At 44.9% G+C, this 112,190-nt stretch overlaps 3 protein-coding genes, 1 non-coding gene and 1 pseudogene across 9 annotated transcripts; all 5 read left to right on the top strand.

Moving 5' to 3' along the window:
* The first annotated feature begins 9,206 nt into the window (after positions 1-9,206).
* On the top strand, positions 9,207-28,657 carry TMEM39B (transmembrane protein 39B). 4 transcript variants are annotated; one of them, XM_027517461.1, is made up of 9 exons: positions 9,207-9,333; positions 11,176-11,302; positions 11,812-12,031; positions 12,593-12,676; positions 12,982-13,136; positions 21,218-21,554; positions 22,951-23,138; positions 26,518-26,638; positions 28,234-28,657. In XM_027517461.1, the coding sequence occupies exons 1-9, from the start codon at positions 9,330-9,332 to the stop codon at positions 28,474-28,476; spliced, it is 1,479 nt and encodes a 492-aa protein (XP_027373262.1). In that variant the 5' UTR covers positions 9,207-9,329; the 3' UTR covers positions 28,477-28,657. The 4 variants fall into 4 exon arrangements, with proteins under 4 accessions (XP_027373262.1, XP_027373282.1, XP_027373266.1 ...); XM_027517465.1 differs by lacking the exon at positions 9,207-9,333 and adding an exon at positions 12,396-12,478 and having other exon boundaries at positions 28,234-28,654; XM_027517481.1 differs by lacking the exons at positions 12,593-12,676; positions 12,982-13,136 and having other exon boundaries at positions 9,209-9,333; positions 28,234-28,654.
* Positions 28,658-32,125: 3,468 nt separating this feature from the next.
* KPNA6 (karyopherin subunit alpha 6) lies at positions 32,126-91,476 on the top strand. Its single transcript, XM_027517435.1, has 14 exons — positions 32,126-32,227; positions 72,203-72,336; positions 73,190-73,282; positions 75,469-75,568; positions 76,715-76,809; positions 77,796-77,927; positions 79,362-79,450; positions 80,221-80,320; positions 80,641-80,804; positions 80,973-81,051; positions 82,675-82,800; positions 83,116-83,243; positions 84,200-84,378; positions 86,282-91,476. The coding sequence occupies exons 1-14, from the start codon at positions 32,224-32,226 to the stop codon at positions 86,467-86,469; spliced, it is 1,611 nt and encodes a 536-aa protein (XP_027373236.1). The 5' UTR covers positions 32,126-32,223; the 3' UTR covers positions 86,470-91,476.
* Positions 52,930-53,624, top strand: LOC113877389 (annotated as a pseudogene).
* LOC113881781 lies at positions 70,317-70,464 on the top strand. The gene has a single exon (XR_003508164.1). It is a non-coding gene; the product is annotated as a small nucleolar RNA SNORA79 (small nucleolar RNA).
* Positions 91,477-96,571: 5,095 nt separating the features above from the next.
* On the top strand, positions 96,572-109,350 carry TXLNA (taxilin alpha). Of its 3 annotated transcripts, none has more exons than XM_027517423.1 (11): positions 96,572-96,699; positions 97,234-97,443; positions 98,299-98,637; positions 100,390-100,481; positions 101,065-101,235; positions 102,572-102,766; positions 103,793-103,912; positions 104,170-104,244; positions 104,757-104,849; positions 105,148-105,243; positions 105,943-109,350. In XM_027517423.1, the coding sequence occupies exons 2-11, from the start codon at positions 97,266-97,268 to the stop codon at positions 106,267-106,269; spliced, it is 1,686 nt and encodes a 561-aa protein (XP_027373224.1). In that variant the 5' UTR covers positions 96,572-96,699; positions 97,234-97,265; the 3' UTR covers positions 106,270-109,350. The 3 variants fall into 3 exon arrangements, with proteins under 3 accessions (XP_027373224.1, XP_027373234.1, XP_027373230.1); XM_027517433.1 differs by having other exon boundaries at positions 96,622-96,740; XM_027517429.1 differs by lacking the exon at positions 96,572-96,699 and adding an exon at positions 96,934-97,130.
* The last annotated feature ends 2,840 nt before the right edge of the window (positions 109,351-112,190 follow it).

Raw genomic sequence — 112,190 nt, 5'->3', positions numbered from 1 at the left:
TTGGTCTCCTAGGCCTCATCTGTGGCCAGCTGCTTCGTCTAGCATTTGAGGACCTGCCTCAGTCCAGTAGGCAGAGGAGAAATCTGAAGCAGAAGGGTTCAGGAATCAGATGGTATCTTCATCATGGAAATTGGAGGTGCAGAGCCTGGGTCACTACTTGAGAAGCCAATGCTAGAATCTAGGCGGCCCTGCCTACCTTCCAACCCCAGATACAGGATATGTACTTAGAAACCATGGATTTACAGGGCCAAAGCCAGACAAGATCTAGATTCAAACCCCAGCTCCTCACTTAACTCTTATTTTTCTGGGTCTGTTCACTCCATAAAAGTAGGATAAAAATCCCAATCCATTGAATGGGACCTGAAAAGCAACTGAAATGTGTGTGAAATACATCCCACAGGTCTATGCATAATACTGTTCCACACTCAAGTGTCCTTCCTCCCACTTTCCTGGCTTGTGTTTCTTACCCATTCCTGTCACCTGTCATGTCTGTCACATGCTCCCTTTTCCCATTACCACTTGCAGCCCTAGGGATTTTCCTCAGGGAGCCCTGACCTAGTGGGCTTGGCCTACCCACCCAGCTGCCCTGCATGTCAGTCACCTCCCCTGTGAGCAGAGAAGGAATGACATCAGCTTTTCCCCCTCTCTCCCCAGCTGAAGCCTCTGGACTGTTTTGAGCCATAAATATTTTAGCTGGGCCTTTCTCTGGCTGTTGCCAGGGTGATGGAGTCTCAGGGGACTGGGGTAGGAGTGTGGGGGCGGGGCTCCGCAGCCTGGCCTAGCTGGAGAGCGAGCGGCCTCGGAGGGGCGGGTACAGGCCTGGCCAAGAGCCAGCGCTCGCTGCAGTAGTTCTGAAGGCTGTTACTGTGCCTGCCTTCCCTCTCCCAGGCCCCTGAGAGCGGCTCCTGCTGTTTTCCAGGCCCAGTTCTGCCCTTGAGCACTGCTTGATCTTGGGTGGATTGCTGTATATCTCTGGGCCTTCATTTCAACAACAGAAAAGTCCATTTCACCCGTAAGTGGAGAAGATAAGGTTTTGTAAAAATCCTAAGAAACACATTTGGTTAGTTGCAATTGGAGAAGCCTAGGGCCCACAGACCTATGCGATAGACCTACAGGCTGGGGTCCCGGGGCAATGTGGATGCCACTCTAGATAGAGGCTGAGTGTTAGACACGGCACGGCCTCCCATTCTCCCCCATGCCCCTCATTCCTCATGCTTTATCCCCAGCTCCTTTTCTAAGGTGCCCAGGCCTAGCTAGACAACCTGGACTGGCATGAGAGATTCTAAGGAATTTGGTACTTATGAACAGAATTAATGAAAGAAAGCCTCTTTTGATTGAAATACAGAAACTGGATCTGGCCCTCACTCTTCTAGTCCCCGCCCGCCCCGCCTCGGACCCCATCCTAAAGATCTAAATCAGAAGAGTTGCAAAGCTGTAACTCTCAGCAGCATGCCCCATCCTCTTTGGGATGGCTCTAAGAAACAAAAGAGCCAGAGAGAGGAGTGCCTGGCTCCATGCCCTATCCCTACCATAGAGAAGCTCTGGATTGGGTCCAGAATTCCACATCCCCTGCCCAGCCCTGCCCACCAGTTTTTGTGTGGGGTTGGAAGCTCTGATTCCTTTGTATTGAGCTCCCTCTGGTGATTGAGATGTGCATTGCGTGAAAATAAGATCTCAGACTAAATCGCAGGCCACCCTGAAAGGTAAGATGATTTGCTCTTCCTAAAGTTCTCCTTGACCCCAGCTCCTAGTGACAGCCATTCCATTTCCTATGTAGGACAACCCTCCTATATGTTTAGTTCTCTGTCATTAATCCTCACAATGATGTGGGAATTACTCTAATTTTACAGATGAAACAGACTTTAGTTAAGTCACTCAGTCGTGTCCGACTCTTTGTGACCCCATGAATCGCAACACGCCAGGCCTCCCTGTCCATCACCAACTCCCGGAGTTCCCCCAGACTCACGTCCATCGAGTCAGTGATACCATCCAGCCATCTCATCCTCTGTCGTCCCCTTCTCCTCCTGCCCCCAATCCCTCCCAGCATCAGAGTCTTTTCCAATGAGTCAACTCTTCGCGTGAGGTGGCCAAAGTACTGGAGTGTTCAGCTTTAGCATCATTCCTTCCAAAGAAATCCCAGGGCTGATCTCCTTCAGAATGGACTGGTTGGATCTCCTTGCAGTCTAAGGGGCTCTCGAGTCTTCTCCAACACCACAGTTCAAAAGCATCAATTCTTCGGCACTCAGCCTTCTTCACAGTCCAACTCTGACATCCATACATGACCACTGGAAAAACCATAGCCTTGACTAGATGAACATTTGTTGGCAAAGTAATGTCTCTGCTTTTGAATATGCTATCTAGGTTGGTCATAACTTTCCTTCCAAGGAGTAAGTGTCTTTTAATTTCATGGCTGCAGTCACCATCTGCAGTGATTTTGGAGCCCAAAAAAATAAAGTCTGACACTGTTTCCACTGTTTCCCCATCTATTTCCCATGAACTGATGGGACCAGATGCCATGATCTTCGTTTTCTGAATGTTGAGCTTTAAGCCAACTTTTTCACTCTCCACTTTCACTTTCATCAAGAGGCTTTTTAGTTTCTCTTCACTTTCTGCTGTAAGGGTGGTGTTATCTGCATATCTGAGGTTATTGATATTTCTCCGGGCAATCTTGATTCCAGCTTGTGTTTCTTCCAGTCCAGCGTTTCTCATGATGTACTCTGCATATAAGTTAAATAAACAGGGTGACAATATACAGCCTTGACATACTCCTTTTCCTATTTGGAACCAGTCTGTTGTTCCATGTCCAGTTCTAACTGTTGCTTCCTGACCTGCATATAGGTTTCTCAAAGGCAGGTCAGATGGTCTGGTATTCCCATCTCTTTCAGAATTTTCCACAGTTTATTGTGATCCACACAGTCAAAGGCTTTGGCATAGTCAATAAAGCAGAAATAGATGTTTTTTTGGAACTCTCGCTTTTTCCATGATCCAGCGGATGTTGGAAATTTGATCTCTGGTTCCTCTGCCTTTTCTAAACCAGCTTGAATATCAGGAAGTTCACGGTTCACATATTGCTGAAGCCTGGCTTGGAGAATTTTGAGCATTACTTTACTAGCATGTGAGATGAGTGCAACTGTGTGGTAGTTTGAGCATTCTTTGGCATTGCCTTTCTTTGGGATTGAAATGAAAACTGCCCTTTTCCAGTCCTGTGGCCACTGCTGAGTTTTCCAAATTTGCTGGCATATTGAGTGCAGCACTTTCACAGCATCATCTTTCAGGATTTGGAATAGCTCAACTGGAATTCCATCACCTCCACTAGCTTTGTTTGTAGTGATGCTTTCCAACGCCCACTTGACTTCACATTCCAGGATGTCTGGCTCTAGGTCAGTGATCACACCATCGTGATTATCTGGGTCGTGAAGATCTTTTTTAATACAGTTCTGTGTATTCTTGCCACCTCTTCTTAATATCTTCTGCTTCTGTTAGGTCCATACCATTTCTGTCCTTTATTGTGCCCATCTTTGCATGAAATGTTCCCTTGGTATCTCTAATTTTCTTGAAGAGATCTCTAGTCTTTCCCATTCTGTTGTTTTCCTCCATTTCTTTGCATTGATCACTGAAGAAGGCTTTCTTATCTCTTCTTGCTATTCTTTGGAACTCCGCATTCAGATGCTTATATCTTTCCTTTTCTCCTTTGCTTTTCGCTTCTCTTCTTTTCACAGCTATTTGTAAGGCCTCCCCAGACAGCCATTTTACTTTTTTGCATTTCTTTTCCACGGGGATGGTCTTGATCCCTGTCTCCTGTACAATGTCACGAACCTCATTCCATAGTTCATCAGGCACTCTATCTATCAGATCTAGTCCCTTAAATCTATTTCTCACTTCCACTGTATAATCATAAGGGATTTGATTTAGGTCATACGTGTATGGTCTAGTGGTTTTCCCTACTTTCTTCAATTTAAGTCTGAATTTGGCAATAAGGAGACTTAGGTGAAATCAAATCTAAACACCACTGTATGTAGCATGTGGCATTCAAGACCCTCAAGTGGTATGAACTTAACCTATCGCTTACCTCTGGATCTTCGCTCATGCTGTTTTCTCTGTTGCCATCCCCCCATCCTTCCAGTATGTTACATACCAAATTCATCTATATTGGGAAAACTAACAAAATACAACATTTTCTCAAGCTTGCACATGCTATGTCTCTAGTAAGATATAAGACATGAAGAGAACAAATGTCTGAGAACAAGTGGGTAAGTGTCTCTGAGATGTGGAAGGTTAGATGGGGAGATTAACGTATATGTGGAAGTCAGAATAACCCAGGAAATTAAAAGAACATGAAGACATCTGGATTCTCTTGTAAAAAAAAAAAATTAAGTATTAAGTATTCTTGCTGTCAAAAAGGACAAATCTAGGAAACTGAGGCAGAAATTTAGGTGACATTTCTTCAAAAGTCATCAATCTTAAATTCACATTAGTTTTCTTGTTACTTCATAATATATCCATGTTTTAATAATAGGTAATACTTAAATAGCATTTACTATACACCAGGTATGTTTTAAGTACTTTACAGTGTCTAACTTGATCTTCATCATAATCTCCTAAGATAGGTACTAATATTTTTTCAATTGAAATGTAGTTGCTTTGTGATAATATATTCAAGTGTACAGCATAGTGATTCAACATTTTTCTGTTATACTCCATTTAAAGTTATTATAAGCAGAGACTTCCCTGGTGGTCCAGTGGTTGAGAATCTGCCTTCCAATGCAGGGGATGTGGATTCTATCCCTGGTCAGGGAACTAAGATCCCATTGAGCCTGTGCTGCAACTGCTGAGCCAACACACTCCAGAGCTCATGCTCCACAACAAGAGAAGTCCACACGCTGCAACCAAGACCCAGCGTGCCCCCAGAGTTATCAATACTGGCTATATTCTCTGTTCTATACAGTGCATCCTTATAGCTTATTTCTTTTATACATAGCAGTTTGTACCTCTTCATCCCCTGCCCTTATCTTGCCCCTCCCATCTTCCCTATCCCCACTGGTAACCACTAGTTTGTTCTCTACATCTGTGAGTTATACTATCCTCACTTTGTACTGAGGAAACTGAGGCACAGAGAGGTTAAGTAATTTCTTAGGGTCACGCAGCTCACAAGTGGTAGAGCCAGGATTTGATTCCATGTAAGTCTGGCTCAGAGAAGATGCTCTGGATAACTATAATATTGAAAATACTGCCTTACATTGCTATGAATAAAACTGACACTCCAGGAAGCAGTATTGTATTTTATCCTGTGGTTTCAGGACCCCCAGAGGCCTGCATAATCCAGGCTGAAAACTACTGATCTTGAGGACAGACTTGCCAACCTTGGTCCCAGAATAACAGAACCAAGGAAGAGATCCGAACTCCTGATGTCCAATGACACATGGCTGGCGCAGAGCCAGTGGCATTTCCTCAAAAATTCAAGACTCCTGGGAGAGCCAATAGAGAGCAAGTTAATCAGGAAATGAAGACATACAGGAGGGAAGCGAGGGCCTCGGGGTCACAAAACAGCTGAGATGTGTGGGCACAGATCTAGAGGACAAAAACCTAATGAACATCCTGCCATCGTACGGTTATTTTCTCCACAGAGCCTGTAGGAGGCAGATGTAAAAGGATTAAGGCCCTAGATGTTTCTAGTAGATGCTGAGATGGAAGTGTATGTTGTTCTCGATTCTTTCAGTAGCAATTGTCAGATACAAAACTGGCTTTTTGTAACAGAAAAGTCCATAAAGACTTCAGATATACCTGGATCAAATGATGCTGTTAAGAAAATGACTCCTGACTCTCTAACTTTTCTGTGTTTCTTTCATTGTCAGCTAAGTTCTCCCCGAAAAGTGGCAAGATAACCACCAAGAACTTCAAGTTTATATTTTATTTCCTTAGCCATCTCACAGGGGGGAAATTTTATTTCCCAATAGCTGTGGCAAAAGTCCTAGGATTGCATCTCATTTGGCCAAACTTCGGTCACTAACACACCTCCACCCTCACCCCAGCCAGTCCCTGTAGCCTGACGTGGCAGGGATGGAATGCTTTGATTTGTCAGGCCCGGGGCATCTGCACACACTGGAACTAAGGCAGCCACCCTAAACTTCATGGACAGAGAGAGTGGGAGGAAGGGTAGATTCCCAAGGGAAAATCAGTGTTCATATCAGAAGAAAGAGGAGTGAATGCTGGGCAGGTAAAATCAGTAGTCAACCTTTACAAGGTGAGCAGGAGCCACAGGTAAACGGGTCACATGCATAGTGGTCCATTTGAGTGCCCTTCACCCCTTACCCTGGGTTAATTGAACACCCTCAAATCAATTAAGCAGGATTTCCCTTGTGGCAAAGTAGATAAGAATTCTGCTTCATCCAGGAAGATACCACATGCCACGGAGCAGCTAAGCCTGTGCACCACAACTTCTGAGCCGGTGCTCTAGAGCCCATAAGCCACAACCACTAAGCCTACATGCCCTAGAGCCTGTGCTCTACAACAATGGAAGCCACTTCAATGAGAAGCCCGTGCACCCCAAAGACAAGTAATCCCTGCTCGTGGCAACTAGAGAAAGCCCATGAGCAGCAATGAAGACCCAGTGCAAACAAAACTAAATAAAATTTTTAAATGTTTTAAAAAAATCAATTCAGCAAACATTTCCTGAGTATTTGCCATGTACAAAGTCAAGTACCTTCCACATAGTAGATGCACAGCAAGACATTCCCCTGCCACCAGCCCCAGTAAGGCAATTACCAGACTCAAGCTATTGCTTCCACCCTGAGGACTGTAACAGCCAAACTTCTATTCTCAGAAACCAGCTCTAATGTCATCTCTTATGAAGCCTTCCATTGATTACCTCGCCTGTAAAGATTAGTCATCTTCCATCCACCTCTGAACTTGGTACATACTGCTGTTGTTATCACATTGGGTCATAATTTATTGATTCTCCTCTGCGTCTCTCCCACTAATGAGCAGCACCTCTGTATCCTCTGGCCAACATATAATAGATGCTCAGAAATGTTTATTGACCTGAGTTAAAATGAGTTCCCAGGAATGGCCCAGCTTCAGTCATTGTCTATGGAATATTCCCGAAATCCTTTAGCTTCCCTTACCAACTGGCTTCCTTTCAAGAGTTGGTTTGCCACTATCTAAATTCAACTGAACTGATCCCAAATAAATACCTATCACACACCAGGTGGTTGCCACATGTTGGGGATTCAGTAACTAACAAGATACACTTCAAATTCAGTACTCTAAAGAGGTCAGAACCAGCTCTTCTAACCAGAATTTCTTTGGCTAGAGAAAGAAATTTCAGCCCTGGTTTCTACCCTACTTTGTGACCTGCTTTGTGATGTGGTTGTTCTGCCTTCCTAAGCCTCTTTTTCCCCAGAAAGGAAGGCCTCTTTTTTATTAATATAGCTCTATAATTTAATAGATGTATATATATGAAACTCCATATTTCCATTTGCCTAGGCTAAAAACCATGGGGCAATCATCTTCTCTTTCTTCCATTCGCACACCTATTTGTGTTTCTTTGCACACCTATCCAAATTTGTCAATAAACCCTGTTGACTTTACCTTCAAGTCCAGACTCCAATCATGACTCATTTTACCCAGTCTGGTACAAACCATCAATATCTCTTGCTACGATCACTGCCATAGCATCCTGGTCTCCCTGATTCCACCCCTCTGCCCTACAGTCTATTCTCACAGGACAGCTGGAGTGATTCTTTAAAAAAGGAAGTTCAAGCCCTCCAGTAGCTCCCATCTCATTCAGAGTAAAAGCCACAGGTCCATTCTTTCTCATGTCTGACTCTCATGTCTATTCCATTTCAAGCCACATTGGCCTCCTTGCTGTTTCTTAAACACATCAGGAGTGCTTGGTGCTTGTAACTGAGGGCCCTGCCTGGACTGCCCCCTTCCTCCAGATATCTACATGACTGACTCACTCTTTCCTTCAAGTGTTTGTTCAAAAGTCACCTCTATGAAACCTACTGACTACCTTGTTTAAAATTACAACCTCCCATCCCCCTTTCCTGTTTTCCTCCACTGCAGTCATTCCTTTCTAATGATTTTTACTATAATTTTTACACCGATCTCCTCCCACTTAACTGTAAGCTTTGTGAATTTCTATTAATTAAATACCTAAATCACTTAATTAATTGAATATTGTTGTCTATTATGTGCCAAACACTGTGCTAATTGATGGAGGTACCAGATGATGGAGACAACTTAGAGGTCTTATGAGGGAAGAAATGGTAACAATTACTAGTAACAGCTCATTTATTGAGAGCTCCCTCTGGGTTAAGTGCTTGCCATACATCTTAACAGTAATGACGGCTAACATTTATCAAAACAGACTCTGTTCTCCATGCATTATTCCATTTAATCCTCACCAAGCCCTGTAAGGTGAAAGTTACCAGTAAAGAGCAAGAAACAGGACTCCAAGTCTTGGAACTGGCAGAATCAGGATTTGAACTAATGTAGTGAAAGAAGGATATTCTTCCTCACATATTCTCAGAAGTGAGTAATAATGCTGAAGCTGAAGCTTCAATACTGTGGCCACCTGATGCGAAGGGCTAACTCATTAGAAAAGACCGTGACGCTGGGAAAGACTGAAGGCAGAAGGAGAAGGGGACGACAGAGTATGAGGTGGTTCGACGTCCAAACTCGATGGACATGAGTTTGAGCAAGTTCCGGGAGTTGGTGATGGACAGGGAAGCCTGACAAGCGGCAGTCCACGGGGTCGCAGAGTCAGACACGACTGGGCGACTGAACTGAACTGAGCATCAGGAAGACCAGGTGGAAGACTGGATAGGCGGTAGAAGGAAAAGGGGGAAATGACTCCCAAGTTTTCATTGGGATGGACTAAGAGCAGTAAGGCCAAAGAGAAAGATGAAAGCCCAATTTGGGACGCGATCAGCTTGAAGAGCCAGTGGACCACCCATGGATGCAGGAACCGAGATGAGGTTCTAGCCCCTTCCCTCGGCCCTGAAAAGGCGCTAGGAGAAGGCAGATAAGGGAAGAGATGGAGATAGGTTCTCCTCCCTCTCGGGTTTTCCAGCAGCATTTGCAGGAAGGGCGTGGGAGATCGCGAGACAAAGAGCGCGCGGCACTGCCTTTGTCCAGGACGGCCCCTTTAAGAAGCGCGCTCCCAGCTTCTAGCCCGCCTTGTATGCAAATTTGGCGGCGGGCCGGGAGCGCGCAGCTGATACCCGGGGACTGGGCTGCGGCGGTTAGTCCTCTCCCGGCCGCCGTCGCCTCCGACATATTGCCCGCAGGAGCTGCGGCGGCGAAGCGGAGAGCGCCGGGGGGAGGAGATGGGTGAGCGGCACGGGTCGGGCTTGGCCCGGGAACGGGCGGGCTCCGGGGTCAGGATGGCCAGGCTGCTAATTGCTCCCCCACGCGGACAGGATCCCGGCGAGGGGAGGGGGAGGGGATGTTGGGCCCAGGGAGACCCCGCCCCCTCCTGTCGTTTTGCGGGTGGGGCTTCTGTTGTCGGGGCGGGACATTGGAGGGGTGGGCGGGGCTTCTAAAATGTGGAGGTTCCTGGGGGCTTTGATGAGGACCCACTAGAGTGGGTCCCGAGCTAGAGCGTGGCGGGGCTGCCGGTGGGCGTGGCCTTCGTGCTAAGGGCGGAGCTCCTAACCTGTAGGCTCTGGTGCAGGGGCAGATTTTCTGGGCAGTAGGGGCTTTGTACTGGGGAGGTGGGGCGGAAAGGAGACCTTCCAGATGAGGGGAGCCCCCTCTGGAGCCGGGCTTCTGGGCAGAGAGAGCTTCTATTGGCTAGTGGGCGGGTTTTCTGAGCTGGCAATTGTGTGTAGGCGGGGCTTCTGGGCTGAGAGGCTATATGTGGGTGCAGAGCTTCTAAAGAGAGGAGAGTGGGTGTGGGTAGAGCATTTGGACTGAGGGTGGCCTGTGTGGGGTTTTCTAAGCCAGGTACAGTAGCACATGAACAGAGCTTTGGCGCTGCTGGGGCTTGTTGGGGCAAAGTTCCTGGACAAGAACTTTTTTGGAGACGTTAGGGACAAGCTTCCAGGCAGAAAAGCTAGGGCAAGGGCTGTGTGTGTCTGTGGAGGCTGCTGTGCAGTCATGAAGAGATATGAACAAGGCTTTAACTTTGGGCTTCCCAAGTGGTTCAGCGGTAAAGAATCTGCCTGCCAATGCAGTAGTCACAGGGTTGATCCCTGGGTTGGGAAGATCCCCTGGAAAATGAAATGGCAACCCATTCCAGTAGTCTTGCCTGGGAAATCCTGTGGGCAGATAAGCCTGGCAGGCTACAGTCCATGGGGTCTCACTGAACACACATTAACTTTCGGAAACGACTTAAGTGACTGAGCACACACATAACTTTGGGACTGGGGTGCTGCCTAGGGGCTTTGTGCAGGAGCTTTTTGCAGGACCTGGGAGCTTGGGCTAAATTGCTCAGCCGAGAAAAAGAGGTTGTAGGTCTGTGTGTTAGGTTCACAACCATGCCATTCTGCCTTGACACTTGCTCAGGCCCTGAATCCTGACTGTGAGAGTTCAGGATGCCCATTAAGCCAGATCTCGGGTCCTGGAGGAATCCTAAGCCTACAGGGACTTGTAGTAGTATCCCAAAGGAGCTGCGTATAGTGGCTCAAAGAGCACAGGACCCAGACCCCCATACCACCTGTGACTCCATGTAAACTGAATTTACTAATCTGGGTAATCTACCTTGCTGGATTCTTCCCTCATCAACATGTTGTTATTGAGCACTTACTCTTAGGCTGGGCACTGTGGTAGAGGGAGGGGATACAGCAGTGAAAGAGACAGACCTCACTGACCTTCCATTACTGCCAAGATAGGCAGTAAATATGTTAACAAATGAATAAGATGAAGAATGAACTGTGAAAAGAAAAATGGAAATAAGATAGAGAGTTAAGGGGGCAGATACCTACAGAATGGCAGGAAATGCTGTACTCTAAGCTCAGAAGGTAGCAGTAAGCTTGGTTTGCCCAAGGAGATAAAGACCAGGCTGGCTGAAGCATGGGGTCGAGGCAGAGAATGGCAGGAGATGTGTTTGAAGTGGTAGGCAGGGGAACCGATCATGGGTCTCTGTGATTGAGTGAAGAAATGAGACACCAAGTTGTTATCCTTGATATATGCCTTCTGGCTTGAGGATCTACCTTATGTTGAGCCCCACAGGAGGACGAAGAGGTCCCAACAGGACATCCTACTGTCGAAATCCACTCTGTGAGCCAGGATCCTCTGGGGGCTCGGGTGGGGGCCACACTTCCAGCGCATCGGTCACCAGTGTCCGTTCCCGCACCAGGTAAACTACTTGCTGTCTCTTGCACTTCCCTGTGGGCTCAGAGGAGCAGTTTGGACAGAGCTGTCCTTGACTGAGCCCTAGGATGTGATACCCCAGATGCCAGATGGGGGCTTAAAGGGCAGGGATCAGAAGAAACGTCCCTGGGTGAGGGCAGTCCCTGGGACAGGTAACTTGGGACATAATATAAAAAACCCAAAGGCCTGGATTCCACTCACAGTTCTGCTCCTAATTCACTGGTGGCTTGGACAAGTTGTCTCCCCTCTCTGGGCCCCCTTCTCCTCACCTTTCCTTTCCTTCCTGGGGAATGTTGGAAAGCCTGAATAAGATGAGGGAGGGATAGGGAAAGGCTCTGTCAGCTTCTTTGTCTGAGAGGCAGAAGAAGTAGGAGGACTCCATCCATCCTTGCTGTCAGCTGCTTTTCTGAGCCTGCCCCACAGTCCTGTGCCTCAGAAGCCCCTCTTGGTAGGGTTCTCCGGTCAGCTCCTGATGTTGTACCCTCTCACCCCCAGGAGCAGTTCGGGGACGGGCCTCTCCAGCCCTCCATTGGCCACCCAGACGGTCGTGCCCCTGCAGCACTGCAAGATCCCCGAGCTGCCAGTCCAGGCCAGCATTCTGTTTGAACTGCAGCTCTTCTTCTGCCAGCTCATAGCCCTCTTCGTCCACTACATCAACATCTACAAGACAGTGTGGTGGTATCCGCCCTCCCACCCGCCCTCCCACACCTCCCTGGTAGGTGCCCAGCTAGGCCCCGCTGTGTGTGCGTGTACCTGAGTGAGGGACACGTTTGGTTTCAGTTTAGCTTATCTCGCCCAGCACCCTGTGTGTTTGGCCTCACACTGGGCATGGGAGGTGTAAAAGGAACCGATGACATCTGAACACTCACCCCGATGTGCTCAGCACCACTCTACACACCGTAAGGGCAGCAGAGATGAATCCGACTCAGATTTTGTGTCAAGGAGCACAGAGTCTTAAGTCCTGTGGGGGAGCAGGCATACATGGTTATTTCAAGGAGAGGAATGAGCTCTGTGCCGGAGCGGGGCAGGGGCCGGGTGAGCAGAGCAGGAGGGCTCACACACCACTCTCTTGTCTCCAGGGACTGTCCCACTTCCCTCCTCTGGGTCCTGTTCCACTCCTCTAGGTATTTTCCTGGTCTGACTCAGCTGGAGGCCTGTGAAGGTCAGAGAGTGGGGACAGTCCCAATGGAAAGGACTGGGCAGGGGGAGGTGGGCATGTGAAAAGCCCACATATGGGCAGGGGGCCCACGTGACCCCCAGCCTCTGCCCCCGACAGAATTTCCACCTGATCGACTTCAACTTGCTGATGGTGACCACCATCGTTCTGGGCCGCCGCTTCATTGGGTCCATCGTGAAGGAGGTGATTGGGTCCCAGAGGCTGGCCTGGGGACTTTGGGACTCCCCTTTACTCCCTGGGGGCACCACGGAGGCATACCCAGCCCTTGATCCCTGAGGCCTTTCCTTGGGGGCTCCCTTTGAACTTGGTGAAGAGCGTTCATCCTGTTGGCTCTTGGAGTTTCCTGGGCATCCAGGGAAAGGATTTGCCATGACAGGTTCTGCCCACCCTGCAGCGGGGGGAATCGTGGGCCATGCTGGGTGGGATTTGGGCACAGCCCCCATGACCTCCATCCAAGGCCCCATCCCGTCCTATCTCCCCTGACCCAGGCTTCTCAGAGGGGGAAGGTCACCCTCTTTCGCTCCATCCTGCTGTTCCTCACCCGTTTCACCGTTCTCACGGCAACAGGCTGGAGTCTGTGCCGCTCCCTCATTCACCTCTTCAGGACCTACTCCTTCCTGAACCTCCTGTTCCTCTGCTATCCGTGAGTACCCCTCACTTCACCCCTCACTGCCCAGCACCTGCTCCTGACCTCTGCCCCAAGAGTGGCTGGGCCCCGGGCTCCCCTATGCCCAGCCGACGCACAGGCAGGCAGCAACAGAACCTTCTCACACTGTCCGATAGCACCATCCTGATCTTGGGATGATTACCCTTCTTTTGCAGGAGCAGAAACAGCTGGCAGGCCTAATTTCCCCAAGGTGCCATTGAAGGGGAGGTCAGAAGGGGGCTCAGATCTGGGTGTGTCTCCCACAGCTCCAGAGCAGGGATGCACGGGCTTCATCTTGCTCTCTCTTCCTTTGCTCTCTCTCTGCTTCTTTCTGTTTCTTTGTGCGTCTTGGTGTTTGTGTAACCTCTCGGTGTCTCCCCCAGGTCTGTGTGCATGCACACATCTGTGTGTGTGTGCGTGTTTCCGTGTAGATGTCTGTGAATGAAGTGTGTGTGTGCGTGCATGTGTCTTCACATGCATATCTGTATGTCTGTGTGTCTACTTTGCTCGCCCACTTCCTTCATCTTGCAAGAACCCAGATTGTTGAGGAGGGAAGACGGTGTCTGGGAGAAGCCCAGGCCTGCCCCTTCCTGGCCTGGAACTGGGGAGAGTTTTGGCAAGACCTGCACTCTGGCTGTTCCTGGGGCAGGCTCCTGGCTGCCGGGGCATTCACAGTCATTTCCCAACCCCTGGGCTTTCTGGATCATGAACTTCTTCAGGCCAGTCCATCTCTGTTTCCTGGGAAACTCCTCTCTTTCTCTCCCCTGCATGACCAAAAGGGCACTGTCATGATCGGAGCCCAGTCACACTTGCTTTAGTTATAACTGGGTTTTAATCGTCAGAGATATGTGTGTCATATAACAATATTAAACTTTACAGAGGCTTTTAACATAGAAAATGAAAATCCCACATAATCTCAGTCCTCTAGAAAACTGGACTTTGCAGTGTGTCCTTTCACATTTTTCCTCTGCAAGTACACACACGTACATTTTTTTAAAACAGAAATGGGATTAATCCCTATGCATGATATTGCATAATTTATTACATTTTCACATGGTCATATAAGGTGGATATTTTTCCATGACACTATATATGGGTCTGTCTCATTTTTTTAATGGCCTCATAGTATTCCATAGGACTTCCCTGGTGGCTCAGATGGTAAAGCGTCTGCCTACAATGCAGGAGACCCGGTCTATCCCTGGGTCGGGAAGATCCTCTGGAGAAGGAAATGGCAACCCACTCCAGTACTCTTGCCTGGAAAATCCCATGGATGGAGGAGAGTGGTAGGCTACAGTCCATGGGTCGCAAAGAGTTGGAGACGACTGAGCGACTTCACTTCTTCACTGCACAATATTCCATTGAGTAAATTTTGCACCGTGTGTTTTGTTTTGTATTCTATTGGTGGATTTTTGAGTTGTTTCTAGCTTTTCTCTGTTGAAAACAGTGAGGCAGGGAACATTCTTCTGCACATCTTTGCACATTTATCCAATATTTCTGTATAGCAGATTCCCAGAAGTAGAATTACTGCACCAAAAGGCATATTTTACATTATAGATAGATATTAACAAATGGTCCTCCAGGGTTGTACTGAAAGAAATGTTAAAAATTGCCTTAATTCAACCCTTTCTGGACACTACTCACATGTTACCCAGTGTTCATGTTTTGTTTTATTTTACATTATTTAACTTTTTGAGTTTTTATTAATATGAGACAAGTATATATAATGTATGATCAAATCCAGTAGTGCTAAAAAGCTGATGATGATGGGAATTCCCTGGTGGTCCAGTGGTTAGGACTGCAATTTCACTGCCAAGGGCACAGGTTCGATCCCTATTTGAGGAACTAAGAGCCTGCAAGCCATGCAGTGCAGCTAAAAACAACTTATGATGGAAAACAGCCTTTAACTCTACCCTCCAGATTTTTAGTCCCACTTCTCATAGGCAACCTCTTTCACTGTTTCTGGTTTTAAGTGTTTTTTGAGTCACCTCCGTAATTCTAATATCCTTGTGCTTTTATTTCTTTAAATATTTATTGATTGATTTTATAGTGGAGTAATAGGTTTGCATCATTAAAATTGCAAAATGTATAAAAGAATGTAGAATGATAAATCCTTCCTTTGACTTCTCTTTCCCAGCTACTACCCAGTTTCCCTTCTGAGGGGTAACCACCAGTGTTTCTGGTTTCTTATATATCCTGGAAATAAGTGTTCTTTATAGACAAGCATACCGCACACACACACACACACACACACCCACCCACCCACCCACCCACCCACCCACCCCTACATGCACATGTCCATCAGTTTCCTGCAGTGACAGTGGAAGGTTTAGTTCACTTTCTATCCATGCTGTTCCTAGTATTTGACAATTATTATTATTTTCAGTTTCCTGTTGGTCCTCTTTTTCAATAATACGAGTATGTTAGTATTTTTTATTCCATCAACACTAGTCAGTGTCTTAATCCCTTGAGTCACCCTTGTATTCAGAGCCCTACCCATCATTTCTTTTCCTCCCCTCTTCCTCCTGTCACTTCCTGGCAGCTGTGTCACATTTGACATTCACATTCTCCTACATAGTCATGTTTAAGTCTTCTTTGGGCTAATTCTAAAGATTAAAAACCAATAAGTGGCCTTGATATTTTTATGAGTATGAGGCTGTTATTCACTGCAGGACTGAGTAGTGTACATAGAAAGATACTGCTTCGCTGTAGTTCCTGAATTCTAATCTTGGGCCTCTTAAAAAAGAATGTTCCTAGTGTCAAAGGCAAATGGTTTCTCTTTCCTTACATTCCATCAATTGCTTAAAATCATGCCACATTTTAGTTTGCTTCATATTTAGATTGTAACTTTCTCATATAGCTTTTATTTTTCTTGGAGTTTCTAATTGCCTTTCTTTTTTCTCATTGACAAAAGAATGATGGGCCTTGAACATATCCTCAAGTTTATCCAGCCTGTCAGTCATGCTGCCTGTTGCCTAGAGTCCATATTTCCCCCCAGAGACATCCCTCCTGGAGCCCTCCATCCTCCTGCTCCAGTCTGGAGTGGCTGCTCTTTAGGCCTGCTGTGCAGCTCTCAGCCTGGGACTTTCCTTCGCTGCCCTTCTGGGTTGGATCTACTGTCTCCTGGATCCCATGTCTTCCTCTTTCTTGGTCTTCTCCCTTATTTTGCTGGAGTGCATTATCAGGTAATTTCCTTAACAAGGGTTATGTGGGAGGTATATACATTCTTTTCCTAGCATGTCTAAAAATGTCTTTATTCTGCCCTCATACTTGATTGATGGTTTGGCCTAATATAGATTTTCAAGTTCAAATTCATATTCTCTCAGAGTTTTGAAGATGTTGCTCCATTGTCTCTAGCAGCCAGTGTTTCTAATGAGAAATCTGATGCTAGTTTGATTCCAGTTACTTTGTAGAAGACTTGTTTTTTTCCTTTCTAAAAGCTTTTAAAAATATTCTGTTTATCTTTTTATTATTTGAAATTTCACAAGAATGTGTCTGATGTGGAGCTTTTGTCGTTCCGTCTTATCAGTACTTTAGGACTTTTTTAACCCTGAGGTTTGGGTGTCTCTTCAAGTCAGGGAAATTGTCTTCTACTATTTCTTTGATAATATCTCCCCTTGCATTTTTTTCTGTTCTAAGACTTCTCTTCGTCGGGTGGTAGACCTCATAGATTGCTTGTCTGTTTCTCTTACATTGTCTGTCATACTTTTCATCTCTCTCCTTTTCTTCCTCTCCTCCCTCCCCTCTTGATTTCTCTCTTTCTCTAGCTGTCTTTCTCTCTCTCTTTTTACTTTCCCTTTAGGGGGATTTTTCTCAAGTTTATCTTCCAGCTTTTTTATTGAGGTATTTTTCAGCAATCTTGTTTTTCATCTCTGAGGCCTCTTGTTTTCTGATTGATCTTTTCTCATAGCATTCTGTTCTTGTTTTTAAAATCTCCTGTGTCCCTTCAGTTTTGTCTCTCCACTGAATCGGTTTTCCTGTTTCTGCTAGTTTGCTAAGCATATTAGTTTCTTTGGTTGTCTGGTTACATTTAAGAGTGGAGGCCGACCTTGCCTTCTGAGATGACCCACACTCTGTCTGTGGAGTGTTTTTCTCTAAATAAATCCACTTCTTACCTGAAAAAAAAAAAGTGGAGGACTGAGTAGCTTGGAATGCATTTTTGTCTCCCTCTGCCATTGTATACCTGAATGGGAGGTTTGACTGGGAGTTCTGAGTATGTGGGCAGCGTTCACTGGCTGGTAGACTTTGCTTTAGTGAGTAAGGTGCCAGTTGTTAGGCTGTGGGCCCCCATAGACGAGAGAGGGGAGAGAGGTATTACTCTGGAATGCCCCCACTGAAAACCTCAATTCCCAGTTTATTCAGTCTCTTTAGGGAAGAATTTTTCAGGACGGGTTGTGTAAGTTGTGTAGGAGAATAAAGGGAATGACTCATGAATACAGATCGTTTTTAATCCAGTTTGTTCAGCCCTGCTTCTTACTTCTACCCTCGATCAAAGGTGCCCACTTCAAGCCAGTCTCTGCTGGGTCACTCTGGACAGATCAGCTCCTGCCCCCAGTGTAGCCCTCTCGTGACCATCTAGCCAGTTTAGTAATTTCTAGCTGCCTATTGTTATTAAACATTTAAAATAGGCTAGTTTTAATTGAAATGTACTATTAGTGTAAAATATACACCAGATTCTGAAGACTTAGCACAAAAAAAAAAGGAAGTAAAATATCTCATATATATCACAAATAATTATTTTATATGTTGAAATGATAATATTTTGTATATATTAGGTTAAGTAAAATAGAGTATAAAGTTAATTTCTTTTTTTAATGTGGCTACTAGGAAATGTAAAATTATATATGTGACTCTCATATTTCTGTTGGACAGTGCTGCTGTAGATGATGACTTCCTCATTTGTCAACATGTTTCCATCTGCCATCTAAATTTGTCAGAATCAGTTATGTACTGATAACCCCCACTCCCATTCTTTTTTGCTGATACGGATTTATTTTCTACTTTTCTTTATTTACTTTCTACATGGATACTGTCACATCTTGGATGGAGAGGATGAAAGAGAACGCATGTGAAGATGTTTCTAACTTTTGACCTGTCAGAGCAGCCATTTGCTGTTATCAAATAATGTAACTGTATCTGCACTTCTTAGCGGCAAAGCCAGGACAATTCTTAAGTACTTGTCCTTAAGTTTGAGCCTGAGCCCTTGTGTGTTCGTGCGGGTGCCCACCCCCTCATTCCCACCGAGCATCCTGAGGAGTGTTTTGGGAATCCCATTTCAGTGTTCTTTTCTGTCCCACAGAATCACTGGCCTCTTTCTTTTCTAAACAAAATCGTACTGCTCTTCTACTCTGGGCCAGACACCATGCTGGGCATTGTTACGAAGATTATCAATGAAAGAGTATTTGTGAAAACACTAGCATAATAGAGAATCAATACAAGCTATGTCACTTAAAGCAAGTTAAGGAAACTGAGGCTCATAGAGGTTATATAGTTTGTCCTAAATCACAGCACTAGTAAGTGGCAGAGCTGGGGTTTTAACACTGGCCTGTTTGATCCCAAAGATTATGCTTTTGACCAAAATTCTCTGTTATCTTCTGCTGTGCTGTGCTTAGTCACTCAATCATGTCCGACTGTTTGCGACCCCATGGACTGCAGCCTGCCAAGCTCCTCTGTCCCTGGGGATTCTCCAGGAAAGAATACTGGAGTGGGTTGCCATACCCTCCTCCAGGGGATCTTCCCAACCCAGGGATTGAACCCAGGTCTCTCACATTGCAAGTGGATTTTTTACCATCTGAGCCACCAGGCAAGCCCTATCTGTTATCTTACTTAAATCTTAATGCAGGGAAAGTAGTAGCATTCCCATTAGATAGATCAGAAGCAAAAACCCAAAGAGGCTAATTATATGAGTGCCTAAGAACACTATGTCCCCTCTTGGAAGTTCAGAATAAAGGAAGAGAACATTACTATAGATAAGAAAAAGTAGAATTTTCATTGGCTGTAGCTCCTGGTGGCAGCCCAGGGACCCTTCTGGAGCTATGTCTGAGGACCTGGGAAAATTGAGAGGCTCTTAAGGACTATATACTGTCACCCTGCTTATTTAACTTATATGCAGAGTACATCATGAGAAACGCTGGGCTGGAAGAAGCACAAGCTGGAATCAAGATTGCCGGGAGAAATAGCAATAACCTCAGATATGCAGATAACACCACCCTTATGGCAGAAAGTGAAGAGGAACTAAAAAGCCTCTTGATGAAAGTGAAAGAAGAGAGTGAAAAAGTTGGCTTAAAGCTCAACATTCAGAAAACTAAGAAATCATGGCATCTGGTCCCATCAGTTCATGGGAAATAGATGGGGAAACAGTGGAAACAGTGTCAGACTTTATTTTTTTGGGCTCCAAAATCACTGCAGATGGTGACTGCAGCCATGAAATTAAAAGGTGCTTATTCCTTGGAAGGAAAGTTATGACCAACCTAGATAGCATATTGAAAAGCAGAGACATTACTTTGCCAACAAAGGTCTGTCTAGTCAAGGCTATGGTTTTTCCTGTGGTCATGTATGGATGTGAGAGTTGGACTGCGAAGAAAGCTGAGCACCGAAGAATTGATGCTTTTGAACTGTGGTGTTGGAGAAGACTCTTGAGAGTCCCTTGGACTGCAAGGACATCAGCCTTGGGTGTTCTTTGGAAGGAATGATGCTAAAGCTCAAACTCCAGTACTTTGGCCACCTCATGCGAAGAGTTGATTCATTGGAAAAGACTCTGATGCTGGGAGGGATTGGGGGCAGGAGGAAAAGGGGACAACAGAGGATGAGATGGCTGGATGGCATCACCAACTCGATGAACGTGAGTTTGAGTAAACTCCGGGAGTTGGTGATGAACAGGGAGGCCTGGCGTGCTGCAATTCATGGGGTCGCAAAGAGTTGGACACGACTGAGCAACTGAACTGAACTGAACTGAAGGGCTTCCCAGATGGCACTGGTGGTAAAGAGCCTACCTGCCAATACAGGAGACATAATGAGACATGGGTTCTATCCCTGGGTCGGGAAGATCCCCTGGAGGAGGGCATGGCAACCAGCTCCAGTATTCTTGCCTGGAGAGTCCCATCGACAGAGGAGCCTGGTAGCCTATAGTTCATAGGGTTGCAAAGAGTCCAACATGACTGAAGTGATGTAGCATAGCATAAGCTAAAACAAGGAATGCCTGTAAAAAGAACCTATAAGGACATTCCATGTGCTGTGCTTGGCACTTACCTGGTTTAGTTATCTACTCTTCCTAGCTGTGAGTCTGTCTAATTTTCTCCTTAAATTATATTAGCCACACACTCCATCCCTTAACTTAAGGTTAACTTAAGCCTCAGAGGAAGGGGTTTATACTGTTTAAGGGTCTATTTCAGTGCCTAGTACATAATAGACACACAGCAAATATTGTTCCTGAACTGTCCCTCTCTGTAAACTTAAGAGCTGCTCTTATAGGCACTCTTGGCCACATCTACCTCTCTTTTGTGGAAGCATGTACATTTTTAATTAATGAATTGCTTTTAGTGTTTCTTGAGTGTCTGTCTTGATTTCGGGTACCAGCCAGTTCCGGATTTGAATCCCAGTTCTATAACTTCCTTACTAACTGTGTGACTTTTCCAGAGCCCCTCCTCTACCTCTCTGAACCACAGCTTCCTCTGCTGAAAAGGGCACAAAATAACAGTACCTAACACAGAGTTAGGAGAAACAGAAGAGAGTGCATGTAAAGCACTTAGTGCAGCATCTGGAGCACAGGATGTGCCCAGGGAATGTGTGGTGTTATGACTCCTGCTGGACAGCAGTAGACTCGGAGGGCTGAGACTCGGGTCTTGTCTCCTACCGTATTCCCGCCACTCCATACAGGGCTTGTTCCGTGCGCGGGGCTAACACAGGTGTTGAATGACTGATCACTGGCTGGGAGGCTGGATAGCTTTAAGGACTGGTAGAATCTCCCCTCGGAGCAGCCAGGAGAGCTAAAGCCCAAGGAGGAAAGAAGATTCCCTGGGTGGTTAAGGGTTGGGATCCTGGCCCATGGCCAGGCCTGCCCTGACCACTGTCCTCCCCAGCAGGTTTGGGATGTACATTCCGTTCCTGCAGCTGAACTGCGACCTCCGCAAGACAAACCTCTTCAGCCACGTGGCCTCCATGGGTCCCCGGGAGGCGGTCAGTGGCCTGGCGCGGAGCCGGGACTACCTGCTGACACTGCGGGAGACGTGGAAGCAGCACACCAAGCAGCTGTACGGCCCCGATGCCATGCCCACCCACGCCTGCTGCCTGTCGCCCAGCCTCATCCGCAGTGAGGTGGAGTTCCTCAAGATGGACTTCAACTGGCGCATGAAGGAGGTGCTGGTCAGCGCCATGCTGAGCGCCTATTACGTGGCCTTTGTGCCTGTCTGGTTCGTGAAGGTGCGTAGCTTAGCACAGGGAGAGGAGGGGTCTGTCTGGGACTCCACCTGCTGCCTGTGCTCCAGTAGCCCTCCTGCTTGGAGAAACGAGGCTGCTGCTCTTGATGAGATTCCCATCTGTTCTGTCGAGGGCCATAGTGACTACTGCCTCCCTTTTTTAAATTTATTTATTTATATATTTTTTTTAAACTTTTTCTTTTGTATTAGGGAGAAGGAAATGGCAACCCACTCGAGTATTCTTGCCTAGAGAATCCTGTGGACAGAGGAGCCTGGTGGGCTGCTCTCCATGGGGTCACACAGAGCTGGACATGACTGAAGCGACTTAGCAGTAGCATAGCGGATTAACAATGATGTGGCTGTTTCAGGGGGACAGCAAAGGGACTCAGCCATACATTCACATGTATCCCTTTTCTCCCAAAGTCCCCTCCCGTCCAGGCTGCCAGTTAACATTGAGCAGAGTTCACTGTGCTGCACAGTAGGGCCTTGTGGGTTATCCATTTTAAATATATAGTAGGACATACATGTCAATCCCAAATGCCTCCATTTCAGAGTGGAAAAAAGAAGGCTTGCTGAACGAACATGGCCCACACAAGGTCGCCCAGCCAGTGAGGGGCACACGGCATGGTTCTTGATACTTGAAAACAGAAAGGACTCACTTTGTATTTCGGTGTGGCTGTTTCGGCCCAGGCACGTCACAGCGTCCCACTCTATCATTAAGTCCAAAAGCCAGATTCATCCAGATCTGGGTGACTCCAAAAGCCTATGCTCCGCCTCTGGCTTTTGCCGCCTTCTGGGAAGGCACATCCCTAGCGGGCTCGTCACATTTCTCCCAGGATGGGCTGCACTGACGGATTGGGGGTTGAGAAGACTTCACGTCTGTTGGGCAACATGCTAGAGCTTTCTTGAGTAATAGTATCCTCCTCACGCCTCTCAGAGGTGGCTACTCTTATCCTCATTTGCCAGATGAGGAAACTAGACTGCAGAAAAGTAAAGTGACTTGCCCAAGGTCACATAGTGACTAAGCAGCGGAGCCAAGATGTGAGCTCATTTCTGTTGAATCCCAGGACCTGTTCTCTGGCTCAGAGTGAGAGTAATTTTTCTTTGTAGAAAACTGAGGCCTCTTGCCTTCTAGGTTGGCCCACACTCTGTGAATTGTATTTCTCTCTAAATATATCTATTTCTTACCCCCCCCCAAAAAAAGAGGAAGCTGAGTAGTGGGCACAAGGTTTAAGCCCATGATTAAGCTGCCTTTGTTAGGTGTTTGATCTTTGGTCTCAGGCCACCCTGAGGTCTGTCTAGGGCTGTCCTGATCTCTGAGGAAAGAGGGAGTCAGGGAAGGGGAGGGCGTGAGGCCGTTACGGGTGTCTGTGGTCTCACTCACCTCCCACTGCCTCCAGAACACACATTACTATGACAAGCGCTGGTCCTGCGAGCTCTTCCTGCTGGTGTCCATCAGCACCTCGGTGATCCTCATGCAGCACCTGCTGCCTGCCAGCTACTGCGACCTGCTGCACAAGGCCGCTGCCCACCTGGGCTGCTGGCAGAAGGTGGACCCGGCGCTGTGCTCCAACGTGCTGCAGCACCCGTGAGTCTGCCCTCTGCCCAACCCCAGCCCCAACCTGCCCCTGCCATCAGCTCATTCAGTCAGTCAGCAAATAGTTAACTGAGCATGTCTTGTATGCTAAGCCTCATAGCCAGAGTAGAATATGGCAGGGCCCAGGAAGGACATGCCCTCTGTCCCTGGGTAACTTGCAGTGTCTTGGAGATAGGAAAGGGGAAGGTAGTAAATTCTTAGACTCGTCAACTTTCTCATTCGCTGACTTAAGTACTCACTCCTTGGCTGATATATTCATTCATTCATTCATTCATTACTTCCCTCCTTCCACTCACCTATCATTGACTCAGGTCATTGGCTCGTCTACTCTTTCAGCAAGCATTGCATCTACCTAATCCATCCCAGGCTTGGTGCTGTGTATTGTACAAAGGAACTTGGACTTTGACCTCTAGGCAGAGGGGAGCTATGAAGGTTTTTGAACGGTGGAGGGACCCATTCCAAGGTGGGCCTTAAAGAAACCTCAGTTTGATTAATAGGATATGGTGCTGTGTTAGTTGATGTCATAACCTGGCCAGGGAAGTAGAGCCGCAGGAGGAAAGAGCTAAGATCTGACCCCTTGAGGAGTACACAGGCAGGTGTGGGTGATAAGCATGTACACAAAGAGTTAGGTTGAGTGGGGTAAAAGAGGCCCAGCTGCAGGGTGGCATCGCAATCAGAGCGGAGGCCAATGTCACGGTGCTCAGGAACCCTGAGGGGCTGGGCTGTCCTCCCCTCAGCCTGGCCCCTCCTTCCTGGTGCTTAGCATTTCTACAGCCCTTCTTCATAGTATTTACACCCCACTTATGCTAATTTTTCTGTCTGTATTCCCCCATTAGACTGGAAGGTCCTCAAGACTGGGACCACCCCTGTATCATATCTGAGTCTTGGGCCCAGCAGGAGGCCTGGCAGAGAAGAGGCCCTTAGGACAGGTTCGTAGAGGGAGGCCACAGAGGCTCAGCCTCCTGCTGTTGGCCCTCCATGCCAGTCAAGGTCCCTCCTCTATCCAGGTAGTTCAGGAAGCAGATGGGTATTGCCAAATGGGCCGAATTGGGGCTTGGCTTAGCTTAAGGTTCTGAGATGAGGGGAAAAGAGAACGATAGTATATGGCTAATTACAAGGATAAACCTGTCCATGGCTCACCATGATCTGCAGGTAAGATCCAAGCTCCTTCACATGGCATCTCATGATGAACTGGCTCCTGCCAGCCTTTTCTGCCTCATTTCTCCCCCTAACCCGACTTATCTTCTGCTCCAGCCAGACCCAGTCTCTTCAGATCCTCAAATTCTGTCTGTACTTCTGTACCCAGACTTTTGAATTTGATACATGTTTTGCCTCAAATGGCCTTTCCAACTTTCCTTTCCTGCTTAATTCCTATTCATCCTCTAGCACATGGCTTCCTCCAGGAACCCTTTTCCTGACCCCCTCCAGGATAGGTTCAGTGTCCCTGCTGTGCGCTCCCCCACCCCCACAGAACTATGAGCATTGCACCTAACACTTTCTGCTGTGTTTGCTTGGTTACTTGCCCATCATTCCAGGACTAAAGCTCTTGGAGGTCAGGGTCCTTGTCTGTCAAGCACTTGGCCATCTCCTCACTCCTGGCAAAATGCCTGGCTTTTGATAGGTCCACAGCAGATTTTTTGTGTTTTTTGTGTATAGTTGTTTTGTTGGTTTTTTTTTTTAAGGTAAAATTTCCATACAATTGAAATGTGTAAGTCTTAAAAAGTGCACAATTCTTTGAGTTTTGATGAAAGGCATACACACCATGTAACCCATCCCCTATCAAGATACAGAACATTTCCAGCCGATAAGAAAATTTCAGCCAATCAGAAAAGAATCAGAAAATTCCTCCTTGCCCTTCCCAAGGACCCCCTCTCTCTGGCAACCATCTTTCATTTCATTTCACCATAGGCTAGTTTTCTCTGGTCTACAACTTCACATAAAGTAAATCAGTAGATGTTCTTGGGCCCAGCTTCTTTCATTCTGCATATTCTCTGTGATTTCATCCGTATTGTTACATACGACATGGAGGGGGTGTGTGTGTGAGTGCGCCCATGCACACTCAATTGTGTCTGACTCTTTTGCGCCCCTTAGACTGTAGCCCTCCAGGCTCCTCTATCCATGGGATTTTCCAGGTTAGAATACCGGAGCTGGTTGCCATTTCCCTCTCCAGGGAATCTTCCCAACCCAGGGATCAAACCTGCGAAATAACATGGTAACTGTATTTTAAATGAAAGAATCAATAGCTCAATGAGATTGAGCTTCTTGGAGACGGTGATTCTCAGTTAACTGGCCCAGGACCCTTTGGAGTTTCTGGGAGATCTCAAAGAACAATGGGAGAAAATTCACTGGTCTCACAGCCTTCTTCACATGCCCTGTGGGGGCCTCTCTGTGCCAGGCCTCTTGTGTGGCATGCTTTGAGAACACGGACATGAACTGGATGCCATCCCTTCCTTTCAGCCCTCCCAGACTAGTGAGGGATACAGGGAAATAAATAGATGAAAACACATTGGGGAAAGTAAACCAATAGCAGTAGCTTCAGGAACCATTTAAAGGATGCTGAACTCTGTGGGGAGTTTGACAAAGACTTTCTGAAGGATATTGGGTTTTGAAAGATGACATAGAACCTGCCGGAGAAGTCAATGGCACCCCACGCCAGTACTCTTGCCTGGAGAATTCCATGGACGGAGGAGCCTGGTGGGCTGCAGTCCATGGGGTCTCTAAGAGTCGGACAAGACTGAAGCGACTTAGCAGCAGCAGCATAGAGCCTGCCAGAAGGATAAGGTGTCAGGAAGGGCATTGCAGCTAGAGGGAGCACCTTGATGGAGAAACAGGAGCAGTCAGGTATGCTGGAGGAACTAGAGGCAGTTCTGGGTGGCTTGAGCAGGCGCTATGTGGTGTGGGTCATGGAAAGCCTTACAGGGCCTCGGCGGCCAGAACACATCCTTGGGGCTTGACTCCAAGGGCACTGGGAAGCCTTCAGAGGGTTTTGAGGAGAAACTACTCAGGCTCATCTTGGTATTTTACAAACACCACTTGGGCAGTTGTGCAGTGGAATGCCTGGAGGCTAGAAGTGAGGCTGACGGGAGGCTAGATGAAGAAAATGACCCCAGGGAAGAGGGAAAAGGGTTTTCTTGAAATCTGTCAGAGACATGAGTGTCAGCCCTAGATCTTCTGACTCCAGTGCCGTGAATTTCTCGTGATTCTTAACCCATTTTACAGAAGAGGCAGCTAAGACCCAGAAAAGGAAAGTCATTGTATCTACGTGATAGAAATGAGAGTAGAGCCTGGTGGTTCCCCCATGCCCCGTCTGTCCGCATCTCCTCATGTGGGTGAGCTGGACATAAGGGGCTCTGTTGGACTGTGCCTCCAGGTGGACTGAAGAATGCATGTGGCCACAGGGAGTGCTGGTGAAACACAGCAAGAACGTCTACAAAGCAGTGGGCCACTACAATGTGGCCATTCCCTCTGACGTCTCCCACTTCCGGTTCCACGTGAGTCTCCTCCGCTGGGAAGGAGGGGTGGTGCCTAATCTAGAGGGCAGGAGGGCCAGCTGGGCAGGAAGGTGATGTCATAGCAAGAGGAGGCTATTTTCCATAGTTCCCAAATCCAAAAGAAGAGAGTGCACCTGTGCAGTGCACAAGGACAGTATACAGATTATCACTTATCACTACAGCGCACTTGGTACCAGATCTTTGAAAACTTTGGATGGAGAAGATAATACAATGAAAGGAGGGGTTCCTGGTGGTGAAAATCCTTACAGCCATCATTCTTACTGTGTGCCAGGCCCTGTGGTCAGCACTTCCCATGTACCCTCCTGTTGAGGCTTCATCAGAAAGAACCCTGTGTAAGAGAAAAGTACCAGGGCTGTCCCAGTTTTCAGGTATTGAAATCGACTCAAAGAGTTTAACTTGTTCCAAGGATGCCTTACTGGGAAACCTGGGAACTAATGGTATTAACTCATAGACTCAGCACAATGGAAAGGGCTGCTCAAAATCATCTAGGCTGGTGAATTTCATTTACTTATTTTACTGTCAGAATCCTTTCTTCCAACGCAGTCAAACTAAAGTTCAGTATATAGGACCTCACAGTGCAGCTCTGCTTGAAAGGGTTGGAACTCCCTTTACGTCCTGCTCAACACTGCAGTAGCTCCTAAAAGACCCCCCTGGAACCTGGGGCTCCAAGGAACACAGTTTGAAAACCACAGATCTGGGCTCATCTCTTTATTTCCCAGTAGAGAAACCTGAGGTCCAGACAGGAAGGGGACCTGCCCAAGGTCCTGCAGCTGTCAGGTGCACAGCTGAGCCCGGCTTGCTGGTCTCTTGGACTCCTGTTCCTTGCCACTCCTCCTCCCATCCTGTAATTAGTTCTTGAGGTTTTAGGTACCTTGGCCCCTGCAGAATCATGATCCCTGGACGTTGATCATTCTTTCAAATTGATCAGAAAATTTTTCTTAGTCCTATATATTCTACCTTGCCCTGTGGACATCAGGGAAGAGTGATATGTGTCCATGTTCCCTGGAAGCTTCTGGCCTAGCCGAGGAATGCTGCGCACACAGTAGTGAAGGACTCAAGCTGTGGAGTCTCTAATAACTTTACATGTCTCTGTCGTAAGATACTACATTGTTCAGGCCTGACAGTACCCAGAAGGTCACATACTGCTTTTCAACCAGAAAAAGTTTGATAGGACAAACCAGACCTCTCAAGAAAAGCTTCTGGGGAAAGGTAGAAGTTGATCAGGATCTTAAACAACTATGTAGGAGGCAGTAGTCATCTTTTTTTTTTTTCTTTGGCTGTACCCACAGAATGTGGGACCTTAGTTCTCTGAGTAGGGATCAAACCCATGCCCCCTGCATTAGAAGGTGGAGTTTTAACCAGTGGACCACCAAGAAGTCCCAGGGAGGCAGCAGCCCACAAATAAAGGCAGAGGTGACAAGGTCCATACCCAACCCCATGAAGTCCAGCTCTCCACCCAGGTCTGCATGGGGCCCCAAGAGCTTGAGCCCTTCATTGGCCACCCAGCACCCCCATCCAAGAGGCAGATTTCTGGAGCCTACTTTCCAGTCCATGCCTACTCTTTTCCTGGGTAGTTCTTTTTCAGCAAACCCCTGCGGATCCTGAACATCCTTTTGCTGCTGGAGGGCGCGGTCATCGTCTACCAGCTGTACTCCTTAATGTCCTCGGACAAGTGGCACCAGACCATCTCACTGGCGCTAATCCTCTTCAGCAACTACTACGCCTTCTTCAAGCTGCTCCGGGACCGCCTGGTGTTGGGCAAGGCCTACTCGTACTCGGCCAACTCCCAGAGGGACCTAGACCACCGGTTCTCCTGAGCCCCAGGGTGACCCAGGGGCTCCCTGGGAAGTAGCTGTATGGGAGGGATGGGTGAGGGGCAAAAAAAGACAAAAACAGACAAAAAAATCCACCAGAGCTTTGTATTTTTGTTACATACTGTTTCTTTGATAATTGATGTGATTATGAGGAAAAAAAGTCCTATTTTTATACTCCCAATAAGCCTGTGTTTTGTATTTCTTTCCCCTCTTGCCTATCAGGCAGCAAGCAGAGGTGTGGGATTCTGGGCCAGGAAGCCCCATGTGTGCAGCCTTCTCCAGTGGAGAAAGGATGAGGAAACACCAGAGATCAAGGTAGCAGTGGTAGCTGCTGTATGCCAGAGGCTGCCCTCCATGTAGTACAGGGCTATCCTTAATCCCATTTTTATGACAACCCTGGGAGGTAGGTGCTGTCACTCCTATAGAAGAAAAACAGAAGCTTAGGGAGCTACAGTGACTTGCCCAAGGTAACACAGCTAGGAAGTAGTAGAGCTGGGCCCCAAAACCCTCTGAAAGATGACACTGCTATCCTGATGTGATGTCCTGATTCTCAGCACGCTGTCTCTGAGACCCTGCTCCGTGCCAGGTACCACGGTAGATGGTGAAGATGCCGAGACATAGAAACAAACATGTCACTACACGCAGGTGATTATAACAGTTACAAGGTACAGAATAGCTCACGGAAGAGAACACTGAATGCTCTCTGGACTTCTTGGAGGAGGGGACAGTCTGAGTTGTATCAGCCACTTCACAGGGGGACAAGAGGAGGAAAAGGTGCTTCAAGCAGAGCAATAGCAAAGAGATTTGGAACATTCTGGTGTAGTCGGGGAGGGTAAGCAGAATGTGGTTCCTAGAACAGGGAAGATGAGGAAAGTAGGGCAGAGGTGGGTTGGAGCTGGAAAGGTCTGCAGGGACTGGATCAGGGAGGCTCAATGGCTGTAGGCTAGGGAGATCAAGGCAGTCAATCCTAAAGGAAATCAACCCTGAATATTCATTAGGACTGATGCTGAAGCTGAAGCTGCAATACTTTGGCCACTTGATACAGAGCCAACTCATTGGAAAAGACCCTGATTTGGGGAAAGATTGAAGGCAGAAGAAGAAGGATGAGATGGTTAGATGGCATCACTGACTCAATGGACATGAGTCTGAGCAAACTCTGGGAGACAGCGAAGGACAAGGAAACCTGGCGTGCTGCAGTCCACAGGGTCCCAAAGAGTTGGATAAGACTTAGGAACCGAACAACAAGGGAGGGGATGTGAGCAAGGCCAAGGGCAAGAATGGAAATGAAGCCGCTTGGAAGCCCTCCTGGGTCCCCGTGGAGCATAGGATGGAGGGCTCAGGGGCTGGCAGGAAAAGAGACACAGTTATAGACACTCATCTAGTCTGAGCATGTCCCCTAAGCCCTTGTTCAGCCACAAGTTATACTGGCACTCCCTTGGTGGTGCATAGAAGACAGACACTGCAGCAAATGTTTTTGGTGCTTTTGTTGAGTCAGGCATTGTGCCAGGCACTGGGACAGAGACAAAGATAAGGAAGATACAGTCTCTTCCATAGACAACCAGTAGAGAGAGACACCTCGTGAACAACTTAGGGTGCCAAGTGCTGAGGAAAATGTGTGTCCAGGGCACTAGGGAGCAGAGAGGACATAGGCTGACCTTGCCTGAAAATGCAGGGACGTGGGCTCGATCCCTGGTCGGGGAAGCTGCCACGTACCTTGGAGCAACTAAGCCCTCTGGTGCTCCACAACAGGAGAAGCCATTGCAATGATAAGCCCACGCACCACAACAAAGAGTAGCCCCTGCTTGCCACAACCAAAGCCGGCACCCAGCAAGGAAGACCCAGCACAGCCAAAAGTAAATAACTAAAACAAAGATACTTTTTAAAAAGCGTATGGAAAGGCACAAAAGAAGATAGGAGCATACATGGGGAAATGTGGTTTCCCAAATACGGATGGAGCCTGGATTGCCTGGTGGGGAGTTGCCCAAGAAGCCAGTAAGGACCAGCCTAACATGATAAGGTGTCTGCTTTTAAAGAGATTGGGGTGGTAGGGGTGGGGAGAATTCCCTGGTGGTCCAGTAGCTAAGACTCTGAGCTCCCAATGAAGGGGACCTGGGTTCAATCCCTGGTCAGGGAACTAGATTCTGCATACCGCAACTAAAGATCCCAAGTGCCACAACTAAGACTCACCATAGCCAAATAGTGGGTGCAAGTGGGAGAACCTGGACACAGGAGACCAGTGTGGAGACAGCTAAAACAGACCAGCAGAGAACAAAGGGGTCTGACCTTGAGCAGCGGCAGTAGGAAGAGAAAGATAAGGCTCCCTTTCCTGACCCCGAATCCTAGAACTAGCTTTTTGAGTTGCTTCTGTCAATAGGCTGGGTACACAACTAGAGATGGCAATTTATTGTGACAGGACCTTGGTTCCCAAAAGATAGTTCCTTCTTGGGATCCATGACTTAAAGACTAGCCTTCCTCTGTGTGTTGAAGTGGGGAACAGGAGGAACGGAATGCGATTATGCAAAAAGGGAGGTCTGATGTGTACCAGCCATAAATTTCATGATTCAAAAGGCACATAAGGAACTTCCCTGGTGGTTCAGTGGTTAAAATTACAGTCTCCCCACTACAGGGGATGAGGGCTCGATCCCTGGTCAGGGAACTAAGATCCCACACGCCACAGGGTGCAGCCAACAACAACAGCAAAAGACACTTTTGAGACACCTCAGAGTCTCAATTTCCTCATCTCCAAAAAAGGAGATCATATTCCTTGTTGTAACTCACAGGTCTGTTCATTCATTTGTTTATTCATTTAATAAACATTTATGGAGCACATTAATAAACGTTTATGGGCTTCCCTGGTGGCTCAGAGGTTAAAGCATCTCCCTCTAATGCAGGAGACCTGGGTTCCATCCCTGGGTCAGGAAGATCGCCTGGAGAAGGAAATAGCAACCCACTCCAGTATTCTTGCCTGGAGAATCCCACGGACGGAGAAGCCTGGTGGGCTACAGTCCACGGGGTCACAAAGAGTCGGACACGACTGAGCGACTTAGCTTTTACTTAACTATGGAGCACATACACTGTCCCATATACTGTGCTAGGTGCTGAAGAGCAGTAATAAAGGATATAGAACCGACTTCTGCCCGCAGAGATCTCGCAGTAGGGATAAATGAAGCGCTCTGTCAACTATAAAGCCCGGCACCAGTGTCATTTTTCTACTTATCTCCCAATAGGATTGTAATCAGGTTTACTTTAGATTTCTTCGTTTCCTTATCTCTATATCCTTGGGCAAGTCACTTTACCTTGCCGGATAACTCCTTATTCATATCCAGTTCAGGGTCTATGCGTGGTTTTAACTATTAATACAAAAGGAAGGAAAAAAAAAAAATACAAAAGGAAGGAATGCCTTTTTGGAAGAAAAAGTTTCTAGGGGAGGAGAACTCACTACAAACAGGAAATAGTAGAAGAAGCTGAGAAATCTTAAGCAGCTTAACTTTATTTAGTAGGTGTCCCTCCCAGTTTTCCTCCACCCACTCCTTTCATATCTCATCCCAGTTCGCCGCCTTTAGCAGCTGCGGTCTCTTTAAACGAGCTCGTCTGTGTGAACTAGAGGTTGGGGCCAAAAGCGCGTTTCTTCCCGGGATTGAATGTTAAGTTGTTTGTCCATTCCGGGCTGCCGTCCTGCAGATCCGCCATATTGTCTGCTGAAGGTGCCGCTGAAGCTGCCGCCGCCAAGTAGAAGCGAGCGGAGCCGCGATGGGTGAGTAAGGAGACCAGGCAGTTGGGGATTCGGGCTGAGACAGTCTCGGGGCTTGGAGTCTGGCGAGAGCCTGTCTCCAGGCTGTAGAGGATGTCTAAACCTCCTCCAAATAGATTTGAGGGGAGAAGCCAGGTCGGGAGCGCCGCTCAGGCCAGTTTGGGGCCAGGTTAGGGCCCATGCGGGGAGCAGTCTTTGGGGGTTGGTTCCGGGAATACCTTGTCACTTCTGGAACCCCCACGTGGTGGCCCTGCGCCGGATCGCACGCGTTCCCGGAGGCTAGAAAGCGGCCGACCTTCTGGTCTGTGCCGAGCCTGGGCTTGGGGGCCGGGCCCCAGGCGGCGGGACTGGGGGCCGGGCTCCGGGTGGCAGGCCCGGACGACGCTAAGGGAGCCCTCTCCAGGCTTGTGTCTGACCGACGCGCCTATTAACTGGATTCACTGACTCCCCTGAACTTAGGGAAATCCTGCCTACGTCTGAGAGAGAAAGTCCTCTGGCGAAGGTACGCCAGGCGATCCGGCTCTAGGCCTGGTAACCAGGGGCAGCCATGCCAAAAGCAGCCTGGGCCGCTGAAGGCCTGGAGAACTTCCCGAGCCGAGGCGGAAATGGGGTGGTTCGGCTGAGTTCAGAGTGACAGCCTTCGTAGTGGTAGAAAACCAACGCCAATACCTCGTAGTCATGTATAGGTCGGGGACTTTAGGTTTCTGGGCCTGGCCCTGATTAGCAGAAAAGGAGCGACCTGTTGCTCTTTCTAAAAGGACTCCAATCAGCAAAGCCAGTGCTCAGAGAGATTACGATGGCGAAGTCTTTGGACTTAGGGACAGACCCATCAGTGGTACTTCTTCTCCAGCAGTAAAAGCTGTTAAATTTGCCAAGCTCTTCCTGTTATGCAGGCATTGTTCTGATTGCTTTACATGTCACGTTTTATTTACTTTGCACAATATTGAGATAGTGCTATTATCCCAGATAAGGAAACTGAGGCTTAGGGAGGTAAAGTAACTTAGGCAAGGTCACACAGTAAGTGGTTTAAACCAGGTGGATCGCTCCAGAGCTCTAGTTTATAGCTGCTGTTTTTTGTGGCCTGGCCCTCTAGTGGTTGGGCTGGAAAAGAGGGAAAGAAAGCTTTTAATCCTAGGCAAGAGTTGTAAAGGTGTTTTGTTTTTGTTTGCTAGTGGGCCCACTTTGAAATCTTTAATCTGAAAGAAACTGAACAACTCCAAGGTGAATTGCTAACCCCAACTATTGTGGGTGTTTTGGAGGTGGGGAGCTAAATGAGATTCTAGGATTGAGTTTTGTAAGATCCCTGATCCTGAGGAAACAAATTATTCCCTTGAGCTGAACAACAATGAGTTTAGAATCAGATCTGGTATTATAATCCTGCCTACTACTTCCTAGCTCTCATCCAGAGAAGTCACTTAAATGTCAAATGCAGTAATGCATATGGAAAACAGCTAGCACAGTTCACAATAAATGTTATTTTCCTTCCTTTCTGAGCCTGCCTTTCCTTATCTCTAGAGAGAGGGAGGGGACAGTGTCTCCCAGGTGTTTAAGAATTAAATGAGATACCACATTGTCTAGAGACTAGTAGGGCTTCTCCAGTGGCTTACCCCAGTGGGTAAAGAATCTGCCTGCAGTGCAGGAAGCACAGGAGACCTGGGTTCAATCCCTGGGTCAGGAAGATCTGGAGAAGGAAATGGCAACCCACTGCAGTATTCTTACCTGGAAATCCCATGGACAGAGAAGCCTGGTAGGTTACAGTCCATGGGGTCACAAAGAGTTGGACACGACTGAGCACACAAGCACAAGAGCTCTATAAATATCAAAACAGATTCTTTTTCACCTTCTGTGTCTGTTCCTTTCTTTTAAGCACTCTAGTTTCCAGAATCCTCCATTAAGGCTGATAGGCCTGTTACTTGCAGTAACAAATAACTGCAACTTCATGAATGAATGAAAAACTTTTGGGACTTTTATGTTATAGATTTTGTATTGGCCTTCAGTTTCAGCAGCATTGCTGCCTCAAAAGGGAAGGAGCTAATATTTAGTTTATTAAGCCCAATGAAGTAAATTTGGCCATGATTTACTCAATTTTTACAGATTGGGAAACCACTTCAGAGAATAGAACACATTAGTTACAGCAAACCCAGAGGTGAGATTCTTACCAATTTTGCTGCAGAGAAACCTCTAAGTAGAATCACGTTAGTCCTTTTCTGGTACACTTTGAAATGGAAGTTCTTCAATAGAGCAGCAAAACCTGACCAGGGTCCTGAAGGGGATTTTTAGTCTAGAGTCAGGTAGCTTCCCCTTTTTCTCTGCAACTCCACTTCAGGCCCCTCCCCCCACCCCATCCCACCTTGCATTTTGTCTTTCTGAATACTCAGCTGTTGGTGGTGATGTTTTGTGTGGGTTTTGTGGGTTATTGTTTTGTTATGTGTGGGTTGGTTGTTTTTGTTTTCTGATCCTTATACCACAGAGTGAAATGTATCCTTACATTTAATCCTAACATCAAATTCAAGATGGTTTTGTGTGCACACTCAGTCACTTGACTCATGTCTGACTCTTTGCGATCTTATGGACTGTGGCCCTGCCAGGCTTCTCTGTCCATGGGAATTCTCCAGGCACAAATACTGGAGTAGGTCGCCATGCTCCTGTTCCAGGGCATCTTTCGGACGCAGGGATCAAACCTGCATCTCTTAATGTCTCCTGCATTGGCAGGCAGGTTCTTCACCACTTGCTCCACCTGGGAAAGTGGTTTTGGTTATCCTCATTTATAAATGAGTAAACAGGCTTTGAGAAGATGTGGTGTTTAGGCCAAGGCTGGTGATCTAAGCCCTAGGGCTGGGGACACTAATACAGCCTGCCTCACACCTCCATGTCCAGACCCTGTTGTACTTCACTGCCTGACCAGCATACTCGCCTCAAGCTCTGGCCTATACTATACTGTTTCTTCTGTGCCAGACTTCACTAGCCTTAACAGACCTTTGTAGTTATTTCATTGCTATTAGGAATTTTGTGGAGGTGATGCTTGCCGCTCTGGAAGGTACTTGTTTTAACCCTCCTTAGCAGAGACCACAGACTCTCAAGACTAAGTCTTGGCAGACATTGATTGTTTTTATCAGGTTCCTACCATCCTGCTAACCAGGAATCTGGCAGCACCTTCCCAGCCTCGGGGTGATTGATATAGCCCACTAGTCTTGATTGATATAAACTCTAAGTCAATCATAATTCTATCTCTCTAGACAGTGATTGATTTAGGCATAGGCAGGTGATACAGATTTTGGCTGATTACATGTGAAGGGAAGCCTGGAGGATTTCTGAAAAAGCCTTTCTTATTTGCGAAATTGTATTCATTTTTGCCAGTTACATATTTTAACCCAGGTATCTCACCAAAGTTTGAGAACTTAAAAAAAAAAGAAATGGGAAAGCTATAGTAATAGTCAGTACTTCTATGGAACTTGCTATATGCTAGGCACTAAGTACTGTAATACTAGTTCATTTATTTCTCAGATTCTCACATTCTAGTTGAGAAAACTGAAGCACAAAGAGGTTCAATAAATAATGCAAGGTCAGAGCTAGTAAATAGAAGAATCACTTCCTCAGGCAGTTTGGTGCTAACCAAAATATGGGCTGTTAAGGACTGTGTTCTGCCTCTGGAAAGAAAGGAGCCCTTTTCTGACTCTTGAAATTGCCATTCGCAATGCTGGGAATTCATGAGGCAGAATTTATAAATAAAGAGCAGGCAGTTCTAAGAGTGAGGGTCAAGGTGGAAAGAATCTGATCTCTTCGTGATGTTTTTGGAACTGTCATTGCCATTGGCCTGTTCGATACCGAAGGTTGCCTCTAGTTTGCTGCAAGTAACAAAACCTTTCTGATAACCCCTGCAGGTCAGGGAGTAATCTAGAACATTTCTTAGTTTCCTTCCAGCCTTGCCTCCCCACCCACCCCATAGTTCATAACAGCAACAGAGAAGGTGTTAAACTAAGTGTCCCACCAGCTTCAGACTCACTCCCGCGTGGGGTGCCTTTCCTGCATGTTTTGTTAATGGTCAGACCATTGGTCCAGACACTAGGGCATAAGAGAAATCTTACCCTTGGTAAGACTGGTTCCTTACTCTTCTTCCTTTCCTATATTGGCAGTTGTTGGATACTATGATCCTCTTACTGATGTCTTCTGTTGTCCCTAAATTGTTTTGTGTATGTTTTTCTCAGAGCATAGTCCCCAAAAGACTGTTAATTCTGTGGTCTTTAAACTTGCTGAGTCTCAGGCTCCTTGATGTGAAAATATAATAATAGTGTTTATTAATGTTGTTAATGAAGTGTCAGTGAAGTATCAATACTAGATGTTAGAAAATATTATAAGTTGTAAAGGTGTCATTATTTCAGGAACTTTCCAAATCTCTTCTGTAACCTCCTATACCACAACCACTTCTGCTGCAGCAGTATTGCTAAAACACCCATCAGATCTTGTCACCCTACTCCTTAATTTAGGAACCTTCATGGACTCCTTATTGTCTGCAGGATAAAATCATAACCCATAGGGTGTGGTACTGAAGGCCTTCCTACTGACTCCATTTAATATTTATCCACATACCCTTCCTTCCACTCAGACTACCTCCTAGGTGTGTATTTCAGCTTTCCTGGTAGAGAAAGTGACAAAGGCAATCTCTTCCCCGCCCGTCTTTTCCTATGGAAATCTTGCCCCTTTTACAAGATCTGGTTTAAAGGCTACCTCCCTCAGGGACCTTTCCGAAATATGTACCGTATGCCTTTCAAACTGGAAGTGAACTATTCTTGTGAATTCTGTAGCACTTTGTTCTTGCCTTTCATACAGTCCTTTTCATATTTTATCTTGTGTTACAGATGTTTCATTCTGTAATTCCATTAGAACTTTAACCAGTTGTTTAATCTCCAGAGCTTTCTTTTCCTCATCTCGTAAAACAGGGATGACAATAATATCTTCCTCATAGGAGTGTTAAGGTGATTAAATGAGCGAATGCTTGTAAAGCATTTTAGCATGGTGTTCAGCACACCATGAGTACTCAGTAAATGATAACTAATTGCTATTAGTCACTCAGTGAGCAAATAAAGTACTTAGTATGTGTTGGGCCTTGTGTTAAATATAAAAGAGTAATCAATTTGTCTTTTAGGGGAAGGCAGAAATATTTTTAAGATTTATTTATTTATGTTTATTTTTGGCTGTGGTGAGTCTTTGTTGCTGCATGTAGGCTTTTCTCGAATTGTGGTGAGTGGGGGCCACTCCTCCTTGTGTGCAGGCTTTATTAGTTGTGGTCCGTGGGCTTAGTTGCTCCATGGCATGTAGGATCTTCCCAAACCAGGGATCGAACCAGTGTCCCTCGTGTTACAAGGTGGATTCTTAACCACTGGACCACCAGGGAAGCCCAGAAAGCAAAAATACTATCAACACTTGTCAGAAACATGATGAGACAGGCAACAGTTGTTCATCATTAATTTCAGCAAATGTTTCTTGAATGCCTACTGTGTGTCAGCTACTGTTCTAGGCCCTGGAAATATAGCAGTGAATGAAACAGACAAAAGTATACTTTTCTAGTGAAATCCTAGAGTTTAAATTCTAATGGGTAATTGAGTAAAATTAACCAAATGGAAACTGACAGGCAACTAGAGTCTCATGAGATCTGATTGATGAGTTCCAGCCAGTTGTTGCCATTACAGAATGTAGGTCTAATGTTGCCTTATTGCATAACTTCCCAGGCCTTTCCACAATCCCTTTCCCCAGAAGTTGGAAATCTGAATTTTCATATGATTTCTTAATGGATTAAACATTTTTAGATGTTGCAAGCTAATTTTTAAAATCTAAAAACATCTTGGAAACTCCCTGGTGGTCCAGTGGTTAGGACTCTGAGCTTGCACTGAAAGGGGTATGAGTTCGATCCCTGATTGGGGAACTTAGATTCTGCAAGCCACTGATGCAGCCAGTAAATAAACAGATAAATCTAAGGATATCTACTTCAATATAAATAAACAAATGAATAAATAAATGTTTTTAAGAAACAGAATCTAAAAACATTAAGCTAACAAAAATAGAAGAATATTTGAGGCCAAATATAGCCCCCAAACTGCCTGTCTTATTGATAAGTTTTGCCTTCATTAATATTCTATATATTTTATAAACTGTCTCAAGTAATCTATGTATTTTACCAGGTTCTGTGTATTTAAAAAATATTTTTGAGCGGTCCACTAGAGAGAACTCGGCACTTACACTGCAGTGGCCCAGGTTCAATCCCTTAAGGAACTAAGATCCCACATGCTGTGTGACCAAAAATAAATAAATAATCTTTAAGATAATTTTAAGTCTTTGGCTTCCTTAGATCTGATTAGCTGGTCATTATGTTATTTTGTGTTGTTTTATTGTGATATGGCAAGTAAAATTCTGGTACTTAGGATCATTTACTTCCAGAGACATCAGCTCTGCTGTTTCTTTGTTCCTTTTCCCTGCATCATTAACATTCTCTTCCATTCAGTTTCTTGACAGAACTCTAAGCTGCTTATTTTGTAAATGTTAATTTAGTTAAAACTAGCTGTCCTATAAATCCACTTAACGAGATGCAAACCACAGTGTGATGCAGTATGATAAAATGTGAATGAACTTCTTCACCCGCAGATAAAAGTTGCCAGTATTAATAGGCTAATATATAATAACAGGTAAAAATTGCCAGTATTAATAGGCTAATATATAATAAAGGTAAGCCCTACTAATGTATAAGTACATATTATATACGTATATTAGTAAAAATATACATGTATGCTTTTCTTCCTATGTCCCAGTTGATTTTGTATCTCATACTTTGGAGACCATTATGGAATAAATATTTTGAGTGAGCAATCCACCCCAGCCTAGGGGAGTCAGGGAAAGCCATTAAGCTAATGAGACCTGACCTATGGATGTGATTTGTCAGCAGCAGGGTGGAAATGATTTCACAAGAGAAAGATCGCTAGGCTTGGTGGTTGGTAGCATTTCGGGGAATGATATTTAGACCTAACCCTGATGACAGTGAAATGCCATTGAAAGGTTTTAATCTCAGAAGTGACATGATCAAATTTATTTATTTATATTACTTGGAAGCTCTGGGGAGAGTAAATTAAGACTGCTAGAAGATTCTAATCAGGAGATTCTTCAAGTAGTTGGTGGGTTTTTTTTTTTTGTTTTGTTTTCTTTTTAATTTATTTTTGGCTGTGCTGGGTCCTCACTGCTGAGCGAGGTCTTCCTCTAGTTGTGGTCAGGCTTCCTATTGTGGTGGCCCCTCCAGCTGCAGAGCACCAGTTCTGGGTGCACAGGCTCAGCAGTTGCTGCTTGCGGGCTCCAGAGTGCAGGCTCAGCAGTTGTACCTCATGGGCCTAGTTGCTCCTCGGCATGTGGGATCCTCCTGGACCCAGGATGGAACCCAAGTTCCCTGCACTGGCAAGCGGATTCCTAACCACTGGACCACCAGGGAAGTCCCAGTAGTTAGTTCTTAAGTAGTATGGTAGTCCTAGCAAGAGATGTTCATAGAGATTGAGAGAGAGTTACAGTAGAGAATATTGTTGTTCAGTCACTCAGTTGTATCTGACTCTGCATCCTCATCGACTGCAGCACACCAGGCCTCCCTGTCCCTTACCATCTCCCCGAGTTTGCCCAAGTTCATGTCCATTGCATCGGTGAATCCATCCAGCCATCTCATCCTCTGACACCCTCTTCTGCCCTCAATCTTTCCTAGCATCAGGGACTTCTCCAGTGAGTCAGCTGTTAGCATCAGAAGACCAAAATACTGGAGTTTCTGCTTCAGCATCAGTCCTTCCAACAAGTGCTCAGGGTTGATTTCCCTTAGTATTGACTGGTTTGCTCTCCTTCCTGTCCAAGGGACTCTCAGGAATCTTCTCCAGCACCACAGTTCAAATGCATCAATTCTTCAGCACTCCACCTTCTTTATGGTCCACCTCTGGACCACTGGAGTAGCCTTGAGTATACAGACCTTTGTCCGCAAAGTAATGTATCTGCTTTTCTTTTTTTTGTTTGTTTTTTTTTGTTTTTTTTGTATCTGCTTTTCAACACACTGTTTAGGTTTGTCATAGCTTTCCTGACAAGAAGCAGTCATCTTCTGATCACAGTAGAAACTTTGAATTACCAGGCTTGGTTATTGGTTTCATTGGGAGGCTAAAAGTGGTTGGGGGACAGGAATAGAATTAAGCATGACTCCTGGGCCTCTTGCCTTGAGCAGCAGAGTGGATAGTGTTGCTGTTAACTGAGTTGAGTTTAAATCTGGACATTTCGAGCAATCTCTGTGACCTCCAAGGGAAGATGTCCCAAAAACAACTGGATAGAAAAATCTGGAGCTCAAGAGTGGAGCTTGGGGTTGGAGATAGAGGTTTGATCATCTGTTTATTATGTGGTGGCTGAAACTGCTGGAATCACTGATAGTACCTATGAAAAATGTATCATGGGAGATGGGCTGACAAGAGAACCTTTAATATGCAGGAAGAAATGGATCAGCAGCCTTAATTTGAAGAAAGTTAATGAGTGATGTCTCATAAACCAATGGAAAAGAGTACTTTTTTATTTATTATAAAATTTTATTTATTTTTGGGTGCACTGGGTCTTCGTTGCTGCCAGTGGGCTTTCTGTAGTTGGCAGAGCGTGGGGGCTACTCTCAAGTTGCAGCGTGAAGGCTTCTCATTGCCATGGCTTCTCTCGGAGCACGGACTCTAGAGAGTGGACCAGAAGTATGGTGTACCGGCTTAGTTGCTCCGCGGCATGTGAAATCTTACTGGAACAAGGATCAAACCTGTGTCCCCTGCATTGGCAGTTGGATTCTTAACTACTGGATCACCAGGGGCATCTGAAAAGAGGGTTTTAGGAAGAAGGAAATGGCTGTCAGAATTGAGTGCTGCCAAGAGGACCAGCAAAATAAGGACTGAGATTGAATTCAGCATCATGCATTCCATCAGTGTCTTTTACAAAAACAGTTTGACAGCATGGAAGCAAATTGGAGTGAACTAAGATGAGAGATGAGAGACAAACTGTTTCAAGAAGTTTGAAATAAAGAGAAAGAAGCAGATTGATGAGACTCTTGTAAAGTCTAGGCAAGAGATCATGAAGATCAGAGTTAGGATAATGGCAGTAGGAAAAAGAGACAGAGTCCGGAAATAATTAGGAAATAAAGCCACTTTTCTTAGTGATTGGATATAAGGATAAGGGAAAAGGAGTTGTCAAGGGTGACTCACAAGATTTGTCTTGAAAAGCTGAGAAGATACTGACTGGTACAGATCCTTAATTGTTTTTATCAGTGTTTTCTCAACCTTTCCATTTATTGTCACTTTCCTAAGAAGGCTTCTTAGGCATCTTTTTTCCCTAATGCGTCCCTCCCAGAAAATTTTAAAACACAGATACACTGTATGGTTTTTTATGTACAATAAGTATGTCTCTGCTTTATACATAAAAAGAGTAAACATAAAACTTACTTTATGTTCAATGCAAGGTTCAGAATGACTGAACAAGATGTTTAGATTAAATTAAGACAATTTACATTTAGCTAAATTTTATAGCTGTATTTGCTGGGTAACTGATTTAATTACTTATATAAAGTATATCAAATTGCATATGCAAATTAGTATTTATAAATACAGAAACAAACTAATCAAAACTTTAAAAATTATATAAAGCTGTTCATTTTGCAGCAAAAGTGAAACAATAGAAAAAGTCAGTTTCTTGAAATTATTGTAAGTAAACTTTTTAACTTTTGCTTGATATGAGAAAATAACAAGCTGCTAGATAGTCATTCGGATAGTTAACATTGTTTATTTTTAGCACTTGGTGTAATTAATTGGAACAAATTTTAATTTGTAGAATTAAATAATAAAATGTAAAGTTTTAATTACCAAAACCCATGTCACATACAAAAGCACTGGGGATCAAACATAAATAACATCCACATAACAGGCATGCTCCTTGCTCAGACCACTCTTGTCATATGACTTCAGAATTCAGCCATCAGTGAAGAGAAAGTCCCCCAGTCGTGGCCATCTGTTTGCCAAAGCTTTGTAGTACAGGCCTTCTATACTTTTTTTTTTTTTGTCAGCCTTTCATGAAGTCAGTGTCACTGCTGCTCATGGAATACTCAAGAAAATCCAGCAAGAAAAATTAAATACTAGGGAATAAAACATTATTGATAAAGGTTGAGCTTTGGAGGGCCACATACCATTGTAAAGTCTAAGTTCTTCCCCTCTCTCATTAACCGGTTTCACCCTTTTGAGTGGATAACACCTTCAGCAGGGTCTGGGATAGAGCCCTGTATAGTCAAATATGATTAATATTTTCTGGCAAAGCATTTGAACACTGAGTGAGATTAATAAGGGCTGTAAGAAAGGCAGTGCCAAAGAATGCTCAAACTACCGCACAATTGCACTCATCTCACACGCTAGTAAAGTAATGCTCAAAATTCTCCAAGCCAGGCTTCAGCAATATGTGAACCGTGAACTTCCTCATGCTCAAGCTGGTTTAGAAAAGGCAGAGGAACCAGAGATCAAATTTCCAACATCCACTGGATCATGGAAAAAGCAAGAGAGTTCCAGAAAAACGTCTATTTCTGCTTTATTGACTATGCCAAAGCCTTTGACTGTGTGGATCACAATAAACTGTGGGAAATTCTGAGAGAGACAGGAATACCAGACCACCTGACTTGCCTCTTGAGAAATCTGTATGCAGGTCAGGAAGCAACAGTTAGAACTGGACATGGAACAACAGACTGGTTCCAAATAGGAAAAGGAGTACATCAAGGCTGTATATTGTCACCCTGCTTATTTAACTTATATGCAGAGTACATCATGAGAAATGCTGGACTGGAAGAAACACAAGCTGGAATCAAGATTGCCGGGAGAAATATCAATAACCTCAGATATGCAGATGACACCACCCTTATGGCAGAAAATGAAGAGGAACTAAAAAGCCTCTTGATGAAAGTGAAAGAGGAGAGTGAAAAAGTTGGCTTAAAGCTCAACATTCAGAAAACAAAGATCATGGCATCTGGTCCCATCACTTCATGGGAAATAGATGGGGAAACAGTGGAAACAGTGTCAGACTTTATTTTTTTGGGCTCCAAAATCACTGCAGATGGTGACTGCAGCCATGAAATTAAAAGGTGCTTACTCCTTGGAAGGAAAGTTATGAGTAACCTAGATAGCATATTAAAAAGCAGAGACATTACTTTGCCAACAAAGGTCCATCTAGTCAAGGCTATGGTTTTCCCAGTGGTCATGTATGGATGTGAGAGTTGGACTGTGAAGAAGGCTGAGCACCGAAGAATTGATGCTTTTGAACTGTGGTGTTGGAGAAGACTCTTGAGAGCCCCTTGGACTGCAAGGAGATCCAACCAGTCCATTCTGAAGGAGATCAGCCCTGGGATTTCTTTGGAAGGAATGATGCTGAAGCTGAAACTCCAATACTTTGGCCACCTCATGCGAAGAGTTGACTCATTGGAAAAGACTCTGATGCTGGGAGGGATTAGGGGCAGGAGGAGAAGGGGATGACAGAGGATGAGATGGCTGGATGGCATCACTGACTCGATGGACGTGAGTCTGGTGAACTCCGGAAGTTGGTGATGGACAGGGAGGCCTGACGTGCTGCAATTCATGGGGTCGCAAAGAGTCGGACATGACTGAGCGACTGAACTGAACTGAAGTAGTCTCATGTTAGTTTTTGTTTTTAATATTTATTTATTTGGCTGTGCTAGGTCTTAGTTGCAGCATGTGGGATCTAGTTCTCTGACCAGGGATCGACCCTGCCCCCTGGAGTGGGAGCTTGGAGTCGTAGCCACTGGACCACCAGGGAAGTCCCCTCATGTTAGTTTTATTCAGATTTTGTTGCTTAAATGTATTTTGAGGTTATATATACTAAAAACATTCTTAATTTCAGTGCTCTTTTGATTTCAGAAATCCAAATAAGGAGTTGTGGTCAATGAAGTGTATAAAGAATGAATGAAGAGCAGGTTTATGGAGACAATGCTGACTTAAAAAAAATTTTTTTAAAGCATTTGAGGTGCTTATGGAACATGGGTAGAAGGAACACCTTGAGTGTTAGGTATGACTGCAGATGTGGATTTGAAAGTCATCAGCCTTTAAATCTTCCAAAGAAACAATAATTGTAAAGAGACATGATTAGAATTGCTTATTTTGCAGTGAGGTAAATGTTAGAGAACCAGCCCTTTTTAAAAAATCTGGCTCATTGGTTCTTACAGTCTAGCTTTGGAAGGAATGAAGATGGAATAGAAGGTAAAGATGAAGAGAAAGGAGCTACAGTGTTAGGAGAAAGGAAGAGGAAAAATCATCTATTAGTGGAGAGCAAGGAAATAGAATTGTTCTTTTTGACTCTTAACTTCCAGGAAATTGCCCTCATAGGGAATTGAAGATTTTCAGAGTAGGATCTGGAACAAAAAAGGAAATACCACTGATTCAGCATTTAGGGCCTAGACACTTTCACATTACCTCATCAGTCATATGGGGCTATAAAGTTTATTATTAAAATGAGAAGCAGAGATTCACAGGAGTGGGATGGGAAGCAGTTCACCTGACTCCCAAATCAATGCTCTATCTTACTATATATTGGAAGGAGTTGACAGGGTTTGAGGGGCAACACTGAGTGTCTGTCTGTAGTCCTCTAATGAGGACAGAGAGGATTCCTTTTGTGTGGCCTTTTAGTCTGGCTCTTCCCAACATTGTCTCAGGCTCTTTGTACATAGGGTCTCAGAAGATCACATTCCAAAGCCAGCTCCTTTTTGGATTAATTTATACAGGTTAGAGAAATCCTACTTTTAACTTGTCAGAATGGCTGTTGGAAAAGCTCTTTCTCCCGTTAACCAAAGGTTGAAATGAAGACCTGAACAGAGGGATTTGTGTAATCCTCCCACAGGTAATGTAGAACCCTCCTTGTCGGAAGACGGGATGCAGGGGTGCAGTGCTGCAGGACAGGGACCAGCAGTTCACTGTTGTGTCTCAGAGACATTCTGCTTGTGGGCCTTTGTGTTTATACCTCTCTAACCCAACTGGTCTTGTTCCTCAAACCAGCCTTGGGTTTTCTGATCTCTTTGCTTTGGACTGCTCTCCCTCCCCCACAATTGCCTTCAGAAATAATAACCATCTAGCCTTCAAAGACTACTTCAGAGCTCACCACACAGTAAAAATAGTTTTCACTTCCACCCTGTGATGTCATTGCACACTTAGATTCTTTTTTTTTTTTTTTTTTTAATTTTTTTGGGCCCTGCTCCTTGGCGTGTGGGATCTTAGTTCTCTGATCCTGAGCTCCTTGCAGAAGAACTATGGAGTCTTAATCACTGGACTGCCAGGAAAGTCCTTTTTGGTTCCTGATGGTGTGAAACTAAATTAGATTATAAAGCTTCCTGAAGGCAGAAACTTTAGCAGAGTGCCTGGCACATACATTTTATTAAGTGAATAATAAATCACTTGTTTATATGAGTCAGTTTAGAGATTTAACCATTTGGATTTTTTCCCCCTTGATTCCTTGAGCAGTATGAGTACTTGGGAGTTATTCAGTGAGTGTTTTGGCATTGATGTAAGTGTAAGGTGAGCACTTTGATTTTCCTACTTTTAAGTAATTCATTATAGTTCCTTATAGCACCTCGTGGTAGTGGCAGCGGGGTGTCCCTAGGAAGGTAAGAGCCTCTAGATTCTGCAAAGTCTACAAGGGATATTTGGAGCTTTTCTTCTGGAGAAATCGGACTACAGCTATCCTGTTGTTTAGTTGCTAAGTTGTGTCTGACTCTGCAATCCCATGGACTATAGCCCACCAGGCTCCTTCTGTCCATGGAATTTCCCAGGCAAAAATACTGGACTGGATTGCCATTTCCTTCTCTAGGGGATCATCCTGACCCAGGGATCGATCCCATGTCTCCTGCATAGGCAGGCGGATTTTTTACCTCTGAGCCACCAAAGGAAGCCTGTAGCTATCGTAGACCTCACCTGTATCTCTCGCCACCCCTTACTTCCCCATTCCTAGGTCTAAGCATTGCATTTATATATATCTATATATATATAGATTCAAGGGCTAAAAGGACTAGTAAATGCTAGGAGAGAATTAGGACTAGAGAACTGGGACTATCAACTATCTGGTTGATTCGATACCTCAGAGTGCCATGCTTCTCTTAGGTCTCGAGCTTTGAATATATTAGTTGTGTGTACAAAAGATAGTTTTCCCCACATGATCTTTTAACCAGACCTCCTGGTTTATAGATTCAGCTTTGTTTCCTGGAGTGATCATTCTTCAGCCCAGTCCTGTGAGGATGTGCCAGAATATGAGCAGCCTTATTATGGCTCCATTATGGACTAATCCAATTGTCCATAGAGAAGTCTCTCCCATTGTCTTGGTGATTAGCAGTTCTGACAGGCTTGCAAATAACCCCCTGAGAGCCTCATTCTGTCGGACTGTTTCAGTACTGTTTTCTTGTTTGCAGTATTGCTTGGTCATAGAGCTCTGAGAGAAATTCCAGAAGTTTGAAAAACTATTACCAAACCCAGTCTTACTTTGCCAGAAGAGCATTTTATTTTTCACAAAGCACTTTTCGTGTGTATCCTCATAGGACCTTAACTGTAACTCTGATGTAGAGAGGGTAAGGTTAGGAAAATTGAGATCCAGATAACAGACTGGTTCTAAATAGGAAAAGGAGTACGTCAAGGCTGTATATTGTCACCCTGCTTATTTAACTTATATGCAGAGTACATCATGAGAAACGCTGGGCTGGAAGAAGCACAAGCTGGAATCAAGATTGCCGGGAGAAATAGCAATAACCTCAGATATGCAGATGACACCACCCTTATGGCAGACAGTGAAGAGGAACTAAAAAGTCTCTTGATGAAAGTGAAAGAAGAGAGTGAAAAGTTGGCTTAAAAAAAAAAAAAAGTTGGCTTAAAGCTCAACATTCAGAAAACTAAGATCATGGCATCTGGTCCCATCACTTCATGGCAAATAGACGGGGAAACAGTGTCAGACTTTATTTTGGGGGGGCTCCAAAATCACTGCAGATGGTGACTGCAGCCGTGAAATTAAAAGATGTTTACTCCTTGGAAGGAAAGTTATGACCAACCTAGATAGCATATTCAGAAGCAGAGACATTACTTTGCCAACAAAGGTCCATCTAGTCAAGGCTATGGTTTTTCCAGTGGTCATGTATGGATGTGAGAGTTGGACTGTGAAGAAAGCTGAGAGCCGAAGAATTGATGCTTTTGAACTGTGGTGTTGGAGAAGACTCTTGAGAGTCCCTTGGACTGCAAGGAGATCCAAGCAGTCCATTCTAAAGGAAATCAGTCTTGGGTGTTCATTGGAAGGACTGATGCTAAAGCTGAAACTCCAATACTTTGGCCACCTCATGCGAAGAGTTGACTCATTGGAAAAGGCTCTGATGCTGGGAGGGATTGGGGGCAGGAGGAGAAGGGGATGACAGGATGAGATGGCTGGATGGCATCACCGACTCAACGGACATGAGTTTGAGTGAACTCCGGGAGTTGGTGATGGACAGGGAGGCCTGATGTGCTGCCATTCATGGGATCGCAAAGAGTCGGACACGACTGAGCAACTGAACAGAGCTGAACTAAGTGACACCCAAGGCTGCACACTTGTTAAATAGCAAACCAGAAATCAGATAGTCTGTTCCCAGTGTGCCTGCTGGTGGTCCATCCAGCACAGCTCCCTTCTCTCAGCCTAAGTATTTCTAAAACAAACCCTTGGAGATGGTCTGCCCATTCACATAATGTTGAATTTTTAAAATAGATTTCAAGCCCTACACCAGAACTGGGAGGATTAATTCAAATGGTTGTTTTTGTTTTTCCTTTAAAGTGGCAGATAGCCTTCAGATGACTACCTAACTACTTGCTAGTCCCTACAATTTTCTACTTCTGTTCGTATCTGTCTTGGTATCTTCTGACATTTGTATTCCCTATCTTGGCAAGAACTGGACCACATCTCATTGACGGATTTAGACAGGCAATGGTTAGGGTGGTAGAATCCAAGAAGGAACATTGACATTTCTTCCAAGAAATAACAAAGGAGTTCCCGGTGGCTAGTATGCTGTTAAAGTAGAATATATGTAATAGAGCTTTGACTTTAGTCAGAAAGATCTGGATTAGCGTCTCCCACTTACTATCTGAGGCCTTCTGCAAGTTGTGCCTCAATTTTCTCACCTCTAAAATGGGGGTTTTATATGAGCTTAGACTTAAAAGCTAAGCAAATTATTACTAACTCATTACCGATCAAATTTGAATTGTCCCTGGGAACATATCCTCTGTAGAGGGTATAACCCTCTGTAGAGGTTAGAGATGACTTTGGCATTTTGAAAGAGCTTTCAAAAGGGATATCTTGATTTATAGTCCAGATCTAATAGATAAAAACATTCCACTATGGTTAGAAGCTTTGGAAAACATTCTGGACTGGACTTGAAAAGAGTGCTTCATTCACATCAAGCAGTGAGGACACAGATATGTAATTTTCAGCAGGAGCATCATGCTCCTTGCCTGCCTTGGTGCCTGACAGAGGTGTCCTAGCAGGACATGGAAATAAGTAGCATGACACATGAAAGGAACTTATATATAGCAATAATTTGTTAGTTTAGTAGATTAGTTCTGTCACAAAAACTTTGAAGGCATGTTAGTGCTAAATTCGTTAGAAAGGACTTCTGTGAATCACAGGATTACCCTAACATGCTATTGCTATATATAATGCCTAAAAAGAATAGGTATGCATTGCAGAAGAATGAAGTTGGACTCCTTCCTGCCTTACACATAAAAATTAACTTAGTGGATCAAAGACTTAAATGTAAAGAGCTAAATCTATAAAACTTTTAAGAAAGCATAGGAGTAAATCTTTATGACTTTGGATTAACAGCATTTTCTTAGATATGACACTGAAAGCACAAGCTACCCCTCACTCCCCCCCAACCAAAAAAAAAGATAAATTAGACTTAGTGAAAATTTTAAACTTCTGTGCTTCAAAGGGCACAGTCATGGATAATAAGAATTATGTAAGTGCTCACTCATAATTGCTTTATTTTGGCTGACAGGTAGCTGACACAACAAAATGCAAGTCAGTTTTAATAATTAAATGATTCTTGGGTTCTGCTTATCTACATTCATCTTTTCTCATTTTCTATACAAATGTGTATATTCCTTTTCCAGATTTTGGGTTTGGTATTTTTATTTTGTTGAATTTATTGTAAAACTAAGATTTTTAAATGTTGAATTTAATATTTGAGAGTATTCATGTGCTGTGTGCTGTGCTATAGATTCTTAATCTCAAAGATTTAATGATCTGGAAGTGAGAGGTGATGAGTTGTGACTAAAACAGGGTCCTTGATGGTTGTCAGTGGGAACCAATTTATGGTAACAGGTGTCACAGATAAACAAAGCTGGACACTAGTTAAAGTGGTAAGGACAGATTTTAAAAAGTAATATACTATTGCAATAGGGAAAATTATGAACTGATTTCAACGTTGATTTGTACAGAGTTAACTTTAAAAGAAAAAGAAAGGATGAAGGAACAAGGGTTGGAGTGAGAGAGAACTCCGTACGGTCAGGAAAATGAAAAATTACAAACTGCAAGGAAGAGGAGGTGGTTCACATGAAACCAGCCGGGCTTGCTGTTGGTACTTATTGAAAGTAGTCTCCTACCCTCCCACCGAGCCTGGGAAACAGGAACCCTATTTTCAGATGCTAGCTAAAACAGTAAATTCATTCAGCAGCCTTGAGATTTTCCCAGGCAGGCACTTTTAAGTGTGGCTGGGGTCATCTAGCAATGTGACCTTGAGCTGTTAGAAACTATTAGTGTTTTTTATTCACATCTTTATAGGCCATGGTTGAGCCTCCTCGAAAAAGGGCTCAGAGGAGCCTGGATAGAGTTTAGTTAAGGACAGAATCTTTGGTACAGCTGTCATCTTAGAGGAATAGAAAGTTCATGAGTGACTCTAAGACCAGGTGAATGGTAATGGCATGAATTCTGAACCAGGGAAGCTAGGGAAAGTAACTGGTTTAAGGATACAGAAAGTGAGGTGGAGCTAGCCAGTTAGGCATTTGAAAGTACACTTGACAGATTGTGACACTGGAGACTTGGTACTTGGTGTAAAAGTGGACCTTGAAGCTAAGGGAGACCATTGGGAAAGGAGGCTGCTTCTGCTGAGAAGAGGACTAAAGGTAGATACACTGACGCTGAAGGGTTGGTGTTATGAAACCCGAGGAGGAGTGGCTAGAAAGGTAAGAGAAGGGCAGAGGGTGGTGCCCTCGGAACCACGGGTAGAGTTTCAAGAGGGCAAAGTGATCGTCAGTGGCAAAGTAGAAAGTCAAATACAATGAATTCTGACAAGGTTACTGGATGCGGCTGTTGAAAATGTCTTTTTCTGAGTCATTTGTGTCCTGAAGTCTTTTTTCTTTTAAGTTATTTTTCTTTTCTGCGCGCATGTGTGTGTGTCCTTACATCGGAGCGCTTCCATTCAGTGTTCATACCCATTCTGGAGGAAACTTATGGGTTCTGGATTTCTAGGAAGAAATCGTTTTAAAACCTGCTTTTAGAAGATCTGCTCCCCTCTAGTCCCAAGGAAGATTCCTTTGCTGTACCTTTCTTCCCTTACCTTATACTTGCTGGCAAACACGTGTTAAGCATCTGTTATGGCTAGACCATATATCTGGGACAGTGTAGGTGTTCAGTAAGTATTGAGTAGGTATTTAAACAGTGATTCATTCAGCAAATACTTGTATATAGCATAAATGCTGGAAATACAACAAAAGTTTTTGTAGAACTTACACAGCTTATGGAGGAGAACAGATACAGATTGTAAATAGTGTAATGAAGGAAATAAAACAGGTGTTCTGACAAAAATGGAGTCGCTTACTTTGTGGTGACAGGGGAAGGACCTAGCAATTCTAAGAGCTAGGGAAGAGAGTTGTGGGCTGAAAGAAAACAGGAAATGTGAGGACTGAGTCCAGAAACAGCTTGATAGTTTCCAAATACTGAGAGCCATTGTGACAGGAGTATTTGATGACTGAGGGTGAAAAATTGAATGAGATGAGATGAAGATATAGACAGGGCTTTATGTGAAGATTTTACATGGGAGCAGTGGTACAGTCTGGTTTTGTTTTGTGGTGGTGGGTTGGGGGTGAGTTGTTGTAGTTGCCAGGCAAGAGATGACTTTGGGAAGGGGTGCTGTGCTTAGTCACTCAGTTGTGTCCAACTCTTTGTGACCCCACGGACTGCAGCCCCACAGCCTCCTCTGTCCATGGGGTTTCTCCAAACAAGAATCCTGGGGTGGGTTGCCATGCCCTCCTCCAGAGGATCTTCCCAACCCAAGGATCGAACCCATCTCCTGCATTGCAGGTGGATTCTTTACTGTTTGAGTCACCAGGGAAGCCCATGAATACTAGAGTAGGTAGCCTGTCTCCTCTCCAGGGTATCTTCCCAACCCTGGAGCTGAACCGGGGTCAATCGGGGTCTTCTGCATTGCAGGCAGATTTTTTACCAGCTGAACTACCAGGGAAAGGGTGAGAGAGATGTAAATACATTCAAGATACATTCAGGATTTGTCAGTAGATTTGATCAAAGAGATGTGAGAAGAGAAGGAATCAAGGATGATTTTGTTTTTTAACTTAGGGTTTGGATTAAGTAACTTGTAAATACTCTTGCTATTGACGACATGGGGGGAGTTAGAAATTGTTAGTTTCAGATACCAAAGTGAAGATTTTGATGTGTGTGTGTGTACAGTCACTAAGCCGTGTCCTATTCTTTGTGACTCCATGGACTGCAGCAGACCAGGCTTCCCTGTCCTTCGCTAGCTCCTGGAGCTTGCTCAAATTTGTGTTTGTTGAGTCAGTTATTCTAACCATCTCATCCTCGGCCACTCTGTTCTCCTTTTGCCTTCAGTCTTTCCCAGCACCAGGGTCTTTTTCAATGAGTCAGCTGTTCACATCAGGTGGCCAAAGTATTGAAGCTTCAGCATCAGTCTTTCAATGCATGTTCAGGGTGATTTCCTTTAGGATTGACTGGTTTGATCACCTTACAGTCCAAGGGACTCTCAAGAGACTTCTCCAGCACCACAATTTGAAAGCATCAGTAGGTAGTTGCAATGAAGACCCAGCACAGCCGTAAATAAATAAATAAAACTATTTTGAAAATTAAAAAAAAAAAAGGACAGAAATTTCCGTCCATGTGGAGTTTGTAGGTGACCTTGATAAAAGCAGTTTTTCTTTGGAGTAGAAGGAATGAAAGTCAGATTTGATGAGTTAGAAGAGTGAAATAGAGCTCACAGAGTCTACAGTATTGGCAGTGCCTTTTTTTTTCCTTTTAATATTTATTTGGCTGCGCTGGGTCTTAGTTGTGGCACGTAGGATCTTGTTCCTTGATCAGGGATCAGACCCAGGCCTCCTTCGTTGGGAGTGTGGAGTTTTAGCCAGTGGACCACCAGAAAAGCTCAGCAATGCCTATTTTTTAAAAATTGGTTATTTCATTATGTTGTTATATGTAAAATGTGTAATATTCAAGAAACGTTACATTAATTGTATGTGAATGGAGACTTAGGGTATGTAGATGACTTTCAAGAAGAGAGATCTGATTGCCATCAGATTTAGTACCATCTGGACAGCCTGCCATTAGATGCCTCCTATGTGATGTGGTATGCAGCATAAAATATTACCTGTAGCTCTTTTCCAGTTATCACGGCGTAAGGAACTATGAGCAGCAAAGTCTCCCGCAACACCCTTTACGAGGCGGTGCGGGAAGTCCTGCACGGGAACCAGCGCAAGCGCAGAAAGTTTTTGGAGACGGTGGAGCTTCAGATCAGCCTGAAGAACTATGACCCTCAGAAGGACAAACGCTTCTCGGGCACCGTCAGGCTTAAGTCCACTCCCCGCCCCAAGTTCTCCGTGTGTGTCTTGGGGGACCAGCAGCATTGTGATGAGGCCAAGGCTGTGGATATCCCCCACGTGGACATCGAGGCGCTGAAAAAACTCAACAAGAATAAGAAACTGGTCAAGAAGCTGGCCAAGAAATATGATGCCTTTTTGGCTTCAGAGTCTCTGATCAAGCAGATCCCCCGAATCCTGGGCCCAGGCCTGAACAAGGCTGGCAAGTTCCCTTCCTTGCTGATCCACAATGGGAACATGGTGGCCAAAGTTGATGAAGTGAAGTCCACGATCAAGTTCCAGATGAAGAAGGTGCTGTGTCTGGCAGTGGCTGTTGGCCATGTGAAGATGACAGATGATGAGCTTGTGTACAACATCCACTTAGCTGTCAACTTCCTGGTGTCATTGCTCAAGAAAAATTGGCAGAACATCAGGGCCTTGTACATTAAGAGCACCATGGGCAAGCCCCAGCATCTGTACTAAGGCACAGCTTAATAAACTATACTAAACCATCAAAAAATATATATATATATCACCTGTATTCTTGCTAAAAAGAAAAAAAAATATGTATATATTTTTTTAATTTTTATTTATTTTTGGCTGCACTGTCTTTGTCACTCATCTGGCTTTTCTCTAGTTTCGGTAAACCGGGCTACGGTTGCGGTGAACTCTTTGTTACAGTAAGTGGACTTCTCATTGGGTGGCTTCTCTTGTTGTGGATTATGGGCTCTAGGTATGCCAACTTCAGTAGTTTCGGCTCACAGGCTCAGTAGTTGTGGTGCCAGCTCAGGTGCCAGGCTCAGTAGTTGTGGCGCCAGGCTTAAAGGCCACACAACATGTGGAATCTTCCTTGAGCAGGGGCTGAACCCATTTCCCCTGCATTGGCAGGCAGATTCCTAACCACTGGACCACTAAGAAAGTCCCCTCCCCCAAATATATTTGTAACTTAAATCTGTTCTAACCCCTAGACCTAACTTCCCTTTTGCAGGAAAAACAGGGCATAAGGTTACTGTGTCAACAAAGATCCGTCTAGTCAAGGCTATGGTTTTTCCAGTAGTCATGTATGGGTGTGAGAGTTGGACTATAAAGAAAGCTGAGCACAGAAGAATTGATGCTTTTGAACTGTGGTGTTAGAAAAGATTCTTGAGAGTCCCTTGGACTGCAAGGAGATCCAGCCAGTCCCTCCTAAAGGAGATCAGTCCTGGGTGTTCATTGGAAGGACTGATGCTGAAGCTGAAACTCCAATCCTTTGGCCACCTGATGCTAAGAGCTGACTTATCGGAAAAGACCCTGATGCTGGGAAGGATTGAGGGCAGGAGGAGAAGGGGACGACAGAGGATGAGATGGTTGGATTTCATCACCGACTCAATGGACATACATGGGTTTGGGTAAACTCCAGGAGTTGGTGATGGACAGGGAGGCCCGGCGTGCTGCGGTTCATGGGATCGCAAAGAGTCGGACACAACTGAGCGACTGAAGTGAACTGAAGGGTATAAATTAATGACACAAAACTAGAATGTAGGGCATTCATTAAGACAACTAGTCTTTTCAGAGTCAGTATCACAAGTAAGCAAAAGGGTTGGGGGAAAGGAGGACAGGAACATTATAGATTAAAAGTGTCCAAATGTTGAAATAATGATGATGTAATTTTTAAAAAGTACCAAAATTTTGCCATCAACTTTGTAGGCATTCACTGTAGTTATCTGCTAAGTAGACCAGCAAGAAGACAGGCAAAATTTAAGCCAGTCTGTGTTTTCTTATGGCATCATTGGTAAGAAACGGGACCATGTAAGTTTTAGAACATCTTTAAAAAATGATTGTATTTATTAGTCTCTTTATCTATCACTTATGTTATCTTCCCACCCTTCCAATCCCAGCATCATGGTGGGTTTATACACTTTGGAGGAGTTTGTATTTCATTAATTCCAATGGTACAGGTGTTCACAAAGGGTCAGATGTACTTTAGATTTTATGGTTGATTGGATTTGTGGTTTAGGGAGAGAACTCACTGCAAAAGAAAAACCTATATTATGAAGTTGAGTTTCTAAAAGTCATATGGTGGGTTGAGGGGGAAAATCTTTCATGCAGATGTCTTTAGTACTAGTTCTTATGCACCTATTAGAGAATTGATTGCCAGTAACTTTGTTTTTTTTTTTTAAACAAGATAAAAATTTAATGGAAATGAGTCATTGGTCAGTAACTCTTAAAGTGAGTAAATAGATCAAGATGGATAGAACCTAGTCTAAGGTCAGGAGCCAAATCGAATCGAATTATGTGTCTTTTCAGAGAATTGAAACAAAGCAGTTCTTCAAGACTGGATGAAAAGAGAAGGCTATGAAATTAGAGTCTAGGTCCCAGTCCCAGCTTCACAGTTTAATAGCTAAATAGTCCTGTGCAAATCATAGCACCTCTGAACCTGGTCTCCTAGCTGTTAAGTGTATGTGCTCCAGTTGACTAATATTTCTCATTGGTTGTGGTAGAGTTCAATTAGATGTTGTAAATGGAAACATTTTTTGAAAAGAGAGGTATGATGCTGGGGTTTATTTGATTGTTTGATTGTCTGCAAATGAAGGGCTGTTTAACAGCTAATTTCACCCCAGCTCTTATTGAAATTAAATTTTGTTTGTCTGGTACAAAATTGAATGTCCCCCAAGAAATAATTTTTTTTTAACCCAAAATTGAATGTAAGTACAGTCCCTGCTGTCCTGTTATAACCGTCCTGTTAAAAATCATTAACTCCTTGGGAATTCCCTGGCAATCCAGTGGTTAGGATGGCGCTCTGACTGCCGTGGCTGAGGGTTCAGTTCCTGGCTGAGCAACTAAGATCCTGCAAGCTGTGCAGCACAGCCAGTGCATATTTGATAGAGAATTCATAGTGAGAAGTAAATGAGGCACCTAAGCTGAGAAAGCCGTTTGAGTCTGGGAGGAGTCAGGTCTCTTACATTCTTGAAAGAACAGGCACTAAGTTTAGCTCATTCTCTATGCCTGAGACAGTACAGTGATATCTTATCAGAAACTTGCCCTCTGCAAAGAGAAGTGCTCACTCAGTTTAACACCAGGACAAGAGAAGTCACTTTATTTATTTAGGCCATACCTAGAGACTTGTGGGATGGGGGAGCCTGGTGGGCTGCCGTCTATGGGGTCGCACAGAGTCGGACACAACTGAAGCGACTTAGCAGCAGTAGCAACAGCAGAGACTTGTGGGATCTTAGTTCCCTGACCAGGAATTGAACCTGCCCTCTTGGCAGTGAAAGCATGGAATCCTAACCACTGGACCACCAGGAAATGCCCCCAAGAAATAATTTTTTTCCAACCCTAAGAAATAATTTTAAAAGGCTGAATGATTGCTTCATAGTGTTAAATACAGACCATGAGTGTAAGACATAGATTGGGAAAATCCTAGACCCAGTGGCTGCCCAGGATGTGAGTGTAGCAGTGTCATTCCCGTTCCATACACAGGACTGTTGGCTATATGTATTATGTCTTTTTCTGAGAAAATATGCATAATTTTAAAATTTTATGAATCTTAAAAATTTTAAACATACCATTGATTAAATGGAGTACTGCAATAATCTGGCTACTCCCTTAGTGTGTGACCTTAGACTCAGGTTATTTCTGTATCAATGAGGGCCTGTATTAATTTGCTAAGACTAAATAACAAAACAGACTGGATGGCTTAAACAACAAAAATTTATCCTCTCATAGTTCTAGAGGCTAGAAGTCCAAGATCAAGATGTTAGCAGGATTGGCTAACCCTGAGACCTCTCTTCCTGGTTTCCAAATAGCTGTTTTCATGTTCACATGGTGTTCTCCTGCTATGTACATCTGTATCTTAATCTTCTCTTATAAAGGCACTGGTCATATTGAATTAGGGCCTTACTCCAGTATCCTCATTTTTTAAAAAGCTATCTCCAAGTACAGTCACATTTTGAGGTATTAGGATAGACTTCAAAATATGAATTGGTGGAGGATGAGATATAATTCAGGCCATAACAGAGTCCACACTTATTTTGTATTATTCTTGCTAGTTCCTTGGTTCTAAGAGCTTAGGAAACGCATGGCAACAGTAGCAGTTATTTCCTAGAAACAAGAGGTGCAAGCAATTTCAGGGACCTATTCAGAGAGTTCTTCAACTAAGAAAACTCAAAGTCTGCCTAAGACAGTCAGATGTTTGAAAAGGTATGTTTGTATTGTGGATTTCTTGGTCCAGGCTTAGCAAGTAAGGGAGTGCTTGATGAAAAAGCCCCTTTGCCTGCTAGTCCCTGAATGAGAGTCCCAGCATTCCTTTGGTTGCTGCTTCCAGATGTGCTTCTGCAAATGTTCCTCCTTCCAATCTAACCTCCGCTGTTTGGCTTCTCCAATGAAGTCATAAGCAAATATTTGTGATAGTTTCTTGTCACCATGGTGACTAAAGCACAGCCTAGTTCTCCTTCCAGCTTCACTATCAGCTCTGCTTGAAGGAAGAGACAGCCCTCTGGGGACTGTCTGGGAGAGCCCAGGCTCAGAGTTATGAAAAACCATATGTCAGGTATTGGGAAACAGTAGTCCATAGTGGTGCCTTTAGGAATTTGTCCTGTGCCTATTAGTCTCCAGGCATAGGGGTGATCAGGGACCCCAAAAGGAGGCCACTGCATTCCCCTAGAACTTTTTTTTTTAACAGTAAATCGACCTGGGCTTTGCTAAGTGGGTGTAGAAACTTGTACATCATACAACCTCTACTGCTGCCGTGGTTTGCCTAGCTGCTCTCCAGAATGAACAGAGGCACCTTTTCTGAAGCTTCATTTCCTTAGTATCTCTAACTCAACTGCTTCCATTTTGATTTCTCTTTCATGCAGATTCTCTTAATAGACTACTTCCCCCCTCACATTTATGTACTTTCTTACTGCACTTGAATCCTCAAGGTGGTCTCCTGCTTGAAAAACCAGCCCTAATCTTACCTTTGGGAGATTTCTTTTTAAGCTCTCACTATGATCACCCCAAAACACTCCCCAAAAAAGGTGATATTAGAGTTAATTGTCCCTTTCTGTGTGCCTCTAAAATTTATTTTTCATCACTTTTGTAATACTTAGTGACTGTTTCAGACTAGAAATTTAAAGGATAAGAAATGACTATAAAGGGTAGACCAAGTTAATAAGGCTTCCTCTGCTCATATTTCTACATAATCAGCTTCACTTTTATCAGTTTTTTAAATAGTGATGTTGTTTTTAAAATGTCAATATTGAGTAAGATATGATAAAGTCACTGAGGCCACAGGAGGAAACACAAATGAGGCTTGGCAGGAGGAAGTTTATTATGGGTCCGCCGGCTGTGGGAGGTGGGTTACCACTTGCCACACAGGGTCACAGAGGAAAACACCAGGGTGGTCAGGGGGCAGAAGGGGCACGAGCAAGCAAAAGGTTTAGGCCAGATCCTTTATTGCAGTTTCAGAGGGAAAGTGAAGGCAGGGTCAAATAAGCAGTTTAGTATTGGCTAATTTGAATAAATCTGGAGGGCTTTGGGCTATAAGAGTAGTCTCTAGTTACCCACTACTTTTGGGGCCCTAGGATGAAGCAGAGGAATATTGCCTCCTGGGTATACAGGCAAGATAAAGGAAATGTGACTCTGGGTTGGTTCCTTTACAAAGGCATGCTCTTAGACATGTTGTTATCTGTAGGAATTAGCTAGCCATGGGAGTGTAGATCTCTCCTGGGTTTGTAGGTTCCCAAATGGCAAAACATCAGGAACTCAGAAAATAAGAAAATATAATCGGCCCTGTGATGAATGAATACAAGTAGACAAATACAAAATCTTACACACACACAAAAAAAAGCAATTAAGATTCTATATTAATTTAATTGGAGGACATATGCTGCTATTTATAAATTTTGTGGTAAAATATGACACCAGAGGACTTCCCTGGTGGCTCAGACGGTAAAGCGTCTGTCTACAATGCGGGAGACCTGGGTTCCATCCCTGGGTTGGGAAGATTCCCTGGAGAAGGAAATGGCAATCCACTCCAGTACTATTGCCTGGAAAATCCCATGGACAGAGGAGCCTGGTAGGCTACAGTCCGTGGGGTCGCAAAGAGTTGGACATGACTGAGCAACTTCACTTCACCCTTCAAGACACAATTCACCACTTTAATCATTATTAAGCAGCATCAGTTGCATCTACAATGTTGCGCAACCATCACCGCTATCCATTTGCAAGCTTTTCATCACTACAGACAGAAACTTTGTTCCATTAAGCAATAATTTCTCATTTCTCCCTTCCACTTGTACCTGATAATCTCTAATCTACTTTGTTAATCTCTAATCTACTTCAAAATCTAAATCAAATCCCTTATGATTATACAGTGGAAGTGAGAAATAGATTTAAGGGCCTAGATCTGATAGATAGAGTTCCTGATGAACTAGGGAATGAGGTTCGTGACATTGTTCAGGAGACAGGGATCAAGACCATCCCCATGGAAAAGAAATGCAAAAAAGCAAAATGGCTGTCTGGGGAGGCCTTACAAATAGCTGTGAAAAGAAGAGAAGCGAAAAGCAAAGGAGAAAAGGAAAGATATACCCATTTGAATGCAGAGTTCCAAAGAATACCAAGAAGAGATAAGAAAGCCTTCCTCAGTGATCAGTGCAAAGAAATAGAGGAAAACAACAGAATGGGAAAGACTAGAGATCTCTTCAAGAAAATCAGAGATACCAAGGGAACATTTCATGCAAAGATGGGCTTGATAAAGGACAGAAATGGTATGGACCTAACAGAAGCAGAAGATATTAAGAAGAGATGGCAAGAATACACAGAAGAACTATACAAAAAAGATCTTCACGACCAAGATAATCATGATGGTGTGATCACTCACCTAGAGCCAGACATCCTGGAATGTGAAGTCAAGTGGACCTTAGAAAGCATCACTATGAACAAAGCTAGTGGAAGTGATGGAATTCCAGTGGAGCTATTTCAAATCCTGAAAGATGATGCTGTGAAAGTGCTGCACTCAATATGCCAGCAAATTTGGAAAACTCAGCAGTGGCCACAGGACTGGAAAAGGGCAGTTTTCATTTCAATCCCAAAGAAAGGCAATGCCAAAGAATGCTCAACCTACCCCACAATTGCACTCATCTCACACGCTAATAAAGTAATGCTCAAAATTCTCCAAGCCAGGCTTCAGCAATATGTGAACCATGAACTTCCTGATGTTCAAGCTGGTTTTAGAAAAGGCAGAGGAACCAGAGATCAAATTGCCAACATCTGCTGGATCATGGAAAAAGCAAGAGAGTTCCAGAAAAACATCTATTTCTGCTTTATTGACTATGCCAAAGCCTTTGACTGTGTGGATCACAATAAACTGTGGAAAATTCTTCAAGAGATGGGAATACCAGACCACCTGATCTGCCTCTTGAGAAATTTGTATGGAGATCAGGAAGCAACAGTTAGAACTGGACATGGAACAACAGACTGGTTCCAAATAGGAAAAGGAGTACATCAAGGCTGTATATTGTCACCCTGCTTATTTAATTTATATGCACAGTACATCATGAGAAACGCTGGGCTGGAAGAAGCACAAGCTGGAATCAGGATTGCCGGGAGAAATATCAATAACCTCAGATAGGCAGATGACACCACCCTTATGGCAGAAAGTGAAGAGGAACTAAAAAGCCTCTTGATGAAAGTGAAAGTGAAAAAAAAATTTTTTTTAAGAAAGTGAAAGTGGAGAGTGAAAAGGTTGGCTTAAAGCTCAACATTCAGAAAACGAAGATCATGGCATCTGGTCCCATCACTTCATGGGAAATAGATGGGGAAACAGTGGAAACAGTGTCAGACTTTATTTTTGGGGGCTCCAAAATCACTGCAGATGGTGACTGCAGGTTATTGATATTTCTGTCGGCAATCTTGATTCCAGTTTGTGCTTTATCCATCCTGGCATTTTGCATGATGTACTCTGCAGATGGTGACTGCAGCCATGAAATTAAAAGACGCTTACTGCTTGGAAGAAAAGTTATGACCAACCCAGATAGCATATTGAAAAGCAGAGACATTACTTTGCCAACAAAAGTCCATCTAGTCAAGGAATTGGTTTTTCCAGTGGTCATGTATGGCTGTGAGTGTTGGACTGTGAAGAAAGCTGAGTGCCGAAGAATTGATGCTTTTGAACTGTGGTGTTGGAGAAGACTCTTGAGAGTCCTTTGGACTGCAAGGAGATCCAACCAGTCCATTCTGAAGGAGATCAGCCCTGGGATTTCTTTGGAAGGAATGATGCTAAAGCTGAAACTCTGGGAGGGATTAGGGGCAGGAGGAGAAGGGGACGGCAGAGGATGAGATGGCTGGATGGCACCACTGACTCGATGGACGTGAGTCTGGGTGAACTCCAGGAGTTGGTGATGGACAGGGAGGCCTGGCGTGCTGTGATTCGTGGGGTCGAAAAGAGTCAGACACGACTGAGCGCCTGAACTGAACTGAACTGAACTTAATCTACTTTTTGTCTCGATAAGTTTCCAGGTACCTCATGTAAGTGAAATCATGTAATCTTTATCCTTTTCTTTATCCTTTATCCTGGCTTGTTTTACTTAACATACTATCTTTAGGGTTCTTCAGTGTTGTTGTTGTTCAGTTGCTAAATTGTGTCCGACTCTTTGCAGCCTCATGGACTACAGCACGCCAAGCTTCTCTGTACTTCACTATCTCCCAGAGTTTGCTCAGATTCATGTCCATTGAGTCCTTAATGCTATCTAACCATCTCATCCACTGCTGCTGTCTTCTCCTTTTGCCTTCAATCTTTCCCAGCATCAGAGTCTTTTCCAGTGAATCGGCTCTTCTCATCAGGTGGCCAAAGTATTGGAGCATCAGTCCTTCCAATGAATATTCAGGGTTGATTTATTTTAGGAGTGACTGCTTTGATCTCCTTGCAGTCCAGGGGTCTTTCAATAGTCTTCTCTCACACCACAATTTGAAGGCATTAGTTCTTTGGCACTCAGCCTTCTTTATGGCCCAACTCTCACATCCATATATGACTACTGGAAAAAACCATAGCTTTGACTGGATGGACCTTTGTTGGCAAAATGATGTCTTTGGTTTTTTACACACTGTCTAGGTTTGTCATAGCTTTCCTTCTAAGGAGCAAGCATATTTTAATTTTATAGCTGCAGTCACCATCCAAAATGATTTTGGAGCCCAAGAATGTAGCATGTGTCAAATCTTCATTCCTTTTTATGGATGAATAATATCCCATCGTATGTATATGCCACGTTTTGTTTATCAATTCATTTTTAATGTCTTTTTAAAAATATTTTTATTTATTATTTTCTTTTTGGCTGCACCATGTTAGTTGAATATGCATGGGATCATGTGGGATCTCCTTCCCTGACCAGGGATCAAACCCAGGTCCCCTGCATTGAAAGCATCAAGTCTTAGCCATTAGACCACCAGGAAGTCCCATTTGCCTATTTTTACTTTTTATCCTTTTTTTTTTTTTAATTTTTCATTTATTTTTGGCTGCTCTGGGTCTTCATTGCTACACAAGGGCTTTCTCTAGTTGCAGAGAGAGGGGGCTGCTCTCTTCTTGGTGGTATGGTTTTCTTGTTGCAGTGACCTCTCTTGTGGAGTGCGGTTAGAGGGCTTCAGTAGTTATGATAGGTGGGCTCAGTAGTTGTGGAGCATGGGTTTAGTTGCCCCATGACATGTGGTATCTTCCCGGACCAGGAATTGAACCAGTGTCTCCTGAATTGGGAGGCAGATTCCTAACCACTGGGCCAGCAGGGAAGCCCCCATTTGCCTATTTTTAAATTGAGTTGTCTTTGCTGTTGAGTTGTAGAAATTTTTTATATATTATGAATATTAAAACCCTTATCAGATAGATTTGAAAGTTATTTCTCCTGTAAGTTGTCTTTTTACTTCCTTGTTAATGTCTTTTTTTTTTTTTTTTGCTTGTGCTTTTGATGTCATAGCTAAGAATCCATTGCAAAATCCAAGATCATAAAATTTACCCATGTTCTATTGTAAGAGTTTTATGGTCTTTGTATATTTAGGTTGTTGATCCATTTTAAGTTTTGTCTTCTGTATGGTATAAGCTAAGGATCTGACTCCATTCTTTTGTATATGAACATTTAGTTGTCCCAGCACCAGTTGAAGAGACTATTCTTACTCCATTGAATGGACTTAATACCCTTGTCAAAAATCAATTGGCTGGGGAAATTCCCTGGTGGTCCTGTGGCTAAGATTCCCTGCTCCCAATGCAGGGGGCCTGGGTTTGATTCTGGTCAGGGAACTGGATCCCACATGCCTCAGCTAACACCAGCACAGTCAAATAAGTAAATAAAAATATTTTTAAAAATCAGTTTACTGGCCACGGATGTATGAGTTTATTTGTGGACTCTCAATTCTGTTCTCTTGATTATAGAATTCTCTCTCAATTCTGTTCTTTTGTTTATCCTTACACCAGCATCGCACTGTTTTGATTATTGTAACTTTGTAGTAAATTATGAAATCAGGAAGTGTGAGTCTTTCAACTTATTTAAGAGTCTGTTGTTTGGTTTCCACATATTTATGGATCTTCCAGTTTTCTTTTACTGTTATTTCTAGTTTCTTTCCATGTGGTTAAAGAAGATAATTTGTCTAATATCAATCCTTTAGAATCTACCGAGACTCTGTGCCTTAATACAGTTGATTCTGGAGAATATTCCATGCATTCATACTTGGCAATACTTGCTCTTGCTGGGTGGGACTGTTCTATGTGTCTTTTAGATCTAACTGATTTATAATGTAAAAGTCCTATTTCCTTGTTGATCTTCTGTCTAGGTTCTATTCATTATTGAAAGTGACGATTAAAGTCTCTAAATGTTACTGTAGAACTGTTTTCCCTTTACTTTGACTGTTGTAACAGGTTTTTACTTAAAAATTTTTGTCTGATATTTAGTATAGCCATCCCAGCTCTCTTTTGCTTACCATTTGCATGAATGTCTTTTTTCACCCGTTTACTTTCAACTTCTTTGTGTTTTCAGATATACAGTAAGTCTCTGCAGACAGCATGTAGTAGTAGATCATGGTTATTGTTTTTTTTAATCTGCTGCCCATCTCTGCCTTTCGACCAAAGAGTTTAATCTATATAAACTCCTCTGTTCATGGAATCTCCAGGCAGGAATACTAGAGTGGGTACATTCCCTTCTCCAGGGGATCTTCCCGACCCAGGGATCAAACCCATATCTCCTGGGTCTCCTGCATTGCAGGCAGATTCTTTACCATCTGAGCCACCAGGGGCCACTAAGTATAATATAATTACTTGGGAGTTCACTGGCAGTCCAGTGGTTCAGTTCAGTTCAGTTGCTCTGTCATGTCCGACTCTTTGCGACCCCATGGACTGCAGCACGCCAGGCCTCCCTGTCCATCACCAACTCCTAGAGTTTACTCAAACTCATGTCCATTGAGTCAGTGAGGCCATCCAACCATCTGATCCTCTGTCGTCCCCTTCTCCCACCTTCAGTCTTTGCCAGCATCCAGGTCTTTTCAGATGAGTCAGTTCTTCGCATCAGGTGGCCAAAGTATTGGAGTTTCAGCTTCAGCATCGGTCCTTCCAATGAATATTCAGGACTGATTTCCTTTAGGATGGAGTGGTTGGATCTCCTTGCAATCCAAGGGACTCTCAAGAATCTTCTCCAACACCCCAGTTCAAAACTATCAATTCTTCAGTGCTCAGCTTTCTTCACAGTCTAACTCTCACTCCATACATGACTACTGGAAAAACCATAACCTTGATTAGATGGACCTTTGTTGGCAAAGTAATGTCTCTGCTTTTTAATAGGCTGTCTAGGTTGGTCATAGCTTTTCTTCCCAGGAGCAAGTGTCTTTTAATTTCATGGCTGCAATCACCATCTGCAGTGATTTTGGAGCCCCAAAAAATAAAGTCTCCCACTGTTTGCACTGTTTCCCCATCTATTTGCCATGAAGTGATGGGACCAGATGCCATGATCTTCGTTTTTGAATGTTGAGCTTTAAGCCGACTTTTTCACTCTCCTCTTTCACTTTCTTCAAGAGACTCTTTAGTTCTTCTTCACTTTCTGACATAAGGGTGGTGTCATCTGCATATCTGAGGTTATTGATATTTCTCCCGGCAATCTTGATTCCAGCTTGTGCTTCTTCCAGCCCAGCGTTTCTCATGATGTACTCTACATATAAGTTAAATAAGCAGGGTGACAATATACAGCCTTGATGTACTCCTTTTCCTATTTGGAACCAGTCTGTTGTTCTATGTCCAGTTCTAACTGTTGATTCCTCACCTGCATACAGATTTCTCAAGAGGCAGATCAGGTGGTCTGGTATTCCCATCTCTTGAAGAATTTTCCACAGTTTGTGGTGATCCACACAGTCAAAGGCTTTGGCATAGTCAATAAAGCAGAAATAGATGTTCTTCTGAGACTCTCTTGCTTTTCCATGATCTAACAGATGTTGGTAATTTGATCTCTGGTTCTTCTGCCTTTTCTGAAACCAGGTTGAACATCAGGAAGTTTATGGTTCACATATTGCTGAAGCCTGGCTTGGAGAATTTTGAGCATTACTTTACTAGCGTGTGAGATGAGTGCAATTGTGTGGTAGTTTGAGCATTCTTTGGCATTGCCTTTCTTTGGGTTGGAATGAAAACTGACCTTTTCCAGTCCTGTGGCCACTGCTGAGTTTTCCAAATTTGCTGGCATATTGAGTGCAGCACTTTCACAGCATCATCTTTCAGGATTTGAAATAGCTCCACTGGAATTGCATCACCTCTGCTAGCTTTGTTTGTAGTGATGCTTTCCAACGCCCACTTGACTTCACATTCCAGGATGTTTGGCTCTAGGTGAGTGATCACACCATCGTGATTATCTGGGTCGTGAAGATCTTTTTTGTATAGTTCTTTTGTGTATTCTTGCCGTCTCTTCTTAATATCTTCTGCTTCTGTTAGGTCCATACCATTTTTGTCCTTTATTGAGCCCATCTTTGCATGAAATATTCCCTTGGTATCTCTAATTTTCTTGAGGAGATCTCTAGTCTTTCCCTTTCTATTGTTTTCCTTTATTTCTTTCCACTGATCACTGAGGAAGGCTTTCTTATCTCTCCTTGCTGTTCTTTGGAACTCTGCATTCAAATGGGTATATCTTTCCTTTTCTCCTTTGCTTTTCACTTCTCTTCTTTTCACACCTATTTGTAAGGCCTCCCCAGACAGCCATTTTGCTTTTTTGCATTTCTTTTTCTTGGGGATGGTCTTAATCCCTGTCTCCTGTACAATGTCACAAACCTCCATCCATAGTTCATCAGGCACTCTATCTATCAGATCTAGTCCCTTAAATCTATTTCTCACTTCCACTGTATAATCATAAGGGATTTGATTTAGGTCATACCTGAATGGTCTAATGGGTTTTCTCTACTTTCTTCAATTTAAGTCTGAATTTGGTAATAAGTCCCATGGTTAAGACCCTGCATTTCCACTATTGGGGGCCCACATTTGATTCCTGGTCAGGGAACTAAGATCCTGCAAGCCACTTGGCATTACCCAAAAAGAAAGTATAATGTAATTATTGATAAGAAAAGACTTCTGCCATTTTGTTCTTTTTTCTTTCTTTCTTATACCTTTTTGTCCCTCTCTTCCTCTATTACTGCCTTTTGTGTTTAATTTGTTTATTGTAGTGAATTGTTTTCATTCACTTCTCATTTCCTTTGTGTATATTTTTATTTTGTGTGTGTATGTATGTATATATATAGAGAGAGAGAGAGAGAGAGAGATTGTGGGCTTTACATTTAACATCCCAAATTTATCACAATGTAGTTTGAATTGATACCAACTTAACTTCAATAGCATACAGAGCAAAGTTTTGTTCATTATTTTATGCATTTGTCTTCTTTTTAATAATTTCCATGTTTTTAGTGAGTCTTCCTTGCTGCGCGCAGGCTTTCTCTGTGGCGAGCAGGGGCCTCTCTTGCTGAGGAGCACAGGCTCTGGGCACACAGTAGTTGCAGCTCTCGGACTCAGTAGTTGTGATGCACAGGTTTAGTTGCTCCACAGCGTGTGGAATCCTCCTGGACCAGGGATCAAACCCACGTCCTCTGTATTGACAGGGGGATCCCCATCTATTCTACCACCAGAGAAGTCCTACGTTTTCTTTTAAATCATATACAAAATAAAAAGTGGCATTACAAACCAAAAATCCTAGAAAACTGGCTTTTATATTTCCCCATGTAGTTACCTTCGCTGGCTTCAAGTTACTGTGTAATGTCCTTTCATTCAACTTGAAGGACTCCCTTCAGCATTTCTTATAGAGCGGGTCTGGTGGTAACAGATTCCCTCAGCTTTTGCCTGAGAGTATCTTGGTTTCTCCTTTGTTTTTGAAGTGCGGTTTTGTCAGATACAGAATTCTTTGAACGTTTTTCTTTAGCGCTTTCAATATCTATACATTTAAAGATCTCAGTGCCTTTTTGATGAAAAACTGGCTTGTATGTGATGAGTCACTTCTTCCTTGCTGCTTTCAAGATTTTCCTTTTATATTTGGCTCTCAATAGTTTGATTATGTTTCTAGATGTAGACCTGAATTTTCCTCCTTGAAATTGAGTATCTTTCTGTGTACATTGATGTCTTTTTTTTTTTTTTTTGCCATTATTTCTATAAAATTCTTTTCCCCTTTATCTCCCATTTCTTTGACTCCCATAATGCATATTTTGTGATTTGATTGTTGGAGTTTCATGGATCCCTAGGCTCTCTATTCACTTTTCTGTATTCACCTTTCTGCTCAGACTGCATAATTTCAATTTTCCTATCTTCAAGCGTGCTACTTCTGTCTGTTGCCTGCTCAAATGTGCTGTTGAACCCTTCTAGTGAATTCTTCATTTCAGCTATTATATTTTTCAACTCCAGAATTTCTTTTTGGTTCCTTTTCTATTTGTTGAATTACCTTTTGGCATCATTTTCTCTCTACTTGAAGAACTTTAGACTTTCTTTAGTGCAGGTCTTAGAGCTTCCCTGATAACTAAGTGGGTAAAGAATCCACCTGCAGTGGAGGAGATAAAAGAGAAGTGGGTTTGATCCCTGGGTCAGGAAGATCCCCTGGAGGAGGAAATGGCAACCCACTCCAGTTTTCCTGCCTGAAAAATCTCATGGACAGAGGAGCCTGGTGGGCTACAGTCCATGGGGTGGCAAAGAATCATACAGGTCATATGTGACTGAGCACAGTGGCTACAACGCAGGTCTGCTAGAGACAGTCTCAGCTTTTGCTTGTCTGAAAAAGTCTAAAGTACAATTAATGATGTTATTTCATTATCCTTTTAAATTTTATTTTTTGCTGAAGTATAGTTAATTTTCAGTGTTTTAGATTCAAGTGTACAGAGGAATAATTCAGTTATATGTGTGTGTGTGTGTGTATTCTTTCTCAGATTTTTTTTTTTTTTTTGGCTGCACCATGTAGCATGTGGGATCTTAGCTCCCCAGTCAGAAACTGAACCCATGTCCCCTGCAGGGGAAGTACAGAGTCCCAAACACTGGACCACCAGGGAAGTCCCTCAGATTCTTTTCCATTATAGGTTACATTATAGGTTTTACAGGATATTGAGTGGAGTTCCCTGTGTTACACGGTAGTTCCGTGTTGTTTACATACCTTATATATGGTAGTGTATATGTGTTAATCCCAGACTCCTAATTCTTCTCTCCCTCACCTTGTGCTGGTATTATTTGGAATTTTTGTAGCTTCAGACATGACTAAGCAACTGAGCATGCACATCCTTGTGAATTATAGGACCTTCTCTCATATTATCCTTCTTTGGTATTGTTATCAAAAGAATGTCCTTTTTCCAGAAGGAAGTATGTGTAAGAGTGAAACAACTTATTTAAAAAATTGGTAAAACTCGAGAATTCCCTGGTGGTCCAGTGGTTAGGACTCTGAGCTCTCATTGCCAAGGGCCTGGATTTGATTCTTGGTCAGGGAACTTAAATCCTAGAAGCTGCATATTGCAGCCAAAGAAAAAAAAAAAAAACTTTTTAAAATCTCATTTGTAAAACCATTTAGACCTGGCATTTTTCTTTGTGGAAATATTCTTTAGTGCTGATTCGGTATATTTAATGGTAATAAGGCTAGGTTAGATATTCTGAGTCACTTTTAGCAAGTTATACTATTCTAGAAATTTGTCTTTTCAAGCAAGTTAGCTAGCATAAAGTTGTTCATATTCCCTTTTTTTATCTTTTCAGTTACCTGTAGTTATGTTCTTTTTTCATTTCTAAAATGTGTGCCCTCTTTTGTTCCTGAGAGATCTAACCAGAGATTTGACTATTTTCAGTCTTTTGAAAGATCCGAGTTTCACCCTTGATTCTCTCTACTGTATGATTTCTCTCTCCTTTCTACTTTTTTTCCCCTAACCTGTGTACCGAAGTCATTAATGTTCAGACTTTATATTAACTTCCTAAGGCTTATATCCAATTAATTAAGTTTCAGACAAATGAAACACTGGCATGTAAAGGGCAAGCCTTAAAACTCTCAGAAGACATCACAGGGTATCTTTCTGACCTTGGGAGCATTAAAGGATTTATTAAACAAGACACACAGAAAGAGCTAGGTATTAAAGCAAAACTTCCATTATAGTTAAGAACTTGTTAAAGAACTCCATAAAGTGAAAATTGAAAAAAAGTGAAAAGAGACTAGAAGATATTTGTAATACAAATAATCAACAAATAGTTAATAACTAGAATATCTTAAGAACTATAAATCAATAAGAAAAGGACAAGTAATTCAATGGAAAAATATTTGACATACCATAAACAGACATTTTTCACAGAAAGGGAAACATGGCTAATTAAAATAAAATCTAATAACCCTATTAGTAATGCAAATCTTTATCCTAATGAAGTACATTATATTCAGTAGATTGGCAAAAGTGACCGTTCTGAGTAATAGGATGAGTATCAATGAGAGCTCTTGTATTGCTAAGCTAATATGAATTGGCATCACTTTGGAAGGCAACATGGTACTTAGCTGATGAAGTAAGACTTGATGGTAACACGTGAAACTGTTAAAACTCCTATAAGAAGACACAGGAAAAAAAGACCTTAGTCTTGGCAATGATTTTTTTTGGAGGGGGGAGGGTGATAAAACACCAAAGCACAAGCAGCAAAAGCAGAGATAAACAAGTAGGACCCATAAACTAGAAAGCTTAAAGTAGAAAACTTAAAAGCTTCTGCACAGCACTCCTCCCCCCCAAAAAATAAAAAGGTCAGCATTTGATGGCTGTTTCTCTCACTGCTTGGAGCCTTAAGTAGTGGGATTTTAGCCTATCATATGTCTAAGCTGACTTACCTTCACTCAGGGCATCATGGGAATTGGGTGACTGTCTGTCAGTGCCTTCTGATTTTTGCAGAGTCAAACAATTAAAAAGAGAGAAATGGTCAACAAAATGAAAAGGCAACCTGTGGAAAAAATATTTCCTAACTATATATCTGACAAGGGATTAATATCCAAAATATATAAGGGACTCGGTGATGCCATACATCCATCTCCAAATCAACCACCACCGAACCAATGGACATGAGTTTGAGCAAACTCCAGGAAATAGTGAAGGACAGGGAAGTCTGGTGTGCTGCAGTCCATGGAGTCACAAAGAGTCAGACACGACTGAGAAACGCCACAGCAACAACAATATAAGGGGCTCATACAACTCAGTAGCAAACAAACACAAATATTGCAAGTGAAATTGGGCAAAGGATCTGAATACACACTTTTCCAAAGCAAACATATAAATGGCCAACAGGTTCATGAAAAAGATGCTTAACATCACTAATCACTGGGGAAATGCAAATGATGATGTGTTTATACAATGAAATAATATAACATAGGAAAAATTAATGAAATAAGGCTTCATGCAAAAACATGGGTAAATCTTAGAAATCCAATGGAGGGGGGATAATTCTCAGTAGACTGAACATAGTATGATGCAGTATTTAGGGGCGTACATATATGTGATTCATAAAAATGAAAGCAAAGATAATGACAATTCATAATAGCAGTTTTCTTTTGGCTGGAGTTGGGATGGAGGAGCCCGGGACAGGGGGAGACCTTACTACTAGATTCAGGTATATTAATCTAGTTCTTGGATTTAGTGGTGAGTTGACAGGTGCTCATTGTATTATTTTGTTTGGTAACTTAACATGTTTCATCTTTTTTGTATGTAGCAAATGTTACAGAATAAAATTTTAAATTTCTTTTAAAAAATAGAGGAGTGGCCATATGAGTTACTTAAAAATATATATATGCATGGTATTCCACTGAATTGGGTACACTGTATTTCACCTTGTAGGTTAAATATATTTGCATTTATTCAGCAAGTCATGTAACTTTTCTCTCGTCATGGAAGTGATCGTGGCTTGTCAACATTTACCATATGCCTAGTGCTGTTCTAAGTAGTTGTTATTGTTCAATCACTAAGTTGTGTCCAAATCTTTTGTGTGGCCCCATGGACTGTAGACCACTAGGCTCCTCTGTCTGTGGGATTTCCCATGCAAGAATACTGAAATGGGTTGCCATTTCCTTCTCAGTCTAAGTAGTACTTCACATGTGTTAAGCTGTACAGTCCTTCTAACAACTCTGTGTTTTAAAAGATAGGCTCCTGAGGCACAGAGTTTAAAGCAACTTACTGAAGGTTGCACAGCTAACAAGAAGAAGCGTCAGTATTGGGACTTCCCTGGTGGTCTAGTGACCAAAGACTTCATGCTCCCGGGCGGGGGGCCCGGGTTCTATCCCTGATCAGGTACCTAGATCCCTCATGCTGCAGCTAAGACCTGGGACAGCTGAGTAAATAAACAAATTTAAAAAGGGAAGAGCTGGTATTTGAATCCGTACAATCTGCCTCCAGGGCCTACACCTTTTAACTACTAAGCTTGTATCAATTGCTATAACGGCACTTATTTAATAAACTTGTTAAGGAAACTGTGTTGTTGATGTGGGGGTGGTAATAGAGATCTCAGGGGCAGTTATTGAGATTATCAGGCTTCACTGGGAAGCTGTGAGTCCTCCTTAGTAGGGGAGGGTGGGTGGAGAGAGAAGCCAGTGAGCAGAAAATGCTGTCCTTTTAAGAGCCTTTGCCAGTGTGTTTGTGTCTTCCCTTCTTCCAGAGACCATGGCGAGCCCAGGGAAAGACAATTATCGAATGAAGAGTTACAAGAACAATGCCCTAAACCCTGAGGAAATGAGGCGAAGAAGAGAGGAAGAGGGCATTCAGCTCCGGAAGCAGAAACGGGAGCAACAAGTAAGTTAACCTGAGTGTTCTCAAATGTGCTCTTTAGAGAGGTGGTTCAGCCACCATGGTTGGCCTCCACCTCACATTCTCACTTTCCCCTTGGGAAAGTAGCTTAGCTCTGTGGGCCACTCACCCAGTTTGATTTGTTGTGAAGAAATGTTGGAAGCTTTGAGAAAGAACTGTCCCTTATTCCTCTTCCATAATTTCGTACACCTTGTTATCATTTTAATTGTCTTCAATATAACTTTCCAGCGCTAACCCCTTGTTTTTACTCAGTAGTCACTGTTAGGTCTGGCTTTCAAGGCCCAGTCTCAAGCCTGGCCTTTTAAGAAGTTTGTCAACCATTCTGGGCTGCCTTCTATTTCCTGAGTCCATTCTTTGTAAGTCTCCCTAGAACTGAGACTATTAATGCTTCATCATCTGCACTCTGCCACACATCACCACCAAATTGGTTCCTTGCCCAGGTCTGGATGCTAACCTGCTTTTGCCCACCCTTATTTCTCTTCTTTGAAGCCTTTTATATATGTGTGTCCTTATACATGTGTGTGTGTGTTTATACATATATATATATATAGGATATATATAGGGTGTGTGTATACATATATAATATATATGTATATCTGTGCCCTTTTATACAAAGGGCACAGAAATTTTAAAAGATTTGCTTATAAAAATGTTCTCCAAAAATATAAACAATAGATGTAACATAGAAAGTAAAGCCCTTGAATATCTTTCCATATCAGTAGATAAAGTTTGGCATTTTCTCATACACTAGCATTTCCTTGACAGTCATGCCGTAATTTAACATCAGGTTGTTCTTTGTTCCTTGTTTCTATACACCATTTCTTCTCTTTCCTTTCAGCTTTTTAAACGGAGAAATGTGGAGCTGATCAATGAAGAAGCCGCCATGTTTGATAGTCTTCTCATGGACTCCTATGTGAGCTCTACCACTGGGGTAAGACCCTTGCATGTGCTTCAGGCAAGCTTGAGAACTACTTGCTTCTACAGAACAGAAATGGAGCAGTTCATATCATCTAGTAGCTTTACCAGCAATCATGCTAATCTCTTTATTCCATGGGCCCTTTTGTATTAGGCTAGTGCGAACGTAATTACTGTTTCAGACCATGAATTTTAAATCATTCTAACTAGACTTAAACACATCTTTATTAGTCAAAACAGGAACCATTATAATCAATTTGTTTTTGCCCACAAGAAATAAGTTTTTTTTTCCTGTAGCATAAAAATCTGCGCTTCAGGATTCAACAGACTCTTAGAAAGCATTTTCTGCCTCCTGCTGGTTGTGGAAGCGTTTTCCCTAGAAAAAGAGATGCTTGAAGAAGTGGCAGTTGGTGAGAGGTCAGGTGAATGTGGCAGGTGAGACAAAACTTTGTAGCCCAGCTCGTTCACCTTTGAAGCATTAGTTGTACGGCAGTCAGGCATCGTCTTGGAGAAGAATCGGGCCATTTCATTGACCAGTGCTGCTGCGGCATTGTCGTTTTCAGCGCATCTCATCTACTTGCTGAGCATACTTCTCAGATGTTGTGGTTTCACCGGGATTCAGAAAGCTATAGTTGATCAGACAGGCAGCAGACCACCAAACATGACCATGATCCTTTTTTGGTGTAAGTTGGCTTTGGGAAATGCTTTGGAAGCTTATTCATGGTCCAGCCACTGAGCTGGTCATCATCAGTTGAAAATCCACTTTTTGTCTCATATCACATCTAATCAAGAAATGATTCATTGTTGTTGCATATAATAAGAGAAGATGACACTTCTAAACAACAATTTTTTTTAATTTGAGGCACCCACCTATTGTGTTTTTTCACCTTTCCAATTTGCTTCAAATGCCAAATAACCATAAAATGGTCAACATTGAGTTTTTCACCAACTTGTCATGTAGTTAGATTTAAGAGGATAAGTTTCCACGGATCCTCTCGATTGATATTGTCAACATCCGATGGCTGGCCACTGTGCTCCTTATCTTCAAGGTTCTTGTCTCCTTTGCAAAACTTCTTTTAAAAAAAAAAAAAATCAGGCATTTATAAACAAGAAAGCGTACATTAATTACATAAAAATAGTTTTCGAATAGTAGAGTAGGTCATTAGAGTATTGTCATTAGCAGCAACAAAGGAGAGAAGGGATGGTGATGTGGACATTCCTCGCGAGTACCAGGGGGCAAAACTTCTTGGACACACTGCACTGTACATTCGTTAGCAGTTCCTGGGCCAAATGCGTTGCTGATGCTGCAAGTTGTCTCCACCACTTTACAACCCATTTTGAACTCGAATAAGAAAATAGCTCAAATTTGCTTTTTGTCCAACATCATTTCTCTAGTCTAAAATAAATATAAAATAAACAGCAAGTAATAAAACAGGAGCTGGTGATGGACAGGGAGGCCTGGCGTGCTGCGGTCCATGGGGTTGCAAAGAGTCGGACACGACTGAGCGACTGAACTGAACTTAATAAATCATTAGCAAAAAAACAAAGTGATAAATGCACATTAAAGTGATGTATAACATAACCACATTTATTTAAGAATGTATTCCAATATCAGGCGGCAAAGTTCAACAGTGCAAAACAGCAATCACTTTTGCACCAACCTAATCCCCAGTCAGCTTAAGGAGTCAGCAGGGATTTGTCTCTGGTGAAAACACCAGAGGAAACATTTAAGAGGAGCTTTCAGTTGCCTCAGAGGTTAAGAATGACTTCTAAATGTTCCAGCTTGAAGCAGCTATGGATTAAACATCTGAGCTGCTGTTGTGCCTTCCTCTTGGCCTCAAGTCTTTTTTTTTTTTTGGCTATGCTGGGTCTTCATTGCTACGTGCAGGCTTTTCTCTAGTGACAGCTACTCTCTGGTTGGGGTACAAGAGCTTCTCATTGCAGTAGCTTCTCGTTACAGACTATGGGCTCTAGGTGCACAAGCTCAGTAGTTGTGGCATATGGGCTTAATTACTCTTCTGCATGTGGGATCTTCCCAGACCAGGGACTGAACCCATGTCTCCTGCACTGACAGGCAGATTCTCAACCACTGGACCACCAGGGAAGCCCTGCCCTCAAGTCTCAGGATGCCAAACAGGATTATGGGCTTATATCTGGCTCTAGTGTTGGTTTGCAAAATCATGAACCTGTTTTATGTCCTAGGAGAGTGTGATCACAAGAGAGATGGTGGAGATGCTCTTTTCTGATGATCCTGACCTGCAGTTAGCAACCACACAGAAATTCCGGAAACTGCTCTCCAAAGGTACAAAGCCTAGACTTCCCCAGGGAGGCCCTGCATGACTTAGCCTCTTGTTTCCTCTCACTGACCTCATCAACTACTGCCCTTCACTCATTCTGCTCTAGCCCTGCTGGCTGTGGCATCCTTGGACAAGCCAGGCACATTCTTACCTTTGCATGGGCTGTTCCCTCTGCTTGATACCCTTTAGTTGCAGATATCTGTGTGACAGGGCTTCCCTGGTGGCTCAGTGGTAAAGAGTCCATCTGCCAATGTAGGAGAAGCAGGTTCGATCACTGGGTCGGGAAGATCCCCTGGAGAAGGAAATAGCAACCAACTCTAGTATTCTTCTTGCCTGGAAAATCTCATGGACAGAGGAGCCTGGCAGGCTATATTCCATCGGGTTGCAAAAGAGTCAGACACGACTCAGCAACTAAAGAACAACAATCTGTGTGACAGCTGCTTCATTTCTGTGGTTAGATCCTGCCTTTCTCAGCAAAGCCTACCCTCACACCATATCTAAAATTACAGCTCCCCCACCCCCTGCAGCATTTTTAATCTCCTTACCTGGCCCTACGTATTTTATTTCCTATTACACTTATTACCTTCAAACATAACAGTATTTCTTCTCACTAGGATATAAGCTCTATGAGGACAGAGACTTTGGGTTTGATTCACTGTTGTATTCTTGGTACCCAGAACCACATCTGGCACACATTTTTTGCTCAGTAAAAATTTGATGTATGATGGGAAAAATATTTTCTTTTCTCCCAAGGACTTTTGTCCTTTGACCTTGGGAGGACTTTTCTTCCTCCCAAGAAAAGAATGCTGATCTTAGAAGGGAAGTGTTTAGACTAGCATTGCACCTACTTTGGTCATCTCTCTCGTACTTTCTTGCTTGCTTAGGTAGGTAAGGTTATTTACTTGCTTAGATTTAGAAAGCCAAAGGTGAGCATACTTAGATTAGGATTGGCTTTACTCTTTAGATTCTCAGCTATTTGATACAGTTTGAAAATGACCTGCTATTGTTAAAACTACCTCACCAGAAGGAAGCTTGGGAGTGTTTATAAGGATGGTGAGGAGTATGTAGGAAGGATGGTGGACTGACCCCAGTGAATGCATCACCCAGCCCTTCTCCTGACTTCTCCTCTCTTTCCTTTGTCCCTCTCCCAGAGCCCAGTCCTCCAATAGACGAAGTTATCAACACTCCAGGAGTGGTGGATCGGTTTGTGGAGTTTCTGAAGAGGAATGAGAATTGTACTTTACAGGTGAGGCCCAGGGTGGAGAGGTACCAGATGAATGCTCTTTTTGCCAAGAAATTGCTATGGCACGCTTCTGCAGACACAGCTCTGAGAATGAAACATTTAAGGGGATGCTGTTACCTCAGAGGACTTGGCCTCAAGTAAGAGAGCCACAAACTCTTCCCCAAAACAGTCTCAAAGGAAAGATACCAGAATATGACAGGTTCATTATTCAGAGGTTGTAATATAGAATAAATATGTATATATGTATGTACGTATGTATACATATACATACACAAAACGTTCTAGTCCATTTCTAATTCTGGAGTGAACCACTTTCCTTCTCTGGGTCTCTTTTATCACAAATGAGTGATGAGCCACTGTACGAGAACTTATTAGAAATTTGGCTGAAAGGGTCCTTGAGAGACATCTCACTTTTATCCTGGTTTCAGAAACGAATAAAGTGAAGTGCAGGAAATCAAAACATGGCTTGCCGCAACCCACTCCAGTATTATTGCCTGGCAAATCCCATGGACAGAGGATCCTGGCAGGCTTCAGTCTTTTGGGTCGCAAAAGAGTCAGACATGACTTAGCGACTCAGCAGCAACAACCTACTGAGGTGGTGGGGGAATAGTAAAGATTTGGTGTTGCTCCCAGGTCTCACTACTTTTCTTTCATTCTTTCTCCTTCTCCTAACTCTTTCAACCTCTCTGCCTCTAGGAAAAACAAACAAACAAACAAAAAAAACGTGGCTTGCCCAAGGACTCATGGGGGCTGTGGTGGTGCAGGACTAGACCTGGGACCATGGAAGCCTAGCTCTGTCCTCCTATTATGTTATGTCACTGCCAGTAATTCTTCCTTTCTTTTAAAGGAGAAGAGGGAAAGGCTTGTGTTGTTTTTGTTTTTTTTTTTTCAAGTCAGGGGCAGGAGACGTAGCTGCTCTGAGCCAGCTGGTAGGCATGGCTGCTCTGTCTGGAATGACCTCTCAGTCATGGCTTTAATCTCACTTTCAGTTTGAAGCTGCCTGGGCTCTAACAAACATTGCCTCTGGAACCTCTCAGCAGACCAAAATTGTCATTGAAGCAGGGGCCGTCCCCATTTTTATAGAGCTGCTTAACTCGGACTTTGAGGATGTACAGGAACAGGTAATACCCAAATTTGACTTAATTCTTGATGATGTCAGCGGTATAATAAAAAATGTATTTTGTCTTTATCCCCAGTTAAGAGGTTAAGAGCAAAGAGCTCCTAAAAACCTTGGGATTTTCTTAGTGATCCAAGCGTCTTCTGTTATCCCTAAAGAGCACGTTTGCAACACACCTCAGTGTGTGCTCATGAGATGACTCAGGGTGGGGCCCTAGATAGCTTCAGGAAGGGAGGGCTAGTGATCAGAAAGACCAAACTTGGGATTAGAGAATAGGAACTTTTAACCCCACCCCACCCCCACTCTTCCCACCCCTCCTCCCCAACCTCCCTAGGGATGTTACAGGGGGTAAATATTGGGTTATAAAAATCTTGAACAGTGAGATTCGGAGAGCATCGGGGTTGGTGCACACTCACTGTGCTGGGAAGGTGACCTGCCTGGAGAGGGCACAGGCGTTCTGTGCAGCCCCTACTCTTTGCCCCATGCCTTGCCCTCTGCATCTCTTCCATTTAGCTCTTCCTGAGTTGTATCTATTAAACTGCTAAACATGAGTACAGTTTTCCTGAGTTCTGTAAATCATTGCAGAATGTGGAACTCCTGAATTTATAGCCAGTTGGTAAAAAGTATAGGTGGCACCTGGGAGTTGTAACTAGTATCTAAGTGAGGCCAGTCTTGTGGGACTGAGCCCCCTACCACTGAATTGATGTGGCTTTCCTGGTAGCTCAGTTGGTAAAGAATATGCCAGCGATGCAAGAGACCCCAGTTTGATTACTGGGTTGGGAAGATTCCCCTGGAGAAGGGAACAGCTACCCACTCCAGTATTCTGGCCTAAGAGAATTCCATGGACTGTATAGTCCATGTGGTCACAAAGAGTCAGACACAACTGAGCGACTTTCACTTTTCACTGACACGGTATCAAAGAATTGATGTAGAAGAAAACTCCACATGTTGGGTGTCAGGTGGTATTGGGAAGAAGACACCACAGTACCCATTTTTCAACATCTATGGATCACAAAAACCCTACTTCCATTTCTTCTGCTGGAGTTTTACTGGTTGACTAGAAGTGGAGTGGTACTGGGGATTTTTCCTCTACTAAGACATTAGGGTTGGTCCTATGAGACTACAAGAATGCAAGTTTCCCATCATTTTCTCCTTTTATGGGAGATGAGGAGGTGAGGATAAGGAGGTTTTTGGTTTGGCTTCTCTGGCTGCAGGACAGTGGCAGCCTGCTTTCCCCCCTGAACCCAGGAATTCTCAGAGGAAAAGTCCTCACAGAGCAAGCATGCAATAAGGATGTCAGCAAGGAGGGCGCCTGAGCTTATTGGGTATGTTTCAGGCCGTGGCAGGGTGTTCGTCCTGGTCACCGCCGTGTGTCACTCTGGGTGCTCACAGAAGCCGCTAGGCTCTGTGGCTGACAGTTCCATCCTCGCTTTTTTAGGCAGTCTGGGCACTGGGAAACATAGCTGGAGACAGCTCCGTTTGCCGAGATTACGTCTTGAACTGTTCCATCCTCAATCCTTTGTTAACGTGAGTAATTACTGTCATTTGCACCTGGGGCATCTGTAGGGCAGCCATGTAGCAGATCTTTGGGGGACAGTTGACCTTAAGATGATGAGTAAATCCAAAAATGCTAACTAAAAGTGCATTCTGGTTGACAGAGTAAAAGTTATCTTCTGAGAGTAAGAGCCTTGTGCCACTGGCCTGTGTCTTTTGCTTCTGAGCCAGAGGACAGAGGGAGAAGTAGCCCATCTGGAAAAACCTAACCTTCTCTGCAAAATGCATTGATTTTCTATGGGTTTATGCATAGGTACATTGGAGAGCTCTGTTGTAAACCACAGATCTAAGACCCCATGCAGGGTCATATTGATGCTCCCATCCCTTCCTCTATGCCCTTAAAGTAGAGCTACATCTAAACCAAAGCAGAAGGAGGAGTTTTTCTTCAGAAGTCACAACCTCGTAAGCTACTATTAGAACTCTTTCGTGGGCCTGTCACAGAAAATCAATCCGTACTGCATAGCTAAAGCCCTCACACTAAAACTTCATTTAGCATGCTTATTCAAGGTCCAGCTCTCTGTCCTTATTAGCTATGGGCTTAACAACCACATCTGGTCCTAATCCCCTATGAAGATGTAGGTTGGCCCCCTGGACCAAACTAACTCACTTAAATTATGGGTAGGAAAAGACAGTGAGGCGGCTAGAGTCGTAGGGTCTGGTTGGATGTGCTCCAGGGGCTCATAGACAACGGCTCTATGCAAAGGGCATCATTGGTCAGGATCTGGCTTCTGTGTCTCCTTCAGACTCCTTACCAAGTCCACACGACTGACAATGACCCGGAATGCGGTCTGGGCCCTGTCAAACCTCTGCCGAGGAAAGAACCCACCCCCAGAGTTTGCAAAGGTAAGAGAGCTTCTTACCAGTTCCTGAGTAATAGCAGGTTCCTTCATATGGAGGAATTTTGACATAGGAGTTTTCAAGTCTTTGGGGAACCCTCAGAGTCTCAATCCACGGGAAACTCAAAGAGGCAATCATCAGTGAAGTAGGTGATCTCATGTGCCAGGGTGGTAAAGTGAAAATGTGGGCCTGATGGCTTAATGTAGTAGAAATCTCTGGGCCTTAGACTTACGCAGTAGAGGAGGGCTCGGACATGTTAGGAAGTTAGTGGTAGAGCTGATGTAACCCTGTCCCCCTATGAACCCCTCTCTCTCTGCTTCCAATAGGTCTCCCCCTGTTTGCCCGTGCTGTCTCGCCTACTCTTCAGCAGCGACTCAGACTTGCTGGCAGATGCTTGCTGGGCCCTCTCTTATCTATCTGATGGCCCCAATGAGAAGATCCAGGCAGTCATAGACTCTGGAGTCTGCCGGAGATTGGTCGAGCTTCTCATGTGAGTGATCCTAGTTAGAAAGGGTGCAGATTCCAAGCTCAGAGCTGCAGTTAGCAGTCTGCTGCCCTGTGCAAAGGTCTGGACCCATGAGTGCTACAGGCCTCGGTGGTCAGCAGACCTAAAAGCTTGGTGCTGGGCCTCTGCTGACCACATCTCCCTCCTCTGTAGGCACAACGATAACAAAGTGGCTTCTCCTGCTCTGAGAGCTGTGGGTAACATCGTCACCGGGGATGACATCCAGACCCAGGTGAGGAGGAGGAGGAGAGCTGTCTGTGGGCAAAATCCTTCCCTGCCGTAGACTTTAGTCCTGGGGGAGGCAGTGTGATCTAGGAGAGAAAGCATAGGCTTGAAGGAAAAATTCCAACTCTGCCACTCTGTATGATTTGTGGGCAACTTGGTTGCCTTTACTTTTTGTATAAATTGGAAGCAAGTCATTATCCATTGGGTGCTATTGAAGAAAAACTGAATGGAATAACTTGACTTACTACCTGGGACATGGTAAAGTCCCAGCTTTTCTGTTATGGTACCTTTGAAATACTAAAATCTTTGGAGCCTCACCCCCACTTCCTAACTAAGCCTTTAGGATCCCATGGGTAACCTCATGTTAGTCCTCTGTTAGTAGTAAGTATAGTTCAGTGCCATTAAGTGCATTCACATTGTCATTTAACCATCACAGTCATCCATCTCCACAACTTTTGCATCATTCAGAACTGAAACTCCGTGCTCTTCAAGTAATAACTTCCCGTTTCCCCTTCCCATCATCCCCTGGTAACTACCACATTACTTTCTGTCTCTTGGGAGTTTGACTCCTCTAGAAACCTCGCGTAAGCCAAACCATATATGTTTGTTCTTTTGTTTCAACTTACTTTACTTAGCATGTTTTCAAAGTTCATTTCATATTTTAGTATGTCACACCTTCATTCCTTTCGGTGGCTGAATAATATTCCTCAGTACACCTGTGCCGCATTTGGTTTATTCATTCATCTGTTGATCGACATTTGGGTTGCTTTCACCTTTTGGCTAGTGTGAGTAATGTTGCATTGACTGTTGGCATACAAATCTCTGTCTGAGTCCCTGCTTTCAGTTCTTTGGGATATATACCCAGAGGTGGAATTACTGGGTCATGGGGTAATTTTATGTTTAAAGATTTTGAGGAACCACCATACTGTTTAGCACAACGGCTGTACCATTTTACATTCCCACCAGCAATGTGCCAGGTTCCAGTTTCTCCACATCTTTACCAACAGTTTCTACCATCTTTTTACCATCTTTACCAACAATTGTATTGCCTGGATTTTTTAAGAATAACAATATTTTTATAATAAATTTTATAATTATTATAATAAATTTTTATATATAATAATTTTAAGACTATCCTAGAGACTTCCCTGGGGTCTGGGGGTTAAGAACCTGCCTTCTAATGCAGGGGACTCGGGTTCAGTCCCTAGTTGAGGAACTAAGATCCCACATGCTGTGGGGCAACTAAGCCTGGATGCTGCAATGAAGACCCAGCACGGCCAGAAAAACAGAATAACTGCCCTATGAAGTGTGAAGCTGTATCACTGAGGTTTTGACTTGCACTTCCCTACTGAGTAACGGTGTCTGGCATCTTTCATGTGCTTGGGGCCCCTGCCTGTTTTCTTCGGAGAAATGTCTGTTTACGTCCTTTGCCAATTTTAAACTATGTTCAGCTTTTTTTTTTTTTTAATGTATTCTGGATATTCGTCTTTATCAGATATATGATTTGAATATACTTTCTCCCATTCTGTGACTTGTGTAATTCACTCTGTTTAAAGATGTCTTTCGGTGCACAAAAGTTTTACATTTTGATTAAGTCCAATTTATCTCAATTTGTCTTTTGGTGTTCTAGGTCATTCTTAACTGTTCAGCCCTCCCTTGCCTCCTCCACCTCCTGAGCAGCTCCAAGGAGTCAATCCGAAAGGAAGCTTGTTGGACCATTTCAAATATCACTGCTGGCAACAGGGCTCAGATACAGGTAGAACAAGCAGTTGGGAGATTGAGGAGCGGTGGTAGAAAGGCCTAGGATCACAAGACTTTGTGGGATATTGCCTTCTAGATGAAAAAAATTCTCTTTTGAAATTGGGATCAATGTATGCTGTTGGTCAAAGATTCTGTGGAGCAGAACCCAGGTTCTTCTGCATCACCTTATGTATATGGGAAGGACAAAGGAGAACTTTGAGGAAGGGGAATGTGTCTAAATCTTAGCTGATTTGTGTTCTGGATTTGCTTATTCTCCTTGAAATGACTTTTTTCCCTCATATCCCACCCCCGAACCCTCAATTCTTCTCAGGCTGTCATAGATGCAAACATCTTCCCTGTATTGATCGAAATCCTTCAGAAAGCAGAGTTCCGTACAAGGAAAGAAGCAGCCTGGGCCATCACCAATGCCACATCAGGAGGAACCCCTGAACAAATCAGGTACCACAGTCCTTCCCATTGTTTGAGTGATATGTTTACTCTACCTGTCAGCTTATGTTAACTGCCTTTGCTGGGATAGGTCTACCCCTGTTCAGTAGGGTTTAACCGATAAGCTGCTAGAGTGTAGCCTCTTTTCCCTCCTAAAGAATGGACACTTAAGACACAGACATTCATCTCTCCTCTGCCTCTTTCTACCCACAAGAGAATTTAAATCTGTATAATTCACAATTACTCATACAAATGAAAGAGAACCATGCGATGGCTCATTCAGGGCAGTTTCCTTGAGAAATCATTTTTGACAATGATACTTGGGAGAAGTAAATAGGAAAGCTGTTTTGTGTGAAGATGCTCTTTGATTCTGCTTTCCATTATGAACTTGAGTTGGAGTGATGGGAATTAGAGAAGTACCTTGCCTTCAGCTTGTAGCTTAGGAAGGGGGAGTATATTCAGCATATTATAAAACCTTAGGAGAAAAGGATAGCTTTTGAGGATATAGGTTTGTGAATGGCATTTTGGACAGGAAAAGGCCTAAGTAAAAGTACAAAAATCAGAAACCTAGAGACATTCACATGTTTGACTGGAATGTAATATTCTTGGAAGGGAATAATGTGAGATGAAGCTAAAAAAGCTTAGGAGCCTGATTGTATTGAGAGTAGAACTTGGACTGTGAAAATTTTAAGCAGGGAAATGATGTTTCAGAGTAGGTAGTACTGCTACAGGGACACATTACAGACCAGGAGAAATCTGTGGCAGCCTTCTACATGGAAATGAGCTAAACCAGTATTATTGACGGGGTGAAGAGACTGAGATAAAGCCTGGGTGTTTATGAGGGCTCAGGCAGAGTGAATTGCTAAGAGCATTGATATGTGTGAAGGAGACCCAGGGACCCCGAGCACTGGCCTGGCACCTGCCTTATCTTGTCTTGATTTAGAACTTAACTGGTCTCTGCCCTTCAGGTACCTGGTCTCCCTGGGCTGCATCAAACCCCTGTGCGACTTGCTGACTGTGATGGATTCAAAGATTGTGCAAGTGGCCCTCAATGGACTGGAGAACATCCTTCGGCTTGGAGAGCAAGAGGGCAAGCGCAGTGGCTCAGGGGTCAATCCCTATTGTGGGCTCATCGAGGAAGCCTATGGTATGTGCCTTCTCCCCAAACTAATGTCTGTCATAAGTAGAGTTCAGTTCTAGTTCAGAGCCTCTGAAGTAGTATATGTATGTGAGGGTATGTGGTCAGCATTGAATGCAAAGTTTTATCCCACAAGTTCCATTTCTTCTGAGGAGCAATAGATCAGTTCTCTTTCTGATAGGCTGTACCCAATAAGTAGGTTATGGTACAGATGCAAAAATAAAGCTCCAGAATTGATAATAGGATAAGGAGCTGGAAGGCATGTTTTCAGCTGAGTTTCTAGCAAGCTCCTTTCTTTTGTTTTTCCATTATAAACAAGCTTATTACAAGATACTTGTAAGTTCTCTGTGCTGTACAGGAGGTCCTTGTTGTTCATCTATTTTGTTAATAGTAGTTTGTATCTAAGGCTTCCCGGGTGGCACAGTGGTAAAGAATCCTGCCAATGCAAGAGATGTGGTTTGATCCCTGGGTCATAAAGAGTCCCTGGAGGAGGAAATGGCAACCACTCCAGTATTCTTGCTTGGAAAATTCTGTGAACAGAGGAGCCTGGCAGGCTACAGTCCATGGAATCCAACTGAGCAACTCGTGTGTGTGTGTGTGTGTGTGTGTGTGTGCGCACACACACACACAAACACACACAGAATTTGTATCTGCTAATCCCAAACTCATAATTACCCTCTCCACCTTTCCCCCTTTATTAACCATAAGTTTGTGTTCTGTGAGTCTCTGTTTTATAAATAAGTTCACTTCTATCAATCTTTTTTAGATTCCCCATATGTGATATCATACGATAATTGTCTTTGTCTGATTTGCTTTACTTAGTATGATTATGTCTGGGTCCATCCATGTTGCTGCAAATGGCATTATTTTATTCTTACTTGGGGCTGAGTAATTTTCCATGGTAAATGTACACCACATCTTCTTTACCCATTCATCTGTTGATGGACATTCAGGTGGCTTCCATGTCTTGGCTATAGTAAATAGTGCTGCTATGAACATTGGGGTGTATATATCTTTTCAAAGTAGTTTTCTCCAGATATATGCCCAGGAGTGGGATCGCTGGATCATATGGTAGGTCTATTTTTAGTTTTTCAAGGAACCTCCATAGTGGCTGCACCAGTTTACATTCCCACTAACAGTACAGGAGGGTTCCCTTTTCTCCATAGCCTCTCCAGCATTTATTATTTGTAGACTTGGTTTGTTTTTGGTTTTTTATTTGTCATACCTCTTGGCTTGTGGGATTTAGGCCTTGGTAGTGAGACTGCTCGATCCTAACCATTGGACTTCCAGGGAATTCCCCTGAAGACTTTTGATGATGGCCATACTGACTGGTGTGAAGTGATACCCTCATTATAGTTTCGATTTCCATTTCTCTAATAGTTAGTGATGTTGAACATCTTTTCTTGTGCCTCTTGGCCATCTATATGTCTTTGGAGAAATATCTGTGTAAGTCTTCTGCTCATTTTTTGATTGGGTTGGGCTTTTTGTTGTTATTATTGAGCCATGTGAGCTGTTAATAATGTTTTAGAAATTAAGCCCTTGTCAGTTGCAAATATTTTCTTCCATTGTACAGGTTATCTTTTTGTTTTGTTTATGGTTTCCTTGGCAAGTTCTGTTAGGGGTACTGGATTGACTCACTGCTCATCTCCAAGAGATTCAGAATGGTTAACAGTTTGCCCAGGTTAAACCACTGATTAATAACTCACATTTTAGTTGTTTTCCTTTGGAGTTATGTAATTTTAACTAAAGATCGCAGCTCTCCTCTTTCAGATCAAAGAGAGACCTAATCATATTACTTGTGTTTATAAATGCTAATATACCTCAGGGAAGGCAAAATACATTCATGTTTTATGGACCCATAGTAAAGCACTCCAAGTTCATTCATCTCCCTGCTTCCTTCTTGCCACCATAGGCTTGGATAAAATTGAGTTTCTGCAGAGCCATGAGAACCAGGAGATCTACCAGAAGGCCTTCGACCTCATTGAGCACTACTTTGGTGTAGAAGATGATGATAGCAGCCTGGCTCCCCAAGTGGATGAGACGCAACAGCAGTTCATCTTCCAGCAGCCTGAGGCTCCCATGGAGGGCTTCCAGCTATAATGTCTGCCTCCAGGGAGGGGAGGGGATGGGAAGCACCACCAACCAGCGGAAGAGCAGCCCTCTGGTGGGCGGGAAACCAGCCCCACCACCATCAGCCACCACACACCTCTGCTGCCCTGGAAACTGTGCTCTTGACCTGCTCCGACCCCTTCCCTGGAGGGAGCACCCTCTGGACAGACAGAACCATCTGAGGCTCACGTTTGGGTTTTGTGACAAGAAGGGGACGTGTTGGGTTTTTCTTCCTTACACTATATTTTGGCTGCACATATGTCTTTAACCCAGGAGCCCAGGGGTAGACAAAGGAGGACTGAGGTAACCAATTTTGCACCTTTTTTTTTTTTTTTAATTTTTATTTTTTTCTTCTTTAGTGGTGACTTCCTTCCCTATTATCTTCCTTCATCCTTCCCAGTCCTCTGCCCTGATCTGTGTAACTCTTATCTTGGGTACTTGAGCAGATGGAATATTCCAGAGGTGGGGGGGTGGGAGGGGATGGGAGAAATCCAAAACAAAGTGTTCTTGCTCTGACAGAATATTAATCTTGTATGCTTGGATTGAATTATTTAATTTTTTCTTTTGCACATTTTTTCTTGTATTAAGATTGCTCTTTCCCAGAGCCATGAGTTCCTGGTATTAAGAAACCCAGCTGCCAGCATTGTCTGGGACTAGAGACTGAGGGGGAGGTCACCATGAGAGAAAGGCCCCTCCCTCCCTCTAACCCCTTGCCCAGACCTCTTTAGTTTGGGAGATCCCCTTCACTCTGCTGGGGCATGTGCACCAGTGGGAGTGAGCAAGGAGGAACACAGGTCTTCAGACAGGGCTTCCCATGTGTCGCTACTGATCCCATGTTTCCTACCCACCTTCCAATGGTGCGACCTGATTTCATTTGTTTACTTGAAAATTCCCCTCAGAGTTGAAATGAACCTCTGAGGTAGCTGTATTTTCTCCTAAGCACGCGACAGAGGGCTATGGTCCTTGCTTTCTCGTGAGGAGAAAGTCCTTGCTCGGGTGACCCATAAGTTGCAGAGGAGGTTGGAGTGAGAGTGTCATGTATTGGGATAGCCAGGGGATCCTTGCCTTTGGCCTTTCTTCTCCTTCTTCTTCCTCTTCCATAGGTGGATCATGTATATTTGACTTCCAAAGGAGAGAATGTCAAAAAGTTCTGTATTTTTTTATATTCTATATATTAGGTAGGTCAATCTTATTTGGTCTCAAGAGGAAGAACTGTCCCTGTAATTTCTGTAAGTAGGATACCGTGAGGAAGACCAAAAAGAGATGTGGAAGTTCTTTGGCTCAGGAAGCCTGAACTTGATCCATCTCTCTGCTTGGGTTCCAGGCTACCACCTGGACAAACCCTTAGCCCTGGAGCCTTCATATCACAGGTCAGCCTAGTCTGATTGTCCCAGTACCTGAAGGGAGCAATGGCTCGAGGGCCTGGTCAAGTCTACCACTCTGGTCCTTAGAGCTGAGCATCCTGCTCGCATCAGGAAACCCAGACAGCAGTGTGCCTCCTCAGATTCAGTCTCAAATGCCCTTGTTCACGTGAGTTATCACAGGTGGCTTTCTCTCTCACTACAGAAATACAGCAGCTTCAGGACTTTTTTGAGAGTGACTGATAACTTCCTGGATTGGGATCCCTGTACATGGTTTGGATATTGCCCTTCCTGTGACACTTAAAATCCCAATGCCTTGCCTTTTCCCTTTGAGTAGAGCTACTGCAGTGCCTCACTGGCTTGCCTCTATGCATCAGTGGATTACACAGTAATGAAGTAAAGCCCAGCTGATGGGGTGAGTGGAGCAATTTGTTGGCTAAGTGTAGGCCAGTGGTGGAGCTGAAGGCACACTCTGTCTGCCCTGTCGCTGCTTCCCCACAGAGATCAGTTAGAGATGCCCTGGTCCAAGCTGTATTTTCCCTTCCCCAGAAACAATGCCATTCTTGCTCCCATTCCTACGTATCCCACCTCTGGCTCAGGTGAAATCCATGCCACTCTGCTTACGGATAAAAAGTTCAGGTCCTTTTGCCCATTGGTTTTGAATCTGCCCTCTTTTTCGAGTATTGAGATCCAACTCCAGAGGCGTTTTCTGAGAAAAATGGTTGGGACTAGTGGTTATCACTGAAAAGTGATAGCAGAGCCATACCACCTCAGTGAGTCAGATGCTCCTCTGCAGTTTGGCCATGATAATTACCAAGCCCCACTCTCCCTGGTAGGCAAGGGGCAGGACCCTCTTCACTTGGCCTGCTGACTCCATTACTCCTACAGTTCAAAAGAAAGTCACCCCACCCCTTGATCTTGTCCAACAGCCAGAGCATTTGAGTAAGAACTACTTCTTGTATCTCTAGCAATAGTTAAGTCCCTGACACTGGGGCCATATTCTTCCTGTGAGACGTACACATCCTGCCTTGCCCAGCTGTTCCTACTTTTGCTTCAGATCTGGGACATGTACTAAATAGAAGACTCTTCTGATTATCAGTTACTGCTTGAAGGCTGCTTTCTCCAAGGACTCCAAAGGCTGAAGTGTCTCCCAGGGCACAACCTGAGGACAAATTTCTCATCAGCTAACATGGCCTCTCGGAGCTTTCCTTTGTTTAGTGTCTTCCTCAGACTATGTTTTCCCATTTTATTCCTCTGACCCTCCTTTCAGTTAACAGGTGAAGTTCTTCGAGCCCCCTGAGATGGTAACATCATCTTTTGTGTCCCCCTCTCCTTTGTTCATCTTGTGAAGCAAAATATTGTTTCTTTTTAGCCCAGGCTTGACAGTCACTCTTCGTGGACAGCCCCCCTCTGGACTGCAGACCCTGGCCCAGGTGAAGGCAGAGTTTTCTGACAGATTTCTGAATGGATGTTACAGGGATGAAGGGGCCCCCCAGCCTGCTGTAGGGAACAGCCAGAGAAGACCTGTATTTGAAAGGTTAATGGTTTGGCACACAGTTATTTGCATTTTAAAATCTCTGGTGGGTTGGTGATGTTTAGGTGTGGATTTAGGGGACAAGGAACCGTTTTCTTAGCTAAAGTGTTCAAGTACTGTTTTGAACAGCTATTCATTTTTGCCAGCCCTTCTGGACATCCCACACCCACCCATCTTTGCTAGTCTTAGAAGACTGAGCTATCCCCAGTGACTGGCTGGCCTTGGTATTGGCTGCAACCTTGTTAGAACCACACAGGTTCCATCCTCACCTGGCCAGCCTGTTTACTTCAGGCAGTGGGTACAAAGGACCCTTCCAAGGACAGATGTAGAAGACTTCAGCTTTCAGGGACCCTTTGTGTTCCCCTTTACCTAGAACCCCTAGATCTACTCCCATTCTCTTTTCCCTTGGAAGACTTTCCAACAGCTCTATTTTTTAGAGCTGAACTACACAGATTATAGCTGCTACTATGCTTAGTCAGGGAAGAGCAAAAGAAGGCTCTCGGGTACTGACTTTCTATTTCCCTCAAGCCAGACCAGTTTAATCTGAAAACTCTAGCAGAATGAACTGGACTTCCATTTTCTCACATATGCCTGCCCTCCCCCTACACTCTATTATTATAATAGAGTTACCTTTTCTAGCAAAATAGAAGGTAAGGAGACGAATGCCTATCAATACTTCCTCCTCCCACACGCCCCCTTCTTTGAAGGGCTCTCAGCTCATTTGTTCAGGCCACGTCTCTTCTCCCCAAGACTCACTTAGTTTGGTGTCCGTCATCTTGAATATTCTTCAGTAGATACATCTTTGGGGCTCATGTTCTGGATTCTCAGTTGAAGGGAGGGAGCCAGACTCTACAGGTCTCTGCAGGCACTACAGGGACCCATAGGGTGCTGGCTGGGGGCCTCCTTGGCAGGCTGGGGAAGGGTGCAAGGCTCAGTGCACGAACCATAGGAAAGGCTCACAACCATAGGAAAGGCTAGCAACATCTTCCAGGCAGGACTATCCTAGAAATAAGTACATGTGAGACTTGAGAAACTGCTCAGAGTAGGTTTCTTCCACAGCTGTTTTAGGATTGGACATTTTAGACCAATCTTGTCCAGTATTTTTTCTGTCTTTTCTATTTTTCTGTTAAGCCAGCAAGCTGAGAATTGGGCCCTGCAGGGATCCATGTGGTAGGCAATAGCTGTTCTTTGGCCAAGGCCTTCATAAAGGATTCAGTCATCCCATTGACTGTTCCCTAGCCCCACCCCTAGATGAAGACCATGGTAAGGGAAGAATTTTGAGGTCAGTACAAACCAAATAAGTCTGTAAATTAAAGCTGTTAGTTTTCCTCTGAGAGGGCATTTTGCATCAGGCCTGGGCTATGTTCAGAATCAAACCTGAAAAAAAAAAAAAGAATCAAACCTGGCTGTGAGTTAGAAGAAGCACCGTTAAATTTTAGACCTAGAACACCCCAGGAAAAAGGTTTGTGTAGTGTGTCATAAAGGCCGTGAGTGTGTTTGGGCCACCTTACTACTTCTGGGCCAGCCTGACTGCTGCTGTGCACATTAGCACATACCTGAACCCCTCTGCTAAACTTAAGCCCTGCATCCCTACCTAGGTCAGATGTTCAGCCTCTGGGTTTGGGAAGAGAAAACTGCCGTGGCGAGAATCCTCAAGCCCTGGAGTTGGGTATTGGCTCTTTCAGCCAGTTTTTGTGGGACTTGCCTTTGGTTGGACCACTAAAGAAGCAAATAAGGTGTGAGGTTCCAGTTACCCAAGACAGCAGAGGTCCCTCAGAAACATCTTGGGTTCCCAGCTACAGACCCTCGGAAGGTGAATCAAACCTGTTTCCGCACTGGTTTTTCTCTCCAAATTTATTTTGCTTTTAAGAACTATAAACTCTAGCTATTGTTTTCCATGTTCTCAGGGCCCCTGGGTAGACAGACAAAGCTTGATGATTTCAGAGCAGATATAGGCCAAGAAACCATGGCATTGAGTGTGCTGAGTCCAGACAAATGATATTTATATACACATCCAAATTTGAAGAGAAAATGTATTTCTTTAGGTTTCAAACACTGTAATAGATATAAAGCAAAAATAAAAACCTGTTGCAAAGTTCTAAATAGTGTTCTTTGGAGTGATCCTAGACTGGATTTCTTGGAAGTCAGTGAAGTGAAGGTGTTTAAATTTATGGCCTAACAAGTGGAATTAAGAATTGTTAACAGCCTGCTTCTGCTACAAAGCATTTTTGAAATCAGCTTTATTGAAATATAACTGACATACAGTAAATGGCACATATTTAAAATGAACAATTTGTTAAGTGTTGATAAATCTACATCCATGAAACCATCACCACAATCAAGATAGGGAACATACCTATCACCACATGCCCCTTGGGAATCCCTCCTTTCTGCCTAAAGCTCAGCAACCACTGATGAGAGTTCCGTCTCACTATGGTTTAGTTTGCATTTTCTAGAGTTTCTCTAAGATTTTCACATCATTTCATCACTACTTCACAGCCCAGTGAGCCCAAAGTAGTTCATAAACTACTCACTTTGGTTTACATCAATTCCTAATGTAGCAATTAGACTAGCAGCCACAAAGTTGATACAACTCAAAAGGAAGGTTTTAGTTGGCTTGAGTGCATTTTACGTTTTAATTCATTGCCAACATTAAAAGATGCAGCTGTATTTAAAAATAGCTGGCACTTCCCTAGTGGTCCACTGGTAAAGAATCTGCCTTCCAATGCAGATTTGATCCCTGGTCCAGGAACTAAGATCCCACAGGCTGTAGGGCAACTAAGCCAGCAGGTCGCAAATAGAGTCCACGTGCCACAATTACTGAGACTGTGCTCTAGAGCCCCTGCTTGGCAACCAGTGTGCGCCGCAACTAGAGAGAAAAAAAAAGCCTCCCCACCCCCAAATATCTGGCACTCCTAGGCGTGAGTTTCTGCTTGAAGACAATCTGCAAGAGTTCTATTACTGTTTACCACCATTACCAGTGGGCTCTCTGGCAGATATTAATGTTGTTCCCATTTCCTCTTATAGCAAAGGAAAAAGTAACTTTTTAACCCATTTTTCTATCAAATTTTCTTATTCCTTGCCTGTCTGTTTTACTCATTACCTAGCAGGGCTTCCCTGAGAGCTCAGTTGGTAAAGAATCCACCTGCAATGCAGGAGACCCTGGTTTGATTCCTGAGTTGGTAAGATTCACTGGAGAAGGGATAGGATACCCACTCCAGTTTTCTTGGGCTTCCCTTATGGCTCAGCTGGTTAAAAAAAAAAGCTGGCCCTCAATGCGGGGAGGGACCTGAGTTCAATTCCTGGGTTGGGAAGATAACCTGAAGAAGGGAAAGGCTATCCTACCCACTGCAGTATTCTGGCCTGGAGAATCTGGCCATGGACTGTATAGTCCATGGGGTCGCAAAGAGTTGGACACAACTGAGCAACTTTCATAGCTGGCCCTTGGAGGCCACTGTTGACCCTTCTCCGTACATCACTCCTCTCACCCCATGCATACTTTGTTCTATTGTTTTTTATCTCTGCCTAGAACACCCTATTCTTAACGCAAATCCATCAAGGCCTGATTCATATGTTACCTCAAGAGATTTCCCACATGCTTTTCTGGAAATAATGAGGGCCTTGGTTTTTAGAGACCTGAATTCCAAACTTTTTTGAGCTTGAGTTCCACCTTTTACCATTATTTCAATACTGCCTCTCAATGTTACTTGGTAGACACTGCCTAAGGGGTGGGGAAGAGCATTGCTCTGAAGTCTCTCCAACTAGGGAAAAATATTTTAACATCTTAAGAGCTCTAATATACCCATCTGAATGCGGACTTCCAAAGAATAGCAAGGAGAGATGAGAAAGCCTTCCTCGGTGATGAATGCAAAGAAATAGAGAAAACAATAGAATGGGAAAGACTAGAGATCTCCTCAAGAAAATAAGAGATACCAAGGGAACATTTCATGCAAAGATGGACACAATAAAGGACAGAAACAGTATGGACCTAACAGAAGCAGAAGACTAGAAATGTGGCAAGATACACAGAAGAACTATACAAAAAAGATCTTAACAACCCAGATAACCTCGATGGTGTGATCACTCACCTAGAGCCAGACATCCTGGTATTCGAAGTCAAGTGGGCCTTAGGAAGCATCACTATGAACAAAGCTAGTGGAGGTGATGGAATTCCAGTTGAACTATTTCAAATCCTTAAAAATGATGCCGTGAAAGTGCTGCACTCAATATGCCAGCAAAACTGGAAAACTCAGCAGTGACCACAGGACCGGAAAAGGTCAGTTCTCATTCCAATTCCAAAGAAAGGCAATGCCAAAGAATGCTCAAACTACCACACAATTACACTCATCTCACGATAGCAAAGTATTGCTCAAACTTCTCCAAGCCCAGTTTCAACAGTTCATGAACCAAGAACTTCCAGATATTCAAGCTGGTTTTAGAAAAGGCAGAGGAACCAGATATCAAATTGCCAACATCCACTGGAACATAGAAAAAGCAAGAGTTCCAGAAAAACTGCTATATTGACTACGCCAAAGCCTTGACTGTGTGGATCACAACAAACTGGAAAATTCTTAAAGAGATGGGAATACCAGACCACCTGACCTGCCTCCTGAGACATCAGTATGAAAGTCAAGAAGCAACAGTTAGAACTGGATATGGAACAACGGACTGGTTCCAAATTGGGAAAGGAGTACATCAAGGCTGTATATTGTCACCTTGCTTATTTAACTTATATCCAGAGTACATCATGCAAAATGCCAGGATGGATAAAGCACAAACTGGAATCAAGATTGCCAAAAGAAATATCAATAATCTCATATATGCAGATGACACCACCCTACGGCAGAAAGCAAAGAAGAACTAAAGAGGCTTTGATGAAAGTGAAAGAGGAGTGAAAAAGCTGACTTAAAACTCAACATCCAAAAAACGAAGATCATGGCATCTGGTCCCATCACTTCATGGCAAATAGATGGGGAACAATGGAAACAGTGACAGACTTTATTTTCCTGGGCTCCAAAATCACTGCAGATGGTGACTTCTAGTGAAATTAAAAGACACTTACTCCTTGGAAGAAAAGCTATGACCAACATAGACACCATATTAAAAAGCAAAGATAGTACTTTACTGACAAAGGTCCATCTAGTCAACGCTCTGTTTTTTCCAGTAGTCATGTATGGATGTGAGAGTTGGACCATAAAGAAAGCTGAGCGCCAAAGAATTGATGCTTTTCAACTATCGTGACAGTTCAAGACTCTTGAGTCATCTACAACTGCAAGGAGATCAAACCAGTCAATCCTGAAGGAAATCAGTCCTGAATATTCATTGGAAGGACTGATGCTGAAGCTGAAACTCCAATGCTTCGGCCACCTGATGCAAAGAAAGACCCTGATGCTGGGAAAGATTGAAGGCAGGAGGAGAAGGAGATGACAGAGGATGAGATGGTTGGATGGCATCACCGACTCAATGCACATGTGTTTGAGCAAGCTCCAGGAGTTGGTGATGGACAGGGAAGCCTGGTGTGCTACAGTCCATAGGGTCACAAAGAGTCTGACACAACTGAGCGACTGAACTGAAGAGCTCTAAAACAATGCCCAATTTGCAAAATAATTAAAAATATTCTCTGCCGTCTCAGCCCCCTGGGGACTGATGCTAGGCTTTAGGACTAGAGCTTTTAGCCAACAGTTCTTGCGATGTTCAGTGACTTGTAAGCAAATAAACTCAACACCTCCCCACTAATGCTGGAATAGAACTCTGTCCAGACCTAGAAAGCTAAAACAAACTGCAGAGAACTGAAAAGGCTCTGAAGTGGCCTTTGAGTTTAGTGGGCCTCAAAAGATTTTGTTTTGCCAAGAAGGGAATTTTGGAAGGTAGAACAGCACCTACAAACACCTGGGAAGTCCTGGAAATAGTAAAAGTATAGATGGAACAACAAAGGCTGAGGGCATGGATAGGACTGGCTGGAAACAGAAGCCATACCAGTTAGGCATTTAATCCAGCACACAGGTTGTTGCCTTTTGTTTCACTAATAGACAAATAGATCAAGTACTGCAGTCAGTCTCACATTTGTCTTGTGGTCTCATAAGGAAAAAAGCTTGCCTTTTTTTCCTGTTTAGCCCCAGTGCAACTGGAACTTTGTAGACGGTGCGCCAGGCAGAGAAAACACTCCGGAATCTGCTAAGGCCAAATTTCCCCTGGCAGGGCCCCCTCAGTACCTTCCAAAGAGCGACTCGAGCTGGTATTGAAGATGGAAAAATAAGTTACTTTCCAAGTTATCTTGATTCATCCTCAAGGAAAGCCTACCATGGGTGGTTATTCTGAGTAAGAGGCAGGTAGATGGACGTGAGTCTGAGTGAACTCCCGGAGTTGGTGATGGACAGGGAGGCCTGGCGTGCTGCGATTCATGGGGTCGCAAAGAGTCGGACACTACTGAGCGACTGAACTGAACTGACTGACTGAGTCAGATAGTTAGGATGGGTGCCAAACTTAACTGGCTTTGAATCTGCCTCATCAGTCACTAGCGATGTAACCTTGGACAAGATACCTAACCTGTGTCTTACAGTCCACAGCTGTAAATTGGGAATAACAAAGGTACAATATTTGAGATACTGGGTAAAGTAACGTTTAAAAAAAAAAAAAATAACTATTAAAAACTTCTATTTGAATACAGAAATTGAAACCCTGGGAGGGAAAAGAATGCCCAGTCATACAGCCAATTAGTGATGCAGCTGGGACGGGAATACAGGTCTGATGCCCAGACCAGTATTCTCCCCCTACTCCTCAGAGTTCCTAGACAGTCACAGATGTTCACATGGACAGAGGAGCCTGGCAGGTTGCAAACAGTCTGTGGGGTCGCAAGAGTCGGACACGACTGAGCAACTAAGCACAGACACACACACATAGATGTTCACAGCAGAAGGGAACGGGGTAGTGGAGGCGTGCAGAAAAAAGTAGCCAGGCGAAAGGCTCTAGGAGCTGAATCATAGCTTCTGCGTGATAGAAACGAGGTTGACGTGAGTACTTGTGTAGAATGACTGGCTTCTTTCGGACCTCCTAAGTCTGCGGCTCCGAGGACTGGAGCCCTATTGCATCTTGGGAGTCAGGGGTTAGCCCCGATGCACGGAGGGACGCGTAGTCCTTTCCCTCCCCCACCTTTCCAACTCACCCTCCTCGGAGGCCGCCTTCGCTTCATCTTTCCCAGCAAGCCCCGCGCTAGCGCCGGCTATTGATTGGCTGCGGCGCGAGCAGGAGGCTCTGCCGGCAGCAGTTATCCAGGGTTTCCGGTGCGAGGCCAGAGCGGGCGAAGCCGTCGGGGCGTCGGCGGTGGGGGTGCGTACGGCGGCGGCTAGGGGGAACAACGCGAGCAGAGGGTCTGTGGGCTCAGATGGTTTTGGCCGGTGCGGGGAATCGCGCGGGTTCAATGTGAGGGCTCGGGCCTGGTGGGGGGGGGGGGGGGTGGTGCAGGGCTGTGGCCTGTGCGCATGCGCGGGCCGCGCGCGCGCGGCTCCTGGGCGCGCGGGGCGTGGGTGGCTGCGCGCGCGCGACAGGGTGCGCCCACATGGGGCCTGGGGGGCGGGGAGGAACCGGGAATCCAGCGTCCCGCCACGTCAGTCCCGGGCCTTGAGCCTGTTCCGCGTGCGGGCTGTGGTGGGCCATTGTTGTGCTGGGAAGTGACTTCTGGAAAAAGGAGGCCTGACTGGGCACACCGGACTGACCAGAGACTGGGAGAACCGCTGACTCCCTCCGGTGAAGACCTGCCGGTTTGTTTCAAGCTTTGCGCGCCCCCTGATACTGGGATTTCTGATCCAGGCTGAGGAGAACTTTTCAAGAGTCTGAAGAATAGCAATGTGTTTGTTTCTATAGGATCTGTTCCTAACCTGACATTGCAAACTACAATGAAGAACCAAGACAAAAAGAATGGGCCTTCCAAGCAATCAGGCAACACTTCCAACCCCAAAAACACTCCGGGGCAACCGGAAGCAGGACCTGAGGGAGCCCAGGGGCGGCCCAGCCAGTCGGCTCCTGCGACAGAAGCTGAAGGTTCCACCAGCCAGGCTGCAGGGAAGGCAGAGGGTGTGTGCCAGCGCTGCTTTTCCAATGCGCAGGGGGAGGAGTTTGTGGCGCGCCGGTCTAGCTTCTGGAATTAGAGGCCCAGGCCACTGTTTACCCAGCGGAGAGGAAATGTGGAGAGGAGGCCAGCGCTGAGTCTGCGCAGCACCCCCAGGCGCTGGGGAGTGGATACAGCCTCCCATTCAAAGCACAGGGGCAGACCTCCAGACAAGGCTCTGACAGGATTAAGTCAGGTTGAGGTTGGCAGTCAGATGAGACTCCCAACCAGCAAATCCAGGTTAGAAACACCTCGTTCACCAATGGGTAATTGATGTTTATACTTGAGGCATTTCTGGTGCTTTTTTTTTTTTCCCTCAACCAGTGAAGGAAGGATTTATTAGTTGAAGAAAGTAAAGAGAAATCTTGATTTCCCAAAGCACTGTCTCCTCCAGAACTGTTTTTTTTTAGGCAGCACCCAGTGGCTTGCAGGATCTTAGTTCCTACCAGGGATGGAACCTCCTCCTACCCCATGAAGCCCAGAGTCCTAACCACTGGACTGCCAGGGAATTCCCTGAAACTTTTTTAATATCAAGAGGCAACATGCAGGGTGGAGAAGGGAATGGACTAGAGTTTAGATGCAGAGTTCCTGCTACATGGTGCCACCCCTGTGTGTTGGATGGTCTGCTTACTTGATTTCTTTTATGCTCAAAACAAGCGTGGTTGGGCAGTAGTGAGAAATAATTGGCTTATAGGGAAGTAAACTGAGGCTTAGAGAATTTAGGCAACATTTAACCCAAACCAGTATGTTTGGACCTGAAAAACCCCAACCAGCAGCCTAATCATCTTATTTCCCTCTCTGCCCTTCATCCTCTCCTGTAGGAGCACAAGCCAAGAGTGCTCAGTCTGGAGCCCTCCGTGATGTCTCTGAGGAGTTGAGCCGCCAGCTGGAAGACATCCTCAGTACATACTGCGTGGACAACAGTCAAGGGGGCCCAGGTGAGGATGTGGCACAGGGTGAGCCTGCTGAACCCGAAGATGCAGAGAAGTCCCGGACCTATGCCTCAAGGAATGGGGAGCCTGAGCCAGAGACTCCAGTAGTCAATGGTGAGAAGGAAATCTCCAAGGGGGAGCCGGGCCCGGACGAGATCCGGACCAGTGATGAAGTCGTAGACCGAGACCACCGAAGGCCACAGGAGAAGAAGAAAGCCAAGGGTCTGGGTGAGCAGAGAACAGCTACTTGTGAGGGGAGGGAGTTTGGACCTGACATACCTGGGCTAGCCTGCTCTGCGAGGATTCAGAAGAAACCCGACTTCCAGAGCTGCCAAACGACATAGTCTAATCAAAGCCAGGACAGTGGGGCCATCACGTAGAGGTGTGCGGTTGTTCATTGCATTAGGGGAACAAGTGCAAACCAAAGTCCAATATACTGTTTGAGAAGATGGGAAGCAGGAGTCATCAGTAGGCATCTTGTGCTATCACCATTTCTAACTTGCTGTGTGACCTTAGGCAAGACGTTTCTCCTCTCTGTTCCTTAGTTTTCACTTCTCTACACAATAAGAGAATTGGACTAGACCAGAGTTGAAAACTCAAATAAGTTAAGCTTAGCCAGAGGGCCCCAGGAGACCAAGAGAATGCCTCCTTTATCCAAAGGCTTGACTGCCACGTGGTCCCAGTGAGTTGATAGTATGTTAGAACTGTAGCTGGCTGCTTTTTTTAGCCAAAAATATAGAGTTAGGTGAAATCTCTAGATTTGTAACAGTTGGCAACTAATAGGATAGGAGCCAAACAAAACCCATCTGTGGGTTGGATTTGGCCTGTGTGCCAACGATTTGCATTCTCTGCATTGGTCTCTCAGAGCCTCCAGGGGTTGACACATCAGGAACCTGGCACAGTGCTGTGCATGGTGGCCCCAGGCACAGGCAGTGGAGGAGTCACTTGGGTGGGGATGGAGAGTGAGTGGGTTAAAGAAGCAAAGGTGATATTATACCCACATCTTATGGGGTCACTACTCCCCCATCCCCTCCCTGTTATCCTAATTTAAAGAAGCGTTGGTTTTTTTTTTTTTTCATCTTATGATCAGATGTTGAAAGGTATGTTTATTTATTGGCAGGGGTATAGTCATTTTAAAGTACACTGTTGGCTGCCTGTGTTGACTGGAGTGCAGTGTTCTTGAGGAGACCTATTCCTTTTGTGTCCTTCCTTTTTCAGAAGGGCCTTCTTTGCATTGAAAGTGAAAGTCGCTCAGTCGTGTCTGACTCTTCACAACCCCATGGACTATACAGTCCATAGACTTCTCCATGCCAGAATACTGGAGTGGGTAGCCTTTTCCTTCTCGGGGGGATCTTCCCAACCCAGGGATCAAACCCAGGTCTCCTGCATTGCAGGCGGATTCTTTACCGCTGAACCACCAAGGAAGCCCTTCTTTGCATTGAAACAGCACTGAATTCACAGGTGGGATACCTTTTTTTCACCTGTAGGTAGAGCAGGCAGTTTTCTTTCTCCCACTCCTGGTGCTCATCTCTGAGATTTCATAGAGACTCATTCTTTTTTTTTTCTTTTTTTCTTTTTTTTAAAGATCTTTGTGTAATGGGTGGATTGATTCATTGATTGTGTTGGCTGCACTGCGTGGCTTGCAGGATCTTAGTTCCCTGACCAGGGATTGAATCTGCACCCTTGATAGTAAACATGTGGAGTCCTAACCACTGGACTGTCAGGGAACTCCCTCAGTCCTTTACTGAACAAGTATTTGTTGAGTGTGTCCTCTGTGGTGGGCACTCAGGATGGTACTGGGGCTGTACTGGTGGGCAGAACTGAGTGGGTCCCAGTGCTCCTGAAGCACACCAAAGAGCAGGGAAGGCAGCCAGGTCAGCAAACAGAAATGAAAAGTCTGATAGGCGAGAATAGTGGGCCCAGACCCAAAGGGGGCTTCCAGAAAAGGAGGTACATGCCTTTGCTCCCTGTGCTTTGCAGGAAAGGAGATCACATTACTAATGCAGACTCTGAACACGCTGAGTACCCCTGAGGAGAAGCTCGCAGCTCTGTGCAAGAAGTATGCTGAGCTGGTCAGTGCTCCCCCTTCACACACCCTCCCTGCCCTAGGAGCTTGGCACATTTTTAACTACCCCAAGTTGCATTATATTTCTTCCTATGGCCCTGAATAGGCTTATGGGAGGGGAGCTGAGCTGAGCTGGGAAAGGACCAGGTCTAAGAAGGAGGTGAAGGTCTGAGGCCAGGAAGCAGAAGGATTATCTGTCAATAACGAAAAGGCCAACATGATACTCAGAGTCATGTTGAGGAGAGAAATGGGGAATCAGGGTCTGTTGCTGTATATAAGGAAGAGGGTAGCAGGTGGGCTGGTCTGTGGACACAGGTGTCCTGAGAGTTGGGCAAATGTGGTTGGAGAGTCTTACAAGCTTTGAATCTGGAGGCACAGCTTGGAGAGAAACTGGCATCTGCTGGCTGTGAGCCTCTGCTGGTTGATCCTCAGCGTCCATTTCTGTATCCTTGATATGGGGCCCTTGGGGTTATTTGCGGCAATGTGTGAAGCACCATCGTAGTGTCTAGCCTGAGCTGCAATGGCTGGAGTTGGGTCAACTCTGGAGACCCTGAGTCCCCACGCAGCTCTTCCTCTGTCCCTGTCTCCAGCTGGAAGAGCACCGGAACTCCCAGAAGCAGATGAAGCTCTTGCAGAAGAAGCAGAGCCAGCTGGTGCAGGAGAAGGACCACCTGCGCGGCGAGCACAGCAAGGCTGTCCTGGCCCGCAGCAAGCTCGAGAGCCTCTGCCGTGAGCTGCAGCGCCATAACCGCTCCCTCAAGGTGGGCCATCCACTTTTCCTGACCTCACTCGTCTTCAGTAGCTTTCCCCCTAAAAGGAGCACGTGCTTTGGGATAGAAAGAGATTTCCTCAGTGACGCTGTGCTTTGAGCTGCTTTACCACTTGACGTGCACTTGTATTAGGTGAGGTAAAGGTTAAGGTGCTGAGGGAATCCGGACGAGGGGCTTCAGGTTTGTCCTTTCATAGAGTCCAGGGGAGCAGCTCTTCTCCCGGAGGGCTGTCAGTCAGGCCTTGGTCCTTGCTGCGCTTCACCTAGGGTGGGTCAGTCTGATTAAGGCTTGGTCAGTACTGTGACCTCCATATCGTTAAATGTACCCTTTGTGTTTCTTTAAACCTTTGCATCAGTATGCATGTTTTGCACCTTGTTTTGCTCAGTTTTACTGTATGTTTTAAAATGTTATAAATTTAATATAGATATGACAGAGTAAAAGGTGACAAAAGTCTAACAAATCAAAGGTAATTATTGCCCACCATCCTCAACCCCAGCCCCAATAGAAACTGATGGGAAACAAACCTACTTATATGTAAGTTTAAGCATAGCCGTCTAAGTTTCCTGAGTATAAAATGTAACATAGTTTTGTTTTTTAATGAAATTATTATACATGTATTGTTTCATAGCCTGTTCCATTTTCTCAGTGCCTCATCTTTCCCTATCATTTATATAAGCCTGCCTCATTCTTTTTAACAGTGGCATTATATGGATATACTGCATTTAATCAGTACCCTAGTTAGTATGTTTTGTGTTGTTTCCAGTTTTTCACTGTTACAGAGCTACAGTGAAAGTTCTTTTTATGTATATCCCTGGCTAATTATATAGGATTTATCCATAGGCTGAATCTCAGAAGTGAAATGTCTAGGTCAAAAAGTATCAGATTTTAATTTTAGTAGATCTTGCCTTCCCACCAACAGTGTCCAAGTGCCTAATTCTGCACAACCCTACCAACCCTGGGTATAACTGAATTTTAACTACTTGGTCAGGGTGAGGGGGTCACAGATAAAAGCACATTTAACTGAGACTAATAGACCTTCCAAACTTATTCTGAGACCAGGATGAGTAGGCTTCAGGAGATCTAGATTTCTTTAGAAAGGCACTTACCTGTATACCTACATTTTTCTAGGGAGTCTCTGGCTTGATGTCACCTGTTTACAGAGGGGTCCATTAGAAGCCCCCATTGCTTGACATCTCTTTAGAGCCTGGCTACTCCTCACTGGGAGAGCAGGGAGGGCTACTGGGAAAAAGCATCCATGGACTGGTGGGAGAGCCCTGTGAGGCTGGAAGCGGTGGATGATGGAGCTGGGGGTGACTTCTCTGCCCAGGAAGAAGGTGTGCAGCGGGCCCGGGAGGAGGAGGAGAAACGCAAGGAAGTGACCTCGCACTTCCAGGTGACGCTGAATGACATCCAGCTGCAGATGGAACAGCACAATGAGCGCAATTCCAAGCTACGCCAGGAGAACGTGGAGCTGGCTGAAAGGCTCAAGAAGCTGATTGAGCAGTATGAGCTGCGGGAGGAGGTGAGGGGTCGCCAGGGGACTGAGGAGTCTGGGTGGGTGCCAGCACCAGGCATCACTTTCCGGGCTTCATCCCTTCACCCATTCCCCCTTCTTACCTTGGGAGGGATCTAGATGAGGAACTGAGGTGATGAGAGGAATCTTGCTTGTGACCACACAGCTGGATCCGTAGTGCCCTGTCCTAAACTGTAGGGCCAGATGTCCTTTGGAATAAAACTGTCCACGTTCTAGACTGGAGTTATATTCATGGATCATGTATTTTGTTGCACCCCAGCAGGGATTTGTGGCAGCACCCCAAATCGGACACGTTAATGCTTATGTAGTTAAACTTCTGAGTATTCTCACCTAGGTGTATAATTAGCCCTACCGTGATATGGGTCAATTTTCTCTGCCTACTTAAGACAATTTCAGTTTTCAGAGTATTTTAGAATTTGGAATCACAGGGTAGGAGCTGGAACTGTGTTCGGTGATCGACTCTAGGGGCTGTGCCCTCCAGTTACTTGTTGCTTTGCTGCCCCCACCACCTGAAAGGGCAGGATGTCACTCCCTTGACTGGTGTTGACTGCTGTCCCAGGCACTCGAATCCCTCTCTTTGGGTCCCTGCATACTGTCTTTTGGCCCTTGTGGGCCAAGTGAAGGGCCCTCTTCCTCTTCCCTCTCCTTTCCCCCTGGTACTCCCATTTACTAGGGAGTTGGGCTACAAAAGTGCGGGTTCTCAGTCCAGTGGAGTAATGAGGCTAAAGGTTTGAGTGTATCTGTTACTTGGCTTCCTGGGAGGTGATCTCATCCCGTTCATGCCAGACTAACTCAGTGGGAAAGAAACAAGGTGAGGTTGGGAAGTAGACCTTCCAGGGACTTGGGGCCCACAACCTATGGGACACATGGGAGTCCAGCATGTCATACTGAAGTGGGAGACTGGGTAGTCCCCTGGTCTCTGCATGTGGAGCTTCCTATAGCTATTGGGCCTCCCTAAGAAAAGCTCCTAACAGATGGAAACCACACACCCACCCCGACAATGCTTTCCTGCAGCACATTGACAAAGTCTTCAAACACAAGGACCTGCAGCAGCAGCTGGTGGACGCCAAGCTCCAGCAGGCCCAGGAGATGCTGAAGGAGGCAGAGGAGAGGCACCAGCGGGAGAAGGATTTTGTGAGGCTCAGGCCCCAGGGGTGGGGGTTCTGGAAGGAGGTGGGTCGGGTTCTGGCTCAGCTCACAGTTAGGTGTGCCCGGGAGAGGTTGTTGTCTGGTTAGGCCAGGGCACTGCTAGCTCAGAAACCATCTGAGAGCAGGAAGCCTCGGGGGGTCATGGTGCATATGGCTAAAACAGTCCAGATGCAGCCTCTCGGGGCTTCTGATGGAATCTGGGGTCCTGTCTAATCAGACCCCTGTCTGGGGTCCTGAAATAGCTCCTCAAAGAGGCTGTGGAGTCCCAGAGGATGTGCGAGCTGATGAAGCAGCAGGAGACCCACCTGAAACAGCAGGTAAGACTATGTAGCCTCCCACGTGCCTCCATGGTCCCCAAGCCGAGCCCCATCTTGGGGGAGGGAAGTGGAACCCTCATTCTAGGCCCACCTTGACTCCTGTGTGACCTTGCCAAGCCTTTGTTCTCTCTGGACCTGGCTGGCACCTATGTGGTGGTGACCAGGTGGGAAGGCAAGCTAGAAGGACTTGTTCCTGGTCCAAAGTGTTGTATTCCTTTTGAGGAGGCGGAGACAGGACAGGTGATTTTAATTATGTAAATTAGACTTCATTCTGGAAGAAGAGTTTGAAAAGGAAGATTACAGGAAATACATAAATCACCCCCAGTCCTACTTTTTAGGCTTAACATTTTAGATTATATCCTTCCAAATAGATGGGTTTTGTTTTGTTTTAAGGAAAACTGGTATCTCAACAGAACTGTTGGGTCAGAGGGCTAAGGGTGGGTCTGAGTGTGTTGACCAGAAGTGCCCTCCAGAAAAGCCCAGTCTTACCTGTGGGCTTCCCTCTCACCCAGCTTGCCCTGTACACTGAGAAGTTTGAGGAGTTCCAGAACACTCTTTCCAAAAGTAGTGAGGTGTTCACCACATTCAAACAGGAGATGGAAAAGGTAACTGTGGTCCAGGTTGGGGGTGGCTCTGGGGGTGCAAGCAGCTTCATTCTGAATTGAACACGAGGCCTGCCTTCAGGAAGCCCCCATCCGTGGAGTGCTTCATGTGGCACCGTTTACAGTAACATGTGATTGATACCATAGAGGGGTAAGAGTGGGCGTATTTACCTGGATACACCCTGAGGTGGCTCAGAAAGCACTGATCTCGCCCCCTTGGGACGGTTTCCCACCTTGGAGACACAGATGCACAAATCACCTGACCCCCTGACCATTTCCTTCTATGTGTCATATAACCCAGATGACTAAGAAGATCAAGAAGCTGGAAAAGGAAACCACCATGTACCGGTCCCGGTGGGAGAGCAGCAACAAGGCCCTGCTTGAGATGGCCGAGGAGGTGGGCTGAGTACGGTGTGCAGTGGGCTGGGGGTCTGTGAAATTCTTGGCCCTTTCCTGTACTTTCTACCAAGAAGGATGCAGTGAGCCCCAAGTGAAGCTGGGATTCATGCGCATGTCTGTCCAAGTCCAGAGGCACCAGCTGTCTCCTCAAGGGAGGTAGTGAGCTTAGTGATAGGTCTGTAGTGGAAGCAGAGGGAGCAAATGGAAGAAAGGAGGGAAAAGCAAGGGGCGCCGATGTGTGTGCAGCTGGCGTGCAGAGCCGTGCAGATAATTTGATTTTGTGGCTTGAGGTGAAGGAGGAGAAAGGAATTGATGGAGAGGCTGCTGTGTGCCAGACCCTGCTACGTGTGTGGATGCACCAGCTCACTGAGCTCTCTCAAGATCTGTGAGGTGATGTTAGTAGTCCAGGCTAACTGATAAGGCAACAGACTCAAAAGCCAAGCACTTGCTAAGGCCATCTGGTGAATAAACAGAGGAATCCATCACCTCCAAGCCATGCCCCTTCTCTATACCACACCTGTCTCCAGCTGGCAGTCATGTCTCAGCATAAACCAGGACTGTTTACTCGAAAGGGGCCAGCTTTTGACTCTGGCCAGTGCCCAGCGTTGTTAAAATGTGAATGGTGAACGTTTTCTACCAAGTGGCAGTATGTGGGCGGTTGATTATATGGAACTGAAGGCCCCATTTCTCTCCCTAGAAAACACTCCGGGACAAAGAGCTGGAGGGCCTGCAGGTGAAAATCCAGCGGCTGGAGAAGCTGTGCCGAGCACTGCAGTCAGAGCGCAATGACCTGAACAAGAGGGTGCAGGACCTGAGTGCTGGCAGCCAGGCTCCCCTCACTGACAGTGGCCCTGAGCGAAGGGCAGAGGCTGCCAACGCCTCTAAGGAGCAGGGCAGCGAGGGGCCTAGGGTTCAAACACCGAGCTCCCCAAGAGCCACAGAAGCTCCTTGCTGCCCCGGAGCACTGAGCACAGACCCTTCAGGCCAAACGGGGCCCCAGGAACCCACCTCCATCACCGCCTAGGGTGCCCATGCCAGGGGGCGCTCTGGGAAGGGAGCGAGCCGCTCAGCCAGGCCCGGCCTGTGGGAGGCTCCCACCGCTGAGGCCCAGGGTGCTCTGACCTGGCTGACATCTGACTGCAGTTTTGGATTTTATGGGTCAGTTCTGCATACATACGGCATATGTGCAAGGCCTCATACATTTATATCTGTAAGTGTACAACGGGCTTGCATCACAGGTGAGGGTGTGTACACATCAAGTCAGTGGCTCTTCTGTGAGCTGAAGCGTCTTAAAGGGGAGCTGCCGTCACAGTAAGCTGGCAGGACAAGTGTCTTGAGCTTTTCCCTGCCCGATGTGAGGCTCACCCCTCCCTCCCTGCCCTTCAGAGCTCATGACAGGTGACACACCCAGGCCATGACTGTGTTTCTCTTAGCGGGACTTGGGCAGCTCCAGCTCTCCTAGCTCCCCTGGAAGCTCCTTTGCTTCCCTTGACCTGGAAAAGGGGTCTCCAGGCAGAGTGTTGACAGAGCACTCGGAGCTGGTGATCAGACTGCTTCCCTGCCTAGGACGAGGGACCTGGAGCGTGTTCTGTGCAGGGTGATGTGCTGGTAGGGAGCCCCTCAGGTGCCGCTTCCCCTGCGTGCTGGTGGTGCCAGGACCAGGCCAATGATGCTTCGCAGTAGCCTTATCATTCACAGGTGCCTCTCTAGCCTGCACAAATGACGGACAAGAGATCACCCAAAGGATTCTTTCTGAAGGTCTGGGGTTTGGTTTCCTTGGTGTTTGTTTTGCACATGACAGTGTTTGTATTGAGGCTCTTCTGAGGAGGAGGGGGTGCTCTACCAGTGGTGCCTGGGTTCCTGGCCTCTAGCGCCCCACCCGCCTCAGCACCCTGCCTGGCACCTTTGCCGCATTGGTGCTTAGGTTTCCTGCTTGATGAAGTCAGATTATTTATAGTAAGAGAAAGGAAAGGGTCCCCATGGCTTTGCCACAAGCTTACCAGTGGCTTCAGTCCTGGGTGGCCACTGCTGATGCCATCACTGTCTCCCCGCGGCAGATGCTGGGCCCTGGGTCCAACCGTCCCCTTGGCTTGATGAGTCTGCTTCATATATCCATGCCCACAATGTGCATTCTTTTTTGAGATTTGCCCTGATTTTGTTACCCACGTAATACGAGCTGAGATACGCCCTCCTTGACATCCTACTTGTTCTGTGTGAGACCCGCCAGGTCTTGTCCAACAGCTAACGGATAAGAATGAGGCTCAGCCATTGACTGAGCCCCGGAAGTCCAACAGGTCTTGTCCAACAGCTAACGGATAAGAATGAGGCTCAGCCGTTGACTGAGCCCCAGAAGTCCAACAGGTCTTGTCCAACAGCTAACGGATAAGAATGAGGCTCAGCCATTGACTGGGCCCCGGAAGTCCGCAGAAGGGCTACAGATAGTTGTGTCTGTTTCTATTCCGACTCCCACCCCTCACACATGCTGCTCTGTACTCTGAAACACCTACAGTTTGCAAACTTGCCAGAGCATTAGCCAGTCTTTATACAAAACACTTCTGGGACAGCAGAATGTATGAGTCTTGCATCAGGAAGCAGGGGTACGCTGGGTTTGGGGGTACCATAATCCCATCTCCAGTTGGGCCTCAGCTTCATTGTAGCTGTGGAAGCCATAGACCAAGATGGATTGAGTGGATGAGTTTTTGCTTCTTGCTGTATTTCCTTGAAGTTAGTTCATTGTCTTATAGCTCCTTTCATCTTCCACAAATAGCCCGCTCTTAACAGCTCTTAAATCCCTCAGGTGATAAGGTTCATAAAGAGTGTGAAGTACTCCTGAATTACGTTAGGACTTAAACCAGAGATGGCAAATGAATGACACGCCATTTCCCCTCTTCATCCATGGGTGGTACCACTAATCTGCTTCTGAGTATTTCCTGCTAGATTCCTGGTATACCCTCATTTCTCAAGATTCCCCCAGCAGCCAGTGTGAGTATTGAGACCTATTTGCCATCTCTGGCTGAGATCCTGCTCTGCTGAGGAACAGAAGAGCTGCCAACAGGGTTTGCTGGGCTAAGGAAGCACGGGAAGAGGCAGAAGTTTCTGCCTGCCCCCTTCAAAGAGCAGGGAGGCCTGCAGTGGCCCACAGGATCACCTGCCCCACTTCAGCTACCTCTTAAAGCCTATAGTGTTGGCAGGGAGGGGACTGCCAGAGCCCAGTATGGTGTGGCAAGTTACAGTCTTCAGAAGCCAAGTCTAGCTGCTTGGTGAGCAAGGTGGCCCCAGCTGTGCAGGGTAGGAGCTCTGCTCTCAGCTCAGCCGTCCGTCTGTAGCCATCCAGGCCAGGCTGTAGGTGGGGTCCCATTGTCTCCGTTGACCAAATCTTTTCAATCACTACAGCTGCTCTGCTTGCTCTGCTTTCCAAAGTCAGCCCAGGTTCCTGGGTGCTGCCCACACCAGCCAGGGTCCTGGGCCAGATGAAGAGGTGGCCTATCCATGAATGAAGGCCAGTTCCTTCCTCACTGGGGCAGGTCTCATGCCCATGACCTCAGTTTTTGGACCAAGAGCTGTGCTGGTTTCTTAGATTGCTAGCTTTTCCTCTAGGGGACCACCGTGGGTGAGGCTCTGCTGACAGTAACTTGTGTTCAGGGTCTTGGCCAGCTGAGAGCTTCGTGTACACCAGATTCTGAGAGGTGGCAGCAGCACTTTTTAAAAAGTTTGTTTTCTGTGCGGTTTTTGGACCATGGGCTGCGCTCAGGCACTTTCTATGAGAGAATGTTATGTCTGTAAAGGATGGTTATTTCCCCGCCCCCACCCCCACCCTGGTGTCGGTCGGGGAGGGCCCAGGCCTGCTGAGGTGGTTCTCCTGCTGCTGCTCCAGCCCTCCCACCTTGCACAGCACAGAGGAGGTCACCCTAGGGACAGCCAGGCACCTGCCTGGGGGAGGGGTGCTGCCTTCTGTCCCTGTAACTGCTTCCCTTATGGCCCAGCCTGGCCGTCCAGATTTGTTTGAAGCTGTGCAGACAGCTTTTTTGTCTCCTTTTGGTATTCACAACAGCCAGGGACTTGATGTATTTTAAAACCACATTAAATAAAGAGTCTGTTGCCTTACTTTTTCTCCCAACCTTCGTGGTCCTTTGCTACTTTTGGATCCATCCGGCCATCACTGCTGTGTCCAGATCTGTGACATTTCTGGTTCTGCCCTGGTATGGTGCACCTTCCAGAGTGCCCTCCTGCCTTCCAGCAGTCACCGCAGGCTTAGGACACTAGCAGGTTCACTTCAGCTGCCTGAGCAGAGCCCTTGGCAAAGTTGGCATGATGCTCATCAGATATATATATGATTTTTTCCCATCAAAACTTGGCCTCTGAGAGCTCATGGGCTAGTGAGGGGGAAAGGTGCTTTTGGATACAGAAAAGTTGGTTGTGCTGTGGGAGCAGAGAAGAGGTCCTGTTCCCTTCACCAAGGGGATAGAGTTAGATCCCAGAAGAGTCTTAGGACCCAAAAGGCAAGTGGAAGCTCGACATTCAGTGAGGAAGTGGTTGATTTGGCAAAGCGGGTGCTCTGGAGGGTAGTGGGAGGAAATGAGCCCAGCCAAACCACCATGAGCCACTGTGCCAGGCTAAGGAATCTGGGCTAGATCGAGAGAGAAGGAACCACTGATGTTTACGAATCAGTCAAGTCTGTGAGAAAGGCACAAAGAGTGGAGACTAGAGTGGCATAGGCCAACTAGTGGGGCCCAAATTAAGGTGAGTGGATGCTGTCGCCATTGCCACTGGGCCTGTCCACCGTGGGTTGTATCTCTGGCACTGGCCCACCCAAGAGAATACACAGGAACCTCCAGGTCCCTTTGATTTCATGCATTCCATCCCAAGATCAGAAGCTGCACTTCATGCTTATGAATGCGTGTGTTTCTTACTCCTGTTCTCCCACCCGAGGCGAGGTGTAAAAGTTGAGACTCCTATAAGGGAGACATCCTACTGGTGCCTCACCCAGCATCCTGGTCTCTCCACCTGGGCTGGTCTGGCCCAAAGGATTACATATGAATACCCGCCACATGGCAGAGACAAGTGTCCTTCCCTCCAGGCTTCCACAGGCTTATGTGTCCACACTGATTGTTGAAGAAGTCTTAATGTCTTCCCTTCTGGAGCAGTCTAGATGTTAGAAGCACCTGGGAAAGAGCCCCAGTGAGGTGCCTTTGGAAAGGGTGCCCACCCCTCTGGAACTCAGTGAGGCCCAGGCCCAAGAAATATGCTCCTGCTCAGTGGGGGTGGGGTGAGGGGAGGGGTAGGTAAGTGCGGTGGTGGTGTGCTGTCCTGGGGCAGTTATCTGAGACTGCAGGGCAGCCTCCTGTTGCATCAGATGCTTCTCAGGAGACCTGAGCTAGGAGCCTCTGACTGGTCTTTTAATAGCTGCCCCATTGATCTGGCCTCCTGGGGCAGCACCAGCAGCGCTGGCTGAGCCTTCATCAGATACTCAGGTTTCCCTCCTGGGGACTGGTGTTAAATGCTGGGTAATCGCACTGGTTTTGCTCTGACCTGATGCTCCCCACACGTGTCCCCTAGGCCTGGGGGTGGGGAGAGGGTAGGCTTGGTCTTGTCATTTCATGAATGGCTGAATATACCCCCATCGCCTACCAGAATGGGTGCTCTGGAGGGAGTGGTATTACCCTCAAAAGAATATTGTCGACTTTTAGTAAAACGGGACAATGACTACCTTCCTTCAGGATTGTTAAAAGGATACAACCCTCTTACACTGTTGGTGGGAATGCAAACTAGTACAGCCACTATGGAGAACAGTGTGGAGATTCCTTAAAAAACTGGAAATAGAACTGCCTTATGATCCAGCAATCCCACTGCTGGGCATACACACTGAGGAAACCAGAAGGGAAAGAGACACATGTACCCCAATGTTCATCGAAGCACTGTTTATAATAGCCAGGACATGGAAGCAACCTAGATGTCCATCAGCAGATGAATGGATAAGAAAGCTGTGGTACATATACACAATGGAGTATTACTCAGCCATTAAAAAGAATACATTTGAATCAGTTCTAATGAGGTGGATGAAACTGGAGCCTATTATACAGAGTGAAGTAAGCCAGAAGGAAAAACATCAATACAGTATACTAACACATATATATGGAATTTAGAAAGATGGTAACAATAACCCAGTGTACGAGACAGCAAAAGAGACACTGATGTATAGAACAGTCTTATGGACTCTGTGGGAGAGGGAGAGGGTGGGAAGATTTGGGAGAATGACATTGAAACATGTAAAATATCATGTATGAAACGAGTTGCCAGTCCAGGTTCGATGCACGATACTGGATGCTTGGGGCTAGTGCACTGGGACGACCCAGAGGGATGGTATGGGGAGGGAGGAGGGAGGAGGGTTCAGGATGGGGAACACATGTATACCTGTGGCGGATTCATTTTGATATTTGGCAAAACTAATACAATTATATAAAGTTTAAAAAAAAAATAAAATGCGATATGAAAAAAAAAAAAAAGGATACATAAAATGCATAATAGGGGACCTGGACTCACTTGAAAGATGGTTGTCTTCTCTTGCAGTTTCTTTCTGCTGCTGCTTTTTGTGTTTCATATTTGTTGTTGTTCAGTTATTCAGTTGTGTCCAGCTCTTTTTGACCCATGGACTGCAGCATGCCAGGCAACCCTGTCCTTCACCAGCTCCCAGAGCTTGCTCAAACTCCTGTCCATTGAGTTGGTGATGCCATCCAACCATCTCATCCTCTGTCGTCCCCTTCTTCTCCTACTTTCAATCTTTCCTAACATCAGGATCTTTTCCAATGAGTCAGTTCTTCCCATCAGGTGGCCAAAGTATTGGAGCTTCAGCTTCAGTACTTCCCATGAATGCTCAGGATTGATTTCCTTTAGGATTGACAGGTTTCTCCTTGCAGTCCAGTTCAGTTCAGTCGCTCAGTCGTGTCT

Source organism: Bos indicus x Bos taurus, chromosome 2 (assembly GCF_003369695.1).
Source record: "Bos indicus x Bos taurus breed Angus x Brahman F1 hybrid chromosome 2, Bos_hybrid_MaternalHap_v2.0, whole genome shotgun sequence".
NCBI lineage: Eukaryota > Metazoa > Chordata > Mammalia > Artiodactyla > Bovidae > Bos > Bos indicus x Bos taurus.
This window is presented reverse-complemented; position numbering and strand designations above follow the sequence as displayed.

Excerpts from the sequence above, each read along its gene's own strand:
- TXLNA (XM_027517423.1), top strand. The coding sequence starts at position 97,266 with ATGAAGAACCAAGACAAAAAGAATGGGCCTTCCAAGCAATCAGGCAAC. Across the intron at positions 100,482-101,064 it reads GCAAGAAGTATGCTGAGCTG|CTGGAAGAGCACCGGAACTC; the intron begins GTCAGTGCTCCC and ends CCCTGTCTCCAG. Across the intron at positions 104,245-104,756 it reads AGACCCACCTGAAACAGCAG|CTTGCCCTGTACACTGAGAA; the intron begins GTAAGACTATGT and ends CCTCTCACCCAG.
- KPNA6 (XM_027517435.1), top strand. Across the intron at positions 72,337-73,189 it reads AGCAGAAACGGGAGCAACAA|CTTTTTAAACGGAGAAATGT; the intron begins GTAAGTTAACCT and ends CTTTCCTTTCAG. Across the intron at positions 80,321-80,640 it reads CACCCCCAGAGTTTGCAAAG|GTCTCCCCCTGTTTGCCCGT; the intron begins GTAAGAGAGCTT and ends TGCTTCCAATAG.
- TMEM39B (XM_027517461.1), top strand. Across the intron at positions 12,032-12,592 it reads CGCCCTCCCACACCTCCCTG|AATTTCCACCTGATCGACTT; the intron begins GTAGGTGCCCAG and ends TGCCCCCGACAG. Across the intron at positions 12,677-12,981 it reads TTGGGTCCATCGTGAAGGAG|GCTTCTCAGAGGGGGAAGGT; the intron begins GTGATTGGGTCC and ends CCCCTGACCCAG.